We start from the raw sequence: 119,522 nt of genomic DNA, 5'->3' as shown, positions 1-119,522 counted from the left end.
AAACAAAAACAAACACCAATACTAACTAAGCACAGAATAACATAAGGACACCTAAAACACCCCTGTTTCTGATAAGCACTTGGTTGGTCCTGCTGGGCAGGAATTTTGTTTCCAAAGTCCTCAGTGTGTGTAATTACCATGCTGAAGTAAAGAAGCTTGGTCAGGCTTAGGTACAAACAGGGTGTCATTGATATGCAAGTCCTTCAGCTGAAGGAAAGTACTTTTAATGTCTTCATCAGTTTGCAGGAGGTTCAGGAAAGCTCTGCAGGTATCTTCTCCTTTACTCATGATCTTATCCACAAGCTCAGCAACGTGTCCCCCTGCATCTTCCCTGTTGATACTTTTAAGATTGTTGTACTCACATTGAGGATCAGCCTGTAGTCTCCGCACAGAATCGTTTGGATGGCTGTTTTATTTCTCCTCACGGTGTCTTTGGCAGACATGCTGAAGCTGCATTACAGAAGGTTTACAGTTTAAGTATCGCAACAGCAGCACGATGCAGGCTTACGAAAGTCTTAATTTTAAATGTTATTGCATGCTACCTCTTTCGGTGTCCTCGAGAGTGTGTGCACAGATGATTCAGTGGCCCTGCTTCACTGCATTACGTTCTGTAAAAGAATATACAATTCCTCACTCAAAGCAAATATTTTCATTCTTCTGTAAGATACTGTATTTGCTGCAATGACTAATTATGGCTGAAAAACAAGGCGGTCATTCTGCAAGAAATGTGAATGTGGTTGAATGATAATATCAGCTTGAAATATGCATTACAACAGCCTGTTGGGAACAATTTGTTCGTACATAAACGTTGATGCCATAGTACTGCAAAATCAGACATAGTTGTAATTTCTATTCAACATGTAGCTGTACGAAATGTATGATAGTCTGTTAACAAAATAATTCAGATCTTCTCGGTCTAAAATGGTGAGTGAGACAAAATATTAATACTAATAGGGAAAAAATACATTTTGCTTATATAACAGATTTTGTGCATCTTCAGTACCTATCAAAGAGGAAGCAGGCTGGACCTGTAGTCTATAATTACTCTGTAGTGTTAAACTGAAGTTTCTGAAGTTCCTTAATGCTGTGCCTTATATTAACCGAAATGTTATATAATCATATAGAGTAGTATTGAGTGGACATGGCCCTGAGAATAAAGGCATTAGACTACGTTTCCTTTAGCAGTAGAGTGATGGAGACCTTCAGCGACGTTTGTCTTTAGCAGTAGATGACAGGGAACCATCTTTTAGTGGAAATTTACTGAAATGCTGTTGTTTAGACTAGAATGGGACACCTGATAATAAAACTGTGAGGGATGCACCGCCATTTAGAGATTCGCGGCTACGTCTCATGCAGGACGCATCTCCCTTCTAGAAGTATTGTGTAAGAGAATAAAAGTGTTAAATCGTGTACTGAGCAGTGTGTTGTCTTCCATCAGATGCCTATGAGGAACCCGGTGAACCCGGTTGATAGTTAACAGCTGGCGGCTCGTCCGGGGTTCCAATAAGAGGCTGAGGAAGACAGATTGGGCGGTCTGGGGCTCGATCAGCAAGGCGAACAAAAAATAAAAGGTAAGCACCACCTGTCTAAGTGTGCATATGGATTTTATCTATATTGTCTGTTTGCTAAGTTGATTGAATTCTCAGTGTCAATTTGCGGCAGTAGACAAAGAGGCGGTGTGCGTTATCCGTCCCAGTGCGTTAGAGCAACGAAATTGTGTGTGTAATAAGTTTGAGTAAACAAAATTGGCTGTTGCGCATAACGACTTAAAAGTGTAAGAGTAACTGTTCTGGGCTTGGCTGCCCCACTCGCTCGTGGACACGAGGGCGAGACCCATGGGATGGGAGGACTAGGGTTGTAACCTGGGGACTGAGGACTCCTAAATAACCGAAGTCGGGGTGTGTGATCCTCCTCACAGTGGACAGCCTGCATGAGAGTGGGGCCAAGTTGTTTCACCGGTTAGATTCCGTGTTGGCATTGGCTAGTAGGGTGCAGTGCTTTAGACTGTGTGTGAATATAAAAGCGCAAAAGGTCGCGTCTCGATTGAAATCGAGTAGTTAATTTTGTTTAAACTTAAAATCCGCCACGGTTGACAGCCTGCATGAGAATGGGCTCAAGTTCTTTCGCCGGTTCGATTCCATGCTGGGAGAGTGGGTTCGCTGCAGTGTCTCTAGACCGTGTGTGTGAATGTTGGGTTAGTTAATTGGGTTTAAAGTTAAAATACGCGTCTAAAACCGTGTGTGTGGGTGTGTAGAGTGAGGCACGCATTCTGCAATAGTGTGTTGATTGTGAGAGAGAGGAGAAGTGTTTCTCAGAGCGGAGTGAGCTAGAGTGACAGAAGGAGGAAGAGCAAACAGCCCAACTCGGAGGGGCAGAGTTGAGCGCCGGGCATAACTGAGGAGGAGCGCCAAGGAAGACAGAAAAAGAACAGAGGTGACATCTGGTGGATGGTGGTAAGTATTACAATAGAGAAGTGAAAAATGGCAGACTCAAAGGAAATGATTAGAGAGGACCCCAGGGCCCAAACAGAGGATGGAAGCAAATGGAAGACCATTGGAAAACAGAAGGAAGAATTGGGAAAAGCCCTGAGGAGTACTATTACTGAAAATAATACAGGTAAGGATGGGAAAATATTCAAAATGTGGAGAGAAATTAAAGAAATATGTGATGAGCAGGGTGTGACTGATGACATGCGTCGCCCACTGGCCAAAGTGTTGCTGGAAGCAACACGAGCTTCTGAAGAAAAGGAAAAGAAGCTGAGAAAAGAGACGGAGGGAGTTAAAACGTTGAAGAAAAGGGGAATTAAGAAAATAAATTAAGGAGGAGGAGGAGAGGAGAGCTAAGCTAATGATATGGGGAATTAGCTGCCAAGGGGTGGAGCATTGGATGAGGGAAACAGTGGAGGAAAAAGGTAAGCAGGGTCTCAATCCTCCACCACCCGGGAATGGCCACAAAGGGGGCCCTGAGGGGGGCCTCAGGGGAAGAGGAAAGCGAAGGAGGAGAAGGGCTGGTCCAATTTAAAGAGCTACCCACTCCAGGTCAGACTGAGGGGGAGGATAAAGGGCGCAGTGCAGTCCAGGAGGAATAGGACAGTCTGGAGGAGTTTAAGTCTCGGATACAGAACCTTAGAGAAAAAGGGGACACACCTGCTGTAACCCTGGCCCCTAAGAAAGTGGTAAAGAAACTAGAAGGAGATTTGGAGCAAGGGAGCCGGGAAAAATATTATAAGGGGTCTACTTTGCCGGTGGAGCGTAAAATGAAAACACATGATAAAGAGTGGGATGATGATTCGTGGGGCGGTTGGGTGACCACTGATTTGGAGGAGGATGAGGACCCCACAACACGGCGACTGAACTTTAATGAGACTGAAGAACCTGAAGAGTATGAAGCATTTTATAGGCAGGGACAGAGAGAACGACATGAGGAGGAGCGAGGACCAGAAAAAAGGAGTCATATGCGCTTACGCAGCCACTCCAAAGGGCCGAAGGTCCATTGGGATCCTCAGAGCCAGGCTCATAGAATGTACAGCATATTTGCTTTGGGCGATGGAGACAGAAGGTACAAACCCTATAGTGTGGGTGATGTAACCAGTCTGGTACAGATGCTGCCTCCAATTACCGATGGAGGGGCAGGGTGGCTGAGACAACTGGATAAAGTGACTTCAGGCACTTCAGGCTCTAGGAGATTTTAGGGCCATAGCTGGAAGATGCATTGCTATAACAGCGTTAGAAGAGGTGCAAGTGATAGCAAGGGTGGTGGATCTTCCTGACACCACACCTTACTGTCGTGTGCAGGCAGTGGCAGTCCTAGCCTGTTTGGTGCCCTGGGCGAACACCCCCTCAGGGCAAATTATAAGTCTGTATCATAATGTCTGGTGTTTTTGTGTTTGTTGGTTTGTTTTTATTTTGTTTTATTTTGCAAGTTGTTTATTAGATGCTGCTCCAGCCAGGCAGAGAATCCCCCGCCGCCCCGCTCTCTCCTCCCTGTGCCGCAAGCAGCAGGCGCACCTCGCAAACGGAGGGCGCCCTTTCTCCCAGCAAATGGGCGATAGAAAACCGATCGGTGCCTATGACATCCCCAAAATTCGCTGGCATGATGTCGGGGCAGCATGAGTACGAGCAAATGTTTGTTTGTTTTTTGCCGATGCCTGTAAAGCTACGCAGGAAAAATGTGGGATAAGACTGCTTTGTATAAAATGACCCAGACACCCTGTCTGTTGCAGCAGATGAGTGTCCTGTGAAGTTGCTCCCACAATCTTGTCAAGCAGCTTTAAAGATGGAATCCACGCTGGGTGAACAGACTGCTGTGGGTTATCCAGCGGGGACTGAAGGACCTGAACACCGACAGGAGCTGAAAGCCTCTGACGAAGCTGTCACGTTCATGTCTGGCATTGGTGAGTTCGCATCCAATTTAGGCTAAAATGGTCCGTAGGAAACAGCTGAGTGCAAAACTACCCGAAAAACAAAAAACCGTGAGATCATTCCAGATATTTGAATCTGCCTACTACAGCTTTAACTTTCTGTGTCCCTTCGCTTCTCAGAGCCTGTCGAGCTGCAGAAGTGTGTGTTTGCAGATTCACTGGTGATTGTGTCAGAGGGGGGCAGAGAGCTGGGGGAGTTCAGTGTGACGGTGGAGTTTGCCCGGAGAGAGCAGCCATGCATGATGCTGCATGCTCAGAGCCACGGAGCCATTGATGACTGCCCCTGTGGGACAGCAGTGACAGGTGAGAGCAGGCAGAGGATGCTAGGACAAACTGATCTGTTATTTCCTATTGTTACTACTTCTCTTTATACCCTTTACTCTGTTTAAGCCTACCTAACGACTGACCTGGAGGTGCTGGATGAAGATCACCATGAATATGTCAAGGTGAGTCACTAAAACCTTTCCGGGCTGTTTCTTTTTACATTCACTCAGCTCTGCAGATGCATTAAGTGAAAGCGTTGCACCTTTGATTTGCTTCAGTACTTCTCTCCTCAGCTCGAGGGCCACAGTGTGGACAAAAGGTGTCACATGGTGCAGCGTGACGGGCAGATGGTGATCCATAAGGTTACAGCTGTGGGAGAGGTCAGATAACCACTGCTTTATGGGTCAACTCACTAATATACTAACAAAACAGTACCACAACCCTTCAGAGCCGCTTCCATGCTCTCTTTGCAAGAGTTAGTGCAATATTTACAAAATCATTACTTACTGTTCTGCATTTACTGCATGTTGTTATTTTTGTGTGTGTGCATGTGTGTACAGGAGGTGACAGAGGAGAGCATGTCCTATCCCAGGGCTGGTAACTGAGGGCTCCAGCTTGCTGTTGATACGCCTGATCGCTCTGAGGAAGAAGATGCCAGAAAACTAGACTTTTGTCTCCTTAGACCCAGGATTACACATCATCCACACTTCCTTTGTAAGTCTTTACACCTGTGTAAGACATCCTGGTCCATCAGTAACTTGTTTGAGTACTGAGCTCTGATTGTGGCCTCTTCTGTGCTCAGAGAGAGCTGGGTCAGAGGCAGCTGGAGGTCAGGGCTGAGATGTATTTGGGATGGAGAGGACTATTCAGTCCATGAAGGGCAGCCCCAGTACCTGGCAGTGCTACTTCCTGGATGATGGGTAAGCTCAATATCTGTAGCTCTCCATCATCCTACACTTGTTGGACTGTGTTACTACCTCCCTCAGAATACAGCTGCCCACTGTATGCTGTTGAGTTTCATGTTTATATTACCTAATGCTGATGGGAGGTCACTATTGTAGACTAAGCAACAAAGCATTTTAATCACACAATAGCATTACTTATTGAATGCTTCCCTTAATAACAAGGGATCTGTTAGTTATAAAGTTAAAAGGAGAGGACCATTATCAGCATAGGATACCAGTATGAATGAACAATCAGTGATTCCCCAGTGGTTGGCTTTATTTAACTTATAGATAAAGGTAGTTTAAATTACACAAAAGAATGGCACACATGGAACAGCAATCTCTTTAAAAAAAAGACGAAACAAGGTTAGATTTCAAGTCACTGACTTCAAGATAAATAAGTAAATTAAGCTAACTCACCATAGCTGCTCCCAGTGCAGAAGCAAACAGAATAAGTGGAAGGCCGCGCAGTCATTCATACTCATACTGTGTGCCAGGTAAGTTCAGGTACGGAACAAAGGAGCCAAACAGTGATAAGAAAAACAGACAGTAAGTGAGGTAAGAGAGGTGTGGATGAGACAGAAAACTGTAAATAAAAGAAGAATCTCTACTATTTCCCACATGTTTGATTTGGCATCCTTCCTGGCACAACCCTGCCTGTTATTTGTGTCTCCTCCTGGTCTTAAACCAGAGATCTTTCACGTTAGCCAAAAATATTAACCACTGCTAATGGAGCCATTAATGCTTCTTCATTGTGGACCCAAACTACAACAGTAGCTTATGTAGAATAGTTAATTGAATAGTTAGAATATTAGTTATTGAATAGTAGAATGGTTAATTACCACCCCCTGAGTCCCTGTGTTTTAACAGGAGGGCGTGATTGCAGATGCCGTGCAGGTGCGTCGGCACGGCACCGCCGACCACGCCTCACCACAAATGTATTCTAACATTCTGTGTTTGTGGTACTTCTACTCCAGCAACCTCACTCAGAGAATTGCTCTGGTGTAGTGTCAGATTATAAACTATAAAGTTTTTAGAAATTCAATTAAATCTTATTAATACACTACAGCTTGAAGCTTTGAGCTTAAAAGAATGGTAAAGCTTTATTAGTAAATGTCTTATATCTTACCATGATTCCCAAAGTATGAGCCAGGGCCCCCTGGTGGGAAGCAAAGATACTGCAGGTACCAATAATATCAGAAATTTGAAATTACTCATAAGTACATACAGTTACATAGTTATATAAATCTATGTATTTATGTAAAAAGTGAATTAAAACTGGAAATAGGTGGTTAGTTTATGAAATCACTCATTACTCTGACCTAAATTTACTGCTCTTATATTGAAGTTTGTGTCCAAGTGGCAGGAGGGACTCCCACACTGGCCTTAACATTTTGCATATGACTGGGTAGTGTTAGCCATTTATATTCTTGGAATAAAATTTAAAAGAAAATACATCACTTTCTCTCGTATTTTGGATAGGGTAAAAATTTCAGATTGAGTGGGCACCATGGGATTTTCTGGTTTTTAGACTTGGCTTTGATAATGTGGAGTTATTGCCTTACACTTTACTTACCTTACTTAATACTGGTACAGTAATGTGATCATCTACAGTGGCTTGCAAAAGTATCCGGCCCCCTTGAACTTTTCCACATTTTGTCACATTACAGCCACAAACATGAATCAATTTTATTGGAATTCCACGTGAAAGACCAATACAAAGTGGTGTACACGTGAGAAGTGGAACGAAAATCATACATGATTCCAAACATTTTTTGCAAATAACTGAAAAGTGGGGTGTGCGTAATTATTCAGCCCCCTTTGGTCTGAGTGCAGTCAGTTGTCCATAGACATTGCCTGATGAGTGCTAATGACTAAATCGAGTGCACCTGTGTGTACTCTAATGTCAGTACAAATACAGCTGCTCTGTGACGGCCTCAGAGGTTGTCTAAGAAAATATTGGGAGCAACAACACCATGAAGTCCAAAGAACACACCAGACAGGTCAGGGATAAAGTTATTGAGAAATTTAAAGCAGGCTTAGGCTACAAAAAGATTTCCCAAGCCTTGAACATCCCACGGAGCACTGTTCAAGCGATCATTCAGAAATGGAAGGAGTATGGCACAACTGTAAACCTACCAAGACAAGGCCGTCCACCTAAACTCACAGGCCGAACAAGGAGAGCGCTGATCAGAAATGCAGCCAAGAGGCCCATGGTGACTCTGGACGAGCTGCAGAGATCTACAGCTCAGGTGGGAGAATCTGTCCATAGGACAACTATTAGTCGTGCACTACACAAAGTTGGCCTTTATGGAAGAGTGGCAAGAAGAAAGCCATTGTTAACAGAAAACCATAAGAAGTCCTGTTTGCAGTTTGCCACAAGCCATGTGGGGACACAGCAAACATGTGGAAGAAGGTGCTCTGGTCAGATGAGACCAAAATGGAACTTTTTGGCCAAAATGCAAAACGCTATGTGTGGCGGAAAACGAACACTGCACATCACTCTGAACACACCATCCCCACTGTCAAATATGGTGGTGGCAGCATCATGCTCTGGGGTGCTTCTCTTCAGCAGGGACAGGAAGCTGGTCAGAGTTGATGGGAAGATGGATGGAGCCAAATACAGGGCAATCTTGGAAGAAAACCTCTTGGAGTCTGCAAAAGACTTGAGACTGGGGCGGAGGTTCACCTTCCAGCAGGACAACGACCCTAAACATAAAGCCAGGGCAACAATGGAATGGTTTAAAACAAAACATATCCATGTGTTAGAATGGCCCAGTCAAAGTCCAGATCTAAATCCAATCGAGAATCTGTGGCAAGATCTGAAAACTGCTGAGCTGGAGCTGTTTTGCAAAGAAGAATGGGCAAGAATTTCAGTCGCTAGATGTGCAAAGCTGGTAGAGACATACCCTAAAAGACTGGCAGCTGTAATTGCAGCAAAACGTGGTTCTACAAAGTATTGACTGAATAATTATGCACACCCCACTTTTCAGTTATTTATTTGTAAAAAATGTTTGGAATCATGTATGATTTTCGTTCCACTTCTCACATGTACACCACTTTGTATTGGTCTTTCACGTGGAATTCCAATAAAATTCATGTTTGTGGCTGTAATGTGGAAAAGTTCAAGGGGGGCCGAATACTTTTGCAAGCCACTGTATATGAGACACTTCTCAGTTTTTATAATACACAATTTATAATCCATTGTGATGTGTTAGTATGCATCTTTATATCTGGTTAAAGATATTGTAGTTATAATGACCTGCATTACAAAGCAGTGTTCTTTTAAAACAACTTCTGGCTCTTGGCGAAGGCGGTTGCACTTTTCTCCTCTTCCTTCCCTTATCTTCCCTGCTTAGCTTCTTGTGTCCTTGTCTAGTCTCGTGTATTTTCTTACTCTTTCCCTGGAACAGTCTCTCACAGTCTGTTCTCTAAAACCTAAAAGAGGAATTATGGATTTGATCAACTGGTCCCTAAATACAATTGACACCCTCTTTTCAAGGAGAAGCCTGGGCTCGGGTGAGCCTGAGTGTCCTGGAGGTACTTTCCCTGCCGGATACACGATGGACGGGTGGCATAACTGGAGGGTCGTGTGCCTGGCGGGACTGTCGATTGAGGACATTGAAGACATGTACCTTTTCGGAACCATGATAACAGGGTTCTTGCTGATCGGAACTGGCTTGGCCCTGGCTTATCGAAGATTAAAGAAAGCGGAATCGGCTGTTCAAGACCCCACAAGGCTGCCCGCTGTAATTGAAACGATGGGATGAGTCGTGAGTTCTCAAAATGGGCTCATTGAACGCACCACGGATAAGATCTTGGAGAAGCTTGAGGCTGCCGTGAACACTCAGAATAAGACCTCTGAGCGAAAATTGGATAACATCTTGGAGAAGCTCACGGCGGTCGTGAGTTCTCAGAATCTGCTCTTTGAGCGCAAGATTGATAACATCACGGAGAAGCTCACGGCTATCCAACGGGAGATTGAGAGACCAGTGTCGGACTGCTAGAACAGCTTTGAAATTCACATGAGTTGTTCGCACTAAAGTAAAAACCACCATCACTTCATGCGGCTACCACTTCGGCGCCAGCTGTGGTCTCAAGGCTGGAGCTGAGCAAAAACACCCTGATAACAGACTGTGCATAGACTGTTTCTTCCTATCCTACACAAGGCCACCTGGGTTGGCTGGAAGACTGTTTACTTAGCCTGCCAGGGCGAAGGACACTGTCTCAGCTGAACTCTGGAGAGACACACACGCGCGCACACACACACACGCACGCAGATATACAGTCATCCCCCCTTCCCCCTCCCCTTCCAAACGCCTTCGACGCTTATTCCCTCCCGATGCAGACGGTGGATCAAAGGGGACCAGCGCATATGCTGCAGGCCCGGATGCGCTGTCTACACTGGCTGTCTCTCACCTTTTACCCATCCCTGTTGCTTGTCATGTGTTTCTATGGTGTATTAAGAATTTTTCATGTGCTATGCGCAGAGGTGTGGTGTTTTTTTTTTTTTTTTGTTTTGTTTTGTTTTGTTTTTGTTTTGTTTTTCTGTTCTCAAACTGATCTCCCTGTTGGAGCTCAGTCTGGGGGGAGTTCTTTTTTTCTCCTTGTCTTTCCTGATGTTGTGTATTTTCCATTGTTCAGTTCCGGGTTGCTGCTCGTGCGGCTGACCGGCCAGCTACCTAGCCTGACCTGTCTCCCCAATGTGATGTTTGTGTATTGTATGTACGGTCGGCAAGGTCAGTCTCTCAATTGCCCCTCGGGGATAAATAAAGTCTTCTGAATCTGAAATGCTGTTTGGGCTGAAAGTAAAGCACTGCAATACTTCTCTGCTCATCAGACCTTATGTTAAGCTGTCACATGTGATTAAATATTTGTAGAGTTCTATGAAGCCTTATGAAAACATTTTAACATCATTCAGATGTGTTTATCATCCATTGTAGACCATCCATCCATTTTCTTCCACTTATCCGGGGCTGGGTCGCGGGGGCAGCAGCCCAAGCAGAGAAGCCCAGATCTCCCTCTCCCCAGCCACCTCCTCCAGCTTATCCGGGGGAACACCAAGGCGTTCCCAGGCCAGTCTAGAGATATAATCTCTCCAGCATGTCCTGGGTCTGCCCTGGGTCTGGTACCTGACCCGGAGTGGGCACTCCACCCTTTTCCGGCTGAGGACCATGGCCTCAGATTTGGAGGTGCTGATTCTCATTCCCACCGCTTCACACTCGGCTGCGAAACATTCCAAGGCGAGCTGGAGGCCATCACCTGATGAAGCCAACAGGACAACATCATCTGCGAAAAGCAGAGATGAGATCCTGAGACCACATCATCTGCAAAAAGCAGAGATGAGCTCCTGAGACAACCAAAGTGAAAGCCTTCCGCCACTTGGCTACGCCTAGAAATTCTGTCCATAAAAATTATGAACAGAATCGGTGACAAAGGGCAGCCATGGGAGAGCCCATCACCCACCAGGAACGAGTCCGACTTATTGCCGGCTATTCGGACCAAGCTCTTGCAACGGTCGTATAAGGACTGAATGGCCCGTAGCAATGGGCCAGACACCCCATACTCCCGGAGCACCCCCCACAGGACCCCCTGATGGACACGGTCGAATGCCTTCTCCAAGTCCACAAAACACATGTAGACTGGTTGGGCAAATTCCCATGCGCCCTTGAGTATCCTCAAGAGGATAAAGAGCTGGTCCAGTGTTCCACGGCCAGGACGGAAACCGCATTGTTCCTCTTGTATCCGAGGTTCGACTAACGGATGAACTCTCCTCTCCAGCACCCTGGCATAGACTTTCCCAGGGAGGCTGAGGAGTGTGATTCCCCTGTAGTTGGAACATACCCTCCGGTCCCCTTTCTTAAAGATGGGGACCACCACCCCGGTCTGCCAGTCCAGGGGTACTGCCCCTGATCCCCACGCAACATTGCAGAGACGAGTCAACCAAGACAGCCCTACAACATCCAGAGCCTTCAGGAACTCTGGGTGGACGAGGGCTCTGCCACCAAGGAGTTGTTTAACTACCTCAGTGACCTCGCCCCCAGAGATTGGCGGGTCATCCTCTTCGTCCCCAGACTCTGCTTCCGCCACGGAAGACATGCCAGTGGGATTAAGGAGGTCCTCGAAGTATTCCTTCCACCGCCTGATGATTTTCTCAGTCAAAGTCAGCAGCACTCCACCCGCACAATACACAGTGCAGGTAGAACACCGCTTTCCCCTCTTGAGTCGACTGACAGTTTGCCAGAATCTCTTTGAGGCAGTCTCCGAACTCCTCCCACACCCAAGTTTTTGCTTCCGTCACCACCCGCGCCGCATTCCGCTTGGCCTGTTGGTACCTATCAGCTGCATCCGGAGTCCCACAGGCTAACCAAGCCCGGTAGGACTCCTCCTTCAGCTTGGTGGCTCCCCTCGCCTCAGGTGTCCACCATTTGGTTCGGGGGTTACCACCACGACAGGCATCAACTACCCTGCGGCCGCAGCTCTGTGCAGCGGCTTCGGCAATGGAAGTGCTGAACATGGTCCATTCGCACTCAATGTCCCCAGTCTCCCTTGGAATGCTGTTGAAGCTCTGCCAGAGGTGTGCATTGAAGATCTCGCAGACCGGGGCCTCTGCTAGAATTTTCCAGCACACCCTCACTGTACGTTTGGGTGCGCCAGGTCTGTCCCCACTGGACAGACCTGGCGGACAGACCTCAGGGACTCCAAGAAGGCTGGGTACTATGAACTGCCGCTCGGCGCATAAGCACAGACGACAGTCAGGACCCTTTCCCTGACCCGAAGGCAAAGGGAACAAACCCTCTCGTCCACCGGGAGAAACCCCAACATACCAGCAGCAAGCCGAGGGGATACCAAGATGCCCGACCCCTCTCACCAGGGGCAACTCCAGACTGAGACAGAGTCCAGCCCCTCTCCCGGAGACTGGTTCCAGAGCCCAGGCCATACGTTGAGGTGAGCCCGACTATATCTAGCCGGTACCTCTCAACCTCACGCACTAGCTCAGGCTCCTTCCCCACCAGAGAGGTGACATTCCATGTCCCAATTGCCAGTATTGGTAGCCGGGGATCGGTCCACCAGGGCCTCCGCTCCTGGCGGCCGCCCGACTCACATTGCAGCCGACCCCTACGGTGCCTCCTGCGGGTGGTGGGCCTGTAGAAAGATGGGCCCATGTCCCTTTTTCGGGCTGTGCCCGGCTGGGCCCATGGCCACCAGACGCTCGCCCTCGGGCACCCTCCCTGGGCCTGGCTCCAGGGCGGGGCCCCGGTAACCCTATCCTGGGCAGGGTGAACTGTTCCCTCGATGGTCTTTTCATAGGGATCTTCTGAATCGCTCTTTGTCTGGTCCCTCACCAAGGACCAATTTGCCATGGGAGACCCTACCAGGGGGCAAAAGCCCCCAAACAACGTAACCCCTGGGATCCCTGGGACACACAAACCCCTCCACCACAATAAGGTAGCGATTCGCGGACAATTAATTAATTACAATTAATTAATTTCATATCTTCAGATTATAAAACTAATAATTTTGTGGGAAAGGTTCCCATAAAGTGTACATATACCTATGGAATAGGACATATCTGATTTTTGTATGCGAAAGAACATGCTAAACACCCCAAATTTCGACAACAACATCATTGGCATATTGGTGATACATGGGGACTTTCAAGTTTAACTCAAGCGGTTTCTGAATAACAAGGAAGTGCTATTATTGTTGTTATGTGTTAAACTTTTAATTTGACTCTTATATTCTCTGATCAGGCATCTGGTGAGCAGAGTTCAGGTGGGGTCACCGGTCACCATGAGACTTCTAGAGTTGCCATCAAAGACAGAAAAAGATTACGCACATCCCACACACACACACATTCACACACAACAGACATTATTCTAATGAAAGATTCAGTGATATTTTTGTGTTTGTAATTTTACAGTAGATTTCAAGAAGATCCCCCTTGTGTGGGAGGAAGACATGCAGATGCGTTCTAAGTTCCTGGACAGAAAGGTAGCTGGTCATGCGCAACAGAAAATTAATATTTGACTCCGATTACTCTACTGACAATCTGAGCAGAAAATGAATGTATTTCTTGTTTTGGTAGGAAGAGCTAAAGGCCGACCACTCGTCCAGAGATTCGAGCACTAATATCTGACTTCCTGCAGTTGCTGTTGTTGAGGAAACCAGACGACGTCTTCCTGTTTGCCAGAGAGTACTTCATTCTTTTTGCCTCTCGTTCATCCTGCAAAGGTAGACCAGCAAGCCCAGTCCCTCTAGTCACATTTTCACATGCTCACAAACTGTCTCTTTATAAGCTTCATCTTCATCAAGTTTGTTAATGAGAATAACCTTCACTCACATTTAGAAAGTAACTGAGTGACTGATTATTGTATCTGTGGACATTTTGGTGGAGAGCAACACAAACGTTCAAACCTCAGACTTTGTGATCTTTCCAGTAAGAGAGAGAAATAGTCTTTTTTTTTTTCTTTTTTTTTTTTCAGTTTCAGTAGTATATAAGAAAAGCACGCGAGTTTTCAAAATAAAAGTCTACAATGCTAAACAAACGGATTTTGTTGTGAAAGACGTGCCAGCATGTGCTGTAGTTGAGTTTAGTACACTCACGTAGCCAAGTGTGAAATGAAAAATATCTTGGTCAGCTCATGGACGCTATAGTTTCTGTGTGAATATGGCTTTTATTTTTTTAAAAATTTCTACCCAGCACCCGACACTTAATTTCAACTTCCCATACAAGCGACGTCACATCCAGTGACAAATATTACGTGCGGCGGCTTGCTCTGAAAACGAAAGATAACCTGCGATTCTAACAGAAAAGAGAAATAAAAACCACTGAAACATATTTCAGCATTTTTTTTTTCACTCCCACAAAGTTTTTTACATTTGCTTAAAGGGTTGTTTTCCTCGCATTTGAGAAGAGGCACCTTTTTCGCTTCAGAGCTGTAAGCTAACAGCGAGAGACAGCAGCGGTAAGTTTCAGCGTCGTAATTTAGTTCACCTGATGGAAACTGTTAGCGTTAACTCTTGGCCACGTTATGTAACACAGACTTAAAACTTTTTAATGTTCGTTTTTGTCAAGACAAACAAAACTTGGGGGGGAGCGGGGTAGTGACGTCACGGTGCCGTATCACGTAGATGTCTTTTAATGGGACTACAGGATTACTATAACAACTTAGTCAGTACAAGAAACGCATTGAAAGGTCAAAATAACTTGAAATAAAGTGAACAGTGAAGGTCTGAAGGACACCACGTCACGTGTAAGCTGCCATACAAATACCTCATTTAATAAGCAAGCTTTCATATGAAGCTTTAAACAACATTTAAATGTTGTTGGTGTTTGTTTGGATTGTCAGAGATGATGTGGCCTAACATCCAAAGCTCTGTGCCATTTAATAACGAACAAGATAATAAGTCGCTGTTGAAAGAAGGTCAGTGATGGAAGACAAGGTACTCTATAAACAGATCAGCAGTCATCTTACTGTGTTTCCCTGTAAAAACATACAGTATAGCAGTGCTTTTACCAAGGGCAGTAATGGCATCTTATCATGTATGATGTGGTATTATTATTACTATTGTTATCATTTTAACATTCTAGCCGTGATCTTTAATCATTCATTTAAAGCTGCTTCAATGCTTGCTCCATCAAAACATGCACACTTGTTTTCTGGTAGCAATAAAAGCTGCAGATCGCTGTGAGCTGAGGACCAAGCCATGATGGACAGGCGGACTTTGTCCAAAATAGATGAGGGCCTAGACTCTTCTGAAGTGGCAGAACTTTGCTTCTTATGTCGTGATTTCGTCTCCAAGAGACGTCTGGAGAACGTGAGCACTGCATATTTTGTACTGTGTTTACACTTGTATTATTAGCATGTTTGTCTAAATATGTTTTAAATAACACGCTGACAGTATGATGCCCTAGGATGTTCACGTTTAAGAGTGGGTTTTTTTCTCCTACAGATTAAGGATGGGAAAGACTTGTTCTTGAGATTAGAGGAAAAAGGTCTTCTGCAAAATGATGCCTTCCTCAGGCAGCTGCTCGACACCATCCATCGAGCAGATCTCCTCAGGGACCTGGAGACAGACAGCAGACCACCAGAGGAAACAGATGCTAGTCCTGTCCTGTCAGACTACAGGTAAAAGCTTTCAGTTTTTGATTTTAATTGCATGCAGCATAGCAATAGTAATATATCAAAAGTTTTTCTCTTTTAATCTTGCTTTTCTCTTACCATCAGGAAGACTTTGTATTCTATATACAATGGCTTCACTAAGGAGAACGTTGAAAGGCTGAAGTTTCTACTGACTGACAGGTTGGGCAGGAGACAAATAGAATTGTCCAAGGTGAGAACACATGATTTCACCTTTTCATTTCTGCTTTTGAGTGGAAAGCTTTTTACTGAACATCAAAGGCTAGCTGTACAGTTGACATTTAAATTGTTTTCACTGTGATCAGCATATAATGACTTTTCCTTTTATTCTGTATGCACGGCACAGTAAAGGCACACCTGTATTTACTAGGAGTAGTAGTAGTAATGGGGAATTTTACCTTCAACATAAATAAAATCGTCTGTCAAATAGACTGAGTACTGTTTAGAGTGGCTTTTCACACACTGAAGTTCAAGTGGAAGTTTGTGATATAGTTATCAGCCTCCGAATACAGTTTATTATTTTGTGCTTTGTACATCATCAGTGAAAAGTTCAGATCAGTGATATCATAAAAGCATGTAGTTTTACTGAAAGTGTGTTGGTTGGTTAAAAATAATCAATTCTCAAGAGTTTTCTTCTAAAGAAAAAAGTAAAAGCAGAAAAACTGGATTTGTTTATTTTTGCATGCAGTAGAGTCCAACTAATGCGGATTTGAAATGAAACATAAACAGATTTCCATACTATTTATTAACTATAGTAATTTACAGTCCTTACTAAAATAATGTCAGATTGATTTATTTTTTTTTTTTATAAGAAGCCATGTTTACACTCTGCCCAACTTTGCTCAGATCAGCTGATTGTTGTGTTTACAGCATTCCCAACATGTGTGTAACTAACATAGAACTAGAGTACCTTGTGCTGAACAAACTATACAACATCAGCAATCGTTATGTGGTGAAGGGTGTATATATATATATATATATATATATATATATATATATATATATATATATATATATATATATATATATATATATATATATATATATATATATATATATATATATATATATATATATATATATATATATATATATATATATATATATATATATATATATATATATATATATATATATATATATATATATATATATATATATATATATATGTATATATGTATATATATGATAGAGAGAGAGAGAGATAATCTCAGCAAACACATGATATCGCCTCTAACTATTATGATGTTGTACACGGGTGTCAAACACAAGGCCTGAGGTCCAGAATAAGTCTGAGAAAAGACTCCAATCCTGCCCATTGGGCAGCTTTAGGAAATGTGAAGCATGGCCTAAATTCTTTTTAACTATAATTCAGTAGTGCTGGGTATCATCAGTGATTTCTAGAATCGATTCGATTTGAATAAGGGAAATATTGCCTCAGACAGTCAGAAATATTATAATTCTGATCTGAGTACTGACACTTGTGAGACTTCATCAGAGGTGTAAACATGCCTTAGGGTTAGGGTCAAAGTAAATGAGGATAAAATAGAAAAACATGAAGGGGATTTTCCTGGCCTGGCTTTTTATAGCAGATAACCAACTTAAAATCCATGAATCAACATATGAACATTACCTGATGCTGCTGAAGTGAACTTCAGCAGCATCAGGTAATGTTAGTGTAATGTCACAGAGGTTTTAATAGAGACACAGCTAAGCGTTTTGCAATTTGGCTTAATTTTAAAAAGTTTAAATTTCTTCAAAACAAAAAAACAGCGGCCGACAGCACTGTAAACAACTGTAGACTGGTGCATAATAAGCCAGTAAATAATTTAGAAATTGGAGGTTTGAGATTGTAAACTATTCTTGAAGTACACTGAGAGAGAGTGAAAGTGCTGTGTAGGAAGTGTGAATTTTATCGTGGTGGAAGCAAAACGGCATGGGTAAGAGGGAAGAAATGACAATATTTATCAAATGTGAAGCGTAGTTTTGATCTTCTTTAGCTGCTGGTTCAGTGAATTTTTGTCAGAGAGCCCCGGTGGCGTTTCTGTGTACGTGCCATCGGGTGAGAAAGCCAACATCTCACAGATTCTGATGCGTCGGGTCCACGCTTTGTGTTTACGTCTTTGTGTGGCATCCGTTTACCCGCTTTCGTTTGCTGTTTTAGCTGTTTGGTCTTTGCTGATATAGTTTTGTGAGCTTTAACCTGAGTTTCTGGCAAAATACATTTATATTTAAAAATCGATTCAGGATTTAATGAATCAATGTCGCGTTATTCAAGCTAAAATCGATTTTAATCAGAAAATTGATCATGGATACCGACCCTATAATTCAGTATATTTTTCACTTTTTCCTACCCATAAAGATCTCTCTGATGACCATTCCTACGTCACGACATTAATTATGTTATCAAAAAAATCAGTAACAGAAAAGTTCCTGTTTTCTCACTATTAAATATAGAAAGTTTTTTATTTTTATTTTTTTATTTATTTTTTTTATGGGTGTCCACACAAAATAGCACATTTTTTGTTTCCTTTTTACTGGCCAGTCTGGGCAACGAGGCAATGAGCTACCAGAATTTTCTCTGAAAATTGACACATTTATTTCTTAGAATTTAAACCCAAACAGTCACGGTGAAAGATTACCACAGCGGCATTTCTGTGTCATGTAGAAAAACTGAGCTATGCTGTTGAAATTGCCCCTTTTTTTTTTTTTTTTTTTTTTTTTTTTTTTTTCTTATATTAAGATATCTCAGGGGATCGATGTGTCGTTAAATGTCTTTTCACTGACAGAAAGGGGTGTTTCACTGGTCCGGCCCACTTAAAAACAAAATGAGTTTGACATTCTTGTTCTGGCATGTGGAACTAACAAGGAGCAATAATTTTTGTTATTGAAGAAATTTTTTCTTTTGTTTAAATGAGCTTTCAAACATAATTTGGTGTCAATTTCCATGGCCAGACATCTATTTACATACACCTTTTTTGTTTAACTGTCATTTAATTTTTCTGTCATTACACAATTATCATTCTTCTTTATTTTGCTATAGGTTAGTGATAATTTATTAATATTTAACAACCTTCAATTCTCATTCAGTATATATACCGTTTGAACAGTTTAGGGCCGAGCACTGAACCCTGTGGAATCCCACAAATACACTTCTAAATTCAATTATTTGTAAATAAAAATGTTTATCATTTTGGTTAAATTTCTGTAATACAGAATCTCACTGTTTTGTATTTTCATTAAATTCAATAGATATTTCCTCCAAGTATTTTTTTTCTGGGCTTTGCATTTGATGCAAATGGAAACAGAGTTGTAGATTTAATGGCACCACAGATGATGACTGTCCCACAAACAGCCTCTGTGAACTAAAACTTTCTCTCTTTTCATTCCAGACACCGCTGGATGTGTTTGCAGAAATGGAAAAGGCTAATTTACTATCAGAGACAGATGTTGACTTGCTACATGAAGCACTCCAAGAGTTGGATCAAGAACTGGCAATTATTTTAGAGAACTACACACAAAGTATAGGATCCACTTCCATATACCAGCACATGTAAATATACATACATGTGGAAGTTGTATATGTTGGTAACACCATCAAATGATTGTGATTGGTACAGGGGTCCGTCAGCCGCGGCAGCAGTTCACGTTACCTCCTGATGTCAGCGTGGATATAGAGGTATATGTGTGTCTGTAAATGTGTGTTTCTGAGCAGTTAATGTTTGCGTTTGTCAGTTTGCTGACTGCTGTGTTTTATTCCCACAGAGGACCCATGAGCCCCTGTCCATAACTGAAACTCAGCCCAACTGTAAGTATCTCTATTAAAATGTATTTGTGATTATTATTTGTTAAACTTCTTGTAGTCACTCTCATGGTTTTTATTATTCTTTTCATAATCATAACTTATATACAAGTTTACATTGTTGCAATGTTTTTAGATCGAAGAGAGAGTATTAACACTGATGCACAACTAATCACAAATCCCACCTCTCTTCCTGATCAGGTAATCCATTCACAGGCTCTCATACTTTCATTCATTCTGTTGTCACATCAGTAACATTTATGATCGGCCTGTTTGCTGTGTTTGTGTCCTGTAGTCAGAATACTACACACTGACTCGTATCCCCCGTGGTTTGTGCGTGGTCTTCAACAATGAAATCTTCACAGGAGGTCTGAATAATCGAAGAGGTACTCAGAAGGATGCAGGTACAGTTCTTGCCTTTAAACAGTCACATGACCTGATTTATGTATGACTGTTTTATCTGGAAGCTACTGAGCCCTGTACCAATTAATGCACATATACGTATGCCATGACCATGTAATCTATGTATAATCCTTCTTTGGCTTCTTTTCTGTCTGACACAGATACTCTGACAGAAGTGTTCACTGACTTAGGTTTTAAAGTGAAGATACACAACAACTTTACTGCAGATCAGATGAAGAAGGAATTAGATCATCTTCGCAGGAATGATTTTACAAATCATGATGCCTTGGTGCGTAGTCACACACCTTCAGAGTTGTAGTACTTCATACATTTTATATATTTACACTTATTTTGAAATTTTGTTTTAAATAAGAGTTATCTGAAAAGATTGGCATCACAGCCATACAGAATACAAGCAGCAAGCTCTGAGGCTAAAACCAGAAACGTAACCTGCAAATACTTAACCATAAAACCATAACTTATCAATATTACATTTCAGTTTTTTTTTTTTCCTTTGTTAATGAGCCAGCTACTCAAAAAGGTCTTGCTGGGATCAGCACATTTCTGAAAATGTCACCATTGTAGTGCATGTGTCTGTGATCGTAACAGTAGCTACATTGACAGTGTTAGCAGTAGTGTTAGTATACATAATAAATCATATGTCTGCCTCTGATTTAAGGTGGTATGTGTGCTTTCACATGGAGAAAAGGGGTGTGTGTTTGGCACTGATGGGAAAAAGGTGCTCCTGAAAGAGCTGACGGACCCCTTTACAAGTAGACAAGCCCCAGCCTTGACAGGGAAGCCCAAACTATTCTTCATTCAAGCCTGTCAAGGTGATGAATACCAGAGAGGATACTATCCCAGCAGCTTGGGGCCGGGAGAGAACGAGAACCAAAACAAAGAAACATGGCAAGCTGACGACTCAATCCCTGACGAGGCAGTGCCTGAGCTAGCAGACTTTCTGATGGGCATGGCCACTGTGGAGGAGTTCAGGTCATTTCGAAACACACTCACAGGATCTATCTACATCCAGGAGCTGTGCAGGCAGCTGAAAATAGCAGCGGAAAGGTGAGTTAAAGTGATTAGTTTCTTTTTGGCAGACCACACTACTGTCATATGGGAACGTTATAATACAGTAGTTTCCTACAAAGTAGATTTTTAAAAAATGTAATCTCTATTACATACAGTTAGGTCCATAGAATTATGGACAAAGACACAAATTTAGTAGTTTTGCCTCTGTAGAATGCCTCAATAAATTTTTTTTAAACAATTGTGATGTGACTGAAGTGAAGACCTTGAGCTATCATTCAATGGGTTTTACAAAAAGCAGTTTTAACTGTTTCAAAATTACACTCTTTTCTACACAAAGTCCCCATTTTCTGAGGCTCAAAAGTCATCAGGGAAGACGAATCAAAGGCATCAAATCTCTGTACATTTCTGTCTGCCTGCTTTTGGTGCTTTCAGACATGGTGTTGACATGAGTTGGGTGTTTTGTTAAAATTTTCCAACTATCCAAGATGTATCATTTTATTTCACATGTTGTCCTTGCAGCCAGGAGATGGACGATATTCTCACTGTCCTGACACGTGTGAACAGGGAGGTCAGCAAAGGAGAGTTTTTATCCCACAAACAAATGCCGCAGCCCAAATACACTCTCACCAAGAAGCTCGTCCTCAAATTTGTATGACCCGACTGTGACCTAATACAACACTGCAAGTCTACACAATTCCCGGATTCACATTACAGTTCACACTGTGTGTGGTTTTTGTGTTGATAAATGTGATTTTTATAATTATGAACTGAAGAAAAATTATCAATAGTGGCAAATAAAATGGTACAGTGGTCATTCTATTTTTGTGTCATTTCTCAAATGTAAATGAGACGTTTTTATTTGTTTTTCACACTATAGACAAATGTTTTTCACCTCAGAATCATGAAATCAAATTCTTTTTTTTTTAATAGGAAAGACATGTTTTTGTTTTTGTAATGATATAAAAGAAATTGTTTTGTAATATTTTTAGTGTTCACATAGAATGATTGACTCTTACACCAACTCTTAAGATTTGAGCAACTGCCAAAAATAAGCATTACAGTTAAAGGAGCTCCCCAGGTGTAATGGGTTATATAAGGTACTGGTTAAAATGCACCTTCAACCCATGACAGAGATGCATCATATAGACCAGTGTTGTACCTCTCCTGACCTCTGTTCACAGTGAAAACCACAGGTGAATGAGACAGGTTGTATAATTTGCACTTTGATCGCTCAAAGAAGAAAAAAGCGTTATATAAGAATCACCCACCAAAAATTTTAAATTTGGACCATCACTGCAAAAGACCTGGACTGATTTCATTGGTCTTGTGTAATCTGGCATGCCTCAACCCATTCTCCCCATTTCCCTTTAAGAATTGGTTCTGGCAGCCACCCTTCCACTAAGACCTTTTCTGATGAGGCTTAAGTAAACAGTAGCTGGATAAACTGAAGGGCCAGATCTCTCAGGTCTTTGCTAGATTTTCTTCGTATTTATTAGGGACATGACTTTCATATACATCCTCTTCTGTCCACTACTTTTATAAGGACAGACGGTACACCATGCATCCAATACATTTGAAGAACCATGCCTAAAGATAATAGATGAAAAACATTTCTCAGACCAGATACAAGAATTGGACTGAAAATGAGTGAAGAAGCAGCAAATGTCCAAAAAGAAAACCTTTGAAAAACTAGCCTGGAGGATTATTTTTTAAGAGCGCTTTGGGGGGAAAAAAAAAAAAAAAAAGTAAAGTCTGGCTCCTTGGAAGCAAAACATAAAGAAATGAAGAGTGACTAGAGACTTTTGAACAGTACTCTATAATATAGCACACTTAAATCTTTCTCATGTCAACTCATTACTGAGCGTATTTGCAGAGGGTGCATATAAAACGTGTTTTCACATCACAACGCTGGCCTTCATCAGCCTGAGAGAAATTCAGCACACTTGATGAGCTTGTTTACATCGCTTTGTAAAACTGCAGAGTCCAAATAATAACACCTTATATCAGGTGAAAGGAGACAAAATGCAAAGTGTGGAAGACTCGCGCGCCAGTAGCAGAGGGCACTTTAGGAGCGCGCGTGCATTCAGTAATGTGACACCGCCAGTGCTGAAAATGAGTCAGCGCCTTTCAGGCCTCGCTGTCTGCGGTGTGGGTGTGTGTGTGAGAGAGATTCCTCCGGACCCCACCCTTCTTCCACAGTTCCAGGAAAAAAAAAAAAAAAAAAAAAAAACTTTTCACAGCTGCCCACTTCTGCCTTCTCTGAATAACAACAGCGGGAACATAAGACACACACTAAAACTTGGAGCACAGTATTAAAGAGTTTAAGGCTTTGTGAGTGACAGCGGGAGGATATCGCTCTTCTTCTCTCTGGGACTGAGAACCACCGACGAGGTTGACGTCTCGTAATTTGGTAAGATGTTGTCATATTCTTCCCATTCTCTTAGAAACACCGCTCATGGTGAAGGTGGTGGTGGTATTTTGTTCTGGCTGAGCCTGCTCACACACCTGAAAAGGCTTTTTGGGGTGGGGGGGGAGTTAGCGGAGGTTTTGTAGCTGGGTGGAGTGGGTCTGTAGACGCTTTTAGGCTAGCCATCTTTCTTTTTCAGTTCAGTCGACAGAACTGAAATGTTAAACACGAGACACAGCTCATATGCTGAGTTTTTGTCTTTTTCTATTTGACTCTTACATCGTTGCTTATTTATTTGCTGTCAGAGATGAGTTACAGGGCGGGTAAAGGCGGCCCTCTTGCTTGTTGTAGCGGGGAAGACACAGCTGTTAGCAATAACGTTAATGAGTGCGCCCATAAAGGCAACGGAGCTTTTCATAAAGATGATTTCTAATTTGCTGATGTGCTGTCGAGTCGTGGGAGACTTCCGGTCAGTTGTCAGTCAGTGTGCCTGTGTACACACACTTGTGCACAGTCTGTTATAGTGAAATAATAAGTGGCTGACATTCAACCCTACAAATATTGTTTTGGGAGTCGGTTGGGCTTGAGCCTGAGTTTTGCTTTGCGGAAGTTGACCGTAAACATGTAAACATACACAGGCTAAACTGAAAAATGCCCAACACAGTTGCCCAAATGCATGGTGACATCTCCGTGAGTCTGGTTTCATCTGACCAGCCTTTACACGGTGTTAGCCATCTACTGTTGTGGGAGGTCAAAAGGGAGCAAGCAAATGTCACATTTAATTTTAGGTTTAGTATAGTTTTGCATAGTGGCAAGTGTGTTATAACAACCAGGAAACGCACCACGGTTTATCTAGCCTGAGCTAGATTACAAATCCCCTCCCTGGTGTCTGGTCAGTTTTTGATGTGACAAAGAAAACCTCAAATACAGCATAAATTCATAAATAGGAGAAGTCGAACCTTTAACAAAAAAAAAAAAAAAAAAAAGGAACACTATTCTACCACAAGCCAAATGAAAGCAATACTCAATACCTTTCCAATTTTCGGACATTCTCAATTAACCATTTTTGTACAACTGGTTTTAATAATCTGCTGGATCTTACTGTACATTGAGAGAACAGTGAAACGGAAGTGTGAAAAAATGTGTTTAACTGATAAAACCAGTTTGTTTTTTAACCTGATTTTTAAGTTGGCATTCAGGTTCAAGTTTACTGTTGTGTACAATGTAAAATGTCATGATTGGGGGGGAAAAAGCAGGTGCGACAATGTAAAATGACAAAGCCTGTTGCAGGTGTATTGGATTAGAAAGAGTCAGCAGCATTTAAAAAAAACTGCATGACTTCTTCACCCAGGCAGAAATAATGAAGCTCAACAAAAAGGAGTGATTAAAAGCTTTGCCAAACCGGTTCTCAGTGTTCTCGTGTGGTGCTTCTGTAACTGTGTCCATCCGCATCACAGGCTTCATGTAACAAAAGCATTTCTAAGTCACAGGGCCTTGGTCTCTGTGACGTGTTTGTGCCACGCCAGATGGACGGAAACAGACCAGTTATGTTAGTGTGTTCAGACCAAGTACGTTACAGTAATAACCACAACCACATGATGACCAGAGGTTTGAATAAGAGTGTATTTTTTCTAAATATTAGGGCTATACCCTCCTGTTCAAACACACATATGAACCTGCTGCCTTCTCATGTCTCAGTGACTATGGAGCAATCAGCTCTGTCCTCATTCCACGAAGATCAGCTGAAGCACTTTTTCCATTGATTGTTTTCTGTCCTGTTGCTTGGTGCTTAGTATGTGAGGTAATGGCAACAAGAGGTGGGGCCAGCTCTTGAATTCCTTTACTGCGTGTATTTCCCTAAAAGTCCCACTGAGAATGCAGCACTTTCAGAATAACTGAGCAAACTGTATTGTGCTTAGAAACACATCAGCCTTTTAATATAGCAGTTTGGTACTTTTGTAAAATCATGCAGAAGTAAATTGCTCTTTTAATTCTTTATGATTCACATAAAAAATAAATTTAGGTCTCAAGAACCCAGTGTACTTAACCATCTCAGTTCTTTCAGCAGCCTGGAATACTTGGGCCTCTTGTTGCTGCATGATGTTAGCGTGCATGTGGTTATTATTAGAAATTTCCCTTTGGGGCCAGTGTGGTAGTTCCTTAGCTTGTGGTGGGGATTTTTGAACCAGTGTTGAGCAAATCCTTCTAGTCTGTGAACCTGATACACACCCAAGTGTGTACAGTAAGGTGCATGGTAAGTACGCTGGCAGGAGCCCAAGCCCAGCTATTACTCAGACATAAGTGTGTATGTGTAACAGTGGCTCCTTACAGAGCCCTAAAGCTAAATGGAGCTCTGTTGTTGTCACCAAAGGCAGGAGTGTGCATTTTCAGGCGGGCAGGCGGCGTTTGTGAATGTGAAAATACAATTTAAAAAAAATTTAAAAAAAAAAGCCTGACAGTGATCCTGAACACACTGCCATTGCAGTAGAACCATACCTGGTTAGAAAAATGCACAGTTGCAGTTACAGTTGCAGTCAGAGTGTGGACCTCAACATTATTGAAATTACAAGAAGGCTGCCTAAGAGAGTTCAGGCTGTGTTGAAGAATAAAGGTGGTCATAAATCCAGTAAAAACCGGATCTGCCTTATACACCATGTACATTTGCCTTTTTCATGACTCTTAACTTTTTCACAGTACTGTACATTAAAAATGTTTCACTGACAACGACGGTGTACAGCAAAACCTTAAAGAGCACGTGTCTGTGATGCTTCCGACTGTCTTACCTCTGCTCCCTGTAGTCCCTGCATGTTGTGAACTGTATTTCCTCCCCTCCCTTCCTCACAGGCATCATGTCACACTACCCTCCAGGGTACGACGAATCTCATGGCCCTCTGTATGGACCTCAGGGTGGGAACTACCCACCACCCCCTCCGTATGGATTCCCGTCATATGGTAGTTCACAGCCAGGCTATCCCTCTGCTCCATACCCTCCTGGTCCAAATGCCCCTCTGTACCCAGGCCAGCCAGCTGGCTACCCTCCAGGCCCTTATCCAGGGCAGCCTCAGCCTGCTGGACATCCAGGATCTGGCTACCCCAATCCTCCTCCCATGCCTCCTGTCGTTCCACCTACAATACCGTCAGATGTCCTGAGCTCTGGTAAGACTCTGGCTTATAACGTGTGTCCTCTAATGAGATTACTTTTTTAATAAAAGGAGAAAGCATTCTGATATTGTGTGCTCACAACTCCTGAAAGTGATATCGTTTCAGGGTTGAACTAGAGCCATTAGTCAGCTAGTGCATGACGCAGGTTAAGGAATATTACAACAAAATCCACCTATAGGAGTTCTTAATCTCATAGTTATACATTTGATCTTCTTTGTTTCATTTTTACACTTATGAGAGGGCTAACACGTGAATTTTCATAATTAAAAGATGCATTTTTTCTTTTAATCTTTTACTTGTAATGAAGTTTACCTAAAGAATAGTGCTTTTTGTTGCTCTTCGTAGTCATTGGTCACTTTTCTTTCTACTGACGATACAGGTGATGAGTTTGCGGCAAGTGGCAGCGGTTGGGACAGTCTGAGCATTCGGCATACCTTCATCAGAAAGGTAAAGCACCACAAATAGCATTAAATTACCCATTTTACTCTCATGTGCAATGATTCATCCAGAGGAGTGTTTAATAATACTTTTAAGTTACTTTCAGAATCATTTAAGACTCATTTCACCACCCGCACCCAAAAGAAAAGGGTAGATTGACAGCAGCAGTTATGACATGTCATGGAAGGCTAAACAAAGTGAAAAGTGCTCATTAGGAAAGATTTTACATAGCCTTGGCCAAGATGGTACACTTTGTTATCTAGAAGACAGCACTGTCTACTTGCTGAGGTTCTGTAACATCAGCTAAAAGTTGTATTGTCAGGAAAATTACATGTATATTAACAAAAATCCACAGCATTTCCTGGTCAACAGTCAAATTTTGGAAGAATCTATTCCATTCAATTCATTTTTATTTATATAGTGTCAAATCACAATGACAGGTGCCTCAAGGCGCTACAAAGAATGTATTTCCTTGTACAAAATGGTACATTTCCTTGAGATGTGTTCAGCAACACCAGTCAGAGTGATTTTAGTGAATCACTTTGCAGCTGTTGTTCATGTGTTTTGAATGATGGATCAGTTGTGACTCATGGTGAGGTTTTCTAATGGACTAGTACATGGCACTAGATAACGCGTGCACAGCAGCAGACCACAAAAAGATCAATATATCAAGCTTTTTTTACTGAGACAGAAGAGTAGGCTCATCACAGATGCAGAGTTTTCCAAATAAAGAACTCTCTCGTAGTGGTCTCAGAGGACAAGCATCAGTCTCTAAACTACTTCTCAGGAGGGGAAATGAGGCCAAGCACGAGGGGTTGGCTAAGACATGCCAGCATTTTATAAGGATGATGCAGAGAAATCCAAATTTGACATTTGTGACACTGACCGAAGGGTCAGTCTAAGAGTATAAACGGGGGAGAGGATGAGTTATTCTAATAATAACTTTATTTGTATAGCCTTTTTAGAAACACACAGTTACACAGTGCTTCACAGTTTGTACTGTAAGCACATTAGGTAATAAGTGTAAATAATTATACATCTGTGTACTATACATACTATATAACAGGAGACAGCCTTTTGCTATATAAGGATACTCAGGAGCTGTGACAGCTTTACAAGAGAACTAACCTCTGTGTGTTTTAGTCTCAGCTTCTCTGGTCAATGCTTTGGTCGCTTGCCGGTCCACAAGTGTGTGCTAGTCTACACGAGTCCCTGCCTTGAAAACTGATAGCTGTTAAACTGTTTAGAAAGGGATGAAAGTGAGTGTAAATATTAGAAAGCAGAGTGCTGCCTTGATTTGATTCTGGTATTTTAAGGATTTCATTTATGTGCCTTCTTTATCTGTAAGAGTAGGGCTGTTAAACGAAGACAGCGAAACAGAAAGCATAGGAGAACAGCCAAACTGCTGTAGAGACTTAAGTATACTTGGCACTGAACCTAAGGGCTGTCACTGAATGTTGTTTTGTTGGGTCTCCTGTACACAACCTTTCTGGCTTGAAGTTAAATGGATAGTGAGTGAAGGTGCTACCCATTTGTTTTGGGTTGCAAGCTCGGGGGTGTTTTGACTAATGTTGTCTTCCAGTCTTTAGCGACTGCTGTACGAATCCTGGCAGTGGGACAACAAGCCCAAACACTTGTAAATCCGTAAAGAACTGCTTAAAGAAAAAGAACAGGGAGTGTCTTAAGACTTTTAAATATCATGGCCTTTGCTCCATGGTCAGCAGATCTCGTCACCTGTGAATATTTTTGCTGCATTTGAAAACTGGCTAGCTATGAATGGCAGTATTGAGTTTACTCTTGGCACTGACGGTTGCCACTTCAAAAGGTGGCGTGTCAAATCTCTACCCCCAACGTGGTTTCCCGGATTGGTGTCCTGGTTTGCGACATCCTGATTCCAAAATAGTCTTTTTGTTTTGTTTTGTTTTTATTGTTGAGCTCCAACCTGCTCAGTGTTGGCATGATTTATTTTAAATCAGTTTATGTGGTTTTGGTGTTTTATGTTACGTTGTAGCTTAGAAATTTTTCTCAAAATATGGCGGAATCTTTTAATGCATAACTTCATACTGCTAGTTTTTCTTGCTATGCCAATGAACACAAAGATATGCGAGACGCAATCTGGACCAATCCAATAGCTTCTGTATTGAGAATATAAAATAATGTTGGGGCCTGGAGCCTGGGGCTCGCTCGGGCCACTTTGGGGATGGGGTGCCCTCGGCCTCACGGCCCGGGGCTCGGCCACTCAGGCACAGCTGGCTGCCGGCGGAGCTCACGGGCACGTCACTGCAACCCCTGGCTTCTGCTCATGGCTGCTGAGTGACCCCTCATCTGGGACTCTCCTCAGCTCTTTCTGGGATAGTGGCGCGCTGCCCCTCTGTTGGTCTTCCTTGGTCTCTTGTGTTCTGGGGGCCTCTGGATGTCTGGAGTCTTGATCTCCTCCATACCTGCTTCATGCCCTGGAGGTCGGGGCAGTGGTCCCCCACACCCTCTAGCAGATCGTTACATGAAGGAACCTTTTAAAAACAAGCGCGTTCATGCTCACAGGTGTACACACGGGTGATCACACACACAAACTACACCCTTTTTGGCTCCTACCTCAAAGCACACTGTGCGCTGTCGATCTCACGTGCTGCACAATAATGTTTAATATTTAGTATTTACTGTCATATTCCCATATATCATTGTGATCTTGTTTATTACTCTCGTTTTCTTCTGCTTGCTTTCTTTTTTCTTTCTCAACAGGTGATCCAGGTGATCGATATATGTATTTTTTGTCTGCTTATTCTGTTGGTTTTTGTTTTTTGCCCTTTTTCCCCGTCCCTCTTCTCAGGTTTTTTTCTTTCCCTCTTTCTTTCTCCACGTTCTCTCCTCCAGTCAAGTCTGTCCCGTATTCAGCAAGTGAAAATAAAATAAACAATAAAAAGTTGAATCAAATGGACCATTACGGCAAGGCTGGGATGGTCCATTTGGTAAAGTAAATCCGTTGGGCATCTTTCTTTGCCTTTAGACAATAATTCTGATGGCAAAAGAACCAAACAGGACAGGCAAAAAAAAGAAAAAAAAAAAAGAAAAAAAAAAGAGAATATAAAATAATGTGAATATTTTTTTTCTTTTTAAGGTGTATTTGATCTTGGCGTGTCAGCTCCTGGTCACCACAGCCATTGTGGCCATATTCACGTTTGTGTGAGTATACAGATCGTGTTCTTTCTAAGGCTCTTTGCGTGTGAGCATATCCTGGTGTTAACTGTGCCTCTGTTTGTTACAGCCAACCTGTCAAATCTTTTGTAAGGAAAACCCCAGCTGTGTACTGGGCATCATAGTAAGTCTCCCTCTGTGGTAACATCATTAGATCCGAGGTAATGTGCTGACACATTAATCACAATTGTAACTTTGCGATTAATTTCTACATTTTAGTGCAGTGTATTTCATCACCCACATCGTGCTGGTCTGCTGCAAAGGCCCCCGGTGAGTGTGATTGCCTGCTTTTATTATGTTTTTAGAGAAAATACTTGTACCTGAACACTTTTAAACCAACTTTCTGCTGAAAACCAACTTATTTTGCAGGAGGAAGTTCCCATGGAACATGATTCTGCTCGGCCTCTTTGTAAGTATGACTTGTGGTTGATTTTTGAAATAGAGGTCATTACCAGCAGTTTCCTGGACTTGGATCAAGTCAAGACTGAAAACCGTTTTGTCTTTGTCAGCGAGACATTCCATCCAATGACAGCCTTATCACAGTACTTGAAATGTAATTTTAATATCAGAGCCAAACAAGTGAGTCACCACACTTGTTTGCATTTCACCTGTTGATGTGTTTGAGTGTTCAGTTTATCAGCTCTGACAGCAAAATGACTGAGCTGTTTTATGATCTGCATTTTGTCACATAATAAAAGGTTTTGTGGTTTTTTTTTTTATTCAGCAGTCTTATTTCCTGAATTGTCACGTGGACTTGTAGGAGTCCACATGACACTGGGACTTGTGATAAAACCGGGACTTTTATGACAGTGTTGACACTGAGTTAGACAGCATGTTATGATCAGAGCTGTTTTAGTCTCTTTGGTTTTTTTTTCATGATTATGCTGTTTGTGGTTGGACAAGAATTGTTTCATTGTAATTTTATCTGATCTTTATTTTTTTGTGAAACAGACTCTGTCTTTGTCGTATATGACTGGAACCATATCCAGGTAAAAAATATATATATACAGTCCCTTTATATGATAAAAACATTCACATAATTTCCTCACTGCTAACTGTGTGTTGTTCTTTGGTTTTAGTTACTATGACACAAAAGCAGTGTTTCTTGCGCTGGGAATCACAGCTGTCGTCTGCATCGCCGTCACAGTGTTCTGCTTCCAGACGAAGGTAGGGCCGTGCGCATTTCTGCTTATCAGCTTTAAATATCCACAGTGTGTTTGCTCATGGGCACAGGTTGAGATGGCTGCTGCCGATTTCTCTTTGTAGGTCGACTTCACCAAGTGCCAGGGTCTTTTCTGCGTCCTCGGCATTGTCGTGTTCGTGACTGGCATCATTACAGCCATTGTGCTGTCCTTCAAATACGTGAGTCACTGCTGTTGTGAATACTGTGACACTGTTTCCTGACACCTTCTTGGGTTTTCTTGTTATCTTAATGACTATTTGTTGTTGCAGATATTTTGGCTTCACATGCTTTATGCAGCTATAGGAGCGATAGTTTTCACTCTGGTAAGTGTTTCACTTTAAAGTTTCAAAGAAATGAAGAAGTCGCCTTTTAATCTTACAGCAGCCCTCGTTGTATTTATTGATATAGTGCTCAGTTTTTTTTGTAACACTTTGTGTCTTGCAGTTCCTGGCATATCACACTCAGCTACTGATTGGAAACAGAAAGCACTCCATTAGTCCAGAGGAGTACGTGTTCGCCGCACTCTCCATCTACGTCGATATAATCCAGATCTTCCTTTTCCTTTTGCAAATTATTGGTGCTTCCACCAAATAAAAATCCAGGGGCACAATGTTGGTTGGGTACCGAGAAGCCTCAACCAGTAAAACCATTCCATGCTTTTGAGAAGCTTTTACTTTTTCAATAGACATGAGAACAGATTTTTAAAACCACGGCGCTCTTCAGGGAAAATGTCTAAGGGCTGAATAGGAGATTTTACATAGTAGATTAAACCTAAACTGCTGCTCAAATGTTTGGGGTCACGCTGATACACTCTTTTTATTGAAATTATGTGAGATTATGTAAATTTATGGTTTGTTTGTTTTTTTATAAGAACACAGGGGTCTATTTTCAGCATCATCCCTCCTGTATTCCTGAAGTGTCTTGTGTTACTTAATGCGGGTTTATCATGTGACCAGGCTTATTGATCCATAGGGAAAAAACATCCAAACACAGCTGAAAGCTGATAAAAGGAGCGGTCTAGTATAGTCAAGAAATTGTCAAAAAAAACAAAAAAGCTTTTTTCTAAACTGAGTGTTTCAAATGTTTGAAGGGTGTTATAGGCAAGAAATTAATACTTAGGATAGAAAGGTGTGTACTACTCCCTCCACAGAACAGCACAAACTGGGTCTAAGCATTTTACAAACAAGCAAGAGGTGAACCTACTGAGCTAAAGTTAAGCTTCCATTTTTTGCCATGAGTTATTAGAACAAGAACAGCCAATGTCACAAGTGTGATTATCATGCCATTAAGTTTTTAATGGCATGATAATCACGCCTCATGCTTCACTCAGCTAAGTAAATGATCAGCTTCTTGAATCTGTTCACATCCTTTCAGCACAGGTCAGTCTTTTTACATGAGAAACTTGCATTTAAGTAACATAGTGTGCCACTGCAGCATAAGAGTGATGATTGAAAGTGGTCTTCTGTGGTCATGATACAATCTTCCCCCATATATATTCATGGGGAGCTGTTAAAGCATGCTAGTCCACAGAAAGCTAATGTTTAAATGTTCAGTTAAGTGGATGACTCTACAATAATACCATTTATTCTCTTGTTCTATGATCCAGCCATTAAAACTGATCAGAGTTGTGGTAAAAAAATCAATGATTTTTTTTTTTTTTTGTTTTCGTCCCTTGAACAGAAAAAATATAGGCGTGAACTGAACCATTGTTTCATTCTGTTACACTAAGGAGACCTCTTATTAAAAATTATGAATAATTCCATTTATCTTTGTTTTTATAACATCTCCTCACACCTTGTTAAGTGTTTTGCACAGAAAAACACTTAACAAGGACATTTCAAAGTGACCCTCAAAAATTCTGAGCGATAGTTTACATCCCAAAAAAAGCACTTTGTAAGAAATCTATATTTGTTTTTATATACTTTAAGCAGCTTGTCGGTGGTTATGATGAATACTATTACCTAACTATCTAAAGACACTGGAATGCCATCTGCAACATTTATTCCATATTACTGGACTTAAAGCAGAAAGTGTCTGATCTCTTTTCTGTGTATGAACATGTACAGCTACAAATGAATTCTCCCATGTGTCTATATGCTACAAGAGCAAGGCAAGTCCTAAAGTGTAACTTTCTGAGATTGATTATGAAGTACAGTAGGGGTGGGCCTCGCCGCAACATTTGATCTCAGTTACTCAAGTATGAGCAGAGTCAGTGTTTAGGGACACGTCCACCCCTGAAGCACAGCTCAGTGCCACTAATGGCAGCCACGGCTCTGCTATATTACTTTATCTGAATAAAGTAATATAGGTCACTTTATTTGAATTGTACTCCTTTATATCACTTCAGTGCCTTCACCGTGTCAATGTCTGTTATTTTTTTAACTTTACAGAATACAGGGTTATAATATGTTTTATAGAGTTGTTATATGTGCGCCTGTAAATATAGTTGTGAGTTACTCAGATGTGGGTCAGACAGCGAGGGCCGGCAGGGCAGGATTTTTCCACACGGGACAGCATTATCGGTGCCATGTTGTTAAAGTACTGGAACATTTCTGAACTCCAGTTTAACTGTCCAAACATCCCTCCTGAGATGATCAGCTCAGTCCATCAATGACAAATTTAGAGCACAGCTTAAAGTTTATAAAAGCCTCACTCAAATCAACAGAGGCAGACATGTTTACTGTACACCACAGACGGTTAGTGTGGAAGAGGGGGTTGTAAATATACATATCAATGCTACAGAAAATCTATTTGCTTATCATTATAAATAAAGTTTTCTTTTAGTCTTAATGCACTTGTACCAGTGATGATTTTATTCAAATATACATTTACTTCTGACATGGGTGAACTTTACATCAGTGTTGTGATCAGTCTTTAATCCAAGAGTCTCTGTTTGGGATACTGTGCATACGATGCAAATCACAGCTGCAACATAAATTACCGGTCCAGTTTAACATCCACTGCATGATGGCGGTAGCGACTCCCTTCGTATTCGCCTTCATTTGATCTTTTCATCCTCTGTCTGATCTTTAACTGTTTCAGTCTGTTTTTGTCCACTTGTCTCTTAGCCAGGAAGAAGCTGATTATTCCTGTGGGGAGACCGATTATCCTGCGCAGAGAGGAAAGAGAAAATATTTATACAGTACTGATGGCTCTGTCACACTAGAGAAAAACAGGACAGCAAGTTCTACGCAGCTAGGGAAAACTGGTGGGTCCCCAGTGACTGCGCTAAACGTAAACCCAGCGCAATCACAATCAATCGCAGGCTGTAGGCTTTGCAGACAGATTACTAACATGTTGTAATCAACCTGTCAGTCAGTCTGCACTGATGACAAATTCGCACCTAATATATCTTGCTCTATTTATTAGTAGCTCTGTGTGGATGATATTCATCCAAGTTGTATTTTGGATAGTGAACCTCTCTTTTGGAAAATTGTGTAAAGTTTTCTCTTTTAGCCACAGTAGTGTTATATGTAAGAACAATTGTTTCACTGTTATTGTCTGCCAAGTGTGTGTTTCTGGGACTTGTGGAGGACACATCAGTAACATTAACATGCAGGCAACACAGAAAGGTGACCAAAACATTACATTAAAATTAAATGGTAAATGGCCTGCATTTGTATAGCACTTTACTTAGTCCCTAAGGACCCCAAAGCGCTTTACGCTACATTCAGTCATTCACACACTGGTGATGGCAAGCTACATTGTAGCCAAAATTACCTTGGAAAGAAAAGCATCTGGACTTCTTTAAGTTTCTTGAAGACGTTTCACCTCTCATCCGAGAAGCTTCTTCAGTTCTAAGAGTAATTGGTGGAGATTCACAGATTTTAAGCCCTGCGGGAGTGTCCCTAAGAGGGACATGGACCCCCTTATTGATCCTCCGTCTAATCACATGAGCCAAGGTGTGAAAATGGGTGTGAGTCACAATCAGCCAAGGTTTTCGCATGAACCCATTGCGAAACCTAGCCCTTCCCTATCACATGATTTACTGAGGTCAAATGGTCCAAGATGTGAGTGGGTGTTAGGGTGTCTGGGAAGGGATCTCCAAACTGGATTATAGATGGCAGACAGTTGGTGTCGTAAGCCACCGCCTCTGTTCAAAGATGGTTGTTCACAGTGGACATAGATGGCTTCTAACACTCCTCTTTCAAACCATCTGTCTTCTCTGTCCAAAATGTGAACATTGGCATCCTTGTTTTCTCATCCTGTGAAAACAAGGATGTCAAAAGACGAAGTCCAGACGCTTTTCTTTCCAAGCTCTTTAGACTACGATGACCTGGATGACTGAAAACCTTCACAGACATTACAGTTACCTAATAAATATGAACTTAAAGACACAGGAAGTGTTTAGTAATTGCTCTACTAAATTGATCTAATAGCCAGCCAACTCTTTTCAAGGGACCAAATATAATTGGCCAGTGGACTCAAAATTGGTTTCATGGACAACGTGAGCTAAGCCTTTAAAATTATGCAGGTAAAAAGTCTGGAGTTGATTATACATCATATTGCCTTGTATTTACTCAGTAATCCAAATGATTGAATTCAGGTGTTCTAATCACTTCCATGGCTACAGGTTTATTAAATCAAGCACCTCAACTGTTGGTGGTATAACAAAGTAGAAGTGATTGGGACAACAGCAACTGAGTCATGAAGTGGTAGGCCACGTAAAATCAGTGGATGCTGAAGTCCATAGTGCACACAGGTCACCAGCTTTCTGCAGAATCAGTCGCTACAGACATTCAAACTTCATGTGAGCTTCAGATTAGCTCAAAACAGTGCGTAGAGAGCTTCATTGGTTTTCATGGTCAAGCAGCTTCATCCAAGCTGTACATCACCAAGCCCAGTGCACAGTGTCAGATGCAGTGATGTAAAGCATGACATCACTGGACTCTAGAGCAGTGGAGGCATGTTTTCACACTTTTTTCCTTTTTCATACAAGGATGGTGGAGGTAGGATTATGGTGAGTTGGGCTTGCCTCTTAATAATACAGTAAACTAGCACCACTGGCGAACAATGGCCTGTGAGGTCAGTTTCTTGATCATTAATATACAAATTGTCATGACCATTGATCAATACCCATGAGTACCATTCACAGAAAGTTGGGGAATGGCTGCAATCACAGCACTGAAAGATGTTCTCTTAGACACCCTCCTCGATTCAGAGATGGTCTTTCCCTTTTCATGTAAGCGGCCTCCTTGACTCACCGCTCAAACCAGCATTCCTCCCTGTCCAGGATGTGTACATCCTCATCATTGAAATAGTGTCCAACCTACAGTGGCCTGTAGGTGTAAATAGACTGTGGAGTCCTGGCCTGACGAGTTAGCTCTTCTCTGTTGTGCCATCTGATTAGCCAGAGGTTGTTTGGTTTCCCTGATGAATAAATCATGGCAATCCTCCTGGCACTTCAGAGCGTACACTATAATACTTTGAAATTAAAGGTTTTTGCTTCGGCAGCAGTCCTTCTCTCCTGGATTGCCTGGAGCATTCTTTGGGTGCCTTCCCAGTTTTGACAAATGTCCAGCTGATATAACCACATTTACTCAGGCACTTAAAGGCCAGATTAGGTCTTGCATATAAAAGCAAGATCAGTTTGAAAGGTGAGCAATTCAAGCAGAAATACTAACTGATATTCACTGAGAACTATTCAAGTACTTTAAAAACATTTTTGCAACCCCCATCAGCAGCTGACTTTTAAATCTTCACTGTCACACAGTCACTGTAAACTATTGCAGTTAGCACTAGAGCACGTGTTCTTTGAGAAAACAGAACAAAGCCGAGAGGTTTTTGAAGAAAAGTGAAAAGTTCTGCATTTGTCAAGCAGCTGACATGAACAAGCAACCAAACATGTACTACAATCAGAAGAACTGCAGTAAATGCCAATCACCCATGCTCTAGCTGTAGGCTTCAGGCAGCTGTATAAAAAGCGTGTAATTTCTAATCTTTTAATCGTTCTTTGACACATCCCTTGACTGTACGATTTGTCAGTGGTGCAGCTTCTAGATATTTCTCTTCACAAAAGACAGGAATTACCAGGCAAAGCCGATTTTCACCATAGGGTTCTTGGCTTTTCTCTTGGGGATGTATTCAGGACCCTCTGGTTCCTCCACCTCCTCCTGGGCTCTGCCTCTGTCTGTGCTCTGGGTCTGCTCGCTCCTCTGCGCCTCCATCCTGGAGCAGGCAGCAGGGGAGACGTGCAGCCGCAGGCTCGGACACACGGCCCGGCTTTGACTGCTCTGTCTGAGCACCCACCGGCCAGAGAAAAGGTACATACCTGTTGACACAAATTACAACACCAATACTTTAAAAATCTGACTTCTTCTGCGACCACATCAATTTAAAGTGCTAAACTAAAGCATATAAAGGGTTATTTAGAAAAATAAGTATATTAAAATAAATAACTTATCGCCACCGATCACAAACCAATCCTGGTGTATAATTCTCTTAATTATGACCTTTTTATAACAAGTAAAGCCAATAATTAAACCTTTCAGTGTTGTCCGGACTGTATTCAGTGTGGACGCCGCCATGTTTGTTGAGTAATTGCAACTGGGCATGCGCAGTCGCAACAACGGGAGCTGCTGCCACCTAGTGGTACTCACTTAGCTTACTTTAAAAAAAAAATGCATCAGAAAACAACACAAAGGCACATGAAGCAAATTTGTGTTTGTCAACATTTTATTTATTGTTCCAACATTTCATTCACAAAATCATAATTATAATACAAAAACACTTTAAACCATGGACGTAAACCATGCTGTATGCTTATAATATACAGTTATTCAAAGTCAACAATAAACTAAGTCAAAGAGAAGTCAAACAGCTGGAGAAGAGGGCAGCATATTTACATGTTTTTTTTTTAATCTTTTTAAATCTAAAGAATGTTTAGATAAATCCTTGTATCTTTGTACAGCAGCGAAACACATCTCGAATGCCACCACTATGAGCATTAAACACACTATGAACAATAACTCTTGTTTGCCACAAATAAGCAGCGATCAATTTGAGGACAGGAGTTTAGTCTTCCAGGATGTAGTTGGGGTTTACAACCAGAACAGATTCCTCTTCTGTGCTCGCAGACTCTGAGTCCTTCAGTCCGGCCTGAGACAGCTGGATGAGGATGTGATCCTTGAGGAAGAGATTTGTGTGGGAGATAGTATAAATGAGCATGTCTGCATTTAGAGAATCGCTGACTCATTATCTTTTCACATTTTAAGATGGCAGACTTACATAGTGCACCAGCCTGTGGATGACCTTCTCTATCAGCCCCTTCTTATTGATGAGCTCCTCCTCAGAGTCGATCTCTGACTCGATCTCTTTCAGATACCAGTTGACCACTGCACTTTTCTTCAGATCCTCCTCTTCCTCAGCTGCAACACAGATTAGCAAGAAAAAATGTGAGAAGAAAAAGAACAGTTACAGAGCAGACAATGGAATGAGGTGGAAAACAGACTGGAGGGAGGAACATCTCTTACCATCCTCTGCTCTGCGCAGATGCAGGACGAGCAGGTTGGAGATGCGTTTGTACTCGGCGAAAGACAGACGAAGAGATGGTTTGGACTGGCTCCCAGGCTCGCCGTGGCCATTGACACCGTCAGCGTGTCCATTAATTCCATTAGTAAGGCCATCGACACCATCCACGTTTCCATTTACTCCATTCGGGACGTTACCTGCAAAGATGCAGAGAAGAGTTTACATTAAATGAACAGCGGTGATGCATGGCGTCATTTCACATCTTCTCTATATTGATAGTACCTTCTTCCTGCTGCTCCTCCTCTTCCTCCATTTCATCCTCCTGTTCCAGGTTGATGTCTGGCGTCTCCACTCTGATGATAGATTTGTTCAGAAGACGGAATGCTTCCTTCACGTGTTTGGGCTGAACCTAGAAGCATGGGGTGAACGGGCAAGGGTTAATTCACAGTTTGGGCTTTTATTTTGAAAGGATGTCTTCCCCCCCCCTCTCAATTTAAGTTAAAGTGATTCTCAGGGTGGTTTTGCAGTATTAAATTTTATCAACCACTTTCAGTATTGAGTGTTGCATGAATGAAACTTGTGTGTGTCTTTGCACGTACCTCATCACAGCAGTGCATACGTGCCATGGCCTCTGAGAGGCGGATCATGCTCTCCAGCTGTCGCACAGTTATCCTCCAGGCAGATTTGGACACGCCCCCAGAGCCGTCACGCTGGCGGAGACGCTTGTACTGCTCGACGATGAACTCTTCTGATTCGCTGGAGATCTGCGGAGGTCCAAAAGTTAATATAAAGGAAATGTGTTAAACAGTAAAAACTGTGTCGCTGGTGTCAGCGCGTGGGGACACCAGCACACCCACCTTGGGTTTGAACTGCCTGGCGAAGAGCAGGTATCTGCGGATCTCATCCAGAGAGTACAGTCTGTCCACCGACTCCTCCACACGGGAGTGCAGATCCACGATGCGTCTGGCGATGGCGTAGTCTGTCACCTAGGAGTAATGCAAATCATTAGCTGCAGTATTCATCTAAGTTACCATAAAATAAATAAATAATGGATGAAATAAAAGATACGAACATAAACAGAACATAAAGATCAACCAGTAAGCACAGGATGCTCAGACTACGCTACGTTTGCATGTACCTCATTGCACTCGTCCACCAGGATGAAGAAGAGATCAAAGCGGCTCATAATGGGAGCGGTCAGGTTGACGTTCTGCTTCAGACTCTTGCTACGGTCGTAGCGTCCGCTGACAGGGTTAGCAGCAGCCAGGATGGATGTGCGAGCGTTCAGGGTAGCCTGAGGAGAGAAGCGGAGGAACGGTCTGGTTATTCTACTGCAGAGACGAGCGATCGAATTTGATACCAGTTTAACTTCCACTTGTGCTGCGTAAAAGTGTTTAAAGTGTGTTCAAAGCATAAAGCTTTGAAAGCGTCACCTTGACTCCGGCTTTGGTGATGCTGATGGTCTGCTGCTCCATGGCTTCATGGATGGCCACCTGGTCTTTGAGGTCCATCTTATCAAACTCATCAATACAGCAAACACCCTGAAATCAAACCAGTTAACAAGTTTTACTTGCACTAATTACATAAAGAAACATTTTTTTCCATAATAATACATCCTTCACTGTTCTTCAGAAGTCGCAGCACTCACGTTGTCGGCGAGCATCAGAGCTCCAGCCTCGATGACAAACTCGTGCGACTCCTCGTCTCGGACCACGGCCGCCGTCAGACCTGCGGCGCTGCTGGCCTTGCCGCTGGTGTACACCGCTCTGGGACTGAACTCCTCCACGTGCCTACACAGGCACACACATTCAAATCAACACTGCTGTACAACAAATGTCTACAGCAAAGAGTACTAGAAAGTATTTGTGCCAGAAGATGGAACAAAGAAAAACTTTATGCAAAGCTAATCAGTGAAGGTGGAAACTGTGTGACATACTTGAGGAACTGGCTCTTGGCAGTACTCGGATCTCCCACAACGCACACGTTGATGTCTCCTCTGAGCGAGGTCCCTTCCATGGTCGTCTTGGGAACGCCTCCAAAAAGCATCAGCAGGATGCCGCGCTTCACCTCATCGTTACCTGCACCATCACGTTAACGTTTAACTCACAAGTCACAGCTTTGATAAAGAACTACGAGAGCATTCTCCATTGGAGAAAAAGGCTAGACGGGGGTTCTATCACTGACCGTGGATGGTTGGGAAGAGGCTGGTGCACAGGTTGTGGTACAGGTTCTTGTCCTGGCTCATCTCAAAAACCTTCTCCCACTCCTTCTCCGTCATCTGGCTCTTAATGCTTTCAGCTGTCTGCTCCTCCTCCCGCAGCTCTTTACCGCCAAACTGTGATAAAGACGCATTTGTAATCACACAGCAAGATTTGTAGCTGTTTGCATTTTTAGGCACAGGGGCGAGCGCTTCTTACCCGTGGGTTGGTGGGCGCCACGTTGCAGGCCAGGAAGGCCAGCCTGTATGACAGCTCTCTGACTCCCAGAGCTTTCAGTCCTCTCAGACCCTCAGACTCAAAGCCCTGAGGACCTCCTGCTACACGGGTACTGGTCTCTGCTCGCACACCTGGAAGTAACATCCATACAGTCATGAGAACCAAAACAAAACAAAAACACACCACAAGACATAGTTCTGATCATAAATGGTTAAAATTTTAAAAAGTACCAGGTGTGCTGAGCTGTGAGACATCCGGCACGACAATCAGGGTCCCAGTGAAGTCACAGCGGTCTCCAGCCTGAGCCGTCTCCACAGCCTCTGCCCTCAGGATGATCTCAAGAGAGCGTGGGATCGAACCACGGGGCAGCTCCGCCTGTGTCTCCTGGATACGCACCTGGATACACAAACAGGGTACACAGGGTCAGAATCAGACTCATTCATCCATGCAGACAGACAGGCACACGTCCTTTATCACAGTTACCTTCTGAAAGTCGATGAACTTGGATTTGTGCGTGTCGAGGTGGAAGCGGGAGCGGTTGTTGCACACGGGGTTCCTGCAGATGGTCGGAGGAGAGTATTTGAACTGCTGAGAGACATCTTTGATCACTGCCTGGCAGTCCATGCACAGGAAGGTACCGCTCACCTGCACCAAAGGACGCAGAATGGGTTTAATGGCAAAAGACAAGCGAAAAACTGAACTTTGTATCTTCTTCACTGATATAAACATCTCACCAGCTCAGGATGGACTGGGTGCGTTCTCACCACCTGACCGCTGATTCTCACCAGGCTGCCAATACGCATGGAGGACAACTCACGGATCCTACATTTAACACAGGAAAAGGATCAGATTTGGCATTTCATTCCCATTAACATCTACCAGTGTGAGATGTAGCATTTCTGCTTTATGCACCACAACTTAAACACCATTTAGTTCCAATTTATTCAAGCCAAGCGGACATTTCTACAAATATCTTTACACTAAAGCAATCTAGCTGAATAAACGGCAGCTCAGACCAGATAAATGGAGATGTACATGGTGGTTTTGGTTAACAGTGTCTTACTTGTGTCTGGTGGGCAGATCCTCGATAGCGACGTAGAACTCTTTGTTGAGAGGAACGTTCCCGTGATCCCGAGCAAAGTTGCGCACTGCTCTGCAGAGGTAGGGATACACTCTGGAAACAGAGAATCCTTCAGGTTATCCCACAGCTTATCTCCACAGCACTGAACTGATGGTTTGAAATGCAGCAGAGCACTCTTCCACCTCAGTATTTAGATTAGATATGAGGGAAGCACCCATGACTTGGTGGTCATGTGGCCTGCTCACCTGTAGTACTCCTCCTGGATGGTGGTAGCCAGTTCCTGGTTGAAGCCCTCCAAGTCGGTGAAGCTCACCAGTAGGGTGTTCCTCTCAGGCCTGATCAGCTCCTCGGCCTCCCGGACATACTTCACCTCCCCATCCCCGCTCTGAAATCTGCAGGGTGACGCAGGAAGCGAGAGAGTGTTAAGAAAAAGCAGCGAAAAGACACCAATAGCAGCCGATCAAAGCAGCACTCGATCCTTATAATTGCTGATTAAAAGAGCGATGTCAAGCCAAGCACGTTTCGGCCGACAACAATACGACACGGTCGCTGCTGCCTCACTTACTCCTCTAAGAAAGCCTGGAATAACTTCTGGCACTTCTCGGCCAGCTCGTCCTTCACCATCGCCCCGGCAGTCTCCGCGGTGGCTGTGGCGACATCCATGCTGCAAGTCCGTCAAACTGCGACAACAAAGAGAATCCAAAAAGAAGTTTGCAAAACAGACACGAGCTGCTCCTCTCCTCTCTGACACACAGCACGCTCAGCTCCGGACAACAGAGAGCCCGGTTTCGCGCGAAAAGCGAGACCACGTGATGTTTGGCGCGCCGCTTTCGACCAATCTGCGACGTTATGGAAATATCTCTGAGCTCGTAGCCAATTAGAAGCGGAAACGTAAATTGACGCGGGGTCCTGCTGCCTGTTTTCCCGCGGTACGCTTCCTGTGCTAACCAATAGCAGCTGTAGACGGGGAGAGACCGAGCTGTTATCTCAGTGTGCGCGTGTCTTTGTCGAGCACGTGCGTTATACAGACAGGCTACAAATGAAGAATGAGCTGAGTGACAGCGTCACAGTAAACTTAGCACTTGAGCCATTTCCGGCCATAATATTTAGGCAATTTATTAGTATGTCGTCATCATTATCATCATCATCTTCTTCTTCCTAGGAGTTGCCTCATTGGATCATCCAGCTCCATCTATGAATCTTCTCTGTGATCTTCCTGTTTTCCTCCTGCTTGCCTCCTCCATATTCAGCATCCTTTGCCCAGTATTTCTGCTCTCCCTCCTCTGCACATGTGTAAAATATCCCAGTCTTGCCTCTCTTACTTTGTCTCCAAACCGATCAACCCACCCTGCCTCTCTGATATACTCATTCCTGATCGTGTCCATTCTGGTCATGCCTAGTGAAAATCCTAACCTCTTAAAAACTGCCAACTCCAGCTCAAACTGTCACGGTGTAACCTGCAAACTTGATATTCCATGGAAACTCCTGCCTGACCTCATCAAAATAAGAGGGGGATCAGAGCCAATCCCTGATGTAGTCTCACCCCCACCTTGAACCCATCTGTCACTCTCACCCCTGTCTTGCTGTCCTGATACATGTCTTGCTCCACCCTCACATATTTCTCTGCCAAGGTATCTCTCTCACCACCCTATCATATGGTTTCTCTAGACCCACATAGTCACAGTGCAACTCCTTTTGACCTTCTCTGTACTTCTCCATGAACACTCTCCAAGAAAACATCACATCTGTAGTGCTATGAAACCATAGTCCTGCTCACTATCACATTTCTCTTCTTAACCTAGCTTCAGCAACTCTTACCCATATCCTCTTAGTATGGCTCATCAGCTTTATCCCTCTGTAGTTACTACAGCTCTGCATATCACCACTGTTCTTGAAAACTAGTGCTAGTATTCTTCTTCTCCATTCCCCAGGCATCCTCTCGCTCTCCAGGATTGTGTTAAACAATCTTGTTTATGCACCCACTGTCCTCTCTCCTAGTCATCCCCATACCTCCACAGGTATGTCCACTCACCCTTCTTCATAGCTACTTTCACTTTTTCCTTACTAATCCTCTGCACTTTCCTCTCATTTCCTCATCAGCCCCTCAAAGTACTCCTTCCACCTTATCAAGACATTTTCTTCACTCGCTAATACATTTCCATCCTATCTTTAACCACCGTAACCTGCTGCAAATCCTTCCCAGCTCAATCTCTCTGCCAAGCCAACATGTTTTTTCCTCCTTTCCTAGTAAAACTCACTGTAAGCCTTTTCCTTTGAGTAGAAGCTACTTTCAGCCGCTCCCTTATTTTTAATTTTGCAGTTTTACAATGGATGCTAAACCCCAAAGGGAATTTGGGTTTGAGTAAATGTACTTTGATTTAAAAACCGAAAGCATTTTACTGCTGCAGATGTCTGTGGTGAAGCTGTTTTAACTGCTTTATACAAGCCTACATGTCATTTGTCTCTTCCACTAGTGGTTTCCATCCAAAGAAAAAGGCTGCTCCAGAGGTCACCAGTTAGAAGTGAGGATTTGTTAGATGGGAATAAAAGACTGAAAAAATCCCAGAGAATCAACTTATTTGATGCAGTAGCAAATGTTTTTCTGTGTTTGTGCCTCAAAGCTTTATTTATGTATTTATTTATTTTTTTTGCCTGTCCCGTTTGGATCTTTAGCCATCAGAATTGTTGTCTGAAGGCCAAGAAAGATGCCAAGCGGATTTACTTTACCAAGTGCATCTTCATGGCCTTGCCATATTGGTCCATTTGATTGACCTTTATTATAATTATGTTTTTATTTTATTTTATTTTCGGTTGTTACAGACGGGACAGACATGACTGGGGGATAGGACAGGGAGAAAGAATGAAAGAAAGAGAGGGAGAGAAAGAAAAATAGAGGGGAGAAGAGATGGTGAGAAAGGGGGGAAGAAAGAAAAAGAAAAAGAAACAAAACACCTGGATCACCTGTATGGAGATAAAAAAAAACAGACGAGAAAACAAACAAAAAAGAGCAACATAATAAATACAACACCATCACAATAAACTAGCTAACAGTAGATAACAGTAGATACTAAATATTAATTAATGCCACCCTCCTGGGAAGAGCTGAGAAGAGCCCCAAACGAGAGATCACCCAGCAGCCACGGAGCAGAGGCCAGAGGGGGTTGCAGTCTCGTGCCCGCGGGCTCTGCCGGCAGCCAGCTGTGCCAGAGAGGACCGGGCCTCAGGCCCAGAGGCCTGAGGGCACCCCACCCCCCGGAAGGGGCCCAGCTGGGCCACAGGCACCAACCCCCACCAATCGGCCACCAGGAGTGAGTCGGTACATACATGAGCGCCCAGCCCCAGACACCAAGAACCACCAACACACCAACATCTGAGGGCATCAGCCACCGGCAGAGTGTGGTGAGGGGAGATAGGCCTCCATACCTCGGAGAGCCTGCGATGTTTCCAGAGAGGTGGAGTGTAAGACCCAACCTGACATATAGACACAGACGAACAGGCGCACGGAGACACAAACATGCATTCCCACCCCCATATACACAAACAAATACTCGGCACTCACCCGACGTAGAAACAGACACAAATAGACACTATACACACATTCACACTCCCCAAACATACTCTATATCCCAGGTCCAGGTACCCCTGCCCCCAGAGGGGCAAACCGTACCTAGACCCAGGAGATGTAACCCTTCTCTCTGGGGTGGAGGAAAGCAGACCGCCTCCTTATCTGCAGTAGCAGGGAGGCCCCGCATCCCAGACCCCAATCCGACGGCCAGCACCTCCTCCCAGCCCCCCAGCACCGACGGTTAACAGAACGGGGGTGAGTGAAGGCCCCAAACTTCCCTCTGCCCACTCATATGTAGTGTTGCTGCGTGCTGTTCTAAAGTGCATTTAAAACACAGGAGGGCAAGGTGCTTCCTGCCAGAGAGCAGCACGGCTCCTCCCGAAAACCCTCAGTGTCTATATGCATTTAAAATTGAGGGTAGGGCACCAGCGCCAGAGGTGGGTTTGAATACACAGACCGTCCTCTGGACGCTGTATAACGTGCCCACCCCCAAGGCCCTATAGGTATGTGTTATGAGAGTATGAGTAATGTGGATGTCTAGGTTGCGGAATAAAATTGAGGCACAGGCAGCCAGAAGGGGACAGAGGGGGAGTGCCTCCCCTGCACCCTGGTGACACACCTGCACCCCAAGCCCTGCGTGTGTGGGTGGCTTTGGTGGAGCAGGAAGAGGGAGGCAGCTGAGGATGGGGAGGGAAGGAAGGGAGTGCCTACTGGCCCCAGGGAGGGGCCCCCACACTCTGGAACCCCCATTAGTCAAAACTGTGCACAAGGACACAAGTAATTGGATTCAACTTATAAATGTACCACATGACCACTGGGGGGCAGTGAACACTCATGTTTCTGCATATTTTTATTTTACATGTCAGCTCAGCCAGTGTCAGCGCCTACTAGGTATAGAATAGAATAGAATAGAATGCCTTTATTGTCACTATACAGTTGTACAATGAGATACAGAGCATCTACTCAGTGCAAAACATGCTGGGGGGGGGGTACAGTTCTGCAGCGCTATATACATGTGGACAGTATTAACAGAGGGAAAAAGATATATATATATAAAATGTACAAATATACAAGCCAGTTTTTAAAAAAAACTAATATGTAATAAATAGTGTTGTGTATATACAGTTGGGTTATTGCACATAGAAATGGTATTGCACAGTGGAGGTCCATAGAGGAAGTGGGAAGAAAAAAAATTATTGCTTCATTTCTAAAAGGAAAGTAGTACTACAGTCACTACAGACAGTAAAATAATACAGTTTTTCCAAAATTGTTTTTCTTATTTATAGTTTTGTGCTGGGACCAGAAAGATACAACTTCAGCTGAATGGTTAATTTTGCACTATGTGTCTGTGTATATTTGTTCCACCGTATTGTTGTAGTTGTGTTAAAACAGTGCAGCTATGGGACAGCAGGCATTGGGGGAAGGTTGGAGTACAAGTCTGTAACTAAAGGTGCCGTTAATAAAGTTACAACAGTAAAATGAGGGGGAACAGAAACTCCTTGGAACAAAGTGGTCGGTGAGAAACCACCGAAGGATCATGTCCATGTTGTAGAGAGCATTACAGTCCCTGCTTCTTTGTTTTATCACAGTGGCTCCTCGTCGAGACTGGAAAGAACAGCTATTGTGACCTTGTATTCACATCAGTTACAGCAGAATGAAAAAAGTAGAAAAAAGTAGACCAAATGAACCCAACACCTTACAATCACACCTGAGGAGTCCCCAGAGACAGTCATCTTGACCCGTGAAGTTTTCCCATTTTAATTTCTTTAGACAGTGGGGACAACCTGATGGTCTTCTGAAAGAAAAACTCATTGAAATGTAGCTTTTTTATATATATATTTGTGGTTGCATAACATGCATTTATACTGGGCATGTTTTGGAATGACTTTGAGAGACCGGCAGAGGAAGTTATTTGTTAACAGAACAATTCACAGGGGGAACAGTAGAGCCAGACTGCCTGCAATTCTCGGAACCGAGTGGACACGATTATGTTCTGCAACAGTTAGCTGATAATAAGTGACAAGCAGATGTGGCAAAAATACAGACAATTCTGTACTTAAGTGGAAGTGCAGATTAAAAAATACTCCAGTAAAAGTTGAAGTCCTGTTTTGACTTCTTTACTCAAGTAAAAGTGAAAAAGTACAGACTCATAAATGTACTCAAAGTAAGAAAGTGAAAAGTAGCATTTCTACCACCTATTTTTGTGCAACACTAACTGAACCTTGTGCTATATTATTGTAATAATAAAATAATTTTAGTAGATGTGAATATAAACTTTATTCCAGTCTAAATTTGAATTCTAATAAAGGTACTCAGCTTGAATCAGGTAAGTAGAACATGAGCAGAGAAAAAGAAAAAATAAAACAGCTCTATTTTCTGTTGCTAATTGTAGAGGGTGGCTTTGCCTCTAAACCTTCAGCATGTGGGGAACCCTAAAATCAGTTGGCTCAGTGTGGGGAAACAAATCATAAATCACAATAATTTCTATTGGGAGCTCCAGTAGATTTTCTTAGTGTACAGGCTGTGACCAGCTGACCTGCTGCTCTTTGTGGATGTACACAACTTAATTCAACCAGATGTAAGCAGATGTTTTATGAGTTGTCTTGGCTGATTTCCATCCTCTACACTGACAGTAGCTGCTGTCTTTTTTCTAGAAGGTATAAAGCTGGTATGAAGGTGAAATTCGATGAATGAGTCTCAGCATCATCAGCTTAACTTCAGATTCATCTCTGCTTTACTTTATGTAACCTAACTCTGACCATGAAACCACAGCCACTGTGCACCAGTCACACACTGTTCTTTACTTTAAACCCCTCACAGCAAACTAACCTGTTTATTCTGCAGAGGATTTTCATGCCACCTTTAAATAACACAGCGAGTCTACCTCAGTTTGTTTTGCAGCAGGTTTCACAATATGAAAAAACATAATGTCATGTGTACAGACCAGATATCTGATTTATAATCATGAGGACTTACATGTAAGCTTTAAATTTCCAGTTTATCAAACACCACCGATCAGTCCTTATCTTCAACCCCTCTTCGTCCTCTCGTGTCCTCTTCCTTATCTTACTCCATCTCTGAGTGAAGTTAGCTCTCTGTGTTTTCTCTCCCTGTGAAATACAGCAGCTGAACCTTTAGCTAGCAACACAGTGTGAGACAAACTGCACACAAACAGTTTGTGTGTTTGTTAAGCTGATAGAAATGTCGGATTTGAAATTTCCTGACACTTAAAAAACATCACTCCCTTCACGCTCGCTCGTCTTTAGGGCTAGCTAGATGCTGAAGTACTGCAAAACCACTGGCCCACTGTAACCCCTGACTATGGCACATGGTTTTGTCTCCTTCATCTCCTTTTATGCGACATCCCCTGCTGATTAATACAAGAACAGGACTGCCTTTCATGTGGTATTGGTTTGATGTTTGATGGCACACAGTGACAAGAAAAAATAACTTCCCCCAAATGCCTTAAACCAGGGGTGTCGAACTCCTGTCCTCAAGGGCTGGTGTCCTGAAACTTTTGCACGTGTCCCTGCTGCAACACACCTGAATAAAATTAGTAGGTCGTTAGCAAGACTCTATAGAACTTGCATGCTGAGCCATTTGATTCATGTTACAGCAGCTCATAAGTAAATGAACATGGTGCAATAAAAGTACTTTTTAGAAGTACACTTTTCCAAATACTTATATTTACTTACATTTATTTAGATTTACTTGAGTAGGGTTAGGGGTTGCAACTTCAATTCAATTCAATTTAATTCAATTCAGTCACCTCATGCGACTTTATATTTTAAGGTAAAGATTGTATAGACACATATAGTCAACAATAGAGAGAAAACCTCAACAATTTGACGACGACCTGTGATCACGCATTTGGCAACAGTGGAAAGCAAAAACTCCCTTTTAGCAGGAAGAAACCTCCAGCAGAACCAGGGGCAGCTATCTGCTTCATTTCAAAAAATGCTACAAAACAACAGAAACTACAGATCCACATCATAGTACACATATAAAAAAATACCCATAAGACAAACTATAAAACATTATTATGTATTTCTTAAGGTGTCTTTCAATATAGGGCTGGATCACCCAGGGGACACAAACTCCATCCTCAGGCAAACTCAGTCCACCATCAGGGTAAACATTCATTTCTGCTCTATTATTCTATTAATTTCTATTTCAGTTCCCACATCATTCTCACGTCTCCACCTGCTGAAGTCAATACAAACATCAGCCAGCAGGCTATTGGTTTCACCTGTCACATTGTATTAATCCACCAGGAAAAAAGCAGGAAGTCATTGTGAGCCATTTGGATGCAACCCAGCCTCCTTCTCTCTTTATTTCTCCTTTTGTCTTGACCTCTGCTTTTCCCACGATTGTTCAGCCGCAGGAAACCCAGTCGTGTCTGAATATGAGGGAACCTGACCATCTGTAGACGATCACACACCCACACACACACACATATACACACACACACACACATCAAATTCACACGTACTCAGGCATATCCACCACAACAAAAGTGCACTGATGTTTGATGTAAAAGAGTTTTCACATGATGTTTGAATTTGGTTTTGAAAATTAAATGGTAAAACTACGACGACTAATATTATTACTTTACGTCATTGGGTTTATGACATCATTACTACTAATGATTTCATATAATCAGACCCACACACAGGCTGCACTGCCTGTAGTACACACCTTTGTGGTACAGTAAAACTTGCTGGTGCATGGAGATGAAAAACATGCAGTGTGTATAGATTTTTTGGTAACTGGTGAGAAACAGTACAATGGGGAAAAATACAAGCAGGATATGAAAGAGGAGCGGGAAAAGATAGTTTAGAAAAGACTTGTTTCCTGGTTTATTTGTACTCAGCTGCTGACACATTTTCATTGTTTCGCTTGTGTCCTTCTGTGCACTAGATGAAAAATTACAGTAACTCACATTCATACAGTTACAGCTGTTCTTACGTGCTTGGTGACTGGACATCTACTTTTACTCCCAGCCTTAGTACATTGGTTGTGTGAAACATAAAGATAAGCAGTAGGAGATATGTTCAGGACAAAGAGTGGTCTGTAGATCTGTAGATTTCTTTTTTTTTTTTTTTTTTTTATTAATAATTTTCCCTTTATACAAAACAAAACAGACATCAAAACAGAAACAATAAAAGGAAGAGAAAAAAACCCCCAAAACAAACAAAAAAAACAAAACAAAACAAAAAAACAAACAAACCAAAAAAAAACACAAAAAAAAACAACAAAAAAAACAACCTCAAAACAGATCAAAGAAAAACCCCACAATGAGCAATCTGAGACATGTAAACGGGAAACTGATACAGTATATATTAGAGATGGCACGATACCACTTTTTTATGTCCGATACCGATACCGATATCATAAATTTGGAAATCTGCTGATACCGATATGAATCCGATATTGTGTTTTTTAATCAATAAAACTGTTTTTTTTTAATATCTTGCTGCATTTTGTATAAGTTCATACTCAAGTTTAAATAAACAACAACACTAAAGCTATTCTGTTATACCTGTGTGTAAAAAATACACTGCACCCAAAATATTTCATAGTTCAGCAACACTGATCAATCTAATAAACCTTACCTAACTTAAAACCTAACTTAAACCTACTCCATCCTCCCTATTCTGGTATTTTAAAGAGTACTTAGCAGAAATATTAAGCAATCTAACTAATAGGGTTGCAAACTCCCAGCAAAAAAAAAAAAAAAAATAGGAACCACCCCCACCCTCCACCTCATGATGCTTAATCGACGTAATCAACTTTAATTTGATGCAGGGTGGAAAAAATGCACAGAAACAAATTATTTTTCAAGAATAATTAAATAGATTCAACATCTTTCTTCAACAGAATTGCAGAATTCACAGACGGTACCTTCCCAAAGGAAAAAGTACTATAGCTTACTAGGGTATATAGACTTAAGAGTTACTATATATAGTAATGGACTTCTATACATTTTACATCAGATTAAAACTTTGGGTGTAAGATTCAGATAATTATTTATTAAAAGCTACATATTTTAAATGAGAATAAGAAAGAAAAGTATGTCTTTGTGCCCCTTTTCCTGTTCATTCCCTATCGGCCCCCTGGCTGCACTTTGCTAGATCCGCCCCTGCACAGTTACCAGCCGTCAGCTACGTAGAAAAGGATCCTGGTGTAGAAAGTAATATTAAATAAATTCTAACAACAGCTTATCAAGCTTAAAGGTGCTGCTGTTGTTCCGCCGCTGGTTTCCTCTTTCTGGTGCAAAGTGGGCCAAAAACAAAGAAGAGAGACGGACTCGACAGAAAAGCCGATCAGCTGATCGTTAAGCAGTTTCACGATTGAAGTAGCGGCAGGAAGGTGAGGGAGAGAGAGAAGCAGTCGCTCCATATATCGGTTGTTAAGCTTAACACGGGAACGCTTTACAAACATTCAGAGATGAACTTACACACTTGCTTTACTTCTCTCTGGGATAACTTCCTCGGAGATGAAATGCTGGTTTGGTAGCGGCTACAAATACACACAGCCGCTCTATCACATGATGCATACTGCTGCAAAGTGCTACGGTTATGAGCCGAGTTACGCCGTGTTGCAAGTTTTGTGAGATGCTTTTTTTGATACTTAATGGATCGGATTACATTTTTTATTTTTCGCCGATATCCGATCCAGTAATTTAGGTCAGTATCGGACCGATACCGATACGTAATATCGGATCGGTCCATCTCTAGTATATATAATTCGGTCTACCAATCATTTACATATATCTCCTGACAATCTCAACCCGCCAGTGAAGTGGGGTTGTGCCTATCAGTATGGTTTTCTTCAGATCATCAGGTAAGTAATCCAATAGCGGGCGCCATATATCCCAAAAAATATCATCATTGCCACTTAATTTTGCACTCAGTCTTTCCATTGGTAATACTCTAAAAATTTCTTTATACCACTGAGTTATTGTTGGTGGTTTTTCATTAATCCAATTAAAAAGAATACATTTTCTTGCCAAAAACAGTAGTTTGCATAGAAGTATATGCTTGTTTTTATCTGGAAATTTGTTCGAAATTGGCAGCCCCAATAGATACTGAGCTGGATCTCTTTGTATTCTGCTTTTAAATATCCCTTTTAGTTCTTTAGTTACACAGAGCCAGAATTTTGAGATTTTTGAGCAAGTCCAAAGACAGTGCACGTAGGACCCCGGCGCAGATTTACATTTAATACATTGTGCAGACCTGCTCGGATCAATTTTATTCAGAAAAATAGGTGTTCTATGCTGTCTATGTAAAATTTTATATTGTATTTCTTTAAATCTGTTACTAAGAAATAAAGAATGCACAGATTGTATGGACTCACTCCAGGCATGATCATCACACTGACACTGGAGGTCACCCTCCCAGCTCCTAATCAGTTTTCCAATATTGTGTTTATTATAACCTTGTAGTGCATTATAAAACTGTCTTATAGTACTATTATCTGCACTTAAATGTAGGAAGAAATTTTCCATGGGTCCTAGTTGCATTGTATTATGCAAAGCATCATGACATGAAGTAATTAGGTGGCGAGCCTGTAAAAATGCAAAAAAATCCGTTTGATGTATAGTATATTTCTTTTGGACCTGCTCAAAAGACATACAAACATTCCCATCAAACAGATCACCCACCACACGTATTCCTGCACCAAACCATCTCTGAAATACTGCACTTTCCATTCCCGGTGTGAAGTGCTGATTATTTAAAAAAGGTGTTAGATAACTAAGTATAGGATTACTTTCAGTGTATTTACTCATATCACGCCATGTTTTTAAATAAGTATCAATCATTACTTTGTTATGTTTTTTATTATATTTACTCACTAGTTCACTTAGAAGATTAAATGGCTGACATGTCCAGGCTTCAAGGGGATCATCTGTGTCTTTTAGATATGTGTGGATCCATTCATGTATAACTCTACTATGACATGACCAGTTATACAGCAAGATGTTGGGAAAGGCAAGACCCCTTTATCTTTGGGCAGCTGTAACGTTTTCATACTTAATCTGGGTTTCTTACCCTCCAAATAAACCTTGACATATCTTTTTCAATTTCTTTTACAGTTTTTTAGTAAGAATTATTGGGAGCATTTGTAGAGGATATAAAAGCCGGGCAACACATTCATTTTAATTAAATTTATTCTTCCCATCCAAGAGACCGGGAGATCCATCCATCTGGAAAGGTCTTTTTTAATACTGTTACGAACTATGTCTATGTTCTGTTTCAATATACCTCTTATATTAGGTAAAATGTGTATCCCCAAGTACTTAAATCCCGAACCCGACCAGGTAAATGGGATATTACATGTCCTGGGCAAATTTCCTAGTGGCAAAGCAATAGTTTTATTCATATTAACCTTATACCCGGAGAGATATCCAAAAGTTTCTATAATAGATAATACAGAGGGTCTGTAGATTTCTTGAACATTACTGTGAGTTCGTGCACTCATATGGCCTACATTGTGACTAGATCTCAATTCAGTATGGCACATCTGGAATGTAATGGAACGGGAGATTCATATCATGGATGTGCAGCCAACAAATCTGCAGTAAAATCTCTGGGGAATGTTTTCCAACCCTTTGTTGAATCTGTGCCACGTAGAATTGAAGCAGTTTTAAAGTCCAATAAATTTATCCAAGCAGTGTCCTGGTGACTATTCAAATTCATTTAGATACCACTGTGGGATAACTGCAAGTATCCAAAGGCATTTCAACATAGATGCAAAGCTGCAAGACTTTTGTACGTTAACCAAACAATGTAAATAAAGTTTTATTAATGACCGTAATAAGTCAAGCCTGTAAAGTAACATTTGAACTTTTTCATTTTGATATTTCAAATTGTATTTAAAAAGTCAAACAAACACAGCTAGCATTGTTAGAGCTCGCTTTGGTTTTCTAGCAGACATGCTAGTGAGCTATTGTAAACAAGCAGTTAAAGTTCTCTTCTTTATGCTAACTGCTTTAATGCTAGTCTGTATTTAAATACTAATATTAACATATTATTGTGCTCACAATAGCAGTGCTAGGATGTTTAGCTGATGTTAGCCATATTTAATTAAGATAAAACAAGATTAAATATAAGTTAAAAATTAACCTAGACATGATAATTGTATAACAGTGAGGTTTGAAACATAATTAAAGAATTAAGCAATTAGCATGTTAGCATAATGGAATTTGGTGTTTATACTAGACAGAGTGGTGTAAAAGATAGAAGAATCTTTTATAGACCAGCTGTCTGTGACTGGAAACAAAGTATCATTGAGGATATTAGAACTAAAAGGCTGTAGGTGAAGACTGAGGGGCCCATTAAAATGATTCATCTTCTGGTGACCATAAATATCTGTACAAATCTGCAGTTAACAGATTAACAGTCTGCGCTACAGTAACGCAATCTTTTTACAATTTCTTCTCTTTCAGCTGCCTACTTTTATAGGAAGGAACAAACCCAAGGTTCTGGAGCACTATAATACACAAACATAAAAAGAGAAAAAAAAAAGAAACCATTCTATAATGCTGTCTCAATGTGGTATTTATTTCTTCCACACATACAAATAACTTACCACCTTTACACCTGGTTATGTGTGAAGCTGGTTCAGGTCTTTGAAATCCTTCAGTGTGAATGATTTAGTTTATAAGTGCTCTGTGTTGATGAGTGGAGAGCTGCTCCACTGTTTGATTGTTTAAGCTGCTTGTTTTTCCTAAAATGAGCCACAGGAAGTCTTTCCTGTTTTGAATACACTATGAATAGAAGTGAATTGTGTGTATGTGTGGCGCATGTCGGTGTGTATGTGTGAATGTGTGAGCGTTTGAATGTTTCAGGGGCGAGGAGGAAGCAGCGTATATAAAAAGGTACCAAAAAGGTCTTCTTTAGTTTTTGCAAACATACAGGTATACACTGGGATCAAATAATAGGACGCAGTAATCATGATTTACACCTCGAGATGCTCACACTGCCACAGAGTTAACTTGATCGCGGAGCCGACTTACTGTATTTTTCCTTTCTGTCTCTCTCACAACTCTCCTCCTCATCCTCTCTTCGTCTTCACTCCAGGAAACAGGACACAACAAACTTCCAGCTTCTGTTTCTCTGACTTCCAAGTGGAAGTAGATATGTGGGAAGCACTTTTGTGTGCATTAAGGTACTGGAAAAATGGACGTCCTGACCCTCTCGTGCTCCCTTCTTTCTCATGTAGGAACTGCAAACTGTTTATATCATCAACATAAATCTTACCCTGCACCCCCAAAAGGCTGACGCAAAAACACTCACACACACCCAATATTTATATCTGTCTCACACACGCACACACACTCACGCACGTACATGTGACTCAGATACACCTGGCAGACAGATGGTGCATCAGTTTCATTTTTCAAAAGAAATTGGCTGTGTCCATTGTCCGCATCAGTGGATTCAGATGGCGCACAGCTGAATGACAATGAATTAAATACGGTGATGCAAGCTGCCGGTTAATCAGATAATAACCATGCAACCCACCTACTGATTTTCTTTTTTCTTTTCTTTTTTTTGCTTAAACTCTGCAACCGAGAAACACCCTATTATAAACAGGATTCCCAGAAAACACTCGTGATTATAAGCTTTGACACAACAGAAGTTATCATCTGGTAATTAAGACCAAAGACATTTGATTGAGGCTTGTTATTCCTATTCCACCTTTCCTGTCCCTTTTCCGTGTGGGGTTTTGTGATAAAGTTCTATTGCCATCATCCCCTCATCTCATTAGCTAGCTTGGCTCCAATTTTCTTTTTTTAGGAGTTTTCATGATTTGTATCTTACCCACTGAGAATAGGAGCTGAGGGTGGAACTAGTTGTGGTTGAGAGATTGTGTAAACCAGAAACTCATACTGTTTCACACAGGAAGACAGAAAAAAAGAAAGAAAAGCCACTTTCGCAAAGTATTTTGTATATTTTATTATAAACATCTACAATAGTGAAAAGCACACACAAACACACACACATAGCAACATCAAACTATTTACAAAAGATACCCTCGAATGAGGGAGAAGATCAGTCATGAGCCAGCAGACTGCTCCTTACTTTCTCATATATACATTTATACATATATACAGTACACACACACATCAACAACAGATGCAAACACTAGCTGGAGTGTAAACTGGAGGATTCGGACTCTGTAGTTGTTGAGGTCCCGGGGCGTCTTCGTGGTAAAACCTTCAAACTGGATGCCCGGTTCAGAGTGAGAGCTCTGCGGGCTGAATTCTTGAACCCGGCCCCGAGGAAGGCGTACAGCAGCGGGTTCAGGCAACAGTGAGCGAACGCCATGGGCTCAGCCACCGACAGCCACACGCCTAAAGCAGCTTCCAGCCTGCAGCTGCGGGGCAGGACTTCCAACCGCAGCAGAGCGTCCACAGAAATGCCCGCTCCATAAGGGAGCCAACACACGAAGAAGCAGAGCACCAGCGCGATGGTAGTCCTGACCGCCCGTCGCTTCTGCCTCTGGCCCCCCAGTGGGCCACGGGTCAGCCTGGTAACAATGACGCAGTAACACACCAGGAGCACCAGTCCAGGGATCACCAGACCCACCAGGACAAGCTGGAGGTGGAAGACTGCAACCCAGAGAGGAGCATTTTCTTCTGGGTAGAATCTCTGGCATAGAGTTGACCCCTCTCCTCCTTCCTGAGTGCGGGCAAATATCAAATCTGGCACTGCCAGCAGGCCAGCGGGCAACCAGGCACCTGCAGGGAGGAAGAAGATTAGTGAGGGACTGTGAGGAGAAAAGAAGACTAACAGCAGGAAGAGCAAGCCTTTTGATACTCACCTACATACACCAGTTTGTGAGCCAGCAGCTGCCTCAGCCCACTGGTGTTGGTGTCTGTGGCTCGGACCACCGCAAGGTAGCGGTCCAGGCTGATGAATGCCAGGATGAGCACGCTGCCATACAGGTTGACCGTGTAGATGACATGCACTCCAATGCAGGTGGCAGCTCCGAAACGCCAGTCAGCCAAGGCTGCATCCACCGCCCAGAACGGCAGAGCCAGAACGAAGAGGAGATCCGCAGCTGAGAGATGCAGGCGGTACCAGTCTGTGAGGCTGCATTTTGACCTGGAGACACAAAAGATCTGATCACTTTCATGCTCCCCCCCCCCGCACAAACCCAGGAGTTTCCCATCCCCTCACCTGCGTTGGCAGCCTAGGACTACGACAACCAAGCCATTTCCAGTGATGCCCAGAATGAAGATAAGGGCATAAATGACAGGCAAGAAGACTTGCTGAAGCTCAGTCGTTGTCATGTGCTCCACACCACAGGGCTCCTCCAGATCCACTCCAAGTTCCCCAGAGCCAGAGCCAGAGCTGGTGTCATTGTCGTAATCCTCAAAGACAATATGCTAGAGACAGATGATAAATGATGAGAAGAGAGAAGGCAATCGTATATTTGTGAACACATTTAAAGTTTCTGTGCATGATTAGATGACACCTCCCTACCTCATAGTAGGACATGGTGGAGACAGCTGCTCTCCTTCGTTGAGTGAAGCTGAGATTTCTGTCCGCAGAGGTTAAATAGCTGTTTACATGCTCCTCCCCCAACACTCCAACACATCTGTGTTCCTGCTGAAACGTTTTTCCTGTTTTCGAGGTGTCAGGTGCTGATATCTATCACAGGATACCGCGGTGTGTGCACGCACTGTGAATTGTTTTAGCCCTGAGACCTCTGGTTTGTGATAATCAGGTCCTATTGGCCATAGGAAAGGATGTTGATGAGAATCAGACAATAAATAACGTGTCAGTGTTTGTGTGTCTGCGTGCAACAGTAACACTCCAAGCTCCATTCTTAGTTAAATCAGGGCAAGCAGCAGGAGTGTCTGCGCAGACTGTGAATATACTTGTCCTGTTTGCGTCACTGTCTCATATAATGCATGCAAGGAGGGTGCACACCGAGGGCCGATTGATTCAGCGAAGTCATGTATGAAGATGACTATCGTGGCTTTTCAGCCAAGTTCACCAGACAGTCTGCCTCTGATCTTTGAGTGTCAATGAAGCGAGAGGTGCGATACCAGTGTGTCACTTTCCTGAGCACAAAATCAACACGTTCATGTTATTACAACACTGATATTTGCAGGAACACATCCCTCTGGAATCTCCTTAATTTTATATTTTAACCTCCTAGTACCTGGCGTCCACATATGTGGACATCACATTTTGGGTTATTTAGACCAAAATACTCAATTTTGCTCTTCAAGGGCCTGATATCCACTTATGAGGACATTATACTGCTACTGTTCTATCAAAATTTTAAACGAATATCCTCATATGTGGCTCTCGTTTTTCATAAAAACAAAAAGAAGGTAAAAAAAAAAAAAAATAAATCTGGTAATTCTTTGTTTTTACATTTATTGGGCCCCAATATGCCCAAATATCAAAGAGAAATTAAAAAAGCTGTCAAACAGGTTAATCACGGACAACTCACTGATTATAGAGTTGCTAAACCGAGTAGGACCATTCCAGTTTTTAGAAAGTATGCAGTATTTACAAAGTATTACAGTCTTTTGATGATGGCTTGATTACTACGCGGTTATTTGGTCTGCTGCTTCAGGAAAGACCTCGTTATACTCCAGCTCAGTCAGAACGGAGCTGTGTGGATGGTGAGGGTTGCCGGCGTGCCAGGCTGTCATGGATGCAGGTGGAGGACAGGCTGGCATGTAATCTTGTCTTTAATATAAGAAACATTTGTGTACTGAGAAGGCCTAAATACTTGTATTCACAGTTAACATGAGAGGCTGTGTCATGATACCACACACGCTTTCATGGGACGTTTTGCTTATCTTTGCCTAAAATGAACATGTTAAAGAAAACCAGTTTTAGCAGGTTATGTCACTTCCCATCTTAATTCAGATTAGTATTTAAATAAGTATTTAAAGTAGTATTTAAGTATTTAAAGGTTTTAAAAGCGATTAGAAACAGCAGCTTTAAGGAAGGAAATACTTTTGGGTTATATTTGTTTATTTATCTGCGATGACTGATGATGAATGTATAATGCTGGCTTAAGTATGGCTTTATTGTCACTGCATTCATTAACTGTGTCGGTAATAGTTTGTTAATTGTTTTGTTGTTTAAATGCTTGTTGAACAACCTTTTGATTGTTCGTGCAGCTAAAATACTCATCCTTTCCTATATTAATAATATTATTACTGCATGATCAGACTTAATGCTTTAAAACCATTACAGAACTACAGAAAAGGCCTTGTTGCAGTCATCATTGTTTTGTTGTACAGAAGCATATTTTATTAAATACATGAATATCTAACTTATAACATTTTATACAATCTGGCTCCTCCACCACCGAGTTTATCAGTGTAAACAGAAAAGAGGAAGAAGAAGAGTTATTTTGGTCAGTCTGCTTTTCTGTGAAGGTGACAGTGGTGCTCTGGAACCATTATTATCAGAGAGCAGAACACATACAACACTTTAAACGTCAATTAAAAAAATGGCTGATAATCTAATCATACACAATGAGATGCTTTTCCCCTCCTGATGACATCGTGTTTCCCTTTAGTATGTCTACTTCTTTGTTTTCATCTTTATGTTCATAATGTGAAATGTTTTTAGGTTGCTTTTAAAAATCTGACCAGGGACTACGGATGAAAGTCAGCCCGGGACTAACTGCAGTACATTCACAGTAATGTATTTATTCATTCACACATTTTCATCGTGTGGTTTCCTTCAGTTTATTTGTCAATTGTCTGGAGTTTGACAGTTTGACCCAAGGGAGAATAGCTGTTGCTGTGGTAACAACTCAAAATATTGTACCTCAAAGATCTAATTAGTACATTCATGGTAGCTTTTTAAAATAGTTTATTAATGACTCACTTCAAGATCTCTTATCTACTGAGAAGGCACATTTCCTGACGTGCTGACAAGCCCCCGGCAGCTCTGACTGCTCTGACTCCTCTCCCAATACATTAATCCTCTAAGTAAACAGTAAGGCTACCCCAACATAAACAGACTAAAAGAAATCTGTTAAAACTGTGAAGACTGCATACCCTGGTCCCTTATCTGCCTCTTACTTTCCCCACCCTTCCTCCGCCAACCATTCACTGTATCAGCACAGACATCTCAAAAAAACAACACTGCTGTTCAAAACTCTTCCTTTTTAAAGTGCTGACTGATGAAGTTTTAGTTTTGCTTAATCCATATAAATCCAGTTAGCCCAACCACAGAGCGTTAGAGGATAGTATAATAGTTTCTTTTCTACCCCCTTTGAGCCTTAAATCAATCAATAAATAAATAAGTAAATAAAGATGGTTAGTTTTATATCTACACACTAACATAACATAAAATGTGCAGGAAATCTCTTTAGATTTAGTCTGTGTTCACTCTGTCACATCTGCCAACACAAACTACGGAGGCTTATCTGCGTAACTGTGATTCCCCAACCTGAAGTGTTATTTATTTATTTTTTTTGTAATGTAATAAAACAGGACATTGTCAGATCCTACATACTGTAATAAGTAAAAAGAAAGTTAAGTTAAACCACCACTAAAACTAATACAAAGTTAAATGAAACAAGCAAACCCTGAAAAATTATGACTTGGTTAGTTCCAAAACTTAACAAAATAAAAATAAATACTGTATGATATGACTCCTTGGCACTCCTGCTCATAGCAACGGGTGGCTGCACTGACCTGCAGTAACTGCGAGTGTGCTCCTGCAGTGTAAACTCTCTAACAGCTGATGGTAGGATTCACACAGGTGAAAATGATGGTATCAGGTTAACGCTGCTTTACTCTGAGCTCCAGGACTCACCCTGCTTATTGTGCATGCCGGCTCTCTGGGATGCTTCATGATCATTAATGTTATTGATTACACCTGTACCTGTCATGCTGTGCAGAGTGAGACTGGCCTAAACGAGTCCAGTGCCAAACCCTTGTATTTATGTCACATACCACACTATCCATGCTCCCCATGAGCACAAACCCTGTATCTATGTGCTTTTTGTACATTTGTGTTTATTTTGTGTTACTACACACAGAGCTGTAGAGTCAGTCTGTGAATGCTGGTTATGAAATGAAGTGGCGCCACCATGTGGGCTGTTAGAAAAAGGGTCTGCACACAGCCTGCTACGTGGGCTCCATCTCCACTGCATTGAGAAAAAGAATGGATGGATTTACCTTTCTTCCCTAAAGTAGTTGGGACTTTTGTGTACTTGAAGAAGTAAATGTCTGTCCAGGTTTGTTACACATTCCCAAATAAATCAAAGGCACACCTAACTTTCCATCATACCTGTGTACACCACTATCATATACCTCATTTCCACCGCCTCATTACACACCTTCAAATGGAAGTGCCTCTGTTTCAGATCCAGCACTCTTTTGAAGGTTAGGGTTTCTCTCAGAAAGGCTGTTTGGTTTGAACGTGCCTCTTGAGCCTGCCTGGCAACATTTTACCATAAGACAACTTCAAGTGACTGATGATGGACGGAGGCCGTTCACATTCCCAAAGCCAAAAGACAGGTAGGCCTGGTGATATCCTGTTTAGACAGTGGGTTGCCCGCATTGGCAATTAATTGTGTATTTCCCTCTTATAAGCTCTGATGCATCAACCTCTCAATTTTTGCAATGGTGCAGATGAGTTTCCTTTAATGTAAGTTTGTAGTTTTGTACAAAGTACAAACCCAGTGAGTCAACATGACAGCATTTAGGAACAACTAGTATACACCATGGCATATAAAATAATATTTATAGCTTGCTGGTTTTCTTTTTTGACTGTTTTGTTTTGTGACTAATAGGAAAGATATAGTTTCAAATATTTTGCCACCTTTTTTTGTCTTTGGATGCATTTGTGAGAAAATAATGTCCAACAACAGCCCACTGAGACACTGAGGCTGTGAAATCCCTCCATCCTCCCATTATCACCTAGTTGTGGACACCACACTTGGACTGATATCTTCACTTTGTAGAACAAGTCAAAGCTCTGATGCAGTGCAACTTTAGCATCCCTGAAATGCAGCTCACTGAAGAAGCTGGAGTGCTAGCAGGAAGTGGTGTACATGCTGTGGACACTATGAACAGTGACCAGCTTGCTGCAAACGCAAATGAAAATAAGCAAGTGTTTGCATACAGGTGAAAGGTACTTGATTTTGTGAAGAGCTGAAAATGCACGCGTGTTTTTGAAATGCGATTGAGTGAGCTTATGTCGGTATTTTTAAAAAAAGGCATGCCATAAGATCAACATAAACATTTATTCACAGCTGTCCAGTTGTAAGGAACATTAAATAAATCTTATTTTTCATTTTAAAGGATCACAAACAAAACATGCACAGAACTGCGACGGCACTTTGTCAAGTAACTCTAGGCACAGGCCACCGAATAGGTAACAATACTGAAGACCAGCAGAACATCACAACTAAAAGCGATTAGCACTCGAATCCTGCCTCCTCACTAGTGTTTCTCTGACAATCATGCTGCTCTTGCTCCGTAGCTCAGTCAGCAAGTTTCTGAATCTACCCGTCTGCTTTGGTACTCTCTTGCTTGGTGTGGTGTCTTCCTGTGTCACAGACGAGGGAATCGCCTCAGCAGTCACACCTCTGTTCCCCTGACTGCTGCTTTTTCGGCGGCTGTTTGGCTCTACACGGCTAATCTTGATGGGAGTGTTGCTGTGGAGACGTTGCTGCTTAGCGACACGAGTACCCTGCGAACCGTCTCTCGGTCTCTTCCTCCTGTTCTTATTCTTCTTCCTCTCCTTTTTCGCTTTCACACATCGTCTGAGGTTCCTGACCGCAAAAACACAGCACATACAAGTCATTTTAGATGAGAACAGCTACAGTCATAAGAAATTCATGCAAGCAAACACGTTACCTGTGGAGGAAAGTGTGCGGCCTTGAACAGGCGGCAGATTCTTCCACACGCTGCTCACTTTGTGTTGCACAGGCCTTCTTTATCTTCTTTATGTGGCTCAAAAGCTGCCTGACACAGCAGACAGGCGGCAGTACAATCAGCTTAAATATGATGGTAATTTGTGAAACATACACATGCATACACACAGTGTACACTCAGCCTTACCCTCTTGCATTAGGCAGCCTTCGGGATGTCCACTTTTTGATAAGGACCCACTGGTCACATGTCGGGGACATAGGATCTAAACAAGAATCAAAATCAAAGTGTTACAGAACTGTGCTTACCTGTTTGTTGTTAATATGGATGGCAAAAGAGGATGGCTATTAATTTGGTACTGGTAAGTTAAACCATATGTAAGCATTTCATCCACTTCATGCAACAAACAATACATAATTGTATACTGGTTACTGAAATGTGTAGTTATACTTTTAGATTTCTTTTTATGCAGGGCTAATACAAGCAGTGTAAGTGTGCTATAGAAAAATATTTCTCAAGTATTATTAACAATTGTTCATCTTTCCTTTGGACGAGTAGCTACAGCACCAACTTCTTCCCAAAGACATGCTGCCATTAGTGTGCTCACCATTGTCCAGCAGTTTGTTTATGGCTGGTGTTTTTATCTTCTTTGCTTTCTGGTAGAGCTTCTGACAGGCCAAGCACAGATTCTGGGAAGGCCTCCCTTTTCTGGAGGTGGAGTGATAAAAAGAGGGACCAGACGCTGTGCTGCTGCAAACAGAGACTCGGTCTTCATCCAAGTCGTCCAGTTCTTTATCAGCTGTGTCTACAGCCTTTCCCCCGTCTTCTTCACCAACATGCTTCTCTTCCTGAGTGCCAATGATGTCGAGGATGTCGCGCCCTGTTCCCCCACCTGTGATACAGAGGCTGTCACCAGTATTGCCCGTCCCCCTCCGCTTTCGACCTCTCAGCTGATACTGGATAACTTCTTCCTCTGGCGCGGTGCTCGTCTTGGTGTTCTTCTTAGAGGCCCTAGGCTGTCTGTTGGAGCGTTGGGGACACATGGATCCTTTCCACTTCACACAATACTTTATGGACCTGCTAAAAGGAGCAACAGTGACTCCTCCTGCAATATTTTACAAATAAACTGAGTCTAGATGAAAATATTTCTTATCGTCTTACCTGTAATATTCTACCTTGAAAAACAGTAAATGAGTGAATGAGCCCAAGTCATCTGCATCGAACCTGCAAAATCAGAAACAGCACATCACTCTGACAGGATTGACAACAACATGGCATTGAGCTTGTGTATGTTTGCGCCTGCATTTGTCCAATGCCACGACCTTTGAACTCTGAATAAAGGACATGTTTTCAGTTCATACACTAATCTCCTTAGAACTGCACTTTGTCTTTACGTTTATGTTGAAATGATTTCACCTTTCATACAGGTTTACTGTGTCAGGCAATCAATTTTTTATTAAAAAAATATATATATATATATATATATATATATATATATATATAGGCACACATTTAATGTAATCTGGAAATAAAACCACCAGTTTTGACTCAGGTTCACTGTGCTCTGCCAGTGGCTGGAAACCAATGTCTGAAAACACCCAGCTAAATACTCTGTATTCAAAACTCAGGTGATGCTTAGCTAACGTTAGCATCCCGGCTAAGCTAACCGGGCTCAAAACTAAAGCTCGCACAGAGGGCGGATGGACATCACTGAAAGCACCGGGCATTCAAGCCAGGACATGACTTACTTCATCTCTGCTCCTTCGCGGTTAACGCACTCTAACGTGTGAAAAACTTTTATTCATTTAATTTTGACTGAAGCTGAAACACGGCGCCGTGCTTACTTGTTCACATTCTGGCTCGTGCCTTGGTGAGCTCGCGGACGTGAGCCTGTTTGTAGATGGGCTCGAGGACAAATCACTTCAAGATGCGCGAGGATAGAACAAAATTCCCTGTCCCATGATCCTCAAAGCTCCTAGTGGCTCTCTCTGGTTTCCTTCTCCTTCTGTTTGTTCGTTTGGGAGGAAAATGTCGCGTTACTGCCGCCAACTGGACAAGTTTCACAAATGTAAACCATTTTTCCTACCTAAAATGAACTGCCTTCAAACAAAAACGGTTAAAGTTCAGGTTTTGACTCTATATGTATGCTGACTATTGCGCGCTTTTAAAATGTATTAATTTGAAGAGAAATTGCGCGCAGCAATATTAACACTGGAGGTTATATAATGTAATACCAGTCATCAAATATGTTACAGATTAAATTATGTGTCAAACATGACTTTTAACCAGCAATGATTCATCTAAACATTTTGCAATGTAATTGGATTTCACCACAGGTGGATCTGTGGTCACATGTACATTGGTGGCTGACCACCCTGCACATTGTTTGATAGCCTTGAATGACACTACTTCAAAAACTATGTAGGTCTCTTTAGAGCACAGAAAAAAGACCTAATGACCTCATTCGCTGCCACAATGATACAAGCACAAGGATATATTCAATGTGAAAGGGAAATGATGAAGTGAAAAATTTACCATACCAATATCTTCAGATCAGAGATGCCTACTCCAAATTTCCCATGATCTGAGAGGACATTAATAACACGCCCAACAAAAACGGGAGCTATGCCTTGTTGCATACATCATTTATTTGAGGTCAACTATCCTTGTCTTCCAGCTGTAGTTAATCTACCCTGTTTCACGAGGTCTGTCTTTACAACAGCATCCCCCTTCTAGCAAGGAGTGGGGACACTGCTGTTGTCCATCCTGAAAGATTGTTGCGCTCAGCTGCCACTACCACAGCTGAGAGGGGCATCCACACAGGAAGACTAGCAATATTGTTGCAACCAAATACAATGAAATGTTAATTACATTTAGAGAATTATGGTACCACATTTGTGTTTGTTTATATAGATATTTGGCTGTTCGGGCTGAATGATTATGTAACCTACACAGTGCTGGTTTGATTAACTGATACTGTGCATAGGCTGAATTATTGGCCCAAAATGGAAAGGAGATACATTGGAATTCACCAATGCGGCAAGGGAAAATGCAGCAACATTAAAGTGGCACAGGCATTAATTCATTTAAGTGTGATTTGATGCGGAAAACTTCTCAGTAGGATTGTGACTTTTACTTAAATAAAGGGGCTAAATACTTGTTGGAAAACAGTAATTCAGTGTAAAGCAGGGTTTGAACACTTGTGCAATGTGACTATTCATTTTTTAAATTAATTAATCCTGTGTCTTCTTTGCAATGTTCAGTGTGTAAATGTGCGGGTTGGCTCCAGAGAGGGAAGGAAAAAAACTTCTGTTGAGATATAAACACTAAAAACATAAAGATAATGCTGACCTTTGACACTTTAAAGCCTCGCACATCCTCTGTAACGATTGCTTTAGCAGAGTTATTACGTTTATGGTCCTCTTACCTATTCCCAACAGAGACAGGAAGGACTTTGAACACACACAAATGCAATCTGCTAATTCAATGAGGAATTCAAACAACGTATTCAGACGTGCCCCAACTTTATCTGTGTTCGATTCAGTTAGCTCCGGGTACACTGACGAGAGAACAATGAGGACAGCAGGAGCGTTTGTGTTTTTACAGCTCATCTTGGCTAGGGAAATAAGCGGTGTTCCCAATAATACGAAGGGATCTGTATCAGAAAAGTCCAGTCCAGAGGACAAGGTGAAGACAGCAGAAGCTGAAGCTACTCAGGCCAAGCCTGCAAGTTTTCACAGTTTTTAGGCAACTTGCCCGTGGTGTCTATGGATGGGAGTCACTGGGTAGGCCTTAAAGCCATTGCCCAGGAAATGGGTCGCCGTGGACACAGAGTTACGGTGGTGATGCCAGAGACCACCATACATATTGGCCCGGGGAAACATTTTGAGACTTTGACCTATCCTGTACCTTATGACAAGGCTTACATCGACTCTGTGATGTCCACACACAAAGACATAATGAAAAAATCTGCATATCCCCTCATGGGGAAGATAAAGAAACTCAGACAGTTCTGGATCATTTCAGATTTACTACACATCAGTGCAGATAAGCTCCTCTTCAATGCCAGTCTGATCTCCCACCTGGCCCAGCAGGTGAGTGCCGATTCAGAGAATGAACACAGGACAGTCAGTCTGGTTTGTCAGGAGTCACTCTCATCTCAACAGTCTATACAACCATTGATAAAAATGAGAAACAATAGTACATCATTGCACTAAGAACTGAAGGTCAGTCTGAAAAACTGCTAAAACTTTGCATGCATGAGGGCACAGGTTTTTGGAAGGGTCCTGCTGACACCAGCTCTTATCTGGCAGAGGATCACTGGCGCCATGCCCTTCCCCTGTTTTAAATCCACTTTAGAACAGGAGAAGCACCTTGCTCTCCAGCCTTGGTTCTAGCAGTCCTTAACCAGGTTACCATATTTTTCCTTTTCCTTTCCCAGGCCTCCTCCATATGCTTTTCCCAGGGTACTGTAAGCTCCCACATTCTAAGGTTCTTTGTAACTTCTGACACCAGCACAATTTCAGGCCTTGTGGTGGTTTTGAATATTAAAGGAAGTTTTTCCTTCCCACTGTTGTCAAGTGTTTGCTCAAAGGGGGATCACTTGATTGCTGGGGTTGTCTCTCTTATTTTGGGGTCTTTACCTCACAAAATAAAGCACCCTGAGATGACTGTTGTTGTGATTTGGTGCTATATATATTTGCTACTTTTTGTACTGTCATTAAGACAGACAGTCTTCGGCCTTTTGCATTGTCTCTGAGCATTGTAGTTTTGGGGTAAACTTGCTGTGACTTCCACTCCTGGGAAGTGTGGCAACTGCCTTGAAGGTTTTCCATTTATAAATAATTCCAGCTGTACGATGATGGACTTCAAATTGTTTGAAAATGGTCTTATACCTCTTCCCAAAGTAATGGGCAGCAACAGTTGCTTCTCTAAGATCACTGCTGATGTCTTTCCTACTTGGCATTGTGTTAACATGCACCTGAATTATGCAGACCAGCAAACTACCCAAATTTCTACTTTGATAGAGGAGCTCACACTTGTTGATAATCATTGAATCAAGTATATCTGAGTGGATGCCAAATGGCTTCCCCTTTTTGAGCCTTGTTCTGCACTTCGCACTGTTGCCATGTACTTGTTCTATGGGTGTTGGCTGATTGTTGAGGTCTTCTCTCTATTATTGCAGGGTCATTACCTTACAATATAAAGTTACTTGAGGCAGTTATTGTTATGATTTGGAGCACAACACCTGTGGCCATAGAAGTGGTTAGAACACCCGTATTGAATTATTTGGATGGATGGTTAAATACTTTTGGAAATATAGGGTATATAAATTAACTTGAATTAAAGTCAGGGGCAAGCAACCTGTTCCATGATCCTCGAGACTCTAGTTTATTTCTGCTTCTGTTTTATTGTTTGAGAAAGAAGTTTCAGAAAAAGCTTCAAAAATTTACACCATTTAGGTTTCAGTAAGTTTAAAAAAAACTGCCTTTTAACATGGTCAATTTTACGTTTTAGTTCTATGTGGATGCTGGCAATTTAGATTAGGTAGACTGTGTAAAACTCTATATGCACATACCATTTGACAAGGTCTCTCTTTGCACGAGCATCCCCCTTTGCATTTGTGTCTGTTTGCAAATTGAGCTCTGTGTGCTTTGGAATTTAAAATGTCAACAAACCCTACCTTTTCCCCTTTGTAACATGTACTGTATTTCCACACTTATTTATTGTTGACCGTGGTCTTTAAAACTTTATTTATCATACTGAATGACAAAGTCTGTTGTGGTTACCCACATTAACATTAATCTTTTATAGCTAATGAAAACATTACATTACTTTTTCTTGAGTTGTGTCTTGATTAGAATGTTCAGTGTGTAAATTTGTGGGTTGCGTGTCTGATACCAACTAAAAAGACTGAAGTGCAACTGTGTTAAAAAGATGCAGATAGTTGACCCTCAGTGTGGTTCCAGGGAGGGCAGGAAAGACACTACTGTTGAGAAACACTGTGATAATGCTGCCCTTTGAAGCTGCATTAAAGCCACAGCACATTCTCTTTGATGATTGCTTTAGATTACCACGGCTCCTCTCACCTAGATTCCCAACAGAGGCAGGAAGGACTTTGAACACACACAAATCCAATCTGCTAATTCACTGAGGAATTCAAACAACGTATTCAGAGGAGCCTGCAGGGAGAAGAGCCTGGTTCACAGCTGAAAGACCTAAAGCTCAGGGAAGGGGGTGTTTCCTTTGTCATTCCCCCCAAACTTTCTCTGTGCTCAATTCAGTTAGCGGTTGGTACACTGACTAAGAACAATGAGGACAGCAGGAGTCTTTGTGTTTTTGCTGCTTAACGTGGCCATGGAAGTAATCAGTGGTGCGGATAATACGAAGGGATCTGTATCAGAAAAGTCCAGTCCTGAAAACAAGATGAAGACAGAAGAGGCTGAAGCCAATCACACCAAGCCTGCAAGTTTTTCACAGTTTTTAGGTAACTTGCTCGTGGTGCCCATGGATGGGAGTCACTGGGTAGGTCTTAAAGCCATTGCCCAGGAAATGGGTCGCCGTGGACACAGAGTTACGGTGGTGATGCCAGAGACCACCATACGAATGGGCCCGGGGAAACATTATGACACTTTGACCTATCCTGTACCTTATGACAAGGCTTCCATCGACTCTGTGATGTCCACACACAAAGACATTATGAAAAAATCTGCACAGCCTTTCATGGAGAAGATCAAGAGACGGTTCACACAGTTCCAGGCCATTTCTGATTTTCTGCACATCACTGCAGAGAAGTTGCTCTTCAATGCCAGTATCATATCACACTTGGCCCAGCAGGTGAGTACAAATACAAAAAAGGAACACAACTTTGGTATCAGCTGCAAAATCAACATTGCAGCTTAAACTTTGCAAATTGCACATGGAGGGTCTTTTGCTTATACTGTGTAAGAGTGTTGGTATGGAGATTCTCTTCTACAAGATGGCAATCCAAATTCTCATCATGTTGTGCATCTATTAATGTAACTGTAGTGGTTGACTGTGCATATTTCATTAAATTTTAATTGTATATTATTATTAATAGACCCATGGAAAATATGACTGCAAGTATAGGACTCATTTATCAGTTATGTAAAATTGCAGTATTAAAAGATAAACTACTAATTCAACAGAAGAATGTAGAGGAGTGTGGAGAATTTGGCAGTGATCTGGGAGATCCACAAAGTGAGGCAGATGAGTTTCACAGCTGTGGAGTTGATCATGCGCAGGATTGTGGCTGAATCCTTATTCAGGAGAGAAATGGGAGAGAAATGGGAGTCTGGAACTACAGGCAGGTCGAGACGATGGAAAAAGAACAACAAGGGAAGCTGTCTATGTAGGTTTCCAGCTCTTTAACTGCAGAAGACTCTTGAATGAGAGTTGAAATGTCTTCAAGAAATTTAAAAAAGTCGCGCCGCTTTCTTTCCAAGCTGCTTAGACAGCAACGGAAGCCAAATTACCACCATGTGGACAGAGACAATGTGGTGGGAAATATAGTCAAAGCCCCCAGGCGAGCAGCTGACATAGATAACCTGGAAGTCCTGGAAGCACCTAAAAGGAGGAAAATAGAAAAACCACGCAGCCCACCCTGACACTAAGGTTTTACACATCAGGAGATAAAAAACTATATAGTCTTTATCAGGTCTCAAAATTAGGCCACTACAACTTCACATGAACTATAAAACATATTACACCATGTCATTGTTTATTTAATGCCTTTAAAACCTCTTAAGGACCAGATTAAGTTTATTATGTCCTAATATGTAAAACCAAAGACAGGAAAACAGGCGCACTGTCTTTTTACCATAACTGTATGTGAACAGTTACAGTGGTGGATGCTCATATTAAACTTAAAAGCTCAGGTCATTACATGTGCAAGTAAACTGTAGACATCTGAATGCTCTGTTTCTGCAAGTGTTTTTTCTTCTCTTGACTTTGGATGAAGTCAGTGAGAGAAGATATGCCAAACATAAATGTATAACTCCGGCTGGTGTAGCATGCACCTGGTGTCCAAATCTTCTGGTTATAAGCAACAGCCAATGAGAAGAAAAGTTTACTTAAAGGGGGAGGGGCTATACAAAAAAAAACTTCTGCTAGACTGATGATGAACTCAGGGGCTGCACAAAGGTCCAATAAAGGATAAAAACTGAACTGTGAGTCATGCAATGGCGCCCTAGTTTCAAATGAGCATCATAGGTCCAGTTTAACCACTTTATACCTCAGTACCTAAAATCTGTAAAATCCTCCATGTGTGAACTATGTATGCAAGAGAGTGTAGCGCTGAAACACAGTGAAAGATTGACTCCTCTGTTTTTCCATCTTCTCCCTGTTTCACTTCGTAGGAATTTGATGCCATCTTGACAGACCCAGTGGTTCCCACGGGCTCATTAATAGCTCGGAAATTAGGTGAGCTCCTCTGCACTCAGGTTATCTGTTTGCTTGTACACCTGCACATTTTCTCACCTATCATTACTCAATTACTTCCAGGTCTCCCTACTGTCAATCTGCTGAGAGGAATCCCGTGTCACTTGGACATGAAGTCTGCTGGCTGCCCATCTCCGCCCTCATACATTCCTCGATTTTTCACTGGATACACGGATAAAATGAGCTTCAAGGAGAGACTTATCAACACTTTGGTGAGACAGGCAGAAGTTAGCACATTCAAGCCTTAAAGTACAGCTTTTCCAGGAATGTTATTTTTAATCTTCTTTCAGACAATGTATGGTCACGAACAAAACACTGGTGGTTTGTGACCATATTGTTCAGGAAATATGTGCTGTACCTTCAAACTGTCTTTCCTAAATTACTCTTCATACTTTATTTTCATCTCATTTGTGGTCATGAGAGTATTATTTATTCCTTACAACTAGTGTCGGTCAAGTTACTTGAAAATAATAATTAGTTACTAATTACTGATCACTTCTCCAAGACGGTAATCCCATTACTTTACTGATTTGTTATTTTCAAAAGTAATGAGTTACTTTAGTACTTAGTTACGTTTAAAAACATGATACACAACCCGAATACATTATAAAGCATAGACCTTTAAGCCCCGTTCGATTTTTTCTGAATATATCATTTTATAAAATTGAATCAAATGAAAAAGTCTCTTTTAAAACTTGTTTTATTAATTTTAATTTTTTAACTTTATGCACATTGCATCAAGCAAAAATTAAATTATATGCAAGTGTTTGACTTGAAAAAATGTGTTTTACTTTTAACCCTATTTTCTGCATATTCCAGCATGTAAAGTTTTAGTAACACGGTAACACAGCGTGCTCATGGGAAAGTAAAAGTAATCTAATTGCTTTTTTTGCAATCGTAATGCTTTACTCGTTAATTGAAAAAAGTCATCGGATTACAGTGACGCATTACCTTCAACGCGTTACTGCCCATCTCTGCTTACCATGAGGTTCATTTGGGGCAAACTAGTATGTCAGTATTATTAGTATTACAGTAAGTCTCGGATTTATGCCTTCAGTTTTGGTGGTGTATTATTTTCCTGTAATGCCTCTGACCCACAGATGGCATTGGTGGAGCCGCTGTTTTGCAAACTGCTGTATTGGCGCTTTGACCAAATAACCCGTGACTTCCTCGGAGAGAACGTGGGTGTGGCTGAAGTGCTTTCAGACTCTGATATCTGGCTGCTGAGGTAACACATGCAACGTCTGTGTATTGTTGACATTTGCTGCCTGCGTGAGTGTAAAAAACCAAAAAACTCTTGCTGTATTTAAACAGGAGTGATTTCACACTGGATTTCCCACGCCCACTCATGCCCAATATTGTACTGGTTGGTGGAATCAATTGCAATGTGAAACATCCTCTGCCCCCAGTAAGACTTTATGAGTTTTAGACTCTACATACATTTATGAACATTCTGATTGACACCACTTACCGTAGGACTGTAAGACCAATCAGGTAAGAGAGATAAATGCAAAGTACTTAAGCAAGTTTGTGTTTTGTCAGGATCTGGATTCCTGGGTGTCTGGAGAGCACGGGTTTGTAGTGTTTACTCTGGGCTCCATGGTGTCAGATCTGCCAGAGGAAATCACCTCTGTCTTTCTGGAGGCCTTCAGACAGATTCCACAGAAGGTATATCAGCATACAGTGTATCTTGTGTCATAAATAAATACAGCTACTCTTAATCTACAATAAAACTATGACAGGTCATATGGAGATACACTGGAAAGGTTCCTGACAATGTCCCGGAAAATGTGAAGATGATGAAATGGGTCCCACAGAATGACCTGCTAGGTGTGTGTCTGCAGCAGCACATCCTGAAATGTGAAGCACGCCGATGTGTCACATATCAAAATATCTGATATTTCTGCATGTTTTGTGTCTTAGCTCACCCAGGAGCCCGTGCATTCATCACTCACGCTGGCTCACATGGTGTGTTTGAGGGACTGTGTCACGCCGTTCCCATGCTGATGGTGCCCCTGAACGGGGACCAGCCGGACAACGCTGTGAGGATGGCCAGCAGAGGTGTAGGAATCGTGTTGAACATTTTAGACATTAATACAGAAACTCTTCTGAAGGGACTGAAGGAGGTCATCAATGACAGCAGGTGAGGGAGTCAGCAGACGGCTCACAATGTGACGTTTTCAGATCTAAATGATCCTTGTCATTCAATCAAAATGTTCCACTTTGGTCTACAAAACATTTTTTTTCAAACAAGCAAGTCTTTAGCAATCAGGTGACAGTCATGGGCGTTCTTTATGGGACGTTGGGGGTTTCTATTTGCAGGACCACAGTGCACACCACAAACATCTGAAGACAACTGAATGCAACACTTTTCCAGGTGCCTGTGTATCATGCGGCTTTTAGACTCAGACTTTCTGACCTTAACCCAAGGTGCTTGCCCTCTCATATAGGGTTAGAATTAGGGTTAGGCTTTTGGGGTGTCTCATTTCACAAATGACTATTTTATGTGTAGTCATGATTGCAGCTACATGAGGGTGACTCCTTGGTGGTCAAGCACACCAAAGAGTGTAACACTGGTTCTGAATTTCCTGTATTCGCACAGTCTGACTTCTATCATTTTTTCAGCCTGAGCATCAGGAACTCTTTTACTGATATCCTCAGAAATGTCCTTTATTTGTGCCTCAGTGTATTTCTGATTGTTTTGAATATCAGACTTGGACAGATCCCTGTGCTTTAAACTAAAACAGGGTGCAGGCTTTCATACTTTCCCCCCCACAGGTATGCAATGAGTGACTTTTTCCTAAGTAAATAAAAGGCTCTCATTTGTTCAACTGGGTCCACATCACATTATCTAATTTTAGGACTCGTGTTAAACCTGATGGTGGTCACATTAATTGCAAAAAATAAATAAACTCTAACCTTCAATCACCACTGTACCATTTGTTCTTGAAAGAGCTTTACATATGATCCAACTCAGCTCACTGTCATTTAAAAAAGCCTGCCCGTTCATCTGTGTGTTTTCAGGTATAAAGAGAACGTGAAGAAGCTGTCAGATCTTCATAAGGATCGACTGTCGGACCCGCTTGAGCTTTCAGTGTATTGGACAGAATTTGTGATGCGTCATAAAGGGGCGAACCATCTCAAATCAGCTCTCCATGAACTCTACTGGTTCCAGTACTTCAGCCTGGATGTAATAGCGCTGCTGACTACTGTGGTGCTTGTTTTTGTAATGCTGACAGCAAAATGTATGAAGGTATGCTTCCGTAAACTGAGACGGAAGAGGAAGCAGGAATAAGGACAGTTTTTTTTACTGGAATTACTGTCATGTTGTAATTGTATTCTCATCACGGTTTAAAGGATGTTTTGATAAAACATCAGTATCAATAAAACCTTAAGGCAAAATGTTGATTACATTCTAAATGAATACACTTAAAAAACCTTGTGCGATCACAAAGATATTTAATCAAGAGAAAACACAGAATATAATTAGATTCCATTACATATGCTCTGGGGTTGAGGGGCAATGATGAACATTAGTGGCCACCCTTCTTTGGAGGGAACATGGTGTACTCTACAGCCAGAGCTACAGTAAAGGCAGCAAAGCCCCACTTGAATCCTCTCAGCAGAACTTCCGACAGAGTCACAGCACGAGCGAAGCCGCCTGAATACCTCCACGCCTCGTTGCTGCAAAGAAAGGGAAAGTGACAGGAGAGAAAGACGTGCAGCGGTGTCAGATCACACCGAACATAAGGAGATATCAGAAATTTATCACACATGGGCAAAAATACTGACCGTGCCCATGGATCTTTGAGACCCCGGGCAGCCAGCCTCTGCTGTGTGAACTCCAGCGGCGTTCCCTCCGTCTTCCACTGTCGCCAATCTGGCATGGACAGCTTGCTGTGGCCGTGGTCACCTCCCATACTGGAAACATAAGGAAACAGGCCATTTTTTTAACCTTCACCTTACTGGCAGACTTTGTTTTGCTTCTTGTGTCATCTGTGTTTTACTTAATGAAACACGCTCGCTTTCAGTAGGTTCAGCAAATGGCAGCAGCTCGCTTAATACAAACATGTTCAAACTGCAGAGGAACTATTATTTCCAAACAACAGGACGAAGTTTATTTTGACCAAATCTGCAACTTATTTTTGGTATCTGGGTGTAATCATGCAAATGGCTAATGTATTCAAAGGATGATTACATGAAAGCTACAAATAAGCTTAAGGAAATGATTCCTGTCATTCTCTGTGAAACTGTACAGTAACTCTTTCTTTCTGTGACAGGTGAACACGCCTGGCAGGAATAAAAATCCACTTAACCTCCTTTTTTTGTTCTTGGTTTTTTAATCACTGTTGTATATATAAAATTTTACATAAAATCTCATAGTATAAGGCTCACTGTGTGCCTGTCGCAGTGTTACTTTCCCTATGCTGTTTATTTATTGTAGACTTTACTATTTTTATTATATATCCTGCCGCTGTAACACAAACATGTCCCCTGTGGGATCAATAAAGTATCTGTTATCTGTCTATCCATCCATCCCCTTTAGGGTGCTTAGCTGTAGTTAAAAAGTTAGTCATAAAATGTAAGCTTTATTTACATTGCACACTAAAATTATGCATGCTAAAATATAGCCCATTTTTTCTATGGACTTGTTTAACAAAGGAAACAAAAGCGCGAGAATCATCAGGATAAAATCTAGTGACTGTAATAACTATCGAGTAAATTCCGAATTATTAAAGTGTTTATTAATGTGTTTAAGTGCTGTGTCTTTATTCAGTCCCACAAGCCATATTTGCTGCTAGGTTAAACGACACAAACACAAAAATGTTAACCTCGGTATTTACACTTCCTCGAACAAAGTTATCAGCGATCAACTACCTTTAAATAGTCAACAATAGTCTAATGACTATTGTTGCCCGTGATCCTCTAACAGGTCGGTGGTGTTGGAGGATAATATGTCAATTAAACGTCAACTTCACACATACAAGGAGGCTAGCATTACGTTAGCAATGCATTTCTGTTTGCAATTCTTCTAACATTTATTTTCAAACGCCTCTTCGCTAGTGAAAATATTGCTTTCCTATCGCCTGGTGTGAAAAAGAAACACAAACGACTGTGATACAGAAGCACCGAAGATTTTAAAGAGGAATAAATCCGGTACCTGAACAATTGTTGTGACCTCTGCTGCTGCGATAATTGTTGCGACAGTTGATGCAGGAATACGGCAAATTATGGCACGGCTTTAGGGACAAAACTCCATAACGCTTTTTTTTTTTTTTTTTTTTTTACAGTCATGCTGTGTCTTTTAGTTTGGTGCCCGTGATCAACAAAATAACGTTATTTAATTATAAACATATGATTGATTTTCAACATCAAACACAGAACAACTGCATAAATTCACAATCTAAATATATTTACGCTTAATGACACTTATTATTATTGACATGCGGTGTTACCATGCTGAAACAATTACTATCCTCTGAATGTCTCTTTGTATTCCTGGCAGCCAGCTGCAGCATAGACATTTCATTTGCAAATGATTAGATGCTCTGAGACCACAGGAGAAAAACACGTCTGTACACTCTGCTGTTTGCACACAGGCCAAAACTGTGAGAGCAGTTTGTAATCATCTACATGCTGCCGAGAGCTTACTCCCATCTAAATAGTAAGGATCACAGTCTTTTGTTTCTCAAGTGCAATTTACAATTAATCAAGAACAGATGCAGGAAACCTTTGATACTACATGCTGTAACCCTCTATAATACAAAATATCTGCCAGGAAGAAAATCAATTTCCATATATTATCATTATTAGTAGTAATATCATTTCATATTCCTGTCAACTGCTGTAACAAAAGAATTTCCTAAATATGGCATAAAGTATTTCTCATTCCATCTGTTCAATATATGATCAGACATCTTTTAGACTCTTTTATGAGATAATGAGTTCAAAACAGACACAGAGATGTTAAATGAAAAAAAGAACTTATATTGTTCTGTTTTACAGTTTTATTAAATTTTACTCATAGACTTGCTGACAAGAGAATTGGAGAGAAAAATGATATGTACATTTCAAAAGTTTGCATGTTACAAATCTTTACCTCTGGACACTTGTAGTGCTATTAATTACATACAATCATGTGCAAATTCTTAATAATCAGTCACACACTACATATACAGACGTTCTGTATATGGGGATTTTGTGCTCTCGCACGTCCCATGAGTGAATCAGAGTTTGCTTTTTGGGTCGACCAGTTCATTCAGAGCATCCAGGTTCTCCCCCTCTGGAGCCTCAGGCCATGCACTGTGGTCTGGAGACAAACACAAGACTTTAGCTCCTCATGTTAAATCTAATACATACTGTGAAGACTACAGTACAGTTGTGTTAGAAAGATATACGTACTCGGTATCTCCCACATGGACTTATACAAACTTTGTCCCGCATCGACCTTCAACGTGGCTCCAGAAATGTAGGAAGCAGCAGGAGAGAGCAGGAAACACACCACAGATGAGACCTGGACAAAGATAGCAATTCAAAAATTGTTGATTACAGCTTTGCTTTAACCTTTCTTCTTCTATTGTATGGCTTCACAACTTCTTCTTTATATCCTCTAATACTGTTTATGGAGCACTGCAAGACCTTTGTGGTCTGGGTTCATTTTTTTTTTAACAACACTAAGGGGAATTTTCAGGAGACTCTTTTTTCCTCTAACAAAGCTGGGGAACTGGGTTGCAAACCTCTTCGGGCACTCCCAGCCTCTTTGCAGGAGTGAATGGAACAGACATCTTGAAAAGATGTGGTCCATACTCTTTATAGTTCTCCATCGCAGTTTTGGAAAAGATTGTACCCTGCAGCCAAACAGAGAGATGAAATTCATACGCATCTTGAAAAACTGAAACAAAACTGATTAAGTGCTGAGCTGTACGCACAGGTGCAACAGCGTTGATTCGGACCCCCGAGGCTGCCCACTCGATGGCGAGACTCTTAGTTAAGTTATCCACCGCTGCCCTCGCTGCTCCTGTGTGGCTGTCGGGGAGAGGAGACACACCGCGCAGCAGGCAAATTAATTTTTTTAAACTGTGTGATTTTGCACATTCGTGTGTGAGTAATGAGGGAAACTGTTCTTACGCCATCCCCGGGAAGCCGTTCCACATGTTAGCGATGATGCTGACGATGGCTCCTCCGTGCTCCTTCATCCATGCTGTGTAGACTGGAGGGGAGAACAACGACGGTCACGCTGAGAGACCAAACCACAAACACCAAAGCCTGTGTTATCTGTGCCCGGCTCACCCTCCTTGCAGCAGTGGAAGGTTCCTGTCAGGTTGGTGTCTACCACAGCCTTCCAGCCCTTAGAGGACATGTCTTCTGCAGGGCTACTGAACTGACCTCCTCCGTTGTTCACCAGAAAGTCTATACGGCCGTATCGCTTCAGCACTGATGACACAAGAGCCTTCACCTTCAAATGACAGAAAGACAAAAAGAAAATCAGCCACTTACGCACTGAAACGAGCAGCAGATGCAGAGATGCTCACCTCCTCCTCGCTGCGGATGTTACAGGGCAGAGCAGTGACACTTGCAGGACTGGAGGGAGGGATTTTCTGTCTCATCTCCCGAGCTGCTGCCTCCAGCCTGTCTGCCTTTCTGCTGGAGATCACCACACTGCAGCCTGAAGACCAACAAGTCAGCCACGAAAAACAATTACAGCACTTTACAAAATAAAGCGTCGAGTCAATTTATTGTGAAACAACACTGACAGCCACCAGATGTTTGGTGTTTCCAGCTGTTAGCGAACACTCACAGCCACTTTCACAGTGTCCCTGCGCGCACTTGACCGCGGTCACTGGTGCGACTCTTACACACTTGTTTGTAACTGTATCGAAGTTCACTTGCTGTCACTCAGCTGCTGCTCACTTCAGACTCTTTGCGCTACAACAACTATGAGAACTTGCTTGGTTGGCTCTTTAACATAACGTCACTCACCCAGCTCCAGCAGCTCCGCAGAGATAGCTTTACCGATCCCGGTGCCTCCACCCGTCACTATTGCAACTTTATGGTTGAACAAGCCCGGTCGGAACACACTGGAAGCCGCCATGCTTGTTTTTGGGCACCGCTTAGGAAAACCGAGGGAGCGTAGCTCCAACAGCGCCCTCTTCTGGATGTAAATTTTATCTATGTGAAAGAATAATAAATGGTCAAAGTCAAAGTAAACTTTATTGTCATCTCTGCTATATCCAGTGCAGCATACAGAGAGACGAGACGACGAGGTTCCGGTTACATCAGTGCAAAAAACACTAATAAATAGATATAAAAGGAGTAAGAGAATAAGTCAGAGGGCAAACAGCTGTTTCCTTCAAATTCTGATGATCTGTTGAATCATTAGTATTTGATCAGTAATGTATTTATTTATTTATTTATTGCATGTTATTACAATACCTGTCAGGTATATTATTTAATGCATGCCTTAGGTGTGTGTGTGTTGTGTATTTGTTTTGCCTTCAATCACCTTTTGTCTTTACTACTGTGCATTGGTTATTATTCTTTTTTTTTCTCCTCTCTTCTACAGTGTGTCTTTTGTCCTGTCTTCCTCCCCTCACCCACAATCAGTCTCTGCAGATGGCTGCACCTCCCTGAGCCTGGTTCTGCCAGAGGTTTCTTCCTGTTAAAAGGGAGTTCTTCCTTCCCACCATTGCCACATGCTTGCTCAGAGGGGGTCATCGGATTGCTGGGGATTTCTCTGTTATTTTACAGTCTTTACTTTACAATTTAAAGTGCCTTGAGGAGACTGCTGCTGTGACTTGGTGCCATATACAGTCATATGAAAACGTTTGGGAACCTTTCTTTTGGATGGAAGTATGTTTGTTTCTTCTGTACAAAATGTCTTCAGCTCCTTTAAATCTGATGTCTGCCGAGTATTGACAGCCTGCTTCAAAACATCCCACAGATTTTCGATTACATTACAAGTCAGAGGACTGTGAAGCCATTCCAGAACATTGTACTTTTCCCATGATGCCTTTGTAGATTTCGAACTGTGTTTTGGGCCATTGTCTTGTTGAAGTGTCAACCCCACAAACCTAAACTCTGTGACTGATGCTTGAACATTATCCTGAAGAATTGGTTGATGTTGGGTTGACTTCATCCAATCCTGGACTTCAACAAGGGTCCCAGTCCATGAACTAGCCCCACAGCCCACAGCATGATGAAGCCTCCACCAAATTTGACAGTGGGTAGCAGGTGTTTTTCTTGGAATGCAGCTTTTTCTTCTGCCATACAAAGTGCTTTTTGTCATGACTAAAACACTCAATTATATTTTCATCAGTCCAAAGCTCTTTCTTCCTAAATGAATCACATGTTTCTTATCAAATGAGCTTTTGCATACAAGCCTCCCCTGAACGATCTTTGTTTTCAGATCTTTGAGAGTTGCCTTGACGATCCCATGCTGTCACTCTTCAGAGGAGAGTCAAAGAGAAGCACAACTTGCCATGTGCCACCTTAAATACCTTTTCTTATGATTGGACACACCTGTATTTAAAGTTCAAGACTTAACAAGCTAATTTTGGTGTGTACCCAATTTTTTGCACAGCAGGTTTTCACATTGAATTTCATACAAGTAAATACTGCTTCACTTAAATCTTTGTCCGGAAAACACCGCAGTACTCAGATATTCCTAGAAAATAAAAGACATACCACTGTTATCTTTTTTGGTGAAAGTAGAGTGAATTATTATGATGCTGAGAGGGGTTACCAAGCTAATAACAACATTACATTACTTTTTCTCGACTTGTGTCATGATTAGAATGTTCAATGTATAAATGTGTGGGTTGCGTGTCTGATACTAACTAAAAAGACTGAAGTGCAACTCTGTTAAAAAGATGCAGATAGCTGACCCTCAGTGTGGTTCCAGGGAGGGCAGGAAAGAAAGCAAGCAAGCAATTTATTTATATAGCACTTTCAGAACAACTCCTACCTGAAAACAAAGTGCTGTACATTTGACATGCCAAAAACGATACACTGAATAAGTTAAAAAAATAAAAATAAAAATAAAATAAAATATAAAATATAAAATGATAATTAGAATTAAATTTAAAACAATAAAATCAGGGTCATACTATGTCATACGCCAAGGAGTAAAAATGGGTTTTAAGACGTGTTTTAAAAGTGGACAATGAAGGGGCCTCTCTAATGTGCTGGGGCAGATTGTTCCAGAGATTAGGAGCAGCAATAGAGAAGGCCCTGTCCCTTCTGAGCTTCCTCTTGGATCTGGGTACCTCCAGGAGCAGCTTGTCAGCTGACCTGAGAAACCTGGGGGGTGAGTAAGGATGAAGAAGCTCAGAGAGGTAAGGTGGGGCAAGACCGTTTAAACATTTAAAAACAAACATTAGAATTTTAAAATGAACTCTGTTTTTTTTTGTTTGTTTTTTTTTTTTTTTTTTTTAATATTAAAATCTAATAAAGTTTGAGTCATAAAAAAAAATAAAATGAACTCTAAGATATACAGGCAGCCAATGGAGTGAAGCGAGGATGGGAGTTATGTGTTCTCTTTTGCGAGTTCTGGTTAAAAGTCATGCAGCAGCATTTTGGACCAGCTGCCTACGAGAGAGAAGACACTGACTAACTCCAAAATACAAAACATTACAGTAATCTAAACGTGATGAAATAAAAGCCCGGATTACTGTTTCAAAATGCGGCCTGGATAAAATAGGTCTTACCTTTGCCAAGCACCTTAAATGATAAAAAGTGGGCTTTACTATAGCCCTAAATTGAGTGTCCAATTTAAACTGTCCATCTTAAAACTCGGGTTAGTAACAACAGGTTTAAAATACTCTGCCAGGGGTCCCAAATCAATAGCGGAGGGATCACAAGGTCGGCTAGGACCAAACACAATCACCTCAGTTTTGAATTACATCTTTAAAAGTTTAGGGCTATCCAAGATTTAATGTCTTCTAGACATGCTAAAAGTGATTTAATAGAGAAGGCATCTTTCTGCTTCAGAGGCAGATAAATCTGACAGTCGTCAAGCATAACAGTTCCATGCCTTCTAAGGATGGTTCCCAGGGGCTGTATATATAATGAAAAAAGCAGAGGCCCTAAAATTGAGCCTTGCGGGAACCCAAACTGAAAAGCGGCAGAAAAGGGCTCATACCCTAAAAAGTTAACATTAACCTCCTAAGACCCGAACTCTTCCACGACATGCATTTTTAATTTCTCTTTGATATTTGGGCATATTGGGGCCCGATGAATGTAAAAGACAAAGAATTTCCAGATTTTTTTTTTTACCTTATTTTTGTTTTTAAGAAAAATGAGAGCCACAAATGAGGATATGCATTTAAAATTTTGATAGAACAGTAGCAGTATAATGTCCTCGTAAGTGGATATCAGGCCCATGTAGAGCAAAATTGAGTATTTTGGTCAAAATAACCAAAAATGTGATGTCCACATATGTGGACGGCAGGTCCTAGGAGGTTAAAACTTCTGTCAGAAAGATAAGACCTAAACCATTTCAAAGCAGTACCACGAATGCCTGCAAGGTGGTGCAAGCGAGACAGTAAAATGTTGTGGTCTACAGTGTCAAAAGCAGCTGTTAGGTCAAGGAGGACAAGAATAACATGATTACCCAAATCACAAGGAAGGACGATATCATTAAAAACCTTTAAGAGTACTGACTCAGTGCTATGGAGGTTTTTAAAACCTGAGTGAAAGACCTCTAAGATACCATTCTCATTTTAAAAAATCCATCAATTGGCAGTGTACAATTTTCCCTAAGATTTTAGACATAAAAGACAGTTTGGAGATAGGCCTGTAGTTAGCCAATACAGTTTGGTCCAGGGCAGGTTTCTTAAGCATGGGTTGTAGTATTGCATGCTTAAAATTAGCAGGGACTACATCAGATATTAAACTGCTGTTTATAACAGTAAGAACAGCCTGCCCTATGCTAGGAAACATCTCCTTAAAAAATCGTGGCGGGACAGGATCATTTGGCGAACCAGAGGGCCTCAGGTGGCCAACTACATCCTCTAAATAAGAAAGAGTTACAGGTTCAAACTGGTTAAAAACAGCAGAGCAAGGGATCAAGACAGAGGGGTCAGACTCAGGGGAAGAAATGAGAGCCCGCGTAGTTGCAGCCTTTTCAATGAAAAAACACATAAAATCATTAGACAGTTTATGAGAGGCCTCCAAACAGCCACTTTGTGGAGCATTAAAGACTAAGTCAGTGGAGTTAAATAACACACGTGGAGTATGACTGTTGGAGGAAATGATCTTAGAGAAGTATTTTTCTTTTAGCCTCTTTGACCATATCCTGATAGAGGCGCCAGCAGGTCCTTTAAGATTTGAAGACACACCTGCAGTTTGTCCCTCTTCCATCTGCGTTCAGCTCTACAACACTCCCTTCCTCACAGCCCAAGTGGTGTCATTAAACCAAGGCTCGGTTTTAGCCTTGGGCTGCCTGGTTTTTAATGGTGCCACAGAGTCCAGGATAGTTGGGCAAGAAGATTCAAACCAAGAGCTGAGGTCCTCTGTGTCCAAGGGAGTGAGATCAGCGGGGACAGACAGCTGGCTAAAAGCAGAGGAGAACTGAACGGCAGTGGAAGAGTTAATGATCTGACAGCAGCGAACAGGAGCAATGGTTTGAACTGTAGTGCGTGAAAATACAGCCATATGGTCAGAAATGGCAGAGTCAGACACTTTCACGTTAGACACAGGTAGACTGTGTGACAAGACCAGGTCTAGTGTGTGTCCGTGTTCATATGTGGGACCAGGTACGGACTGGACCAGATTAAAAGAGTCAATAAGGCTTAAAAACTCTTTCACCAGAAGTTTGTCAGGACAGCAGACATGGATATTAAAATCTCCCACAATAAGAACATGATTGTAGTTGATCATAATCCCACATAGAAATTCTGAAAAGTCATTATGAAGGTCTTATTTTATTAATGGGGGCGATAAATAACAGCAAAGAGCACTGAGTTAGAGCAATTGACTTCAAAACACGTCAGCTCAAAGCTGGAAGACAAAGGCTGTAAAAAGCACTGTTTACATTTAAAATCCTTTCTGAAAACAACCCCCATACCCCCTCCTCTCCCTGATGTCCTTGGTGTGTTAAAATAGGAACAGGTAAAAGTTCAGATAAAATACTGGACTCACTAGTGTTAAGCCAAGACTCAAGTCCAGGTTCCAGGAGGTAAATAACTCCTTCAGAATAAAAGATTTGTTCACCAGCAATTTGGCATTTACCAGGCCAATCCTGACAGGAGCTGGGGCAGAAGTATGAGCATCAGCAGCATAGGGAGCCTGACACAGGGGCCTCAGATTGTGAAGTTTCGCCTGGCACATTTTGAGCTGAGGAGGACAGGGGTCACAACGAACCGTGCGTCATTCAGGCCGACCACGGGGATGAGGCAGGAATTCACAGGGTCCAGGAAACGTCAATGCACAAGAACTCCAGGAAATAATCTATGTATTCCTTTGACGGTAGTGGGACAATGCACCAAGGAGAGCTTGAGTTTAACCAGCCGACCACTGCGCCTACCCCGACGCCTTCGCCGGGGAGGTAGCATGACAGCACGGCATAGGGAAGTCAGTATTTGATTTTTGCAGGGTTATTGCGCTCATGCTCCTCTCACCTAGATTCCCAACAGAGACAGGAAGGACTTTGAACACACACAAATCCAATCTGCTAATTCACTGAGGAATTCAAACAACGTATTCAGAGGAGTCTGCAGAGAGAAGATCCTGGTTCACAGCTGCAGAACCTAAAGCTCAGGGAAGGGGGTGTTTCCTTTGTCATTCCCCCCAAATTTTTTCTGTGCTCAATTCAGTTAGCGGTTGGTACACTGACTAAGAACAATGAGGACAGCAGGAGTCTTTATGTTTTTGCTACTTAACGTGGCCATGGAAATTAGCGGTGCTGCAGATAGAGAAAAGTCCAGTTCTGAGAACAAGATGAAGACAGAAGAGGCTGAAGCCAATCACACCAAGCCTGCAAGTTTTTCACAGTTTTTAGGCAACTTGCTCGTGGTGCCCATGGATGGGAGTCCCTGGGTAGGTTTTAAAGCCATTGCCCAGGAAATGGGTCGCCGTGGACACAGAGTTACGGTGGTGATGCCAGAGACCACCATACGAATGGGCCCGGGGAAACACTATGACACTTTGACCTATCCTGTACCTTATGACAAGGCTTACATCGACTCTGTGATGTCCAAACACAAAGACATAATGAAAAAATCCTCACAGCCTTTCATGGAGAAGATCAAGAGACGGTTCACACAGTTCCAGGCCATTTCTGATTTTCTGCACATCACTGCAGAGAAGTTGCTCTTCAATGCCAGTATCATATCACACTTGGCCCAGCAGGTGAGTACAAATACAGAGGAGTGTTGTGTTTGTATATAACACCGGAGACGATGGTTTCTTTTTAGGCACACTTTAATGTTACCGAAAACTGCTCACATCGCAGTCTTCCACTTCTTCTCTCTTCTCCTCATTTACCTGTTTCACAGTGGCACCACTGGCCTGAAGGAGTAATAGCACCCATAGAAGCACGTAACATTGATTCAGTCTACATAAGCTTGTAAACACAACATGTCCCCTTTTACCCGAAAATCAATTCTCAGCTAAAGTAAAGTGCAGGTATTAATCAAACATTAAACAACATGTTTACTTTTAAGGGTGTTTAAGCTTCAGTCCAGTTTTATACTTCTGGCAACTTAAGGAATTGTAATGGCAAAAATAAAGCATGGTGTCTGAGATGAACCACGTGGATCAAAAAGGCCAAGTATCTGCTTTTAACTTCGCTTCTCCAACTTTTAGTTCATTTAGTTATTGAACCCGTAGTTCAATAACTAAATCAGGTTTACCTTTGTTTTTGTTTTTTTCTTTCTTTTGAAAACACCAAACACTATGGCAGAGGTCATGACTGAAATTAAGCATAAGTACTTTAAATTCACATTTTTGTTTCCCCAACACATCCTTTGTCAGATTAGCATAACAGTGTCTGGCACAGTCGGAAGTTTACCTTCAACCCCTGACCTTTCTCGTGACATTGTCTTTTGTCTATGTTGGGGGCTGCCTATGTCTTTGCAGCGTTGAACGTGTGACTATCTGTGTTACGCTGATGTTTTCCTTCGCCATATCAGCTCTTGGTGCTTCTTTTGAGCTGTCTGGGCAGAGTGAAAGACGTGCTGCGTTCCATCTCTTCCCATCACTGAGAAGGAAAGAACTCTGATCAGTAAAGGCAGTGGATGTGAACTGTGGCCCATTATTGGTGGTAATGGTGCAGGGGTTTCCTTCACGGGCAAAAACAGAAGTAAGGAATGCAAGCAGTTGCAGTTGTGGCATTTGGGGTGAATGCAACTTCAGGCCACTTACTAAAAAAGTCAGTAACAAACCTGCAGTCATAGGTCTCATGTTGAAATGGACCAACAATGTCGACCACAACACGTTGAAATGGACCTTCTGGAAACTTGATGGGTTGCAGTGGGGCAGGTGAAACAGTAGCCGTTTTATAACAAGCCTGGCAGGATGTGCAGGCTGACAGAATTGTGTGGACAGTTTCATCTATGTGTGGCCAACAGCGCAGTTCTCTAAGGCGTCGTTTAGTGCGAACTATGGTTTCATGTTCTTCTCGGCTCTTGACTTCGTGACTCTGCTGCCAGTTCATTTCGCAAGAGGAAGTAAGGTTTGACTTCATCTAGAAGGGACTTTTTCACTTTCGGCCAGCGTGAAAGAATGGTCAGTCTCAGTTTTGTTAGTTTGGGGCAATCCTCACGTTCTGCTTTAAAATCAAAAAGTGGAAGTGATCATGAGAGAGGAGAGATTTCAGCTATCTCTGTGATTAAATCCTGTTCAGCATCTTCAGCTGTGTTAGTGGTATGCAGGGAAACACGTGACAGGCAGTCTGCCATGATATTCTGGCTTCCAGGACGATACTCCATGTTGTACTGTAAACACATCAGTCTAGTTGACCAACGTGCAATCCTCATGCCAGCTCTGTTAATCTCTTTAGTTCTTAGCAGAGTAGTGAGAGCCTGATCACTCCTGGCAGATGTTTCAGAGCTGTGTGCATCATCTTCTCAAAGGCAGAAGGTGCTGAAGCAAGTCCGTAACACTGCGACTGTCAGGGTGAAGAGGCAGTTGATGATAAGCTCAGGTTAAATCATTCTGGCTGTAGTGTGTAGCACCAGCCAGTTTTGTGGACAAATCCTCCATAAGAGGAAGTGAATGACAGTCCATTATTTCACTTTTATTAGGGTTCACGCAGATCCATGCCAGGTCCTCTTTTTTGTATGTAAATTTTCCATCTATATTGTTAATCCTGAGTGCTTTAATCAGGTCAAGCTCCAACAAAGTTGTGACCTTCCCAATTTGATTCACATCCAACTCCCCGCATTGATGACATAGTTGAGCACCTTGGGAAGGCCAGATATCTAACAACAATAGACCTCTGCAAGGGTTATTAGCAGGTACCACTGACTGGGCGCTCAAAAGAGCTGACTGCTTTCCGGACCCCACGGGACTTGTTCCAGTTTAAAGTCGTGCCTTTTGGACTGCATGGTGCCCCAGCGACGTTCCGTACACTGATGGATCAGGTACTGTCTGACATGTCTGATTTTGCTGCAGCTTGATGATGCTATTCCTTTAAGTATTATCTTCTTGGATGGGAGTTCATATTGGAAGCGGACCACAAGACTCTTCAATGGATAGAGAAGATGAAGGACACAACTGGAAGGATCACGGGATGGTACCTTGGAATCCAGCCATTTGGATTCACCATCAACCACATCTCCGGCGAGGATAACTGCTCTGCAGACAGCGAGAGGTTTAAAGAGGGGAAGTGTGTGATGGCTGCAGTTACAGCCAAACACATTGGGTAATATCTACCAAACATCGCAGTGCTACAATAGATTTATACATAACACTACACTTATATTTTACTTTCTTTAAATATAGGATTTAATTTACAGGGTAATAAGGAATTGGTTTTGGTTTAGAATTAATTTACTTATACAATCACATAATACTGTATTCTAAGATAAGTGTGCACATTTGCACACTAGTTTTCCCCAAGTTTTCTCAGTAGCAGCTGCTCAAAGTCCCTTTTGTTGATGAGCTAAGAAGTTGAAAAGGGGCAGAGCAAGACTATATGGAGGTCATACCACAACTGCGGATCATTGGGGGGTGGGATTGAATGTTAGTTTCCGTTAGTTTCTTGCGTGGTCTACCTCTTTTTATGTCTTTGTGGGCTCATCAGCCACTATTTAAGTTTCCCCTTTGTCTCATTTAAGTAGGTCCATTTGTTTGAGTTGGTAGTAATGTTTGTTGCCAGCTTGTGTGTGTGTGTGTGTGTGTGTGTGTGTGTGTGTGTGTGTGTGTGTGTGTGTGTGTGTGTGTGTGTGTGTGTGTGTGTGTGTGTGTGTGGACTTCAACCTGTGCCTGACTTGCCTTTACTGCTCGGTCAGTGTATGTGTAAGTAGATCTGAGTCACTTGATGAACTCGGGGGATACACAAAGGTCCAATAAAGGATAAAAACTGAACTGTGAGTCATGCAATGGCGCCCTAGTTTCAAATGAGCATCATAGGTCCAGTTTAACCACTTTATGGCTTTGTACCTACAATCTGTAAAATCCTCCATGTGTGAACCATGTATGCAAGAGAGTGTAGCGCTGAAACACAGTGAAAGATTGACTCCTCTGTTTTTCCATCTTCTCCCTGTTTCACTTCGTAGGAATTTGATGCCGTCTTGACAGACCCAATGGTTCCCACGGGCTCATTAATAGCTCGGAAATTAGGTGAGCTCCTCTGCACTCAGGTTATCCGTTTGCTTGTACACCTGCACATTTTCTCACCTATCATTACTCAATCACTTTCAGGTCTCCCTACTGTCAATCTGCTGAGAGGAATCCCGTGTCACTTGGACATGAAGTCTGCTGGCTGCCCATCTCCGCCCTCATACGTTCCTCGATTTTTCACTGGATACACGGATAAAATGAGCTTCAAGGAGAGACTTATCAACACTTTGGTGAGACAGGCAGAAGTTAGCACATTCAAGCCTTAAAGTACAGCTTTTCCAGGAATGTTATTTTTAATCTTCTTTCAGACAATGTATGGTCACGAACAAAACACTGGTGGTTTGTGGTTTCAGTATTATTAGTATTACAGTAAGTCTCGGATTTATGCCTTCAGTTTTGGTGGTGTATTATTTTCCTGTAATGCCTCTGACCCACAGATGGCATTGGTGGAGCCGCTGTTTTGCAAACTGCTGTATTGGCGCTTTGACCAAATAACCCGTGACTTCCTCGGAGAGAACGTGGGTGTGGCTGAAGTGCTTTCAGACTCTGATATCTGGCTGCTGAGGTAACACATGCAATGTCTGTGTATTGTTGACATTTGCTGCCTGCGTGAGTGTAAGAAACCAAAAAGCACTTTGCTGTATTTAAACAGGAGTGATTTCACACTGGATTTCCCACGCCCACTCATGCCCAATATTGTACTGGTTGGTGGAATCAATTGCAATGTGAAACATCCTCTGCCCCCAGTAAGACTTTATGAGTTTTAGACTCTACATACATTTATGAACATTCTGATTGACACCACTTACCGTAGGACTGTAAGACCAATAAGGTAAGAGAGATAAATGCAAAGTACTTAAGCAAGTTTGTGTTTTGTCAGGATCTGGATTCCTGGGTGTCTGGAGAGCACGGGTTTGTAGTGTTTACTCTGGGCTCCATGGTGTCAGATCTGCCAGAGGAAATCACCTCTGTCTTTCTGGAGGCCTTCAGACAGATTCCACAGAAGGTATATCAGCATACAGTGTATCTTGTGTCATAAATAAATACAGCTACTCTTAATCTACAATAAAACTATGACAGGTCATATGGAGATACACTGGAAAGGTTCCTGACAATGTCCCGGAAAATGTGAAGATGATGAAATGGGTCCCACAGAATGACCTGCTAGGTGTGTGTCTGCAGCAGCACATCCTGAAATGTGAAGCACGCCGATGTGTCACATATCAAAATATCTGATATTTCTGCATGTTTTGTGTCTTAGCTCACCCAGGAGCCCGTGCATTCATCACTCACGCTGGCTCACATGGTGTGTTTGAGGGACTGTGTCACGCCGTTCCCATGCTGATGGTGCCCCGGAGAGGGGACCAGCCGGACAACGCTGCGAGGATGGCCAGCAGAGGTGTAGGAATCGTGTTGAACATTTTAGACATTAATACAGAAACTCTTCTGAAGGGACTGAAGGAGGTCATCAATGACAGCAGGTGAGGGAGTCAGCAGACGGCTCACAATGTGACGTTTTCAGATCTACATGATTCTTGTCATTTAACCAAAACTTTCCACTTTGGTCTACAAAACATTTTTTTCAAACAAGCAAATCTTTAGCAAACAGGTGACAGTCATGGGCGTTCTTTATGGGACGTCGGGGGTATCTATTTGCAGGACCACCGTGCACACCACAAACATCTGAAGACTATGGTGACTTTCTATTTGAAAGTACTTAAATTATACAATCAAAGCTGTTTTACTTTATTATCTTTAGTCATTTTGTTTTAGATTTAGGTTCTTATAAGGATGCAGGCTGGAAATCATATTTAATTTCATATACATTATTGAAGTGTGGATGGCTTTTGGGGTGTCTCATTTCACAAATGACTATTTTATGTGTAGTCATGATTGCAGCTACATGAGGGTGACTCCTTGGTGGTCAAGCACACCAAAGAGTGTAACACTGGTCCTGAATTCCCTGTATTCGCACAGTCTGACTTCTATCATTTTTTCAGCCTGAGCATCAGATACCCTTTTACTGATATCCTCAGAAATGTCCTTTATTTGTGCCTCAGTGTATTTCTGAGTGTCCTGAATATCAGATTTGGACAGATCCCTGTGCTTTAAACTAAAACAGGGTGCAGGCTGTCATACTCCCCCCCCACCCCACAGGTATGCAATGAGTGACTTTTTCCTAAGTAAATAAAAGGCTCTCATTTGTTCAGCTGGGTCCACATCACATTATCTAATTTTAGAACTTGTGTTAAACCTGATGGTGGTCACATTAATTGCAAAAAATAAAAAACTCTAACCTTCAATCACCACTGTACCATTTGTTCTTGAAAGAGCTTTACATATGATCCAACTCAGCTCACTGTCATTTAAAAAAGCCTGCCCGTTCATCTGTGTGTTTCCAGGTATAAAGAGAACATGAAGAAGCTGTCAGATCTTCATAATGACCGGCTGTCGGACCCGCTTGAGCTTTCAGTGTATTGGACAGAATTTGTGATGCGTCATAAAGGGGCGAAGCATCTCAAATCAGCTCTCCATGAACTCTACTGGTTCCAGTACTTCAGCCTGGATGTAATAGCACTGCTGACTACTGTGGTGCTTGTTTTTGTAATGTTGACAGCAAAATGTATGAAGCTATGCTTCCGTAAACTGAGACGGAAGAGGAAGCAGGAATAAGGACAGTTTGTGTGGTTGTTTTTTACTGGGGTTACTGTGATATATGTTGTAATTGTAAACGACACAAAAATGCTGAGATTCGCTATTTTCACTTCCTCGAACAAAGTTAACAGGTATTCACTACCTTTAAATAATTACCACATATTGGATAATATATCAATTAAACCTCAACTTCACACATACAAGGAGGCAAGCATTACGTTAGCAAGAGGCGTTTTTTCTGTTTGCATTTGTTCTAACTGTTATTTCCAAACGCCGCTTCCCTGTGGCCTGGTGTAAGAGCGAAACTAAAACGCACACAGGCCAAAACTGCGAGAACAGTTTGTAATCATCTACATGCTGTCGAGAGCTTACTCCCATTTATAATAGTGGGGATCACATTCTTTGGTTTCTCAAGTGCAATTTACACAATTCCCCAAGAACAGATGCAGGAAACCTTTGATACTGCATGCTGTAACCCTCTATAATACAAAATATCTGCCAGGCAGAGAATCCCTTTCCACATATTATCATTATTAGTACTAAAGTCATTTCATATTCCTGTCAACTGCTGTAACAAAAGAATTTCCTAAATATGATATAAAGTATTTTCCATCTGTTTAATGTAATCAGGGATCTTTTAGACTCTTTTGTGGGATAATGAGTTCAAAACAGACACGGGGAGGTTAAATTAAAAGAAAAAAAAGAACACAAATGATATTGTTCTGTTTTACAGTTTTATTAAACTTTGCTCATAGACTTACTGACAAGAGAATTGGAAAGAAAAACGATATGTACATTTCAGCAGCTGGAATGTTACAAATCTTTACCTCTGGACACTTGTAGTGCTATTAATTACATACAATCATGTGCAGACTCTTAATAATCAGTCACACACTACAAATACAGACTTTCTAACCAGGCCACCATGGTGTGCTTAACAGTGTTTGTGGCTCAGAGTCCACGATGCCTTTTGGTGTGGGGATTTTGTGCTCTCGCACGTCCCATGAGTGAATCAGAGTTTGCTTTTTGGGTCGACCAGTTCATTCAGAGCATCCAGGTTCTCCCCCTCTGGAGCCTCAGGCCATGCACTGTGGTCTGGAGACAAACACAAGACTTTAGCTCCTCGTATTAAATCTACTGTGAAGACTACAGTGCAGCTGTGTTAGAAAGCTGTACGTACTCGGTATCTCCCACATGGATGTATACAAACTTTGTCCCGCATCGACCTTCAACGTGGCTCCAGAAATGTAGGAAGCAGCAGGAGAGAGCAGGAAACACACCGCAGATGAGACCTGGACAAAGATAGCAATTCAAAAATTGTTGATTACAGCTTTGCTTTAACCTTTCTTCTTCTATTGTATGGCTTCACAACTTCTTTATATCCTCTAATACTGTTTATAGACCTTTGGGGTCTGGGTTCATTTTTCGTTTTTCAGAATTAGAATTACTCCGACTTATGTGTAAAAGTGATTCTGTCTATATCACATTTTTCAGGAGACTCTTTTTTCCTCTAACAAAGCTGGGGAACTGGGTTGCAAACCTCTTCGGGCACTCCCAGCCTCTTCGCAGGAGTGAATGGAACAGACATCTTGAAAAGATGTGGTCTATTCCCTTTATAGTTCTCCATCGCAGTTTTGGAAAAGATTTTACCCTGCAGCCAAACAGAGAGATGAAATTCATACGCATCTTGAAAAACTGAAACAAAACTGATTAAGTGCTGAGCTGTACGCACAGGTGCAACAGCGTTGATTCGGACCCCCGAGGCTGCCCACTCGATGGCGAGACTCTTAGTTAAGTTATCCACCGCTGCCCTCGCTGCTCCTGTGTGGCTGTCGGGGAGAGGAGACACACCGCGCAGCAGGTAAATATAATATAATATAATATAATATAATATAATATAATATAATATAATATAATATAATATAATATAATATATTTATTTATTTATTTTAACTTTTTAGTTTTTAACTGTGTGATTTTGCAGATTTGTGTGTAAATAATGAGGGAAACTGTTCTTACGCCGCATCTGGGAAGCCGTTCCACATGTTAGCGATGATGCTGACGATGGCTCCTCCGTGCTCCTTCATCCATGCTGTGTAGACTGGAGGGGAGAACAACGACGGTCACGCTGAGAGACCAAACCACAAACACCAAAGCCTGTGTTATCTGTGCCCAGCTCACCCTCTTTGCAGCAGTGGAAGGTTCCTGTCAGGTTGGTGTCTACCACAGCCTTCCAGCCCTTAGAGGACATGTCTTCTGCAGGGCTTCTGAACTGACCTCCTCCGTTGTTCACCAGAAAGTCTATACGGTCATATCGCTTCAGCACTGATGACACAAGAGCCTTCACCTTCAAATGACAGAAAGACAAAAAGAAAATCAGCCACTTACGCACTGAAACGAGCAGCAGATGCAGAGATGCTCACCTCCTCCTCGCTGCGGATGTTACAGGGCAGAGCAGTGACACTTGCAGGACTGGAGGGAGGGATTTTCTGTCTCATCTCCCGAGCTGCTGCCTCCAGCCTGTCTGCCTTTCTGCTGGAGATCACCACACTGCAGCCTGAAGACCAACAAGTCAGCCACGAAAAACAATTACAGCACTTTCCAAAATAAAGCTTCGAGTCAATTTATTGTGAAACAACACTGACAGCCACCAGATGTTTGGTGTTTCCAGCTGTTAGCGAACACTCACAGCCACTTTCACAGTGTCCCTGCGCGCACTTGACCGCGGTCACTGGTGCGACTCTTACAGACTTGTTTGTAACTGTATCGAAGTTCACTTGCTGTCACTCAGCTGCTGCTCACTTCAGACTCTTTGCGCTACAACAACTGTGAGAACTCACTCACCCAGCTCCAGCAGCTCCGCAGAGATAGCTTTACCGATCCCGGTGCCTCCACCCGTCACTATTGCAACTTTATGGTTGAACAAGCCCGGTCGGAACACACTGGAAGCCCCCATGCTTGTTGCGAGGTACCGCTTAGGAAGGCCGAGGGAGTCAGAATTTGTTATGCGGCATAAAGGAGCAAAGCACTTCAAATCGGCTCTCCATGAACTCTACTGGTTCCAGTACTTCAGCCTGGATGTAATAGCACTGCTTACTACTGTGGTCCATGTTTTAGTAATGCTGACCGCAAAATGTATGAAGCTGTGCTTCCGTAAAGTGAGACGAAAGTGGAAGCGTGAATAGGGAGTTTCTTTTTACTGGAGTTTCTGTGATATATGTTGTAATCGTAAACGTAACAAACACAAAAATGCTGACATTCACGATTTCACTTCCTCGAACAAATCAGCGATTAACTACCTTTAAATAATTAACATTATTCACTGTATTACCTGCCTGGTTAAAACCACCGACCAATTATTGGATAATATATCAATTAAACCTCAACTTCACACATACAAAGAGGGAAGCATTACGTTAGCAAGAGGCGTTTTTTCTGTTTGCATTTGTTCTAACTGTTATTTCCAAACGCCGCTTCCCTGTGGCCTGGTGTAAGAGCGAAACTAAAACGCACACAGGCCAAAACTGCGAGAACAGTTTGTAATCATCTACATGCTGTCGAGAGCTTACTCCCATTTATAATAGTGGGGATCACATTCTTTGGTTTCTCAAGTGCAATTTACACAATTCCCCAAGAACAGATGCAGGAAACCTTTGATACTGCATGCTGTAACCCTCTATAATACAAAATATCTGCCAGGCAGAGAATCCCTTTCCACATATTATCATTATTAGTACTAAAGTCATTTCATATTCCTGTCAACTGCTGTAACAAAAGAATTTCCTAAATATGATATAAAGTATTTTCCATCTGTTTAATGTAATCAGGGATCTTTTAGACTCTTTTGTGGGATAATGAGTTCAAAACAGACACGGGGAGGTTAAATTAAAAGAAAAAAAAGAACACAAATGATATTGTTCTGTTTTACAGTTTTATTAAACTTTGCTCATAGACTTACTGACAAGAGAATTGGAAAGAAAAACAATATGTACATTTCAGCAGCTGGAATGTTACAAATCTTTACCTCTGGACACTTGTAGTGCTATTAATTACATACAATCATGTGCAGACTCTTAATAATCAGTCACACACTACAAATACAGACTTTCTAACCAGGCCACCATGGTGTGCTTAACAGTGTTTGTGGCTCAGAGTCCACGATGCCTTTTGGCGTGGGGATTTTGTGCTCTCGCACGTCCCATGAGTGAATCAGAGTTTGCTTTTTGGGTCGACCAGTTCATTCAGAGCATCCAGGTTCTCCCCCTCTGGAGCTTCAGGCCATGCACTGTGGTCTGGAGACAAACACAAGACTTTAGCTCCCCGTCTTAAATCTACTGTGAAGACTACAGTGCAGCTGTGTTAGAAAGCTGTACGTACTCGGTATCTCCCACATGGACTTATACAAACTTTGTCCCGCATCGACCTTCAACGTGGCTCCAGAAATGTAGGAAGCAGCAGGAGAGAGCAGGAAACACACCACAGATGAGACCTGGACAAAGATAGCAATTCAAAACTTGTTGATTACAGCTTTGCTTTAACCTTTCTCCTTCTATTGTATGGCTTCACGACTTCTTTATATCCTCTAATACTGTTTATGGAGCACTGTGAGACATTTGTCATCTAGATTCTTTTTTTTTTTTTTTTTTTTAAACAACACTAAGGGGAATTTTCAGGAGACTCTTTTTTCCTCTAACAAAGCTGGGGAACTGGGTTGCAAACCTCTTCGGGCACTCCCAGCCTCTTCGCAGGAGTGAATGGAACAGACATCTTGAAAAGATGTGGTCCATACTCTTTATAGTTCTCCATCGCAGTTTTGGAAAAGATTGTACCCTGCAGCCAAACAGAGAGATGAAATTCATACGCATCTTGAAAAACTGAAACAAAACTGATTAAGTGCTGAGCTGTACGCACAGGTGCAACAGCGTTGATTCGGACCCCCGAGGCTGCCCACTCGATGGCGAGACTCTTAGTTAAGTTATCCACCGCTGCCCTCGCTGCTCCTGTGTGGCTGTCGGGGAGAGGAGACACACCGCGCAGCAGGCAAATTATTTTTTTTAAACTGTGTGATTTTGCAGATTTGTGTGTGAGTAATGAGGGAAACTGTTCTTACGCCGCATCTGGGAAGCCGTTCCACATGTTAGCGATGATGCTGACGATGGCTCCTCCGTGCTCCTTCATCCATGCTGTGTAGACTGGAGGGGAGAACAACGACGGTCACGCTGAGAGACCAAACCACAAACACCAAAGCCTGTGTTATCTGTGCCCAGCTCACCCTCCTTGCAGCAGTGGAAGGTTCCTGTCAGGTTGGTGTCTACCACAGCCTTCCAGCCCTTAGAGGACATGTCTTCTGCAGGGCTTCTGAACTGACCTCCTCCGTTGTTCACCAGAAAGTCTATACGGTCATATCGCTTCAGCACTGATGACACAAGAGCCTTCACCTTCAAATGACAGAAAGACAAAAAGAAAATCAGCCACTTACGCACTGAAACGAGCAGCAGATGCAGAGATGCTCACCTCCTCCTCGCTGCGGATGTTACAGGGCAGGGCAGTGACACTTGCAGGACTGGAGGGAGGGATTTTCTGTCTCATCTCCCGAGCTGCTGCCTCCAGCCTGTCTGCCTTTCTGCTGGAGATCACCACACTGCAGCCTGAAGACCAACAAGTCAGCCACGAAAAACAATTACAGCACTTTACAAAATAAAGCGTCGAGTCAATTTATTGTGAAACAACACTGACAGCCACCAGATGTTTGGGGTTTCCAGCTGTTAGCGAACACTCACAGCCACTTTCATAGTGTCCCTGCGCGCACTTGACCGCGGTCACTGGTGCGACTCTTACACACTTGTTTGTAACTGTATCGAAGTTCACTTGCTGTCACTCAGCTGCTGCTCACTTCAGACTCTTTGCGCTACAACAACTATGAGAACTCACTCACCCAGCTCCAGCAGCTCCGCAGAGATAGCTTTACCGATCCCGGTGCCTCCACCCGTCACTATTGCAACTTTATGGTTGAACAAGCCCGGTCGGAACACACTGGAAGCCGCCATGCTTGTTTTTGGGCCCCGCTTAGGAAAACCGAGGGAGCGTAGCACCAACAGCGCCCTCTTCTGGATGTCCTCCGCTAGCTTTTTGCCTTATCTCTGTAACCTTTGAAAATACTGCAGACTAAATACGAGTTTCCTTCACTTCCATTACGGAAGCTGCCCCCCCCCCCCCCAAAAGGTAAACGGTTGACTTCTTCTTAAGTTTTAATGGTCTTAAAAATTTCAATGTAAAAAAAGAAATCTTTATCATAGTTAAGGAAAATCAATGCTTCCAGTAAATTTTATCTATGTGAAATGACATTGATTCTTAGTAATAAATGGTCAGAGGGCAAACAGCTGTTTCCTTCAAATACTTATGATCTGTTGAATCATTAGTATTTCATCAGTAATGTATTATTTTTTTGCCTTAGGTGTGTGTGTGTGTGTGTGTTGTGTATTGGTTTTGTTTCACCTCACTACTGTGCATTGCTTATTATTCTTTTTTTTTTCCCTCTCTTCTACAGTGTGTCTTTTGTCCTGTCTCCCTCCCCTCACCCACAATCAGTCTCTGCAGATGGCTGCACCTCCCTGAGCCTGGTTCTGCCAGAGGTTTCTTCCTGTTAAAAGGGAGTTCTTCCTTCCCACCATTGCCACATGCTTGCTTGGTGCCATATACAGTCATATAAAAATGTTTGGGAACCTTTCTTCTGGATGGAAGTATGTTTGTTTCTTCTGTACAAAATGTCTTCAGCTCCTTTAAATCTGATGTCTGCCGAGTATTGACAGCCTGCTTCAAAACATCCCACAGATTTTCGATAACATTACAAGTCAGAGGACTGTGACGCCATTCCAGAACATTGTACTTCCCCCATGATGCCTTTGTAGATTTCGAACTGTTTTGGGTCATTGTCTTGTTGAAGTGTCAACCCCACAAACTTAAACTCTGTGACTGATGCTTGAACATTATCCTGAAGAATTGGTTGATGTTGGGTTGACTTCATGAACTAGCCCCACAGCCCACAGCATGATGAAGCCTCCACCAAATTTGACAGTGGGTAGCAGGTGTTTTTCTTGGAATGCAGCTTTTTCTTCTGCCATACAAAGTGCTTTTTGTCATGAGACTCAATTATTATTTCATCAGTCCAAAGCTCTTTCTTCCTAAATGAATCTGGCTTATTTAAATGAGCTTTTGCATACAAGCCTCCCCTGAACGATCTTTGTTTTCAGATCTTTGAGAGTTGCCTTGACGATCCCATGCTGTCACTCTTCAGAGGAGAGTCAAAGAGAAGCACAACTTGCCATGTGCCACCTTAAATACCTTTTCTTATAATTGGACACACCTGTATTTAAAGTTAAAGACTTAACAAGCTAATTTTGGTATGTACCCAATTTTTTGCACAGCAGGTTTTCACATTGAATTTCATACAAGTAAATACTGCTTCACTTAAATCTTTGTCCGGAAAACACCGCAGTACTCAGATATTCCTAGAAAATAAAAGACATACCACTGTTATCTTTTTTGGTGAAAACAGAGTGAGTTATTATGATGCTGAGAGGGGTTACCTATTTAATCAATTTAAATAAATGCTACTGAGCTTCATGGAACAGGTTGGATCAGTGTTAAGATTTTAGTTTTGAATTTTTGGCGGTTTTTTTCCCCTTCCAGCCCAAAAAGGTTAGATTATTTTGGTTTTTATTTACTGTTCATCATCTTATCAACAAATTAGTGTATATTTTCAACCTAACCATTTGATTCATTAAAATTGTATTTTTGAGCAGTGCAATTTGTCTCAACAAAATGGTCCTCATACAAGTCCCACAGCGATGGAGCAGTCAGCAATGCTGACTTGTCGCAATAAAGCTTAAAGCCGTTTGGCTGGGCTCTTTCTGCGTGGAGTTTACAGGTTGTATGTTTTCTCTCACAGCACCAAAAGATACAAGGTAAACTGATATCACTCTAAAGCAACTGTACAAGGATGGATAGATAAATTGACATCCTAACTGGTAATCAAAGGTGTACGGGTGTAACACATGTATCTGCAGCTGTTACAGATATAGATGAGTTATAATTTAACATCAATGTTTCCTTTAACTTTGCAGAGATATTCCCACGTGATGCTTCACTGAAACCAAAATGTTACCCATAGATGTGTGGTTTCTCATTTTACCCCCCACCAAAAAGACCTGCTGTTTTAGAGGGTTTAGAGATAACCTGAACTCCACCGAAGTATCCTCAATGAAGGGCTACTGAAGAGTCTTCTTGCAGGTTACAACCCTCGCACTTTCTATTTTACAGCTACACAGTAACAAACGTACAAAGACACAAACTCCGCTCCAGACTGTTTTATTTTTGATGTTGAGGACATGTCCAGCTCGGTTAAATTATAGAAAACAAAGTCCCAAATCCACCAGCTATCATGGCCGCTGGTTTACTGGTCCTTCAACTCCTTCAGCCTCCTGATAGCGGACTTGACTGTGACAGCGGATGTTGTGCTGCAAGAGAGTTTGGGGGGGGGGGGGCAAAGAAAAAACAAATTATTAGCTTCTACAAACACAAGATTCTTAATGTTTTTGAAGGATGGACACGTTTCTCTGTGGTGAGAGCCACCTTGGTTTTTGTGAACTCACCGAGAACATAAACATTCACTTTTCTTTGAAGCCATTTAGCATCAACAGAGAAACAAGCATTTCCACTTAAGTTTTGTTACTTATTAAACTGAATGCAGTGTTGCTGTAATTCATTTTTATTTTTTAAACTTGCTGCTATCTATCCAGCCTCTGCCTTTCCTACAAGCTGGTTTCTGTCCAGGTTACTACTGTGCCAGTTCTTGATATTAGTAAGCTCCTTCTCTAGAGAAGACCTTGGCCCAGTTGTTAACAAGTCTTCCTCCTGCTATCTGGAATCTAACGAAACCATGTGGATAACTGGTTCATGTGCCACAGTCGAGCAAAACGACTACCATCACCAGCGGCAGGCCAAGGTACGTGGAGCTGGAGTATCAGAAGCTCACCGGAGAGTTATATAGCTACATCATTTGTCATGTATTATAAAAATGCAAACTGCGTGTAAGAAAGTGTGTGCACAGTACAAAGCTGGACACATACCCTTTAAATGATCACTCAGGCTGAGTAGATTGAATTTCAAAGTTTAATTATGTCTCTAAGATGAGTGGAGACTTTTTCCAAAGTAATGTAGTGAGTGATATGAATGTTCACCGAGTCAACTCTGGCTTATTTATTTCAGATGGACACAATTATTTACATCTGATGACCATTAAAGGCTTTAACACCACCATCAAACAGGGGTTCTGAGTGTAGAAGGGCACAATCAATGCAGGTGGAGGGTGAGCAGAAAACAAAGAATCCTGCTTTCTCCGTGGGCACACTGTCACCCAAGTTATAAAAACTTAACGATGCAAAAAAAACAAAAAAAAACAGCTGAGGGAATTTTTGAACCCCTTTTCTGATCATGACTTCAGCATCTGCAGCAGTCGAATGACAGAATTAGACCAAAGAGGGAAAGTAACCTACTTGTAAGTCCAGGCACCTCCAGCCACTGTCTTTCTACAGGACCCACAGTGCCAGATTCCAACAGCCCTCCTCTTCATCTTGGTCTGTAAATACAAATTTGCATAGTGAGATCACAAAAGTGGAAACTGTCAACTTATCTTGACACATCCTTGAGCACTACAATTATGTAATGAAAGCAGCGTAGTCTGCAGAAAGCATTTCTAACACTCCAACACTGACCAGGTCTTTGTTATTGTACATTATGTGGGTGGTCTCCACTGTTGTCCTTACCTTTCCGCAGAAAGAGCAGGTGTACTTAGCATGCTGGGAGATTTCAATTTTCTTCACCATCTTCCTCAGCGACGCGCCATAACGCGTGCCATATTTACCAACGATCCCCACCTTCTTGGTGCGCTTGGCCTGTGGAGAATATGAACACACAGTGAGAAAATACAGTAACCATGGGATTTTGTGGTTTAAAACTACAAGCAAATGGCTTCAGCATTCTAACGTTATGACATTACTACTACAGGAACAAGTGTCGCGAGAAGCGCCCAGGGTGGCCCCCGAAAGAGGAAAAAAATATACTTCTGACTATATTCCTGCAAAATCTGAGCAACAAGGGTGAAGAAGCTGCTGTCACCATTAGCCAGCCAACATAAGCTTCCTTTCAGCAGGTTAGCCAAAATGCTAACTAAAGTCAACTAAGCACTTTTCGTTTAACTGTATCAAACGACCACTTTTTGGTGGGGCATTACACATTTCAGTTCAGCCTTATTTAATGGTGGGCGCTCAAAATAAGACCGGGACTTAAGGAGCTAGTGTCACTAGCCTGCCCGGTACTTGGAGCTCACACAGTTTAGCAATGGTGGCCGCCATTTCTGTCTCAATGGGGAATGAAAACATCGTTTTTACTGCTGATCCAATCCCAAAACGGACATAAATGAAGGCTAGGTATGGCAAAAAAAGTCAACACGAAACCTGATAATAAGCGATTATATCATTTATAGCAGTGAAACTATAAGATTGACAAGGATTAGGATCGGAACAAGCTCTGCTCACCATCGTTTCAGTGGGAGACGTAGGTCCAAAGAGAGATTGCTTAACGCGCAGGCGCGATTTACTCAGTCTGTTCACGCTGCATTGTGGGACTTTGAGTTTTCATACAACGCAGACGTTATACAAAAACGTAAAAGTTCGCTTACGATAATATATATAAATATATTTTTTAGCTGCGGTATTATAGCTAAATTAGAATATCTGATAAAACAGCGTATTTTACGGAAAACTATAAATAAAAGAAATTAACCCGTTACTATGGACGCTTAAGCTGACATGCGCATGCGTATTAATGTGGCGTACGACAACATCCCGGCGGCTGCGACTTGAAGTGTTTGGTCAATTAGCTTGTCACGATGCGGCTTTTGTTGTTTGTGAATATTTAGCCCATTGAAAATATTATTAATTTAAAAGGAAGTTAAATGTTTTGCTATGAAGCTAACACGGAAACTGGTTCTTGCTAAGGCGAAGGCCTCCGACTTGGAGAGCGTGAAAAAACTGAACTGCTGGTAAGTGCATCCATTTTGGCATACCAGTAATTTTGTTGCCCTTTTAATTACATAGTGATCATTGACGTGAACAGGTACTATTTGTGTTGTGTCTCCTATCTGTGGTAACGTTAGGTTACATTTTATTTTTGCAGGGGATGCAACTTGACTGATGTGAGTAGCAAACTTGGATGTCATGTTTACTCTGACAATGAATTTAGTGTTCGTACTTAATAAAAGTTGCATGGATTCATGTGTCTTCTCAGATTTCTATCTTCGCTCAGATGCCAAACATTGAAGTGCTGACACTGAGGTAGGTCTCTTTGCCACACACATACAATCATATCACAGTCACAAATGCACAGACTCATTTGGGATGACCCAGTAACACCAGGCTATGATTCTCTTTCATCTGTCTGCAGTGTCAACAGCATCTCGTCTCTCTCTCCTCTGGCTGGCTGTCTATCTCTGAGTGAACTCTACCTGAGAAGGAACATGATCCCCTCGCTCTCTGAGCTCTCTCACCTGAGACCGTTAACTCGTCTCAGAGTGCTCTGGCTAGCTGAGAACCCCTGCTGTGGAACCGATGCCACCCAGTATCGCCTCACAGTGCTTCGCTGCCTCCCTCGCCTCCAGAAACTCGATAACCAAGGTGATTGTGTGACGTTTTTGGGCCACACTACCCTCTGCTTACCTCGACTGTTTAAGCGCTTTATTAGCAGCCACTCATCTTCCTCATGAAAAGGTTGAGGTTGAAAATCAGTGTCAGATCTAGGAAGTTGAATTGAAGTCTCTTACTGTAGCTATTCTTCAATGTTTCCTGTGTACAGTAGTGACAGATGATGAAATTTCACTGGCTCTCATGGAAGGTGAAGAGGTCACAACACCCCCAGGTAGTATCCAGAACCAGCATACCACCAACGGACTTCAGGATGCAGAGACAGAGAACGACCCTCTGAACTACAACATGGAGGAGACCAAGTAGGTCTTGTGGCCTGAAACAACTTATAGTTTGCAGAACATGCGGAAACTGTAAAGTAAAATTAACAGAAGAAAATATTTGTTAACTTTTGTTTCTAGCAAAATCAGAGAAGAGCTGGGAATGAAGCCACTTTCCAGAGACAAGTTCTCTTCCCTTTCCTCTCCATCAACCAGAGAAAGCAAACCAATCAAAAAGGTAGCTTCTCTCATCATTGTGTGCCTTAAAATTTTTGTGGGCCTATTATGCTGATTTCCAGCTCCATATTTTTTTTCCTGGACTGTACTAAAGTAGCTTTGTATGACTCACAGTTCAAACAAACCCACATCTGTCTTAGACTGTAGCTTGGTGCTGCCTTTCAGTTCACAGAATGTCTGAAACGAGCTGTTAAGCCAGCTTTCTTCTGATTGGCCACCCCTCATGATCAAAACGTTCAAGCATAGAATGTGTATAAAAGATGCGTGTATGTATAAAAGATGCGTGTACCCACCACAGTTGGTTTCGGGACTCTGTATTTTGGAGCCTCCAGTTTAGCTTTATGGTGATCTAGATTTTTCCACCATTAGGTTGGCATTATCAGCTGATGCTAGCGAGCAGCATTTCTAAGTTGTACATGTGTATCTCACAAAAACACATAACAAAAAATGAGCATTTAGTAACAGACTAAGAAAACTTTGCAATTTACTGTGCTAGCTGTATCTTCACAGCAGACCATATCATTTTTTTCAGATATTTTAATTCATTATGGCAACAACTGACCAATACAATACAAATGTTCAGTTTGGTGTCTTAAACTAGCAAAGTTGAAGTCTAACCAACCGAGTCCACGCCACTAACTTAAGGCCAAATGCAAATGGGTGAGTTACTGTTGGGTACTAGATTAGTCAGTACTGCCATAACAGTACTACTGTGTTTTGCCTTAGGAGCATATTGATGGTATTATCTAAGAAATAATTTGACCTGGTGTATAGCTGCATAGCACTAATTGGCAGTTATGTGTTTCTTTGTGGTGCACTCATACTGTTTATGGATCCAGTTTGCTAACCAAGCTTGGTAGCATTGGATGATAACTTGGCACTCCATCCTGTTGGTGGAACAATATCACTTAGTGGTATGAAGGCTGAGCTTTAAGATTATAGGACTGCATGCCCTATGCAGATGATTACTTGAAACTGACCTTGCCTAATATTAGCATCCAGTACTGTAGGTGTGTACATAGGACAGATGATGTGGAAAAGCATAATAGAGCCAATAGATCAATTTATATTGTGAAATTCTATTCGAACCTGGAATGTTTGGTTCCTAATCTGCCAGCTAACAATAAAACTTGTGTTTTCAGTCGCACGCTCTTGATGCCGTTTTGCTGCTGCTGAAAGATTTGGATGAAGAGGAGCTTCATGTTGTACACACCGCCACACAGAACAGACTTCAGATGTACACACTGGACTCAGAAAGGCTTACAAAGACACAGAAAACAGCTGAAATCCAACACTGATGTTTCACAGCATGCGCTCAGGGCTAACCCCCCCCTTCCACATTTAACACTAAGCTCAGGTTCATAAAAGGTGCCCACTTTGTCCCATTAACATCTGCCTGCAATATGCATGGCATGCAACTACTTCACTTCCAGCTTTCACGTGTGGACTGATCAGTTCCCCTGCTGTCTTTTTATAGCTGCATGCCTTATCGCTTTGTAAGAACAAAAGAATGTATGTTTTGCTAAATGTAAATCTATTTCTGTAAAGAAAATAAACAGTGCATTAACTTTAAATGTTGTTTTTTAATTACATAGATGTTGGCTGTATACGTGAATGTCAGAGGTACAAAAAAAAAAAGAATCTATAATTTTATTTAAACTATTAATTTAAACTGTACAGAACCCTGGGGCTCACATCTTATTCAAATGTAACTGTGCTGCTGCACATCTGCGGGAAGAGATGATTCATAAGTCTGAAGTCTCGTCCACTCAGTCACCCTCCTCGTTCTCCAGGAAATCCATCAGTGTGCTTGCATCCACAGCAACAATCAGGTACTCTACTCCATCTGCTCCCTGAAGCAAAGCAAATAAATGTGATAAGCACCAGGTACTGCAGACACTTAATGAATGAGAGTTGGGGAATTCTAAAGTGGAAGTCCACCTTGCGTGTCCGTATCAGTTTGTGGTCTCTGAACTCGGTCAGCTGAGTCCTCAGCGTGAGGTCAGAGTTCACCAAGAATGCCTCTCGACATCGCTGGTAGAAATCCTGGAATGACAATCCTGCACAGAGGACAAACTGTGATTACAAACTGCACTAGAAAACGTTGGCATAAAAGCTGAATGTGAATGCGCACCTGCGTATGAAGGATTATCTTTGTTTTCCAGCTGGAACTTGACCAGCAGTTTAAAGATTCCTCTGCAAAAAGAAAAACAATCAGTTATTAAGTTTTTTTTCCCCAACAGCTCTGTACATAATGAGAGACGTCAGACTCAAAACATTGAACAGAAATCGGAAATGAGTGAATAAAGTTAGAGCAAAGACAAAGGTTGTGCTGCCCTAAAGCCAAAAGAAACAATTAACCATAGTCCCTATGAGTATATACTTACTATTTTTATTGGCTTATTCATGCTTGATATGAATTATTTTAGTATTTGTTCAGAGCCCTGGTAGAAAAACACTTGTTGTGTCATCACTCTTGAAATAAAAGCTTTATAAACTCTTTAAAAGCTTTTTGGTACAAAGTGACCAAAGTTTTGAAGCACTTCTTAATGAGATTTGACTGGCGAGTCTGTACATGCAGTTTTTTGAAACTGGTCTGGGCCCATCTAAGACCACAGGTGAAAACACCTCTTGACCTTCTGCAGTTTGTACACAGACCAAATCTGGGAGTGGATGAATGATTGCAATCATCTATATTTACTCCCAACTAGATAATAACAGCTGCGTGGTGAAGATCACCTTTCTTTGATTTCTCAAGTGCCTTTAATATGATTCAGCCACTGCTACTCAGGGACAAGCTACAGGAAATGTCAGTAAACATGTTCATCTCATCCCAGCCTGTGACTGCTGACAGAGGCTTTGGTCCAATCATCTTTGCAGAATTGTTATAATTCAGCCAGGTAATTTTACAGCATCTGTATCGGATTCAGGTCAGTCTTCATTTTGTTTTTCTTAAGCCATTCAGATGTGGACTTGCTGGTGTGTTTTGGATCATTATCCTGCTGCAGATCCCAAGTGCTCTTCAGCTTGAGGTCATGAAAAGATGGCTGGACATTCTCCTTCAGTATGTTTTGGTACACAGCAGAATTTATGGTTCCATTTACCACAGCAAGTCTTTCAGGTCCTGAGGCAGCAAAACAGCCCCAGAGGATCATACTTCCACCACCATATTTTACTGTTGGTATGATTTTCCTTTTCTGATATGTTGTGTTACATTTAGACCAGATGTAACGGGACACACACCTTCCAAAAAGTTAAACTTTAGTCTTTTCAGTCCACAGAGTATTTTTCCAAAAGTCTTGGGGATCATCTGGGAAAACTGAAACAAGCCTTTACGTTCCTTTTGCTCAGCAGTGGTTTTCCTCTTGGAGCTCTGCCATGCAGCCCACTTTTGCCCAGTCTCTTTCTTATGGTGGAGTCATGAACACTGACCTTAACTGAGGCAAGTGAGGCCTGCAGTTCTTTGGATGTTGTTCTGGGATCTTTTGTGACCTCTTGTTCGCTGCGCTCTTGGGGTAATTTTGGTAGGCCAGCCACTCCTGGGAGGGTTCACCACTGTTCCATGTTTTTTTTTGCCATTTGTGGATAACGGTTCTCACTGTGGTTTGCTGGAGTCCCACAGGTCCCACCTCTTCCAGACTGAGAGATCTGAATTATTTAATTTCTCATTTGTTCCTGAATTTCCTTGGATTGTGGCATGATGACTGGCTTTTGAGGATCTTCTAGTCTGCTCCACATTGTCAGGCAGGTCCTATTTAAGTGGGTTTGGATTTTTTTCCCCTTAATAAAGAAAACCTTCATTTTGAAAGTGCATTTTGTATTTACCGGTTTTATTTTTGTCTAATATTTAAATTTGTTTGATGATCTGAAAACTTTAAGTGGGACAAACATATAAATAGGAAATCAGGAAGGGAGCAAACACTTTTTACACCACTGTATTAGTGATGGGCAGGAGTGCAAAACACTATTGGATGATTTTGTGGAGTGGACTGGGAGGAATCATCCGCTTCTGAATGTCAATAAGAGAAAGATACATGGCTAGGGATGGGTATCGTTTAGGTTTTATCCGATACCAGTACCAAACCGGTACTTTTGAAACGGTGCCGGTGCTTAAACGGTGCTCGAACCGGTGCTTAAAGAATGGAGAACACAAAATTGGTCCAAAAACCTCTCATGTTCAGCTGTTTTTTTGTAAAAAGAAAACAATGTTAGCCTTTTCTGCAGCTACAGGGGATTTATGGTATCACTCTTGGACTCAATGGAAAAAACACAAACTTTGTCCAAAAACCTCTCATGTTTAGCTGTTTTCCACTTTTTCTTTGGTCATTTTAGCCTTTTTGGCCAGGGTGAAGGGAGTATCTGCCATCAAACAAGAAGACAGCCGCATGTAACTACGACGGTGTTTGCTAACGTGGTTAGCGTACTCAACGTTAATTACACACGAACAACATTAAGCTACTGACCCAGAGAAGAACGGCTGCTGCTGCCATCATCATCCGTCATCATTTCTGCTACGCTGGCAGGGCTAGGGGCCGGGACTCTGCTCTTCGGGTTTTTGGGGGATGTTGCTAACTCTGGGTCCGATAACAGGCACCACACCCGCAGTAGATGTGCACGGTGTGAGGTCTCGCAGCAAGCTATCAAATACGGTGCATTTCTCGGCTTTTAACAAAATGCTATACGTCGCCAGGTGTTTCATCAGATTCGAGGTGTTACCTCCTTTGACAGTGTCACAGTATCAGCTTAAAGCACTTGTTCCAGGCTGCTGAGTTTGCATCTTTTGCTGTGAAGTACAGCCAGACTTTGACCGCTTCGCCTTGGGCGTTTTTAATCTGTAGCTCTGCTCTAAAAGAATGTTCGTACCTGGGCCCGCCTACTATCCTTGGAAAGGTAAAAAGATTGGCTAGAATCCAAAGTGTATGACATCTCAGGAAAAAAAAGCACCGAAATAAAGCACCAAAATGTGCGCTGCTTTTCGGTCTGGTTACTACCGTTTATGTCAGAACCGGTGCCATAATGGCACCGGATACCGGTACCCATCCCTATACATGGCACGTCTCTATTCTGGCACAGGATGTTGAGGTGGTGGAGGAGCAGAAGTGGTTGGTTGTCCAAATTGATTACAGGCTAAACGTGAAGACATACGCAGAAGCTGTGCAGAAAAATGGGATAAGCATGGCCCGTTTCACAAGGAAGCTAATATGCGAGCTAATATTTCTCATCTGATATGTCATATTTAGATCCTAGTATTTCAGTAACTCATTAGCACCTCATTAAGATCCTCCCATGGCTCTCTCCTTGTTCATTTAGACACAAGATTAAAAACAACTACCCAGCAGTAAGACTGGCTTCTAGGTCTTTGGAGTTACCTTGCATTGGGTGTTAAGCTGCGAAGCACATGTGTGAGGGAGGACAGAGCGAGAGCGCCAGTCTGCTGCACCAGGAGGGAGTTTTCATACGATGTCTCCTCCGAGTAGTGCTGGAACGTCACACATTCCCACCACAGCCAGTTAAACTGGCTCTGCTTAAACTGGTCCCACACTGAAAACAAGCAGGATGTATTCAGGATAGATTTCAACAGAATTACCACCTCAGTGCAGACTATTATGAACACCCACCCAGTGGAGCATTGATGTGGTCTAAAGAAGCCACCATGTGCAAGTTGGGCAGGGATGCCAGCTGCCCCAGTGCACTCTGGGTCTTCTCTCCTCGCAGCATGGGTCCGTCTATATTATGGATGAGCAGGTACACGTGCAGATCTGGGCCTGTGAGGACATCGGTGTAAAACATGCGGTACAACCACACATGCTTGGGATGCACAGGGGTTTGATGGGCTTACTATCTTTTAAGGTGTGGGAGATAAACTGGATCTGGTCCGAGGGGGTTCGGAAAGTTCCCTGGTGATCCAGAACCTCACACGTCAGAGCATTTAATATCTGTGAGAATTTAATTTTCATGATCAGGGATATTTATTTTATTATGCAATTTATGCAAAATATTTTCATGTGTGTGTGTGTATACTGACTGATTTAAGAGTAATGGAAGGGAAAAATCCATTAACCACAAGATGAATTTCTTGCGACAGATGAGACTCCCTGAAGTCTTCCAGCAGAGCTTTTTTGCTTCCCAGACCGTAGACCAGCACGCTGAATCCCAGCCTACACACAGACAGGCACAGACACTTTTTACTGCTCTTAAAACACCAGAAAAATGCATACAACTACGTTGCAACCTCACTTACTGTAACTGTAACATCCATTTGCTAAAGTGGATTCTGTGTTTGTCGTGCAGCTGCTGGATCTCTTTTGAGTAGCAGGATTGTTTCCCCTCCAGAAGTCGGACCAATGTTTCCTGCAAAAACAAAAATAAAGATAAATTCACACTAAATCTATTAGGAAAGCAGCTCATTTACAATGTTTCAAAATGCAGTTAAAAACAAACCCTGTCAAGTTTAGGGGTGTTCAAACGCTCCAGAGTTCGGTCTGATGTCAACACTTTCGAGCTGCCGTGAGCTTCGAAGTACTCCTCAACCATACTGGGCTGGTTCTGAGGTTCGGGCGTGCTCTTGCTCTTCTTGGCAGGAGTCTTGTAGAGAGCCGCTGATAAACCTTTACTGGGAGTTCTCGGTGTGGTCACGTTCTCTTTATCCTCTTTCTTTCCTTTCTGCTCTTCCTCCAGCCCATCTTCATCCTCCTCCTCACCCGAGTCAGAGGGTGAAAGCTCACTGTCGCTGTCTGACCGCAAGCTTGGAGCTAAAAACAAACAAACAAACAAACAAACAAACAAACAAACAAACAAACACACAAACATTTAGATTAGAGGAAAGGTGAAATTTCACTTAGAATGAATTGAATTATTCCCAGTCAGACTCACTTGCTATTCTCTTCCTGAGCCTGTGTGGTGTCGTAGAGACAAACTGGACCTTTTTGCTCTGCCATTAAATAAAAATAAAATGAAATTCTTAAGTTGGCACCAGAGGTCGCTGGCTTGGGACTTTAAGTTTAAAGGTTTCTATGGTCTCACCTTCTGTGGTGTTCTGCTTTCACCTCTAGGGTCTGAAATAGAAGAAAAGAAAATATTTAACTGTGTGAAAATGAGCAAAAAGATGAGTATACGGAAGAGATGATGAAAGTTTATTGTACTCACTCCGCCCCGTTCGACTGGGGGTTGAGGGTTCAAAGTTTGGGGTCGTGCTGAAGCTCACGCTTTTTCCAGGAGTCCGAGCCAGCTCACTTGCTGTTTATGGAAAGTGTGCAACACAAAATGAGCATATATGGTATCTAAAGAAAGAACTGGAAGGAGATGTATAATGTGCGAATTTTCCGATCTATGTGAGAAGAGAATGGAGGCTCTCACCAGTTTGGGCCATGCTGTGGCTGCGTTTAACTTTCTGAAAGGTAAAGATGGAGGATCCAGCCACTCTTGACAAGCCATCTTCATCTTCTGTAAATCCAAGAGAAAACTGGTCATTTTAAAATGAATTTAAAAAAAGAAAGAAAAAAAAAAGCCTCAGCATTATGAATGTTCAAATTTCGCACCAAAAATTATTTTAAAAAAATTTTTAAACTCATGTAATCAAACAACCCATATGCCAATATTGATAAGCATATAATATGCCAATATCAGCAATATAGTCCATCTGACAAACACACTTAATGTGTGCAATGGAGTGAAATTGAGGTGTACAGAAAGTCTCCTGCCATAATCATAAGTACCTCTGTGACATGAATATTTTTTACAAGGCTTTTGTAGGGGATTTGAGCTAACTATATGCAAGTCTCTGTCATTGATTTGAATTTCAGCTGGTAAATCAGCACTTGCGAAATTCCACATTTGTACTTTGCCTGACTGTGTAGACTTAGAAAATCAGCCAACGTCTGTCTGCATTTTTCCAAACGTATTTGGGTAAATCTACAAAGAGCAGTAAACCTGAGTCAGCAGCATCGTCAGCTGATCACGGTCTGTCTGCAAAGAAAACAAACCTCCCGGTGAGGCAAGTCATTACCCCTGCTCAGCACTCACCTTCTGCGTTATCTGTTCCTAAAGCTTGGACATAATCCTGCTCATCGTGGACTCCATTTTCATCTCCATCATGTTCCGCATCCTCTCCGCATCCCCGTCGTCCAGCCGGGCTCTTAAACTTTACCATCTTCTGAACGGACCCGGCGATGCTCTGCGCACCTTATGGAGGTACGCACAGTACAGACAGCAGAGTCAGAGAGACACAGAAGTGCTCGTAAACTAACATTTCTACAGTAGCAGAGCATCCATACCCTCCTGCTTGTCCACGATGTGCTCCAGGACATCGCAATCCCCGATGAACTTCACCTCCAGCACACTCATGACTAAAGATAACAACGACAAACAGCGCGACTTTAGTTAGTTGCTCGTAACACTACAAAATATGCTTTGCTTTTCAGAGGTGTAGTTCCTAACGCAGGTTTTCATTCAGTCCGTTTCTATTCACGAACACTGTGGGGGCGGCCATTCTTCTCAAACAGCGAGAAACAGCCCTGCTTCAATCAGCGGCCACACGCCGAAAGTCCAAATAAAAGTGGGAAATAAAAACAGAAACAAAAATGCGTCTAAAGCGACACAACTTACTGTACAGCGTCAGTACCGCCACACAAAAATGTAAACACAACTTTCACAGAGTGACAGCAAGGCAGTGTGCTGCTGGGACAAGTTTCCGCGCCATCCTGCTGAAGTTTTTAAACCACGTGACAAGTGAAAGGTCATTCAGCGGCCAACTGGAACGCTGCTTCCAGCTAAAACCACATTTCCCAAGATGCACTTCGAACAACAGCTCAGTCTGTGCGGCTAGAACCCTACAGGGGAAGGGTTTTTTGCCGACTGATTAATTATTATATTTTCAATAAGTAATGTAGGTTACTATTAATGCGAATGATGTATTTTCTGTAATATTAAAAAAAAAAACATTTATCACCAAGATATTTTTTACGTGTCCGTTCAAACGCTGGCAATTATCTATTCATAGATTACAGAAAAATAGAAGATTAAAGGGGACCAAGAAAATTTTTATTTTGTTAGAAAAAATAAATCACAAAAGTTTGCAGTTGTATATAAAAGGTCATTCATTAGCATTTATTAGCACTGGTATTAATAGCTGATAGCACAAAACATCTTTCTTTCTATGAAGTCATCACTAGCTAGGTCTTCTTGTAGGCCGTGAAAAAGTGACAAAACAAGTGCAGAACACAACAATTAATTTTAAAGAGATTTAAATTAGTGAAACAGGCTTTCTGTTACAATATGAAACTTCTGAAGCCCACAGTAAGAATATTTTCATTGATTATATGTTTTACCATCAAGATGACACATCTCACTAACAAAGAAGGAATCGCTGTATGTGTTTCTAATGTGTAAATAATTTGGACTGAGTCTCTATATAGCTCATCTGTCCCAAAGAGACAAGAAGGGGGAAACATCGTCCAGCTCTTCACCACCCGCGAGTGGGCGTCCACTTCCCTACCAGACGACCCTCGGAGTGTACATGGTACACAGGATGCATCACTGCTGTTGCACATGACTGCAGAAAAAAGGCATTGTCTGACAACAGGAAAATGTACAATAAAACTGATGTGTCAATAAGATGTGCTATAAATCATTCAGTACTAACGTGGTAGGGAATCAGTGTGAGCAGAGAGCCCAGGGGGTATTCGCTGTAGTCCAGTTGTCCTGAGATGGGCTCCACTCGTCCATGCTCCTGGGTCATAGACAACAACCTGGAGGGAAACGCCAGTCACGTTTAACATTGGTACTGAGAGTAAAAGAGAAAAAAGATACTAAAATAGACTGAGATTTCTTTTTTTTGAAGCATTACTTGAGGTTTGGATGCCCCTCGATCACAGCGTATCCAGTGGGAAGTTTTCCAGCTCCGTCCAAACTGAGAGACACAAGCAAGAGTAGGTGAAAGGTTAAGTTACATGGTTGTTCCAAAACAGAGCTTACACTGATGATAGCAGTGATGAGTAAAACAAAAAACAGAACACAGGGGATAGGTACTAGCTCCCACTGAATGAAGTTGAACCCACCTGATTCCAGCCCATCCACAGTCAATCAGGAGCTGGTTCCTGTGTGGACAATGACCGATGACTCTTGTGAGAACCCTCACAGCCACGTCCTCCAGACAGCATGAGCCAATCGTAGACTGCTGCACATCTGCATCCCACAAACATACATTTAAAATAAATTGTTATTTAAAGGCCCTTTTGAAAAATATATTTTAAGTGTGACATGTGACATGTCTCCCGACTATTCCTCAGCTCAAAATACCAATAAGGTCATTTATCCTGCCATACCTGTAGACTGTTTAATAAACCTCTGCTCCAAACAGGCTGTTTCAGCGCCTGTAGCTTTAAACGTTGTCGGTCCCGAAGTGAACTAGAAACATGTCGGGCAAGTAGACAAAACTAAGAGGCAGCAATATCATGACCTTAAGAGCACAGTACGGTCAGGGACTGTTTTTATAGGGCAAAGGGCTCTTTCGATTCTACGTTTCCCATCTGATGTGAAGTCAAAGGGCATGGTCTGTGTCATGTTTACTGGGTCACCCTGGGAATATTGAATATACACAACAAATAACGAAAAAGTGGATTTTACACGTCACACTTAAACTAGGAAACAGTGGGTCTATGTGTACACACCATAGAAGACGTAGTTTCCTGGGTGGACCTCGCTAAGCTGCGCCATGTCTTTGACTGGATGGCTACAGGTAGGGGTGGAGCCAATGCTGGACTTACAGGTGATGCCAACAGCCTTCAGTCTGACACAAAAAATCCCAAAACAAACAAACAAAAAACCAGTTGAAGGACAAAGTTAATGCAGAATTATTCTTCCAGGTGGCTCTAAAAGAGTCAATCACACCCACAAGAAAATGCTCAAATTTAGAGGAGAAATAAACATGTTTACAGCCTGGTGCAAAAGATGGGATACATCATTTTTAGATATGATGTATGATTTATTTGTTGCTTCTGGAAACAAAGCTGTGTGACTCAATACAAGAAACCTGTGGGCTGTGAAACTAAAACAAAGATGTTAAAATAGGTCATAAAAACTAATTTTTCAAGAGTATGAGCAACAGCTTTTATGTCGTGTGTGTTCTTAAATAGCCAGTGAGATAAAATGATTGATTAGAGCAGCTTTAATGAGTCAGTGTACATGTGTGTTTTTAAACTTTCAGCTTACTTTTCCATGAACTGCAGAGTCAGTTTGGTGGTTTCCTGGGCAACAGCCTGTATTTGCTCAACTCCTGTGCAGTAATAGGTATTCCCACAGTGGGCGTACACTCCTGTAAGTTCCACGCCCTCCGTCTTAGCGATGGCTTCAGCCAGTTTGAGCGCTCCTGGCTCCGAGTGCAAGACGCCAGCTATGACAAAGAGCCGACGCATGATCAAACCTCGTGTTAACAGAGAGGTGAAGTGTAGCTCAGGCACTTATGATTAGATCTATTGCGGTTTCCCTGCACGCCATACCTCTCCCATTGCCACAGTCGAGTTTGAGCCAGACGTGCCACTGCCGACCATCTTTCAGGGGTCTTTTTCGGAGCTGCTCCAAAGCATCAGGATGGTCCAATAAAATCTGGAAGAGATCCAGTCTCTCTGACAGGGCTGCACAACGCTCTACCTAAAGACACACAGAGACATACATTAGAAATGGCACAGAGAGCACAGCTGGGACATTAAAAACTAACAAATATAAAATAGATGAGAAATTATGTCAAAGTAATGGCATAGAACTGGAGCTATTTTACATGCAAGTGCTATGGCGATATACATGTATCATATATTTACATATATGTATTGTTGCTAGTGATAATATTACTAAATATGATTCATAGTTGATACATTTTCAGCAGGCTCAGTTATTAATAATATATTTTTTCCATTTCTAATATTTTACAGCTTTTATGATTTCACAGAATATAAAACAAGGACACATTTAAAGTGTGAGCTGAGAGAACCTTATCAAAGGGAATAGAGTAGGCATAGAGGATGTCATCATATCCATGGTCAGCATAGAAACAGGCCTCTGCCAGGGTGGAAACCACTATGCACCTCTGTGATCCACCCGTCATAATGTCAGCACACTCACTGGACACACACACAGAGACCTCATCAGAATCCTGTATACACAGCAAGTCTGTAAGCATGTGCTGTGTGCGTGTCTATGCGTGAGCGTATGAATCCATACAGGGTTTTGTGGGTCTTCATGTGTGGACGAAGCTGGACTCCCAGTTTCTGGCAGCGCTCGATCATCCTCTGGGCATTCCTCTTCGCTTTGTCCACATCCACCACAAAAGCAGGAGTAAACAGGGCTGAGAGAGGATCTTCCTCCATACTGGCAGCACTGGAGTACACACACACACACACACACACACACACACACACACACACACACACAGCACTTCAGATATTTCCCATGCAATTAAATTCTATTGCATGAATGATTGGCTCAACCAGCATATTTCTATAGTTATATTTATAAGTATCTGCTATACATGCACGAATCAGCAAGTAAACTTCATTACACTTGGGTGTGGTTTTGCAACGTCTCTGATTATGTAATGCAGCGCACTTTGAACTTTGACAACACTAACTTAAACTTAAACACTAACTTTACAAATGCACTGCAACTCATTAAGCAGTATTTTATTCCTCCTCTTTTTGTTACTATAAAGACCTTCCGATAATATTATCGTGCGTCATAATGATAGATAGAATAAAATCATACTGCATTCGAATCTGCATAATAGCGTTTGTGAAACAGTGAGGGTAAACACTAGCACAATAACAAGCATCGGAAACAACAACAATAACAACAAAAAATGCAGACAAATGCAGCACAGTTTACCTTTTCAAAACAGTGAATCAGAAGTTCCGATCACATTACTACGGTGTCCTCGAGGAGTCAAAAATAATGAAAAAAGTACAACCAGGGAGAACCTTTTGCGAATCATAAAATAAATCATAGAAAAAACATCTAATATACCCGGTAGTTAAAGTCGCAGTAGCACAGGAACAGAGCGGGAGGGAAAGAGAGAGATAGCGAGCCAGGGACAACAACAAGAGACAACATCGTCACGTTAGAAAGGTATAGTAATCATCCACAACTATTTTCAGTTGCGGATGATAAAGGATTCAGAAAGTTTATCCATGCAGTGAATCCTATGTATGCGATTCCAAGCAGGAAAACTCTCTCCCAAAAATCATCCCAGACCTATATGACAGAGAATGTGCATCTTCTTTTTGTTTTGCATATTTTAATTTATGTTGTATTGTATGTTGTGTTGTGGTTTGCAGTGTTTTGTTTGCTTCACTTGAAATTTGTTTAAAAGGAAAAAGCAGAAAATTAAAAAAGTTAAAAGTTGAAATGTAAATAGTTTTTTTGTATTTTATAATTTATTTATTAGATTTCATGTGGAGTGAATAAATAAAAATATACTTACGGTGGCCCCTAGAGACAAAGCACGTACAAACTCCAGAACACAATGGAAATGCTCCAGTATCATAGTGGCTACACAAGCCAGGAAGTACTAACGACCAGATTTGGTGTGGTAGTAACAGGTAAATGGACTTTTTTTGTCTAAGTCTGTTGATGGCTGCATCAAAGCATTTTTTGTTTTTGATGCAAGCTACCCAGAGTCATGCGCCCAGCTTGGGAATTCCTTCACACTGTCATCTATCCCAGGAACAGATGAATCCCAGGACATGAACCAAATATGATCAAAAGAATGAGGGCTCATTTAGCTATGATGGAAGTGTAAAATGCTGCTCATAAAGGTGCATGAAATGATCTTAGTGGGAGATTCCCTCTTGCCACTTTTCCAAAGTGTTGATGTATGTGCTGAGATAATCATCAATTCATCAGTTTTTTAAAGTTAAGATTTTTTTTAAATTAGATTTGCTCTAAAAACAGAGCAGCCTTTACATATCATGTCTTCATCTGTGTTTACATGCATTTACATGTGCTGTAACCAAAAGACTGATTTGAAGTAATGGATATAATATAATGAATTATATACTTTTTTTTAAACTTCTATTTTACTTTCATTGATAGATTTTTATGAATTTGCTGTCTATGTTCATGTATCATATGGCAATAAAAAGATTTTTTGAGAAAATCTGTTTTGAATCTAGTTTTTATGAATTTAATTTTATAATAAGAAGAAATCTTAACCCAAACATTAATGGTAATTTAACCCATGTGATGGGTTCAACACAATTTTTGGTAACCTCAACTTTACAGATTGGTCAGTTTGGCAACATTTAGGAGATTATATACCAATATATGTGGATATATGTGGATTCTAAATATCACATTATAGTTTACATAGAAATATCCTGTCATCCTGTATCAATGTGACGTCAGAGGTCAAATTTACAAATGAATACCTGTTATCTGTGACCTACTCCTACATAAGGTTTGTGTAATCAGAGTAAAACATCTGCCATATACAATAGTTGCTACCAAAATCTTTGATTGAATACAATGACACACACACACGTGTTCAGTCTAGGCTGA

At 42.0% G+C, this 119,522-nt stretch overlaps 19 protein-coding genes across 24 annotated transcripts; 7 read left to right on the top strand and 12 right to left on the bottom strand.

Moving 5' to 3' along the window:
- The first annotated feature begins 1,421 nt into the window (after nt 1-1,421).
- On the top strand, nt 1,422-13,860 carry LOC116321535 (ciliogenesis-associated TTC17-interacting protein-like). 2 transcript variants are annotated; one of them, XM_039602638.1, is made up of 9 exons: nt 1,422-1,571; nt 4,223-4,393; nt 4,541-4,723; nt 4,811-4,866; nt 4,963-5,064; nt 5,245-5,398; nt 5,487-5,604; nt 13,383-13,623; nt 13,718-13,860. In XM_039602638.1, exons 2-6 carry the CDS (start codon nt 4,276-4,278, stop codon nt 5,287-5,289), a joined length of 504 nt encoding a protein of 167 aa, XP_039458572.1. In that variant the 5' UTR covers nt 1,422-1,571; nt 4,223-4,275; the 3' UTR covers nt 5,290-5,398; nt 5,487-5,604; nt 13,383-13,623; nt 13,718-13,860. The 2 variants fall into 2 exon arrangements, with proteins under 2 accessions (XP_039458572.1, XP_039458571.1); XM_039602637.1 differs by lacking the exon at nt 1,422-1,571 and adding an exon at nt 4,048-4,112 and having other exon boundaries at nt 4,226-4,393.
- A 501-nt stretch (nt 13,861-14,361) lies between these two features.
- LOC116321548 (caspase-8-like) lies at nt 14,362-21,828 on the top strand. The gene is made up of 12 exons (XM_039602635.1): nt 14,362-14,597; nt 15,300-15,450; nt 15,586-15,761; nt 15,861-15,966; nt 19,166-19,295; nt 19,394-19,452; nt 19,539-19,581; nt 19,712-19,776; nt 19,871-19,979; nt 20,139-20,266; nt 20,657-21,045; nt 21,529-21,828. Exons 2-12 carry the CDS (start codon nt 15,340-15,342, stop codon nt 21,662-21,664), a joined length of 1,452 nt encoding a protein of 483 aa, XP_039458569.1. The 5' UTR covers nt 14,362-14,597; nt 15,300-15,339; the 3' UTR covers nt 21,665-21,828.
- A 1,182-nt stretch (nt 21,829-23,010) lies between these two features.
- tmbim1a (transmembrane BAX inhibitor motif containing 1a) lies at nt 23,011-34,181 on the top strand. Its single transcript, XM_031741410.2, has 12 exons — nt 23,011-23,419; nt 26,261-26,572; nt 26,958-27,025; nt 30,132-30,196; nt 30,279-30,332; nt 30,428-30,478; nt 30,578-30,617; nt 31,160-31,197; nt 31,288-31,375; nt 31,475-31,570; nt 31,661-31,714; nt 31,836-34,181. Exons 2-12 carry the CDS (start codon nt 26,266-26,268, stop codon nt 31,983-31,985), a joined length of 1,011 nt encoding a protein of 336 aa, XP_031597270.1. The 5' UTR covers nt 23,011-23,419; nt 26,261-26,265; the 3' UTR covers nt 31,986-34,181.
- On the bottom strand, nt 34,182-37,948 carry si:ch73-71c20.5 (DUF4748 domain-containing protein). Its single transcript, XM_039601939.1, has 3 exons — nt 37,876-37,948; nt 37,422-37,662; nt 34,182-34,500 (listed from the first exon to the last, which is right to left on the bottom strand). The coding sequence occupies exons 1-3, from the start codon at nt 37,943-37,945 to the stop codon at nt 34,329-34,331; spliced, it is 483 nt and encodes a 160-aa protein (XP_039457873.1). The 5' UTR covers nt 37,946-37,948; the 3' UTR covers nt 34,182-34,328.
- Nucleotides 37,949-38,048: 100 nt separating this feature from the next.
- mcm6 (minichromosome maintenance complex component 6) lies at nt 38,049-43,180 on the bottom strand. Its single transcript, XM_031741412.2, has 18 exons — nt 42,943-43,180; nt 42,623-42,769; nt 42,360-42,470; nt 42,031-42,118; nt 41,780-41,941; nt 41,527-41,692; nt 41,279-41,427; nt 41,046-41,196; nt 40,798-40,939; nt 40,510-40,651; nt 40,295-40,402; nt 40,000-40,155; nt 39,719-39,847; nt 39,461-39,625; nt 39,144-39,270; nt 38,864-39,058; nt 38,619-38,758; nt 38,049-38,516 (listed from the first exon to the last, which is right to left on the bottom strand). Exons 1-18 carry the CDS (start codon nt 43,038-43,040, stop codon nt 38,406-38,408), a joined length of 2,487 nt encoding a protein of 828 aa, XP_031597272.1. The 5' UTR covers nt 43,041-43,180; the 3' UTR covers nt 38,049-38,405.
- Nucleotides 43,181-51,185: 8,005 nt separating this feature from the next.
- Nucleotides 51,186-53,671, bottom strand: LOC120434485. The gene is made up of 2 exons (XM_039602647.1): nt 52,688-53,671; nt 51,186-51,283 (listed from the first exon to the last, which is right to left on the bottom strand). Exon 1 carries the CDS (start codon nt 53,654-53,656, stop codon nt 52,709-52,711), a length of 948 nt encoding a protein of 315 aa, XP_039458581.1. The 5' UTR covers nt 53,657-53,671; the 3' UTR covers nt 51,186-51,283; nt 52,688-52,708.
- Nucleotides 53,672-56,890: 3,219 nt separating this feature from the next.
- On the bottom strand, nt 56,891-61,771 carry LOC116321542 (C-X-C chemokine receptor type 4-like). Of its 2 annotated transcripts, none has more exons than XM_039601824.1 (5): nt 61,637-61,771; nt 58,440-58,686; nt 58,134-58,342; nt 57,775-58,058; nt 56,891-57,691 (listed from the first exon to the last, which is right to left on the bottom strand). In XM_039601824.1, exons 2-5 carry the CDS (start codon nt 58,452-58,454, stop codon nt 57,096-57,098), a joined length of 1,104 nt encoding a protein of 367 aa, XP_039457758.1. In that variant the 5' UTR covers nt 58,455-58,686; nt 61,637-61,771; the 3' UTR covers nt 56,891-57,095. The 2 variants fall into 2 exon arrangements, with proteins under 2 accessions (XP_039457758.1, XP_031597271.1); XM_031741411.2 differs by having other exon boundaries at nt 58,440-58,497; nt 61,637-61,726.
- Nucleotides 61,772-63,173: 1,402 nt separating this feature from the next.
- Nucleotides 63,174-65,848, bottom strand: si:ch211-227n13.3. 4 transcript variants are annotated; one of them, XM_031741406.2, is made up of 6 exons: nt 65,572-65,848; nt 64,985-65,047; nt 64,431-64,903; nt 64,013-64,088; nt 63,809-63,916; nt 63,174-63,723 (listed from the first exon to the last, which is right to left on the bottom strand). In XM_031741406.2, the coding sequence occupies exons 1-6, from the start codon at nt 65,574-65,576 to the stop codon at nt 63,357-63,359; spliced, it is 1,092 nt and encodes a 363-aa protein (XP_031597266.1). In that variant the 5' UTR covers nt 65,577-65,848; the 3' UTR covers nt 63,174-63,356. The 4 variants fall into 4 exon arrangements, with proteins under 4 accessions (XP_031597266.1, XP_031597267.1, XP_031597268.1 ...); XM_031741407.2 differs by having other exon boundaries at nt 64,431-64,900; XM_031741408.2 differs by having other exon boundaries at nt 65,668-65,847.
- Nucleotides 65,849-67,623: 1,775 nt separating this feature from the next.
- LOC120434451 (UDP-glucuronosyltransferase 1A4-like) lies at nt 67,624-69,983 on the top strand. Its single transcript, XM_039602584.1, has 2 exons — nt 67,624-67,917; nt 69,893-69,983. The coding sequence occupies exons 1-2, from the start codon at nt 67,636-67,638 to the stop codon at nt 69,914-69,916; spliced, it is 306 nt and encodes a 101-aa protein (XP_039458518.1). The 5' UTR covers nt 67,624-67,635; the 3' UTR covers nt 69,917-69,983.
- Nucleotides 69,984-69,986: 3 nt separating this feature from the next.
- On the top strand, nt 69,987-75,606 carry LOC116321538 (UDP-glucuronosyltransferase-like). Its single transcript, XM_031741405.2, has 9 exons — nt 69,987-70,660; nt 72,202-72,265; nt 72,347-72,495; nt 73,384-73,511; nt 73,598-73,691; nt 73,826-73,951; nt 74,026-74,113; nt 74,207-74,426; nt 75,308-75,606. The coding sequence occupies exons 1-9, from the start codon at nt 70,136-70,138 to the stop codon at nt 75,576-75,578; spliced, it is 1,665 nt and encodes a 554-aa protein (XP_031597265.2). The 5' UTR covers nt 69,987-70,135; the 3' UTR covers nt 75,579-75,606.
- A 119-nt stretch (nt 75,607-75,725) lies between these two features.
- ndufb3 (NADH:ubiquinone oxidoreductase subunit B3) lies at nt 75,726-77,595 on the bottom strand. Its single transcript, XM_031741409.2, has 3 exons — nt 77,445-77,595; nt 76,076-76,204; nt 75,726-75,967 (listed from the first exon to the last, which is right to left on the bottom strand). Exons 2-3 carry the CDS (start codon nt 76,201-76,203, stop codon nt 75,817-75,819), a joined length of 279 nt encoding a protein of 92 aa, XP_031597269.1. The 5' UTR covers nt 76,204; nt 77,445-77,595; the 3' UTR covers nt 75,726-75,816.
- A 678-nt stretch (nt 77,596-78,273) lies between these two features.
- LOC116321546 (peroxisomal trans-2-enoyl-CoA reductase-like) lies at nt 78,274-84,658 on the bottom strand. Its single transcript, XM_031741416.2, has 9 exons — nt 84,622-84,658; nt 80,264-80,452; nt 79,816-79,949; nt 79,574-79,739; nt 79,412-79,493; nt 79,213-79,309; nt 79,021-79,131; nt 78,686-78,797; nt 78,274-78,593 (listed from the first exon to the last, which is right to left on the bottom strand). Exons 1-9 carry the CDS (start codon nt 84,641-84,643, stop codon nt 78,511-78,513), a joined length of 996 nt encoding a protein of 331 aa, XP_031597276.1. The 5' UTR covers nt 84,644-84,658; the 3' UTR covers nt 78,274-78,510.
- A 782-nt stretch (nt 84,659-85,440) lies between these two features.
- LOC116321547 (UDP-glucuronosyltransferase-like) lies at nt 85,441-93,348 on the top strand. The gene is made up of 9 exons (XM_039602627.1): nt 85,441-86,632; nt 90,004-90,067; nt 90,149-90,297; nt 90,505-90,632; nt 90,720-90,813; nt 90,948-91,073; nt 91,148-91,235; nt 91,329-91,548; nt 92,470-93,348. The coding sequence occupies exons 1-9, from the start codon at nt 86,126-86,128 to the stop codon at nt 92,738-92,740; spliced, it is 1,647 nt and encodes a 548-aa protein (XP_039458561.1). The 5' UTR covers nt 85,441-86,125; the 3' UTR covers nt 92,741-93,348.
- Nucleotides 93,349-93,442: 94 nt separating this feature from the next.
- On the bottom strand, nt 93,443-95,928 carry LOC116332954 (peroxisomal trans-2-enoyl-CoA reductase-like). Its single transcript, XM_039602629.1, has 8 exons — nt 95,567-95,928; nt 95,146-95,279; nt 94,904-95,069; nt 94,742-94,823; nt 94,455-94,551; nt 94,263-94,373; nt 93,903-94,014; nt 93,443-93,817 (listed from the first exon to the last, which is right to left on the bottom strand). Exons 1-8 carry the CDS (start codon nt 95,676-95,678, stop codon nt 93,735-93,737), a joined length of 897 nt encoding a protein of 298 aa, XP_039458563.1. The 5' UTR covers nt 95,679-95,928; the 3' UTR covers nt 93,443-93,734.
- A 706-nt stretch (nt 95,929-96,634) lies between these two features.
- LOC116332946 (peroxisomal trans-2-enoyl-CoA reductase-like) lies at nt 96,635-98,842 on the bottom strand. Its single transcript, XM_039602630.1, has 8 exons — nt 98,658-98,842; nt 98,237-98,370; nt 97,995-98,160; nt 97,833-97,914; nt 97,634-97,730; nt 97,442-97,552; nt 97,100-97,211; nt 96,635-97,014 (listed from the first exon to the last, which is right to left on the bottom strand). The coding sequence occupies exons 1-8, from the start codon at nt 98,767-98,769 to the stop codon at nt 96,932-96,934; spliced, it is 897 nt and encodes a 298-aa protein (XP_039458564.1). The 5' UTR covers nt 98,770-98,842; the 3' UTR covers nt 96,635-96,931.
- Nucleotides 98,843-101,073: 2,231 nt separating this feature from the next.
- rpl37a (ribosomal protein L37a) lies at nt 101,074-103,465 on the bottom strand. Its single transcript, XM_031756051.2, has 4 exons — nt 103,318-103,465; nt 102,547-102,675; nt 102,277-102,359; nt 101,074-101,238 (listed from the first exon to the last, which is right to left on the bottom strand). The coding sequence occupies exons 1-4, from the start codon at nt 103,318-103,320 to the stop codon at nt 101,175-101,177; spliced, it is 279 nt and encodes a 92-aa protein (XP_031611911.1). The 5' UTR covers nt 103,321-103,465; the 3' UTR covers nt 101,074-101,174.
- Nucleotides 103,466-103,572: 107 nt separating this feature from the next.
- On the top strand, nt 103,573-106,552 carry cfap410 (cilia and flagella associated protein 410). The gene is made up of 7 exons (XM_031756056.2): nt 103,573-103,823; nt 103,958-103,976; nt 104,069-104,115; nt 104,225-104,454; nt 104,633-104,783; nt 104,883-104,979; nt 106,121-106,552. The coding sequence occupies exons 1-7, from the start codon at nt 103,747-103,749 to the stop codon at nt 106,274-106,276; spliced, it is 777 nt and encodes a 258-aa protein (XP_031611916.1). The 5' UTR covers nt 103,573-103,746; the 3' UTR covers nt 106,277-106,552.
- Nucleotides 106,542-113,723, bottom strand: orc2 (origin recognition complex, subunit 2). The gene is made up of 16 exons (XM_031756055.2): nt 113,583-113,723; nt 113,252-113,323; nt 113,001-113,159; nt 112,335-112,421; nt 112,125-112,214; nt 112,002-112,033; nt 111,852-111,909; nt 111,420-111,730; nt 111,220-111,329; nt 111,004-111,136; nt 110,818-110,914; nt 110,597-110,743; nt 110,348-110,519; nt 107,113-107,174; nt 106,920-107,038; nt 106,542-106,831 (listed from the first exon to the last, which is right to left on the bottom strand). The coding sequence occupies exons 2-16, from the start codon at nt 113,319-113,321 to the stop codon at nt 106,748-106,750; spliced, it is 1,731 nt and encodes a 576-aa protein (XP_031611915.2). The 5' UTR covers nt 113,322-113,323; nt 113,583-113,723; the 3' UTR covers nt 106,542-106,747.
- A 274-nt stretch (nt 113,724-113,997) lies between these two features.
- On the bottom strand, nt 113,998-118,003 carry zgc:162816 (uncharacterized protein LOC571260 homolog). The gene is made up of 10 exons (XM_039601724.1): nt 117,852-118,003; nt 117,192-117,347; nt 116,962-117,091; nt 116,474-116,624; nt 116,187-116,367; nt 115,646-115,764; nt 115,034-115,160; nt 114,823-114,885; nt 114,619-114,724; nt 113,998-114,528 (listed from the first exon to the last, which is right to left on the bottom strand). Exons 2-10 carry the CDS (start codon nt 117,335-117,337, stop codon nt 114,439-114,441), a joined length of 1,113 nt encoding a protein of 370 aa, XP_039457658.1. The 5' UTR covers nt 117,338-117,347; nt 117,852-118,003; the 3' UTR covers nt 113,998-114,438.
- Nucleotides 118,004-119,522: the final 1,519 nt, after the last annotated feature.

Source organism: Oreochromis aureus, linkage group 18 (assembly GCF_013358895.1).
Source record: "Oreochromis aureus strain Israel breed Guangdong linkage group 18, ZZ_aureus, whole genome shotgun sequence".
NCBI classification, from domain to species: Eukaryota; Metazoa; Chordata; class Actinopteri; order Cichliformes; family Cichlidae; genus Oreochromis; species Oreochromis aureus.
Note: the sequence above shows the minus strand (reverse complement) of the source record. Positions and strands in the feature narration are given on the sequence as shown.

Bases quoted from the DNA above. Each gene is read 5' to 3' on its own strand.
- LOC116321535 (XM_039602637.1), top strand. The intron at 4,867-4,962 runs GTGAGTCACTAA...GATTTGCTTCAG, and splicing joins ATCACCATGAATATGTCAAG to TACTTCTCTCCTCAGCTCGA. The intron at 5,065-5,244 runs GTCAGATAACCA...ATGTGTGTACAG, and splicing joins AGGTTACAGCTGTGGGAGAG to GAGGTGACAGAGGAGAGCAT.
- si:ch211-227n13.3 (XM_031741406.2), bottom strand. The intron at 64,089-64,430 runs GTGAGCACACTA...ATTCTTGTTTAG, and splicing joins AAACAAACTGCTGGACAATG to ATCCTATGTCCCCGACATGT. The intron at 63,724-63,808 runs GTAACGTGTTTG...TTTTGCGGTCAG, and splicing joins CCGCACACTTTCCTCCACAG to GAACCTCAGACGATGTGTGA.
- ndufb3 (XM_031741409.2), bottom strand. From the start codon at position 76,203: ATGGGAGGTGACCACGGCCACAGCAAGCTGTCCATGCCAGATTGGCGA. The intron at 75,968-76,075 runs GTCAGTATTTTT...CTTTCTTTGCAG, and splicing joins CTCAAAGATCCATGGGCACG to CAACGAGGCGTGGAGGTATT.
- si:ch73-71c20.5 (XM_039601939.1), bottom strand. From the start codon at position 37,945: ATGCCCAGTTGCAATTACTCAACAAACATGGCGGCGTCCACACTGAAT. The intron at 37,663-37,875 runs GTTTAATTATTG...TTGTGTCAACAG, and splicing joins AGTCCGGACAACACTGAAAG to GTATGTACCTTTTCTCTGGC. The intron at 34,501-37,421 runs GTAATTCCTGTC...CTCTCTGCGCAG, and splicing joins GTGAAAATCGGCTTTGCCTG to GATAATCGGTCTCCCCACAG.
- LOC116332954 (XM_039602629.1), bottom strand. From the start codon at position 95,678: ATGGGGGCTTCCAGTGTGTTCCGACCGGGCTTGTTCAACCATAAAGTT. The intron at 95,070-95,145 runs GTGAGCATCTCT...TGTCATTTGAAG, and splicing joins ACATCCGCAGCGAGGAGGAG to GTGAAGGCTCTTGTGTCATC. The intron at 94,374-94,454 runs GTGCGTACAGCT...GTTTGGCTGCAG, and splicing joins GAATCAACGCTGTTGCACCT to GGTAAAATCTTTTCCAAAAC.
- LOC120434485 (XM_039602647.1), bottom strand. From the start codon at position 53,656: ATGGAAAGTGCAGTATTTCAGAGATGGTTTGGTGCAGGAATACGTGTG.
- LOC116321548 (XM_039602635.1), top strand. From the start codon at position 15,340: ATGATGGACAGGCGGACTTTGTCCAAAATAGATGAGGGCCTAGACTCT. The intron at 19,296-19,393 runs GTATAGGATCCA...TGATTGGTACAG, and splicing joins TTTAGAGAACTACACACAAA to GGGTCCGTCAGCCGCGGCAG. The intron at 19,453-19,538 runs GTATATGTGTGT...TTATTCCCACAG, and splicing joins ATGTCAGCGTGGATATAGAG to AGGACCCATGAGCCCCTGTC.
- LOC116321547 (XM_039602627.1), top strand. From the start codon at position 86,126: ATGAGGACAGCAGGAGTCTTTATGTTTTTGCTACTTAACGTGGCCATG. The intron at 90,068-90,148 runs GTGAGCTCCTCT...AATCACTTTCAG, and splicing joins ATTAATAGCTCGGAAATTAG to GTCTCCCTACTGTCAATCTG. The intron at 91,549-92,469 runs GTGAGGGAGTCA...GTGTGTTTCCAG, and splicing joins GAGGTCATCAATGACAGCAG to GTATAAAGAGAACATGAAGA.
- LOC120434451 (XM_039602584.1), top strand. From the start codon at position 67,636: ATGGGTCGCCGTGGACACAGAGTTACGGTGGTGATGCCAGAGACCACC. The intron at 67,918-69,892 runs GTGAGTGCCGAT...TGATTGCTTTAG, and splicing joins TCTCCCACCTGGCCCAGCAG to ATTACCACGGCTCCTCTCAC.
- LOC116321546 (XM_031741416.2), bottom strand. From the start codon at position 84,643: ATGGAAGAGGGACAAACTGCAG. The intron at 79,310-79,411 runs GTAAGAACAGTT...TCTCCCCGACAG, and splicing joins AACGGCTTCCCGGGGATGGC to CCACACAGGAGCAGCGAGGG. The intron at 78,594-78,685 runs GTACGTATATCT...GTTTGTCTCCAG, and splicing joins GTCCATGTGGGAGATACCGA to ACCACAGTGCATGGCCTGAG.
- LOC116321542 (XM_039601824.1), bottom strand. The intron at 58,059-58,133 runs GTGAGGGGATGG...TTGTGTCTCCAG, and splicing joins GTCCTAGGCTGCCAACGCAG to GTCAAAATGCAGCCTCACAG. The intron at 57,692-57,774 runs GTGAGTATCAAA...TCCTCCCTGCAG, and splicing joins TCACAAACTGGTGTATGTAG to GTGCCTGGTTGCCCGCTGGC.
- orc2 (XM_031756055.2), bottom strand. From the start codon at position 113,321: ATGAGTGTGCTGGAGGTGAAGTTCATCGGGGATTGCGATGTCCTGGAG. The intron at 112,034-112,124 runs GTGAGTACAATA...CTTCTATTTCAG, and splicing joins CCCCAGTCGAACGGGGCGGA to ACCCTAGAGGTGAAAGCAGA. The intron at 111,731-111,851 runs GTGAGTCTGACT...GTTTGTTTTTAG, and splicing joins GCTCAGGAAGAGAATAGCAA to CTCCAAGCTTGCGGTCAGAC.
- LOC116321538 (XM_031741405.2), top strand. From the start codon at position 70,136: ATGAGGACAGCAGGAGTCTTTGTGTTTTTGCTGCTTAACGTGGCCATG. The intron at 72,266-72,346 runs GTGAGCTCCTCT...AATTACTTCCAG, and splicing joins ATTAATAGCTCGGAAATTAG to GTCTCCCTACTGTCAATCTG. The intron at 73,512-73,597 runs GTAACACATGCA...GTATTTAAACAG, and splicing joins TCTGATATCTGGCTGCTGAG to GAGTGATTTCACACTGGATT.
- LOC116332946 (XM_039602630.1), bottom strand. From the start codon at position 98,769: ATGGCGGCTTCCAGTGTGTTCCGACCGGGCTTGTTCAACCATAAAGTT. The intron at 98,161-98,236 runs GTGAGCATCTCT...TGTCATTTGAAG, and splicing joins ACATCCGCAGCGAGGAGGAG to GTGAAGGCTCTTGTGTCATC. The intron at 97,731-97,832 runs GTAAGAACAGTT...TCTCCCCGACAG, and splicing joins AACGGCTTCCCAGATGCGGC to CCACACAGGAGCAGCGAGGG.
- cfap410 (XM_031756056.2), top strand. From the start codon at position 103,747: ATGAAGCTAACACGGAAACTGGTTCTTGCTAAGGCGAAGGCCTCCGAC. The intron at 104,455-104,632 runs GTGATTGTGTGA...TCCTGTGTACAG, and splicing joins CCAGAAACTCGATAACCAAG to TAGTGACAGATGATGAAATT. The intron at 104,980-106,120 runs GTAGCTTCTCTC...TTGTGTTTTCAG, and splicing joins AAAGCAAACCAATCAAAAAG to TCGCACGCTCTTGATGCCGT.
- rpl37a (XM_031756051.2), bottom strand. The intron at 102,360-102,546 runs GTAAGGACAACA...TTGTATTTACAG, and splicing joins CCTGCTCTTTCTGCGGAAAG to ACCAAGATGAAGAGGAGGGC. The intron at 101,239-102,276 runs GTAGGTTACTTT...ACTCTCTTGCAG, and splicing joins GGAGGTGCCTGGACTTACAA to CACAACATCCGCTGTCACAG.
- zgc:162816 (XM_039601724.1), bottom strand. From the start codon at position 117,337: ATGGAGGAAGATCCTCTCTCAGCCCTGTTTACTCCTGCTTTTGTGGTG. The intron at 114,886-115,033 runs GTGGGTTCAACT...TGTGTCTCTCAG, and splicing joins TGTGGATGGGCTGGAATCAG to TTTGGACGGAGCTGGAAAAC. The intron at 114,725-114,822 runs GTAATGCTTCAA...GTTTCCCTCCAG, and splicing joins GAGGGGCATCCAAACCTCAA to GTTGTTGTCTATGACCCAGG.
- tmbim1a (XM_031741410.2), top strand. From the start codon at position 26,266: ATGTCACACTACCCTCCAGGGTACGACGAATCTCATGGCCCTCTGTAT. The intron at 30,197-30,278 runs GTGAGTATACAG...TGTTTGTTACAG, and splicing joins GTGGCCATATTCACGTTTGT to CCAACCTGTCAAATCTTTTG. The intron at 30,618-31,159 runs GTAAGTATGACT...TTTGTGAAACAG, and splicing joins TGATTCTGCTCGGCCTCTTT to ACTCTGTCTTTGTCGTATAT.
- mcm6 (XM_031741412.2), bottom strand. From the start codon at position 43,040: ATGGATGTCGCCACAGCCACCGCGGAGACTGCCGGGGCGATGGTGAAG. The intron at 39,271-39,460 runs GTACGTGCAAAG...CCATGCTTCTAG, and splicing joins GTATGCACTGCTGTGATGAG to GTTCAGCCCAAACACGTGAA. The intron at 39,059-39,143 runs GTACTATCAATA...GCATCTTTGCAG, and splicing joins GGAGGAGCAGCAGGAAGAAG to GTAACGTCCCGAATGGAGTA.